This window comes from Aulonocara stuartgranti, assembly GCF_965226115.1.
Source record: "Aulonocara stuartgranti genome assembly, chromosome: 5".
In the NCBI taxonomy this organism is placed as follows: Eukaryota; Metazoa; Chordata; class Actinopteri; order Cichliformes; family Cichlidae; genus Aulonocara; species Aulonocara stuartgranti.
The window spans coordinates 3,913,646-4,053,361 of NC_138943.1; the positions used below are offsets into that span (position 1 = coordinate 3,913,646).

At 39.6% G+C, this 139,716-nt stretch overlaps 5 protein-coding genes across 11 annotated transcripts; 3 read left to right on the top strand and 2 right to left on the bottom strand.

The window, feature by feature from the left end:
- The first annotated feature begins 2,965 nt into the window (after positions 1 to 2,965).
- Positions 2,966 to 41,985, top strand: itga7 (integrin, alpha 7). Of its 5 annotated transcripts, XR_014276917.1 has the most exons (26): positions 2,966 to 3,477; positions 19,087 to 19,214; positions 19,657 to 19,736; positions 19,974 to 20,229; positions 20,970 to 21,101; positions 27,467 to 27,674; positions 28,376 to 28,572; positions 28,911 to 28,999; positions 29,115 to 29,242; positions 29,360 to 29,455; positions 29,598 to 29,659; positions 29,965 to 30,134; positions 30,314 to 30,460; positions 30,974 to 31,089; positions 31,506 to 31,692; positions 31,781 to 31,855; positions 31,946 to 32,025; positions 32,127 to 32,204; positions 32,700 to 32,802; positions 33,181 to 33,387; positions 33,978 to 34,097; positions 34,258 to 34,371; positions 35,053 to 35,151; positions 35,255 to 35,380; positions 37,400 to 37,564; positions 39,880 to 39,990. XR_014276917.1 is itself a non-coding variant. In XM_082534233.1 (25 exons), exons 1-25 carry the CDS (start codon positions 3,260 to 3,262, stop codon positions 40,033 to 40,035), a joined length of 3,372 nt encoding a protein of 1,123 aa, XP_082390359.1. In that variant the 5' UTR covers positions 2,966 to 3,259; the 3' UTR covers positions 40,036 to 41,985. The 5 variants fall into 5 exon arrangements, 4 of the variants coding, with proteins under 4 accessions (XP_082390359.1, XP_082390360.1, XP_082390361.1 ...); XM_082534233.1 differs by lacking the exon at positions 37,400 to 37,564 and having other exon boundaries at positions 39,880 to 41,985; XM_082534234.1 differs by lacking the exon at positions 37,400 to 37,564 and having other exon boundaries at positions 33,981 to 34,097; positions 39,880 to 41,985.
- A 2,063-nt stretch (positions 41,986 to 44,048) lies between these two features.
- npffl (neuropeptide FF-amide peptide precursor like) lies at positions 44,049 to 46,660 on the top strand. The gene is made up of 4 exons (XM_082534893.1): positions 44,049 to 44,314; positions 44,976 to 45,091; positions 45,661 to 45,814; positions 46,634 to 46,660. Exons 1-3 carry the CDS (start codon positions 44,165 to 44,167, stop codon positions 45,779 to 45,781), a joined length of 387 nt encoding a protein of 128 aa, XP_082391019.1. The 5' UTR covers positions 44,049 to 44,164; the 3' UTR covers positions 45,782 to 45,814; positions 46,634 to 46,660.
- A 75-nt stretch (positions 46,661 to 46,735) lies between these two features.
- Positions 46,736 to 85,923, top strand: LOC309706151 (protein phosphatase 1 regulatory subunit 1A-like). 2 transcript variants are annotated; one of them, XM_082532419.1, is made up of 8 exons: positions 46,736 to 46,794; positions 50,926 to 51,017; positions 64,850 to 64,910; positions 73,642 to 73,679; positions 73,846 to 73,909; positions 75,789 to 75,971; positions 78,622 to 78,750; positions 81,882 to 85,923. In XM_082532419.1, the coding sequence occupies exons 2-8, from the start codon at positions 50,937 to 50,939 to the stop codon at positions 81,950 to 81,952; spliced, it is 627 nt and encodes a 208-aa protein (XP_082388545.1). In that variant the 5' UTR covers positions 46,736 to 46,794; positions 50,926 to 50,936; the 3' UTR covers positions 81,953 to 85,923. The 2 variants fall into 2 exon arrangements, with proteins under 2 accessions (XP_082388545.1, XP_082388546.1); XM_082532420.1 differs by having other exon boundaries at positions 46,738 to 46,794; positions 50,930 to 51,017.
- A 74-nt stretch (positions 85,924 to 85,997) lies between these two features.
- Positions 85,998 to 105,086, bottom strand: LOC309706150 (dual specificity calcium/calmodulin-dependent 3',5'-cyclic nucleotide phosphodiesterase 1B-like). The gene is made up of 14 exons (XM_082532418.1): positions 104,878 to 105,086; positions 101,300 to 101,413; positions 98,869 to 99,051; positions 97,734 to 97,800; positions 97,494 to 97,610; positions 96,978 to 97,118; positions 95,563 to 95,663; positions 93,192 to 93,317; positions 91,704 to 91,805; positions 91,370 to 91,490; positions 88,516 to 88,597; positions 88,024 to 88,141; positions 86,812 to 86,948; positions 85,998 to 86,409 (listed from the first exon to the last, which is right to left on the bottom strand). The coding sequence occupies exons 1-14, from the start codon at positions 104,928 to 104,930 to the stop codon at positions 86,315 to 86,317; spliced, it is 1,557 nt and encodes a 518-aa protein (XP_082388544.1). The 5' UTR covers positions 104,931 to 105,086; the 3' UTR covers positions 85,998 to 86,314.
- Positions 105,087 to 109,196: 4,110 nt separating this feature from the next.
- nckap1l (NCK associated protein 1 like) lies at positions 109,197 to 130,486 on the bottom strand. 2 transcript variants are annotated; one of them, XM_082534228.1, is made up of 32 exons: positions 130,441 to 130,486; positions 130,079 to 130,235; positions 128,811 to 128,921; positions 128,324 to 128,416; positions 125,591 to 125,647; positions 125,140 to 125,282; positions 124,675 to 124,765; positions 124,131 to 124,268; positions 123,682 to 123,730; positions 120,375 to 120,531; positions 119,901 to 119,957; positions 119,708 to 119,804; positions 119,408 to 119,517; positions 119,052 to 119,184; positions 118,863 to 118,944; positions 118,691 to 118,749; positions 118,453 to 118,598; positions 118,217 to 118,349; positions 117,696 to 117,815; positions 117,164 to 117,303; positions 116,406 to 116,537; positions 115,432 to 115,650; positions 115,100 to 115,230; positions 113,755 to 113,852; positions 113,153 to 113,246; positions 112,678 to 112,760; positions 112,332 to 112,412; positions 111,321 to 111,414; positions 111,106 to 111,222; positions 110,423 to 110,532; positions 109,829 to 109,918; positions 109,197 to 109,599 (listed from the first exon to the last, which is right to left on the bottom strand). In XM_082534228.1, the coding sequence occupies exons 2-32, from the start codon at positions 130,166 to 130,168 to the stop codon at positions 109,483 to 109,485; spliced, it is 3,372 nt and encodes a 1,123-aa protein (XP_082390354.1). In that variant the 5' UTR covers positions 130,169 to 130,235; positions 130,441 to 130,486; the 3' UTR covers positions 109,197 to 109,482. The 2 variants fall into 2 exon arrangements, with proteins under 2 accessions (XP_082390354.1, XP_082390355.1); XM_082534229.1 differs by having other exon boundaries at positions 130,429 to 130,447.
- Positions 130,487 to 139,716: the final 9,230 nt, after the last annotated feature.

Consider the following 139,716-nt stretch of genomic DNA (forward strand, 5'->3'; position numbering starts at 1 on the left):
CAGACAGATATAGCCAGAATGGGCATGCTTGGTTTTAATCCCATAATAACCAGCACCAACTCCCTCTTATAGCATCTTACACTGTCCATAAATCAATACAGTAATAGTGCTGACTGCAGCAATCTCAGCCATTGAAGCAATGTGGGACTAAAACGGGAGAAATGACCCTGACTGTGTGCACTGCTGCTGCAGTCTACTGTCTAAAATAAGCTCTCTCCTTGGAGCGTGGCTCAGACTGCTAATGAGCACTTATGTGGGAATGCCAGTGTCATGGATAGTGTGGCAGATAATCTTTACAGCCAGCTTCACTGATTTCTTTCTCCTCGTCTCTTTCTTCTTCTTTTTTCCACTTTCTTCTATCTCAGCCTCTGATTATGCTTTGTTCTGTCAAAAGGCATTCTTGTCTGGCCTCCCGCCCGAGCTGCCTTTAAGATATTTCAGCATTTTCTCCACATCCCACACCCACATTTTTCCTTCTCTTCTAAGTTCTTCTGGTATTTTTTATCTCAAAATGAAGCAGCTCATCTCTCACATAATAGACAGAAGGAACACTGCTTCATTGAATATAAAACCACCTTTTTGATCTGGTGTTAGATAATATCTGGGACTCTGCAGTGAACCAGTGAGCTGTGTGTGGGAGCTCCGGCTGACAAAAGCACAAACTCCCCAGTGCCGGCTCTCGCTGTGGCCAAGGTGCTTCAAACAGACACCGAACTTTTCCAAATGGAAACACAAAGAACCACAACAGCCTCCATGTTTTTAAATCAAAGTTAATGTCACATGTGTACAAAGAGAACGGAACCAAAAATGAGGAAACATCATCATCAACTGTTCAGATCCAGATAAACTTCTGAATTTATGAAAGGTATTTCTTGCTTCTTGATCCTTTTGACTAAATACACAAAACATATATACTTTACTATTTAATTAAAAAAAATAAAATAAAATGTTGTCATGCTAAAAAAAATGAAGGTGGTCTATGGTGAGCAGAGTCGAGGTTATACCTGGTAAACATGAGCATGTTAGCATGCTGCTGCTAGCAACAACAGAGCATATTCAGTGTGTGGTATCGATAACTGTTCATCCAGGATTAGATTAAATGAAAAGCAGTTACTATGTGTAACCCTCAAGTTATAATGACCAAGTAGTAGTTGTTATACAGGAATACTTGTTGTATTTATCTTTGTCGTACCAACATGGTTTCTTTAATCTATCATGCAAAAGGCATGTTTATGTCTTATTTTCTGATCTAGAGGGGATGTATTGACTGAAACAGCACTTGCCTCTGAAAGCCTCTGTCTGTTCATCCCTGTAAAGATCAGAAGAGGGACGAATATTTTAAGTAACTGAGCTACAAACATTCTCCATATATCTCTGAAACAGCAAATTCATCCTTGGCCTGCACGTCTCCTCAGGCTGATTGAGGACATCTCTGATGCTGTTAGCCGCGATTCACTGTGAAATATTTCCAAAGGGGAATATTAAAATAGATCCTAAGTCTATTTAAAAAATACTGACCTCACACAATTGTGCTTCCATTAGTCTTGCCACAGAAATGGGTTTTAAAGTTCCTTTAAAAAATAAATTAAAGCATCTGTGAAAAGTTGTTGAAGATGTTTAAAAATGTCTACAAAAACTCAGGTATAAACATCTTTTTAGGGCTAAATGTGCTCATACATGGGATCATTTTTAAATCCCTCATAAGGGCAGCAGGGGGCAGAGAAAGTTTAACAGCAGGTTCATGAAGCTGGTTCATGATGCCAGCAGGTCACATGAGAAGAACTGAGCCTCATCCTGCTGGAAGCTGGTGTATGTAGACACTGATAACACTACCACAGATGCTAATCCTAAGCTTGTTTCAAAGTTGAAGTCACACTGACCAACTAGTTTAATCAGCAGGATGATATTTGATCAAAATGAGATAAAACTCTTAATTATAAAAAGGAGCTGTTTTATAATTACTTTATTCTGGATTTAAGCTTTAAAACTGAAAGAGTTGCCTTTTTTCTTCCTTTTTCCTTTTAGTGTATTTGATTGCAGCTCAATCACTGATCCTTGTAAAAAGTTACACTCTTCTGTACACTGTATGTGTTAACTTGAATATATCCAAAATGTATATTAATTATGTTGATATTTAGCTTTCTGTCCACATAAAAAAAAAAGTATTGCGTCAAAAATGGAAACTTTGAAAATCCTGCTCAACCCACATTAATGCGTCGTCACCTTTTACAATCAAATCTGAACGAACCCATCCTGACAGAACCCCCCCCCCCCCTCCCCACGGGGAAACAGGTCCTAAAAACCTGTAAACTCATTCCAAGAATGCCACCTGTTTGTGTAATTAATGTGCAACTGTTTGCGTGACGTTTATTGTGTGGACAGTTGAGGTGACACGCTGACAGCTGCGCGCAGATTTGACCTCAGAGAAACAGAAATTTGTGTGGGTGTAGTCCCACTTTGTTAGATTATGTCCCTGTTGGCACTGCTTAGTCACAGTGCATACATTATTCCACTCTGTCTTTTCAGGAGAGCTAAAGGCCTGAAATAAAGTTTCCTGGGTCACTGTGCACATTTCTGCCCCTTTTGTCCTCCAGATACGTTCCAGAGATGTCAGGACTTTAAAGCTAAAAGAACATTGAGTTTCTTTTATGCATTACTCCGATGTACATGCACCTGCAGCAACAGGTGGTCACAGAGGGAGGCGCTTTGGAGCGTGTGAACTCAACAGATAAAACAGTCTGCTGTCTTTTCACCCGCTCTCGCTCTGTTCAATGGCCTCCAAGTATCCGGACAACCTTGCCTGGTATTTTGGCACAAGTCCCTTGAGTGTTGATGTCAGCTGAGAGAGGGGAGAAAAGGAGGGAGGGAGGGAGGAAGGGAGGGAGGAGGGGATGAAGGCCTGAGAGAGAGAGAGGAGGGGGAGGAGTGAGCGGGCTATTCAAGGCACTTGTCCTCTGTCTCCCTCTGAGCACAGAGGAGGGGGAGGCGCACATGCATTGAGGGAAGCACACTTGCACACATAGTAGTAGCAGCCGCATTTTCACAGGCTGCTCTCCAGACTGACAGCAGCAAACGGAGTTGAGAGGCAGCGCAATAGAGCGAGGGAAACAAGGCAGGCATCCAGAGAGGAGAGCAAAGCAGAGGAGGCTCACGCAGGGTTTCCCCTTACTGCCCTTTGGCTCTCTGGGACCCACAAAAGGAATCTCCTCTGTGCTCTTCTTGAGTTGAACTTGCTTTGCCAGAAGACCTGCACCCCACTATGGCAGCCCTGGTGGGACATGGGAACCCTTGTCCCCTCTCATCTGATTCCTCTAAACTGTGGACTACCTTTATTTTGGGTGTGTTGACCCTTTCGACTCAAGTCTGGGGCTTTAACTTGGATACTACTCACACACTGCATAAGTTGGGAGACCCTGGCACCTTCTTTGGCTTCTCTCTTACGCTTCACCAGCAGCGTAATCCAGACCCTCAGAGCTGGTGAGTGTGAATGCGGCACTGAGCTCGTCCTGTGTGTCCTGTGTGTTTCTGACTCAGGTCAAATATGTGATGTCTTGTGTGCGCACCTGCTTCTCATACAAAAGCTCATCGTGAGTTCATTCTTAGGGATCTAAAATGCTAATGCCAACACAGCCAGCATTTCTGCACTGCATCAATTTGTCAAATCACTGCTTTGCTGCAGTAGTTGCTTATGTGCAGCGTCTGCACTGAGAGGAAAGTGGATGAGAGCAAGCTTCCTGAATCAGAAGTGAGGATCTGATTTCTCTAAAAGGTAGAAGAGTGTTTTTAAGTCATTCTCTTGGAGGAACTCATGTCCCATGAAGTATAGAGTGAGGAGTCTTCAGTCTGTCTGGTTGTGCCTGTGAACCCAAAGTTAAGCTGTTCATGTGTGTTTGCTCTCTGATCTGCTGTTTGCCGGCAGCTGTTTTGATGAGTCTTCCAGTGTGACCGGAACACTCACGAGTCCTGTTCCAATCCTTCAGCAAGTCATGAATAAATGATAACAACAAGCCTGCGTGCAAATCTTTGGACATGTTTACGACAGGACCGCGAATAAAAGGCTGCCCAAGTTTAGCTGTCTGGATGCTTTGTGGTTAATATTGACGAGATCTGTTCCATCTGATTTGGTGGTGTATTTTCTTTTAGTCATGAATTTGGTGCTGCTTTTTGTCAAACAGTCTCTTCTTAGATTAATACAGCACACACTATCTGGTGAGATTCAGAAGCTAAGAAGTAAAGTTGCAGAATTGCAAGAAAAATCATGCATATAAAATAATTACATATATCACAGCACTCTGTATTTTATAAGATCCTAACAGAGAAGAATACACATGTATTCCAAATCTTAACCAACAGTTGAACTATAGCTGTAAAATAAATATAGCAGCGTTTGAGGTAATATCTTCCTCTGAAATTTACTGATAAATAAATGTAATGTTAACTCCAAACCCCAAAATAGCAAATGCAATGTTCATGTCACATGTCTGGTATAAGGGAAAATTAATGTTTAAGGATGAGGGAATTAACTTGCTACAGGCTCCTGTTTTGGAGCTCCATATTTAACTGCGGGCTGCTTAGTTTACTCGGGGTGGAGTCACCCTGTCGCCTGGTAAGACCAGGGGAATGACATCAGACACAGTCATGTCATCCCTCTGAAAACCAGCATGCTGTCCAGCAGCATTCCTGGGACTTATTTTAAAAAGCAACTACCAGAATACTCATTGTATCCCTGACTGCTGTGTCCTGAGTAAACAAGGGATAAGACTCCAGCAAAACTGTCCATCAGGGATGTTAGAGCCAGGAGACAGTCAATAAAACTCTGACCTGATGTGCTGATGTGATGATGCATCTACTGGAAGAGAGTGGCATGAATGATGTTGCTGCCGGTACGCTGGGAAAGTACTTTGTGTTTGGATGACTTTATGGTGATTTCATCCTCAGTCGGTCTGTGCAGATGACTTTGCAGGGTGTAGCCAGCCAGGGTTTTAGAAATGTTGAATAATGGGGCCCAAAACAATTTGACTATACACAAAGAAATGTATAGTATTACAAATTTTGTCAACTTTCAGCTTTGTTACTCTACATTTTTTCATGAACACCAATGTCCTTTAAAAGTGTTTAGCTCAAGAAATGAAATCATTAGGCCAAAAGGTAAAGCAGCATTTTATGCCCACTTTTGTGGAGGAGAAGCAGTCTGAGAACGTTCTGCCATTTCAGCAAGTTGACAAAACGATTTTAGAAAATATTATTTTTAATAATGGCCACACTGACAAATGCAACGCTTTTAACTCTGTTTTTAGTCTTTACTGTCTCCTGAAGAAAATACACGACTCTTTAGCCGCTCTCAGTCCACCAGCTACAGCTGTGTCTGTTAACCTCCTAAGACCCGAACTCTTTCATGGCGTTTTTAATTTCTCTTTGCTATTTGGGCTGATTGGGACCTGATGAATATAAAAACAAAGAAATACCAGATTTTTGTTTTTGACAAAAATGAGATCCACATTTCTTTTAAATTTTGCTAGAACAGTGGCAGTATAATGTCTTCGTAAGTGGACATCAGGCCCTTGTAGAGCAGAATTGAGTATTTTGGTCTAGACAACCCAAAATGTGATGTCCACATATGTGGACGGCAGGTCCTAGGAGGTTAAACAACTTGTTCATGAACTTATTCCCACAAGCACTTTTTAAGCTGTTTATAAGTGCTGCCTATCTAACATTCACACATGTATTCACACTCCGATGGATGAATTGGAGAGCAACATGGGGTTAGTATCTTGGATATTTGGATATGCAGACTGGAGCAGACTGGGATCAAACCACCAACCTTCCGGCTAGTAGGTGAGCTACTACCTGAGCAACAGCCAGTAGCGATGTGATGTCCACATATGCGGACGCCAGATTAAAAATGCACAGAAACTCACTGCACTTAAAAACGATGAGTATGGGCTGCAGAAACAAATGCTAAGGAGTCAAAATCAGATATTTTGGTAATACAATAAAATTTTATTTTCTTTGTAGTCGTTTGAATTTAACATGTAATAAAATGTGACATTAATGTGTTAATAAGCCCACATTAATAATGTATTCCACATTGTTTTTGCCTTAATTATTGTGTGATAAGTAAATGTTATGACATGGTTATTGCCTCTGTCTTTAAACCACATTATAACCCCACTATTACCATATTACTTTAGAGCTGTAATATAAAGTAGGGGAGACCGGGGATAGTTGTAACGTGGGTCAGTTGTAACACTTCCAATTTCTCCAATCAGGGCTAAGTTTCAAATGATGTGACTCATCCTGTGCATGCCTAATTCAGTTCTGCTATCACATGTGAAAAATCAGCACATTTCGTCAAACACAGACAATTTAACACGAAAAAAAGTAATTTGTATGCCAAAAAGTAAGTTTTTCTACTTTATTTCAATTTCTAATAGCATTATCTGCTTTGCAGTTAAACTCATCAAACCTAAATTATGTTATTTGTATGTCTATGGGGATATATTCTGTGTAAGTCTTTAGTGCTAATGTTTTAGCCGTTGGCTGTAATGTTAGCTAGTTCATGGCTATAGGAGTCTGGGTCAGTTGTAACAGCAACAGTCTGGGTTAGTTGTAACAATAATGCAGATGTTACAACTTACCACACTATTACTTTAACTTATATTAAACAAGTTGGGGCAACGACATCAGCAGAGAGAGGTTCACTGGTCGCTTTTGTATATGCGGTTAATGCCTGTTTGTGTTCCCACACATACATTATGCAGACCTCTGTGTCAGAGATGGACCAGTAGGAAGTACTGGTAGTGGAAATAAATCAGGATGGGTGCAAGAAACAGAGTTCCTCATCTTTCTGAGGCACTTTGCAAACCACACCAAGGTAAGCCATGATAAAAAGTAATGGAATTGCGATGCTGGTGAACAACTACATTTTTTCAGCTTCATTGTTATGTTCAAAATTGGTGCAAGAGTTGTAGGTTATAATGCCCACTGAGCCAATGAGGCCAACCTCGAGGAAGACCAACCAAAATTAATGAAATATTCAGTTGCAGAAAATTCCATAACTTGTCTTTTTTGGGGGGTTGGAATATGTTCAAAAGCTAGATTTCTGCATTCTGTCACACACACACACACACACACACACACACACACACACACACACACACACACACACACACACACACACACACACAGCTACATTAATGGCTCTAAGTGCATTCATGTGTTGAATAAACAAAGATTACATGTTAATATTTTGTTAGTACCCTTATTTCATTGTGTTACATTTCACCCCAGGATATGTTACAACTAACCCAGACTATGGGGTTAATTGTAACATTTCACTCTTTGTGTTTGAGGCCATACCATGCAGTGGGTAATTGTGCTGCAGAGAAAATAGCTGCACTATTTAATAGCCGAGACATGTAAATACTTTGCATTACATTTTGAAACCACTACCTTAAAAGAGCTCCAATTTACAGACAGAAATGTCAAAAATGTTACAACTATCCCCGGTCTCCCCTACTACCAATACTTTTTATCCTTCTCAGCGTGTGTTCTGGGATCACCAACACAAAATCATTCTGTGCCATTTCGCATGCTTTTAAGTCATGTTTTAATTAGATTTGAGGTAAAATCATAAATTGCATTAAAATAAAAATCCTCTTAGGGTCTATGAGACTTTTGGAATTATGTTTATTAAAAGAAAAATGGCTTTCAGCGGGAAATGGAAACCATCTAGTGTGTTACACTCTGGACAATCCTGACATGTTGTTTTTAGGAACATAATGAAAAAATAATTCTTCCATGTATCTTGGTGGGAAATTCTAAATATTAGAGGTTTTAATGCCCCTTCAGAGATGTATTATTCAGAAGCAGCACAATAGTTATGCTTCCTGTCTGAATAATACATTTCCATTAAGCCTTATTCCCTCTGTGTTATTACATTTCCTATTTGGTAGTTTAGTCTCCAGCCCTCGTGAAGCCGTCTGCCTGAAACTTATTGTAATCAGATGCTACTGACTCACTTTCTTTTTCTATGATGAGGGTTTGGGTTACTGTCACCTGTGGCCATAATGTTTTACAGTCATTGTGTGTTATGTCACTCTATTCGACTGAGAAAATGATATTTTTCTTTGATGCTCTGTGCTGTGCTGACTCATGATTAAATCATACTATAAAGTAATGCGAGTGCTAATACAGATCAGCGTAGTCATACTGTCGCCCCTGAAAGAGTTTCACCGCCAGCGGCTTTGGAGTTTCACAGTTTATCAGAAGCTCAGCAAAGATCAGAAAAGGCAATACTGTTTGGAGTTGATACCGCGTACACAATGACTGCCTTTTTGTTCAGTTTTGCAGCATCAAACCTTGCAGCTTATTTTCAGTATGGCAGTAAAGGTCAACCCATGTGACACAATATTATCATACTGACTCACATACTGTGAGGACAAGCAGGTCGTTGACACGGCTGAAGTAAAACTAGGCCACAGTTTAGAGCCTTTTTTAAACCTTTGTTTTTCTTCCTGAGCACAGGCCAAAGCTTAAACGAGAGAATTTCATCTTTTGCTGCTAACGCCAAACAGAGGATGAGACGTGATGGGTATTTGAGTCTGAGTTATGTGTACATCTGCTATTTTTAATGCTAAGAGAAGTGCTTCTGCTATTAGTGTACTGCCTGGTGAAGACGGGAATCTCCCTGGGCTTGAGCCCCCCACTGCCTGTTTACCTAAATTTAAATAATAAACATCTTTACGCTGTGGTAAGTCTGCCCAAAATAATTAAGAAAAAGTTATTCCTATAAGACAATATGCTCTAATATTGTCATAATTCATTAATAATGTACAGATTTCTGAGTTTCAGAGTGCTTAACACATGTCCAGGCACAGCAGTCCGTCTTTGCTAATCCTAGCTTGCTTTTTTCACTGAAATATCTGTAACATCACTTGTGCATTATCAAATTCTATATCAAAGTCCAAATCTATATAATAAATCCATATACAGTGCGTGCTGCAAAGCCACACATCATTGACAATACTGTTAGACTGTGATTTATCCTACAGTTGATTTACAATTGACTGCGTTGCAAAGCATTCATAGGAAAAGTAATAAAGTCTCAGGTTGCAGTAGGGGTCATGTTTACATGTGGTACTGCTTCTGAGAGTAGGCGCAGTCTGTCTCAGTGCCTGGGGGGGCACAGGTAGCTGACATAGTCACAGACATGTGTCTGGAGTTTGGTTTCATTGGCTGAATATGAATCCAAAGCAATGCTTTTTGAGGCCGAACAAATCCTCCTCTTGAACCGAAGGCATGATTAACACCCTAAGGAAGACTGGGACATAGGGGTGATCACATGCTGAATTCCAAAGGCATACAGAGTTTGCAAAACAAGAAGGGTTTGACATTTTGGGAAACATCCCCATGTACTTTGTTGTTCTGCTTTGGAGAAGAGAAAACATCATAATTTCTAAAAACATCATAAAACCTACATAGGGATTATAATTCTCATTCTGATTTCAGATCTATACAGAAAATGCACCGAGCAACAGATTAGACCAACAAACACTAAAAACTGGGGGAAACAGGTAGTCTGTGTCTGACCTAATAGATAGTCACAGTATTGTGACTGCCTGCCACACTGCCGAATCGTGACGCATCCATTGAAGTCATAGTGAAAATTTTAAGTGGAAAGTGGAACTTGTTCCAACATCTGCTCAATGTCTTTAATGAATGACTCAACACAGGAATGTGCTTTATATAATTAGTAATTATATTTGTTAAGGGGCATCTACACAAGAAGTGATTCAAAATTACATGATGACCAGCAACTGTATAAAGCCACTGACTTTAAGTGATAATGGGTGAAATGCATGCTAGTGACAGTTGTTGGTTATCAACACTGAGGCAACCAATTAAAGCAGCTACCACCAAAAGCTAAAGATACCATTAACTGATATACAACAGGGTAATAAATACATTTGAGCATTACCATGGCAACAAGAGCCAAGAAGGTCATGACCAACTGTTTTAGTAATGAGCAACGACTGAATCGCTTCATGTTTGGATGTCGCTTGAGAGAGGATCTGACCAAGAACAATGTAACCATCTTGCCATCTGCCTCACTGCCACAGTGCGCTCTTTGCTGTAAAAACCACAGTAAGTTATGGCCAAGGAGACAATGTCACTGTCACAGTGATGTTTTCTGGAAAAAGCTACCTACCACCGTATAAAGTCATAAACACTGTGTAGAAAGACTGAGTTTCCATTTCATAAGTGCAATGAGCTGTTCACTGACAGATTGTTACCTCGAACCTGTTTGTCACCTCATTTCTGTTACTTCTGTTAGTACTCCATGTGTTAAACTGTGCACACTAGAAACTTGTGAAAACCTTAGTGAACACTGCAAGTTATGCACTTATCAGAAATGATGAACTTCTATAGTGAAGACAACAATTCAAACAGCAACACATGATCAATATCTGTTCGCCGCCCTGTGTTGATGACGTGTCCTTCTCCTACTAGCTGAAAATTGTTTGGCGGTCCCTCACCTTCACCTCGACAGCCAAGATCAGTCTTCCACATTTTGGACAATATTCCTGATTTTAGTTTATGAATTATGACTCATTCACAGTATTCTCCATCCCTCCCTGTGGTGTTTCACACATATATATCTATAAGTGTTTTTAAACAGGACACAGCAGAACTTCTTCACACATTTATTATACAAAGAAGAATTTATGGGTGCTCATTTACATTACAACAGGCAGATAAAAGCTGCTTTTTCACCCTGGCTTAAGAGTTTAGAATGAAGCGTCCCCCCTTTCCCCTCCCTAATTCAATTCATGATTTCTTTTCCCGCTCTCTCTTCCCCCCTTTAAGTTGATCCCACAGTAACTTTCTCACTAAATCTCCCAGAGGCCATTCATGTGAAAGCCTCATAAATCTAAGAATTGTTGCAGTGCTTATTTATATGAGGGATCAGAAAAAGCAAAGGCTATGCAGCACGAGCTTTACAGTCTCTCGTGCACATACACTCGATTAATGCCCTTTTTTCTACCTCCCAATCACTCTCTGTCTATTTAGCATTCCTCTGTTCCTCTGCTGGACTGCCTGGGCTTGGACAAAAGCTCGGTGGGAAGCAGCACTGCCTGGTCCAGAGCTTTCAGGAATATTACTTTGCAGACTGCGTGCACACTGAAAGCTGATGCACAATCTGCAGCGTCAGGCTGAAACATATAACTTGGATCTGATGGAGGCAGTGCTGCAGAAACTGTTTCTGCATCTGAATTTCACAGTGAACAGATAAAATCTTGAGGTTACACATATATGCTTTTAATTTTAAACATTTTGTAGCATTAACTGCATAAATAATGATCTGTAATTTTTGACTCTGACCTTTTGCTTTCCTTGATTTCCGATAAAAATCTTAGCAATACGTTGAGCTGACCCCAGCACTCACTTATGAAAACGGCACGATCTGAATGTGGGGGAGGTGTCGAGGGTCTGATGGTAACGGGACCTGCAGGGATGAATAAATCATTGCATGCCTTCTCTTTGATTAAATGTGTGTGTGTGTGTGTGTGTGTGTGTGTGTGTGTGTGTGTGTGTGTGTGTGTGTGTGTGTGTGTGTGTGTGTGTGACTGATAAAGAAGCAGTTTAATAAATCTCCTAGATAGTAGCTCGACTTAGAACTGATGGGCCTCTGATCTGTGTCCAGAAACACACCGTGCCATGCAAACCAGACCAGAGCAGGAAATTATGAGAGATGTTGATGCTTTTTGTTTGGAATTATTAAACTAGATTTTCAATTAAATTTTTCAATTTTGATGGCAGTGATCATATAAAGTGAATGTTTTATTTGTTCTTTAATAGATAATTGTTGCAGTGTCGTATTGAGACTTGCGTCAGTAATTTCAACAGATATGAGCTGAACTGACGAATCTGACTTACAATGAAATGCAGAATAAAAAGGCACCATGCTTTGAAAGTTGAAATGTAGTGTGTTGGCTAAGTTTATGCATCACTAAAATTAAGCTGTTACATATATGAATAAACACATGTGACTAATGGGCTTCCAAATGTGATCACAAGCATTTTTGGGATATTAACATTGAATTGACTTTTTAACTGCTTTTGGTTCACTATATTCTGTAGATTCGAGTTTCCAGAGAGCCCAGACAGCTTATGCACCAAACTACCAAGAAACTGCAGTTCATTAATGAATTAAAGAAAAACAATGACAATGGGAAATAAATAAGACACACTAAAAATTAGCAGTGGAATTTGAGAACCCTAATAGATAAGTACAGAGACGGATCAATACATGTATGACCAGCTAATGGCAGGGATGGGGGACAAAATGAGAATATAAAAGGAACAGACAAGGGATGGTATAGTACCCGAGGGCCATTATTTACCCATCTATGCCCCGAAATGGCTCTTCATTCATTGATCAGGGGGGCAGGTGGTGAGTTTGGGGGTTGTTAAAAATGCATGTGCTGTGAGGATGGGGTTACCAAGTACTTCAAGAACCATTTCTGCCTCTTCTTGCTGTCGTGAGAGTCAGCTAAAAAAAAACAAATCTTATTTTTTGTACATTAATGCACCACGATTGTGATGTTCACATACAGGCAGGACGTTGAGTCACATCCGTGGGCAGTGAACCACAATATCCCAGAGGAGATTTGCAGGAACTGGCAGCTGTTTCTGTCTCTCTCTTTTTGCAAATTATCGAGTAGTGCCCAACTCTCTGCTCGCCTGCCCATACTGGAAATGTTAAAACAGGGTGATTCACAACTCGGTCACCTCGCTCTCAGCTGTTGTTTTCTCGTCAGCAAGAAACTGGAGTCAGGTGTTTACACAAAAAGTGCCATTTGGCTCAAGGTTCACGAGAGTCGTCACCTTGGTCGACACTGTTCGACAGCCTGTGTGTAGGCCTGTAATTCACAGTCTGCGTACTATCTGCATGAGTATTAATGCATTTTTCAGCCATTTATACACACGATAGCATATATTTTGTGAATGTGTATACAAGTGTGATGCGTGAGTCTGTGTATTTCCAGGTCAGAGGTCACAGTCTTACTCCAAGATAACAACAGAAGGTCTAAAAAGCCTCTGGGCCCCATGCTGATCTTTTATAGCTTCTGTCTATAGAGCAGCAATCTCACGCTGCTCTGTTGTGGAACGATGTTTGAGGGTGTGAGCACACAGACTCAGAAGCACTAGCAATAATGCAGTGAAACAAAACACTGCAAATATTTGCAGCATATTTGAGTCATTTCACAAATGTGATTATGCTATTAAAGCCCATGGCTGAAACATTCAGAGAAAAGGGTTGGGCTTCAGATAAAAGTATCTGCTGTTGCTCTTTAAAATGATTAAATGGACAAGCGTGAAAAGTGCCAGTGCTTTCTCTTTCTAAACAAACAATGCAGGGCTTTGAATTCAGCTCCCTGCAGATGTTTGCATCTTCTTCTTCACTGCTGTATTGGTTTGTTTACAGACTGGCATGTCAACACTTTCCACCCCAAGTATTTCTTTCACAACAAAGAAAAGGCACCCTTGTTTTTAGCACGAGTACTAGTTAATTTATGAGAATATGAATTTCATTGTAAGGGTTCGGGGAATTTTTTCGCCAAGCCACAGAGGAACACGTGATCCTTCAACAGGAAGATGGACACTACCAAAATTGGTATAAACAATTTAATAAGCTGCAAGCGCGTGGAGACCAAGTCTGTGGGATAGGCCAACCCTGCTGTATATATAATACCATTTTTGTGCTCTTTCTTTGTTATTTACTGCAGGATTATTGGTCCAAATTGCAACATATGTGATGGATTTCTTTCAACTTGATCACATTGTTGTCCTGGTTCCCTGCTGGTCTCACTGGCTGCTGTATGGGAGGCTAAACAGAGAGATGTGACTCCTGAAAGTGGGGGAGGAGTGAGGGAGGAAGAGACCGTGTGTGTGGACACCCAACCTGGATGGGGGATGGGTGGATGGGATAGTGGAGAGAGTGTTGGGGTCACTGCACATGCTCCCCTCAGCGAACATATGAGCGCAGCATAATGAGTGTCTGTGTTGTTTTTGTGATGATCAGCGAGTGAAAAAGGGGATGATGGCCTTGGAGTGGCTGTAAATCACAAATCAGAGCAGAGGTGTGGACATTTAAGAGGTTTTGGAAAGGAGCAGTAATAACTGTGCATTGGTATTTTGTTTTGTTGACAACATTTTTTCATTTTTTTCTGTACATACTCTAAATTCTCAAGTGCAAAGAACGCACTAATTTACATACAGCCTTGTGAAGTCGCCCCTCCTCCTGCTTTCTGTAATGGGCAATCTGTAATTCTCTTCGAGCACTGTAATTACTTGATTAAAAAATGACTGACGGTTTGTTTTCATGCCCTTCTCAAACATCAGTTCAGGATTTTATATGTGTGATGGGAGATGTTCCTATCTTATAGCACCAAATCACAACAACAGTCGCCTCAAGGCGCTTTATATTGTAAGATAAAGACCTCACAATAATGCAGCTTTTGTACTTGTGCCATACCTGCTGGTGTAACCATGCCGGTCTGACTGACTACTAGTAGAAGCACAGCTTTGTTCCAATTTATGTCAGCAAATAATGGATGCATTTGGATGCACACAGCTAACAAACAACCTAACAGTCTTCTACTTAACATCTGTAAGTTAACACTGCATATGTGTTGTTAAAGTTTAGCGGTTCTCCAAACCTTTCTGACACGCCACACTTCAAAAGCCAAAGAAAAATCACATCCCACACTTTTTTAATCAACCAATAATAATAAAACAGGAGCCAACCTGAGTTTGTGTTAAGTAACAGTCAGCAGAATGGTATCAGAAAATTCTTATCTGTTTAGTTTTACCAAGAAAATTCAACTCATTCAACTTACTTTTGCTTCGTGCTTTCCCCCTCCTTCTCCACCTGCAGTGGTTTGTCCCCCACCAGTATGAAGATCACTGGCATGTAGAAAAGCTATCCTCAAGTAAAGCTTTATATGAGGCTATAAACAGGTAGGGGCTTCTGTCTTCTCTGTCTCCTGCTGTAGACAGAACCCAGGTGCCTTATCTAATCTATGTGTTCAACATGGCAATGTAATACATACACATGCATGCTGGTGCTGAATCTGCAGGGCCTGAGTTCATGTGGGTTTTCTACTAGACCATCACATCAACACCCTGATATCTCCCCCAGGGTCAGCAACAACACACCTCCACACACAAAGGCACACATGCACACACCATACCAAATGTGGGTTTACTGAGAGAATGAGCTTGGCAGTGAAGCGCACGATCAGTCTGAGTCTTTCCTAAACAATGATATGAGTTAGAAGCAGAGTAAAGGGCAAATAAATGAAAGCTCAAGTCAGCCAACAAGATTTATTCGTGTCAAATTTGGTACATGTGTCTTCAGAATTCACTTACAGGAAAAGGTCACAACACTTTTTGCTTAATTTTGCAAAGGTGTAATTCCAAACAAATTTCATGTAAGTAATGAAAACAATGTTGAATCTCTGCAAATATGTTAATGTAGACAGTTTTCTAACTTGAGGCTTCAGCCATTTGACTTAAATAAATAAACCTTTTAGGGCATATAAACTTTTTCTGACTTGTTTCATCTTATATTTATGAGACATAAGAGGTTATGAGATCATTTCTGCAGAAATAATTCCTTCTGGCTTGCACAGCTTTCCAGTTGAAGGAAAAAAGTCTTGTTATTATTATTTATTTATTTTTTACAAATAATAATGCTATAAGAGATAATCAGAGCTTCTAGCTTCACATCCTCACACCTGCCCATGTATCTGAGCATGTGGGGGGAAGTGAGGTATCACCTTAACTCTTAAACATAAACCAGAGCCTCCTGGAATGTAGCGCCGTGAGAGGGATCGGATCTTATCAGTTTCGGGTTTTTTTTCTTAGTGATATGTTATTCCTCTTTGTTATACGTGTATTTGCATCGGCGTAACATCACTTGAAGATTTAGTTTTTCTTGCATGTGCATCACTGGTGATGTGAAACATCATTTCACATGTTTGCGCTCTGTGGCTGTTTTAGTTTCTGGTTGTTAAGGTGAGGGGAATCACTCCTGAGGCATGCACAGCTGCACCTCACCAGAAGTACTTGTCAGGAAAGAGACGACAGGAGCAGAAAATAGAAAGTTAAGCTGTCTGGCAGTCTGGGATGTGTCAGCGGTAGTTTATGTGAGTAGACTGTAGTAAAATACAAATTGTGAGATACTTGTACATAAGTATTGCCATTTGAGTCTACTTAGTTCTTATACATCACATTTAAAGGGGAAACCACTTTACTCCAACACAAGAAGGTGACAGTTCAGAGTAGGATTAGTAAAGTAGGTTACCTAACTGCCACAATGACAACCACACAGGCTAATGCATTATTAAATATATCAGTTTGAGTAGAGTGTGTCTGGTTAATTATTGCTTTTGCTACTTTAATTTAATTTTATAGCGTTTTATATTTTAAGATCAACATTTTGAACATTTTGGATCTTATGTGTGCTTTGCTCAGCCAGAATACTACTATTATTGCATTGTGTTACTTAATTAATAATGTTACTTAATTTCTAACACTACATATTATATTACTTTTGCATTACCTAACACGGCCTATTCATATAATTACTTTTATCTTTTAAAAGATAAAGTTAAGGCTGCAGTTTCACACACTTGCACAAATTCCTGTCCTAATGAGCACCTATGCAACAGCTGCTTTTTAGTGTTTGAGTATGAACTCAAAGCCAACAGCAAAGCTGGAAACCATCCCAAAATGCGTTTCACAGCATTTGCCATTAATTTTACTGCAAAAACAGAGGCTATGTTTGAACCTGACTCACTGCCTTTGTTACCCGATGAAGATCAGGGTCTGGCTGCTGGACTCGGGTCAGCATACACTCAGCTTCAACATCACTCTGGGATCTTCCTCACTAGCTTCATGTTAGCGTGCTCTCTTTATGGATGCTTGCCAAAAAAAACAACCAACCAACAAATAAACAAACAAACAAAAAACCCAGTGTCCCGTTAACAGTGTATAGTTGTTTCTGCCCTGGATGCTGTTTGCACATTACCTATGCGAACTTGCTCTTTTCTTCAATAAAAAAATAAAAGTTTTGTCTGTTGTGGAGAATGCAGACCATGAAAGCTCTGCAGAAGACTCGTTTGTAATTTGATCATATCTCATTTCCTTTTAGGTGAAATGATATTTAAATAATATAGCATTTTATGTTATCCAGCAGTTGATTTAGTTTAATTGCTAGTGTGTGCCTGCTAGTACAGCTTTTTTGTGACAGGAACACCCTGTCTGAGTATGGAGCCAAAGTCACAACTGGCACATGCAACAACTTGTTATTAGCCCGCAGTTAGTATGTCAATGTGCTATTATTAGTTAATTAGTCATGCACTGTATAAATACCTGCAAGTATTAATGTTTGCAAGGTACATTATCTAAATTCTGTTGATAGCGTACATGTTTACATGTTACAGTTACAAAATAACCCTTAGCTTTTTTGCTGTTAGCAATTTAGTGACGTGAATGCATCCTCAGCTCCTCTGGGATCACAAATAATAATTCAGCAGAGCAGAATTTAAATCTGGATTAACTGTCAGAAGGCCATGCTGCTTGTAGCTTCTTCTTGATTGTCTTCTATGGACAGACGGTTTGTGTCCACAGAAGACAATCAAGGAAAAGCCAAGTGGTCATTCCTGTTATATTTCTTTGAAGTCCACCTGGAGAGGATGCGCAGGTGGTGCATTCTAATATAAAGTCTTGGATTAGCTGGTCCACATTGTCATAAAACACTGGCAAGCACATGGACATCTGCATAGACCTCCATACTCTCTGACTGATGACGAAATTCATGTAACTTGATCCTCATCAGACTCACTGACGCAAAAAGTATAATTAAGGCTTAAATCTTCATAAAACTTAGAGAGATGCATTTAAATACACTGTTGTGATATCAAAAAGACTAGATAAAGATCTTGATGACTAGATAGGCTTTGTGTTATTCCAGTAATGTAATAATGTCTTGCTTGTGTGCCTGACGCCACATCCAGCTTTACGCGTGCTACAGATAAAGCTGGATAAGGTTGGAAATGATGCACCTTTGATCCAATTACTTTACCAGGAGCAGAGTGGATGCAGTGCAGTAAAATGTATGCAGTGTACGCTATCGAGCATATTTTGATCTGAACTATCCAGTAAAGAGGAGTTGCTCAGCACCTAGCATTGTTGTTATAGCTGCCTCGTTGTAAACACTGAGACACCAGGTTAGAGTTACTCTTGGCTGATCCATGCTAAGCTTCTAGCTTGTTAAACTCTATTTAAAGTCTTCCCTCACACAGTGATAGCTCTAATTTAAGTGTGCACATAACAGTAGATAGTTAGGGAGTAGATAGGAGGAGAGCTGTTGGCTGGAGCATTTTGCACAGGGTGTATTTGCACAGCTGAGCGTAGCACTGACATAGCTAACATCACTGTCATAATTAGACCTGTAGGCACAGTTCGGTGGCAGTGCAGGGTAGACCTCGGTATCTGTTTTTCAGGCTTCCTGTTCTGCTCTTTATTTTTTGCTTTGTCTTCTGTGTTTCCCCATGTCTCGCTTCCATGCATATGCCATGACTGACAGTGTTGGGTGGAATGTGAACATTCGGTTTTTAAATAGCATCCTGGCCTGAATCAGCCACTCCTAATAAGGCAGAGGGCTGTGACACTGGCCCTAAAATATCAGCAACCACCTCACTGAGAATAAAACTTTTCTGGGCCTTGTTATTTAGGGACAACTGATAATAGCTGTTGGATATGAGTGCAAACAAGGTACACTAGATATAGATTTCCCAGAGCTGTCATAAATATATTTCAGGCAACATAACATACTCTACTGAATGTAGCCTCGTGTTCAGGGTGTCTCTTGAACTGCACGTAATTGTACTTTACAGTAATGGCAACTTAAGGTGAAGAACAGCTTTGAGGAAACCTTAATTTGTATTATGCACTATCAACGTTTGACACCAGGTTTTACAATTAACTTTCCTTTCATTTTCCTTTATTTAGGATACTGGTAGGAGCTCCAAGGGCGGCAGGGCAGGGTAAGTTGACGGGCAGTCGACCAGGAGCCCTGTTCAGGTGTCCGATCACACCAGAGGAGTACGACTGTGAGAGGGTTGACATCGATGGAGACGGTGGGTTTCAAGTGCAGCTGAAACAACTTGTCGGTTAATTTGTCAATTCATCAACCAAACTATGACGTGACTTTTATTCTTGGTGTTTCACTTTGTTCTCTGTACTGTGAAATTAAACACTTCAACCAAAGACAAAACTTTAAACACATCAACTTGGGCTTTAAGAAATCTAAATAACACCTGGACCTCTGTCGGTCAAAGAGAATTATCTTTATTATAAACTACATTATCCCAGGCAGAATATTAATGACATCATGGAAATATATACTGTTACTGTATCATATTTATAAAGATACCTGCTTCATTTTTGTGAAGTGAGAAGTGAAATAACACTTCTAATAGGTGAAGTGAATAAATAACAAAGTTCTGTTTGCTTGTAACCAGAAAACAATACAATATAGAAGCCGTCATGACTGACAGTTCACTCTGTGTTCTCTTTCAGTGAGGTGGGACAGAGAGAGCAAGCACAACCAGTGGCTGGGAGTTACAGTCAAGAGTCAGGGCATTGGAGGGAAGGTTGTGGTGAGTACCAAATGCCCAAATTGGGTAAATTCACGTTGTGCTGATGATCAAGAGATATAAGAGCAGACATTGTGCATTTCCAGCTTTGGTTCATCTGCCAAGTTGTTGTTTATAATGATGAAGACTTTAAGACTAATTTGGTCATTACACTGTTGCATAGTATCATATTCTTTAAAAAAAAAATCAAAGGCTAACTGATATCCAGGAAACCCTAATGCGTTTTTCCCCCTTCACCAGACCTGCGCTCATCTATACGAACTGAGGCAACGTGTAAACCAGTCGTCAGAGACTCGGGATCCCATTGGCCGTTGCTATGTCCTGAGTGAGGACCTGACTAATCGAGATGACCTGGACGGAGGAGAATGGAAGTTTTGTGAGGGTCGGCCACAGGGACACGAGCAGTTCGGTTTCTGTCAGCAGGGCCTGTCTGTCAGTTTCACCCCAGACAAAAACTTCATTCTGTTCGGTGCTCCAGGAACATACAACTGGAAAGGTAATGTGACCGACTGATAGAAGCCTTTATTTAGAGTTTCATGTTTTACTAATCGGAAGACCAGAGGAAAACCTGTGTAGTGTGATTTGGGATTGAATGTACTGCTCACAAAAATGCATGCAAGGGGTGACGAAGGGCTGGAAATCATCTTTCAGATGGATCCCTTCTTGACATGCCCCGTTTCATTCATAAAGATGAATGCTAAGCAGAAGGAACTGGCAGGGGTTTTTTTTTGTCTTTAGTATCTACTGATTCCTTCTCTTATGCCTTTCTGAGTGTTGTTCTATTACAGTGCAAAGACGATTTACCACGAATGTAAAAGAAATATGAGAAGAAACTCCTGTTGCAGCTAATGCATGCTAGAGAAGAAAAGCAATGCAATGAAACTGTCTAATTAAATAAGTACTACTAACAGGACAATCCAATTAATTTATAGGCCAGTCTATTGATTGAACACTGAAAATATGCAGCACAGCTTAATCCATTTAATATAAATGGTCTAAGATATATTGGATGCAAACATCAGTTTCTGGATGATTCATATTTTAATAAAAGGCTGCTTTATGGAACAAAAGCTGAATTTACACAACGCCTGTTCTAAAATGTCTAAATTCTGTCACATGCTGGATTTGGGAAGCAACACGTGAGCATGCGTATCTATGACCTTGTCCCTGCCGTTTAAGATAATGTGCAAATCTGTGTTTGTCACCGTGCTGTGCCCTCACCTATTTCCTTTCCAGGCGAGATGCGTGTTCAGCTCCTAAACCAGACTCTGCTTGACCTCGGTATCTATGACGACGGACCTTACGAGGTGGCAGATGAAAAACAACTTAATGCCCAGCTCATCCCTGTGCCCTACCACAGTTACCTGGGTAGGATTTGCCCTCCCTGCTCACTGCTGCCTGCGCACAGGAGAGATAGAGAGGGCCGGGGGAGGATGACACCAGGACTTAGACTGTACCCCAACACAGCTGACTTAACCACAGGAATTAGCTACAGTAGCAACAAAACTGCCTCTGATTGGTTGAAGAAAATCTTGTAGTGTTCCTACTATTCCTGGACATGACTTTTAGCTCAGCAATTTATGACTCATGAAGCCCTGAACAGGACTCCACCTCATTTTTCCAGCCTTTGTTTGACTGTGGGTGGACATGTAGCCTGACAGGATCAGTCCTCATGTTGCTACTATTTGCTCACTTTCTTGGGAAAACAAGGGAAAATACTTGATGTCATCCTCATTCCAGCTACCGCCCATTGTCTGAAAATGCCAGTGGTGTACAGTCTGAGCCTGATGTGTCATCTCTCCACCAGGTACCCAGTGGTTTTGCAGGACAAACCACTGTAGCACCACACAGAAAGCAATCAATCACAACCTCTCACCTGCACCTCCCTCTCCCCTTTTCTTCCTCTTTCCACCCCCACCACCATTTCACCATTCCATCACACCCTCCCCACGCTCCTCTTTCTGCTTCTTTCTGTTTTCTCCTCCTGTTTTGGGCCATAGGGCTCTTGTTCATGGCTAGCCCCGTTGAAGATGCGCTGCTGTACAAAACTCTGGAACCATCAAGGCGGCCCACATCGTTTGAGGATGTAGCTCATAATAGCTACCTAGGTTTGTAGGCTTGAGGTGCTGTCGTTTGGACCGGACTGGGCTTGTAGTGGACATAGTATCTTGTTTTTCTCCGTCTTTGTCTTAATCCTTTCTGATCAGTTACACAGTCTGTCTGTCTATATAGATTTTAGTGTGTAATCTATGTTAAAAAGAGACAGCCATCCAAAGTTATACTTCCTTTTTTATTTCATTTTTTAAATTTAATTTAATTTATATTTTTGGCACAGTTATATAGTTGCAGAAGAGATGGCCTTCTCTTTGGGTAGCAGGAGGTGTTTGTCTGTTGTTTGTCGATCTCTTTTGTTAGTTTGCATGTGTCTGTCCGGATGAAGCTTTCCAGGGTATCTTGGTGGTGGTTTCACTTTAAGTAGTTGCAGATATACTAAACCGAATTGTTTTAAATGGTTTAACTAATATACAAGACGAGTCCACAGCTGTGCGAGGATATACCGAGGCACATCATCAGCATGCTAACATATTTACAATCAGTGCTAAATTTTTTAACACATTAATACGCTAACTTTTGCTAACAAGCATTGAACCCAACTGCAATTGAGGTGGATGAGAATATTATATATATTTGTTATGTGTGGTATTTTTTCATTACTGACTATTGAAATCTGGATGATGGCCTGAGGGCTGATGGAGTTTTTGGCATCAACATGAATGGCTAGCAATTAAGTTTCATTAAGCTCTATTTAAAAGCAAAAATACCAGTGTAACAGCGGTGAAAGAGGAAAAGTAACTCTGGTTATCACAAATGTCTGTACAGCATTTCAAATATAATGGTAAGAGGCCTGTACTACGAAGACTTCTGCTTACCCCGGATGCTTCGGGGTTGTTGTTTGTACAACAAAAGTGGTTCACTTCTCACTGGGGTATATCAAAATGGTAATTCAGGCTGTGAAGCAGTTCCAGATTAGAGATCAACAGGTGCAAAATCACTGCCTATTGACCTGCCAGGTTACCAAGAAGGTTACCAGTTCTTGAAGATCCCTTAATCCTCTGTTTCTAAAGTTTTTTAATAGGTTCTAATGTCTTTGATGAGTATCAGTAAAAAATATTGATTCTTCGAAGTAACTTTAAACTCTTTTCCTGTTGGCTGCAAACACTTTTACAACACGTTTATTATTTTATAAGCATTAACTTATGAACCTAAAATAGGACACCTGCTTTTACTTTTGGGCTTAATTTGCTCGTAGTCTAAGGGTTGAATACCACTGGGGCAGCAGCTGAGAGATTAAAAGCTAAAACTGTCCTTTACATATTAATTTAATGAGATTCTTGATTGTAATCTATCAGATTCTTAATGAGAGTGTTGTGAAGTGATAAGTCTGTCGAGTTCCACCGTCAGCTTTTTTGCCAGCTTTTCTTCCAGGCTTCAAGTAGGCTAAACTTTATTAATATAGTCACTCCTTTCTCGTCTTACTGACCAATGCGCTTAAAGCCCATACTTAAGTAAAACTGTATCACTCTACAGTGCTCTTCCTCTCACACATACTCTTACTGCTTTATCTGCAGCAGCTTTGTTGCCTTAAATCTGTATTACATGTTTGAAATTCATATTTTCTCCAAAGTACAGCTTCATTTCTCTTTGAAGAAAATCGAACGGGTCTACTGTGAATACGTTTATCCATAATTATGATCAGTCAGATGCCGCTAACACCACCCTTTTCATGTGAATGTGCAGGCAAAATCCTGGTTTAGTTTATCAAGTTGATACCTAGCTTCATGTGACTGCTTATCCTGATTGGATAAGTGAATGCCCTCGGTATGATGAACTCACTTTGTAGTACAGGCCTAAGGTCAAATGAATCAATAGTGGTGCACTGTCACACTGATATTTTCATTCAAACAATAGATACATTTTATCAAGATAATGATGTGATGCTTTGTGATGAATTTCTCAGTATTTAGTGTCAGTTGTTAGTGATCCACAGTCTGCTGAGCAGGAGCTATTCATTGTTATTTTGGGTTTCCGGTCATTATTTTTCCTCTAAGTGTGTGGATCTGCTATAAATCTCTTTATTCACATTCCTCCAATCCTGCTTACCCTCCTACTCACCGTATTGAGCCGTCTCCTTGACAACACTAATTCCCACATGACCTTTTTGCCTTCATTTATAACCCACGTGCTTCCATTGATCCTAACCAGATGATACGACACACCTATGCATGCTTACTAAAATGACAGAGACTGTTGTAGGAATTTGCAGCTTTTGTTGGATCTGAAATATCACTGTATTGTGTCCAATAGGAACAGTAAAAGTATTCATTTAAAGAAGTGACGGCCTGCTGAATGAAAAGAAAGCTTTGTTTTTATCTCCATCAAGGCCAAATCCAACATTACACATAGAATCTCTTCATTACAAGCTAAAGGGACTAATGCTGAGGCTGCAACCGAAGAGTAGTCATAATTAGAAAAGTCAGCGTCGAAACAACGAGTACATAGAAGCATCAACATTTACAAGTATCATCTTTGGCTCTTTATCAGGTAAATTCAGTTTTAGTCTAAAGAAGCTTTTAGTCAAGAAATAAACTCTACTTAAAATGTATAGCCATGGCAAAAAGAGTTATGATAAATAAAATATAGCAAATACATCTTAAGATGAACATCACACATGACATAATACACCATGTGATTTATTTAACAAAAATTATGCCAAATGCAGAAGTGGTATGTGTAAAAAATACTTACACTCATATTGCATCATACAGCAGTTAGTTATTGCAAATCAAAGGAGGTGTGAGCGCCTTTATTTTATAGATAACACAAAATAACATCCTTTATTGTCAGCTACTGTCTCTCTGGTCCAAAGGAGGAAAAATATAAACGTAAATGAAATAAAATGTGGATAACAAATTATATATAGTAAGAGTAGGACACTAAGGAGTACATCATTGGAGACTAATCAGTAGATACAGTGGGGCAAAAAAGTATTTAGTCAGCCACCGATTGTGCAAGTTCCCCCACCTAAAATGATGACAGAGGTCAGTAATTTGCACCAGAGGTACACTTCAACTGTGAGAGACAGAATGTGAAAAAAAAAATCCATGAATTCACATGGTAGGATTTGTAAAGAATTTATTCGTAAATCAGGGTGAAAAATAAGTATTTGGTCAATAACAAAAATACAACTCAATACTTTGTAACATAACCTTTGTTGGCAATAACAGAGGTCAAACGTTTACTATAGGTCTTTACCAGGTTTGCACACACAGTAGCTGGTATTTTGGCCCATTCCTCCATGCAGATCTTCTCGAGAGCAGTGATGTTTTGGGGCTGTCGCCGAGCAACACGGACTTTCAACTCCCACCACAGATTTTCTATGGGGTTGAGGTCTGGAGACTGGCTAGGCCACTCCAGGACTTTCAAATGCTTCTTACGGAGCCACTCCTTTGTTGCCCGGGCGGTGTGTTTTGGATCATTGTCATGTTGGAAGACCCAGCCTCGTTTCATCTTCAAAGTTCTCACTGATGGAAGGAGGTTTTGGCTCAAAATCTGACGATACATGGCCCCATTCATTCTGTCCTTAACACGGATCAGTCGTCCTGTCCCCTTGGCAGAAAAACAGCCCCATAGCATGATGTTTCCACCCCCATGCTTCACAGTAGGTATGGTGTTCTTGGGATGCAACTCAGTATTCTTCTTCCTCCAAACACGACGAGTTGAGTTTATACCAAAAAGTTCTACTTTGGTTTCATCTGACCACATGACATTCTCCCAATCCTCTGCTGTATCATCCATGTGCTCTGTGGCAAACTTCAGACGGGCCTGGACATGCACTGGCTTCAGCAGCGGAACGCGTCTGGCACTGCGGGATTTGATTCCCTGCCGTTGTAGTGTGTTACTGATGGTGACCTTTGTTACTTTGGTCCCAGCTCTCTGCAGGTCATTCACCAGGTCCCCCCGTGTGGTTCTGGGATCTTTGCTCACCGTTCTCATGATCATTTTGACCCCACGGGATGAGATCTTGCGTGGAGCCCCAGATCGAGGGAGATTATCAGTGGTCTTGTATGTCTTCCATTTTCTGATGATTGCTCCCACAGTTGATTTTTTCACACCAAGCTGCTTGTCTATTGTAGATTCACTCTTCCCAGTCTGGTGCAGGTCTACAATACTTTTCCTGGTGTCCTTCGAAAGCTCTTTGGTCTTGGCCATGGCGGAGTTTGGAGTCTGACTGTTTGAGGCTGTGGACAGGTGTCTTTTATACAGATGATGAGTTCAAACAGGTGCCATTCATACAGGTAACGAGTGGGGGACAGAAAAGCTTCTTACAGAAGACGTTACAGGTCTGTGAGAGCCAGAGATTTTCCTTGTTTGAGGTGACCAAATACTTATTTTCCACCCTGATTTACAAATAAATTCTTTACAAATCCTACCATGTGAATTCATGGATTTTTTTTTCACATTCTGTCTCTCACAGTTGAAGTGTACCTCTGGTGCAAATTACTGACCTCTGTCATCATTTTAAGTGGAGGAACTTGCACAATCGGTGGCTGACTAAATACTTTTTTGCCCCACTGTACAACCTCGAGTATTTGCTGACTAAACCAATGGCTAGGACATATTTAGCAGGTAGGTAAGAGAATATTTAAAATAAAGAAATAAAAAAATAAATATCGGAAATTCCATTGTGCTCTCCAAATTTTCTCTTTTTTCTGTCTAACAGTCTAACTCAAATAAAAACTAAGCAATTTATTAAGATTAACATTGCAAAAACTTTTTTCCTTATCCTTTCATTCCTTAATTAGCTTTATAGTTTCTACCATGTTGCAAGCTTGTGAGCTAAAAGCCTGTGAGGAAAAAGTTGCAGCTTGTTCCCACATCTGCTGGTTTTATAGAAGCTGCAGTGCTGCATTCCCCACCTGCCACCCTGGAGCTGCTCACTGTTTGTCTCTGTCTTGTCTCCCTCTGCATGTTTACTCAGGACTAACAAATGTCCTTCATGTCCCGATGGAGACAGATTGTCCTCACTTTTTGCACCAGCTGCCTGCTTTTTAGTCTAGCATAGCGAGTGCATGTAGAAAATGCCTGCGTTCAGGAAAAATGTTTCATATGTTTTGTGTCATTTTTCACAGCTTGATCAGAAATATTCCGCACATGATGCAAACATCCTTCCTCCTCTATATACACGCTGAATTGCTTTACCTGATTTACATGCATGCGCATCCTCAAATTCCTCCACACACATGCAGATTATCTTTTCACAAAGCACACTCACAGAGAAGAGGAGATGCTTCAGGCGATAAATCTGCTTAACGTCCACCCACCATGTTTACACTCCGCCTTCACCAGAGGCAACCAGTGCAGAGCTTTGGTATCATGAATCTCAGGAGACATTAGGCCAATGTCAATACATCTCATGTTACTATCACAACCAGCCTTTTTGCTTCCACTAGACACACAGCCTTTCACACGCACAGCACACAGGACATTTACACCCATCATGAGTTAGGCACAAAATCAATAGTCACTTAAGGCCCACATTTCATTAGTAAGAAGATGAGCAGAACATGGCACACTCAGAGGAGGTGATCCTCTGAACCCCACGGTCGATATTAACCCATAACACTTCCTTCTTTCCTTCCTCCTCTGCTTTTCTTTTCTTCCTCATCTTCTAGGGTTTTCTGTTGACTCTGCCATGGGAATAATGAGTCTCGGAGAGCTAACCTTCGTGGCTGGTGCTCCCCGAGCCAATCACACCGGGGCGGTGGTGCTGCTGAAGAAAGACAATGTGTACCGGTTGGTGCCACAGCACATCTTCTGGGGGGAGGAGCTGGCCTCTTCATTCGGATATTCAGTTGCCACCACAGATCTCAACAGTGATGGGTGAGCAAAGGCTAAATAGGAAGTCAGTCAGGATGACCATCACAAAATCATATAACCCATAGAAATCAGAATTAGAATCAAAATCAGAATACTTTATTAATCCCAAAGGAAATTAGGGTTACAGCAGGCAGCATGCTAATGGCGCATCCGGTCCTGCAGCATGTCTGCGCTGGTCCAGTCGACTGCCATCTTCCCCGGTGGGGCACAAGCATCGAAGGCGTTTGGAAAGGGAGGGGGGATCAGTCTAAACACAGTCGTTATGAGGGTGTTTTGTTCAGCTCCAGCCTTGAGGCCGCAACTGGTGCCGAAGGGGTCTCCGCATGAATTGCATTCAGAGACCAGTTTAGGTTTTAGAGAACAGACTGTGAGAGAGTGTTCCAGGGAAAAGTAAGTAAAAACACAAGACAAGGACATAAGAAGCTAAGCAGCGAAGATAAGGGCAGGAGAGGAGAAAAGTGCGACCGCCTTCGCTGAGAGCCAAAAGAGAGAAAATGGGAATGCACAGTCATGTTCTACACAAAAATGTCAAATTCATCTTAAAGTTATAAACACAAGATCATATTTTTAACACCTAAATCCTGCAACAGCATTTTCCTGTGTAAAATGCATAAAATGCATATTCAAGGGCAACTGTGAATGTAGATTAGAAGAGACTTGTTCAAGGAAGTGTTCATTTCTACTTTTCCGCCTCTGTTTGCTAGCTGGACGGACCTGATTGTTGGAGCTCCTAACTTTTTTGACCGTAAAGCAGAGATTGGTGGAGCTGTTTATGTGTATCTAAACCCGTTTGGTCACTGGGATGATCAGGCTCGGCCCATCCGCCTCAACGGGACATACGACTCCATGTTTGGGATGACAGTCAGCAACGTTGGAGATCTGGACCAGGACGGATATGGAGGTACAAGAAAAACTTTTTTATTGACTCAGAATGTTTTAATCTTAAAAGGTAACTTCTGCTGTTTGATTCGCTGAATGGAAAACCCAACGACTGTGAGTGATGGTAAATATAAGTCACTGACTGGATGATGATGGTCATGTTTAATATGAGCATTCATCAGGATATAATAGATGTATAACAGAATATAAATATTAGAAAATAAGGGAAAACATTAAATGGTTCCAGCAGTGAAACAGTTTAATGTGTTGAAAGTCTTCTATATCAAACTGTGGTTTATGGTTTAAACCATTACAATAAGAATGTAGTGTTGGAAACCAGTTTGTCTGACATCTATACAGATATTGCTGTGGGAGCACCGTTTGATGGAGATGGAAAAGTTTTTATCTATAGAGGCTCAAAATCTGGAATTGAGACAAAACCTGCTCAGGTAAGTTTGCTTTGGATATGAGCGACTGCAAAGAAATATTAAAGGTCAAAATCAGAAGGAGTGAATGAGAGAAAGAGATGGCATGGATAAAACTGAGTGTTCTTCATCCCATTAGGTGCTGGATGGCCGGGACTTTGATGTGAGACGTTTTGGATATTCTATCTCAGGGGGTTTGGATATCGACAACAATCACTACCCAGATGTGGCAGTGGGCTCGCTGAACGATTCAGTGGTTCTCTTCAGGTGAGGAAAGATTTTGGTTGAACACCTCCGAAAACATTTTGATGACAGTGCATTTATCTAAGGGATGAAAACATATTATCAATAATTTATTAAAAGTTTTCTTTTTTTGTCCTCAAGATCTCGTCCTGTCATCCATGTGAAGAGAGACATAACTATTGATCCTCCACAAATAGATTTGGAGCAGTCCAACTGCAAAGACAGAGATGGAGTCTGGTACTCACTCACTCATAATGCACTAAACTTATAGGATAACTTAACCAAACAAACTGATAATAAAAACATTTAAAGTTCTTCTATAGTCCTGAAGCTCCTAAAGATCATGTCTTTTTTCCTCTTCGTGGTTTTCTGTTTTTAGTGTGGAGGTCAAGGCTTGCTTCACCTTCGTAGCGTACCCAACTCACTACTCTCCACACATTAGTAAGTCACACATCGGCTTTCACGACTGTTTCTGTCTTTTGCTCTCGCGGGGCTTTACATCACTCCCCACAGTGACAGGAGTCATTTCTATTTACGGTAGAAAGTAACCTTATCTGTGAGGTAACATTAGATCTTATTATGATTAAATCACTGCTGTGTAATACTGTACCTCCTCAGATGGGTTTAGTATATCTTCTGTCCCCGGTGGGTTCTTTAAGTGCTCTTTCGGTGTGTGTGTCCTGACATTTCTGTATTTCAACCCATCTGTCTCCCTCTATGTGCTCCCCCATTTTACTCCATTCAAGCCCTCGTAGTGCGCTTTGAAGCAGACACAGAGCGCAGGAAGGTGGGCCTCCCGCATCGCGTTACCTTCCTGGGCCGCAGTTTACTGGAGCCGGAGTACACACAGACAGAAGAAGTACAGCTAAATCGGCAGCGTCACGCTGTGTGCACCAACGCTGTCTTCCAGCTGCATGTCAGTAACTTAACTTCATGGATGTGTTTCTTTCTTTTACTGTGGAAGGCAGATTTTTATGGAGTATCCCAGTATGAAAAGGACGCTGAGTTGAATAGACATTTCTTTAATTAACTATTTCATTCTTTTCTGCTGTAGCTTTGGCCAGAAGTTTAATTTTACATTTTCCCTCTGTGCAGGAGAACATCCGTGACAAACTGCGTCCCATCTCTTTGGTCATAACCCACACTATCAAGCCCGTGCCGCCACGCAGACACTCTGCAAAAAGGCTGGAGAAGCTGCCGCCGATACTCAATGTCTCCCCTTCCAATACGCTCCACTCTGAGGTCTGCAGCAAAATAGGAAAAGAAGTATTTCTAAGGATGATTTAATTTTTATGAGCTCCTGCTGCTCATAATTTACTACATAAACAAGCCAAAGCTTTATGCAATGCTTTCCATCAACATTGTGTTGCTTCATTAATTTAGACTCAGCAAGGATCATTTAAGCCAAATCTGTGACACATAAAATAAACTCAAAACAGAGCATTTAAACCTGTTCTTCTACTTGGGCTGCTTTTAAACTTTTTCAACTCAACTCAACGACCGGCTCCTCATTAAGCCTATCTCTTACTTACCTTTGCAACTGCATATACACTTTTGTAGCATACAGCAATGCACCCAGTGCAGTATTTAGTGAACTGATAAATCATTTAAAGCATAAAATGAGTTGTCAGCGTTAATCAAATGATTGACCAGTTTCTTTGGCATAAGATTATAAAAACCCACAAAAGTTTAAAACTATAAAACCTCTTGAATTCCTGATCTCAGCCTAATATTTGTCTTTTTTAATCCCTGAAGGTGAACTTTCTGCGAGAAGGATGCGGCAATGACAAAATCTGCCAGAGCAACCTGAAGCTAAGCTACCAGTTTGGTACTCGACCCCTGAACTCTGACCTCTTCATCCCTCTGCCAAAGTAAGTATCTGCTGTGCAGCCCGACACCCCAAAAGTTTTTTGTTGTCTGACTGAGATGATAGTGATGATTAATGGCAAATCTTCAGTATGGTATCATATCTAATTTGTTATTGTTTTAATTTTTTTTTATTAAATAAATAACAATAAATCTTACACAGAAGTAATGTTAAGTTGAAACGGTTCAAGCTTTTCTAACTAATCTCCCAAAAGCTCCTCTGTAGCTGTCACTGCAGATGAATGCATAGGCAAAGTGTCATATTGGAATAAAGAGTTTACAGTTTACAGGCCTACCACAAAAAATCTACAATTATCTTAAGATTGCTTACTCAGCTTATTTCTGCTCAACCTTCAGACTATGTTGAAATGCCTCTCTTTAAAAATGTTTTGTCTTTTTTGCCTCCTTTGCCGTCTTACAGAGATGAGGACGATGTGCAGGTGTTTTCTCTCTCAGATCAGCGGCTGGTGGTGCTGGACATCACCGTCACTAACATGCCCTCTGACCCTCTTTACCCCGAGGAGGATGGCGATGATGCTCATGCTGCTCAGCTTATTATCTCCCTGCCAAACACACTGTCATACGCCGGCTCCAGGATCCCAGAGCAGGTGTGAGATCTGCTAAATATAGTTTCAGACTATCGTTTTAGAGTTGATGACGTGTTCCTCTGATAGTATTTGTCTGATCTGACTGCAGATGAGATGTCAAGCAAACCAGAATGGCTCCCAGGTTGAATGCGACCTGGGAAACCCCGTCAAACGAAACTCTAAAGTAAGACAAAACTGTGTGTTTATTGTTAAACTCAACAAAAGAAGCAAAAACATATTTTAAAAAACTTTATTCTCATGTTTTTTCCCTCAGCTGAAATTTTCCATCAGTCTGAGCACAGCTAACATCACTATTGAGACCACCGAGCTGACAGCTGAGCTCTCACTGAAAACGTAAGTTTTCCACATTTTCCCTGATATGTGACCACAAAGATCACATTCTTACTTTTTATGTTTTGACTTTCATCTGAGTTCTTTCATCGTTTTGTCCTCAGCATCAGCGAACAGCCTGACTTGGTCCCTGTGACAGCTTACGCTAAAGTTGTGATAGAGCTCCCTCTGTCTGTCAGTGGGTGAGTAACACCTTCAGTCTATAAAGGAGTCTGTGGCAGTAAAGCTGCTTTATGTAGGTCTACTAAAACACCCTCACATGCTTTATGGTTGGTAAAATCATTTCATTCCACATTATCTGTCACATAAATTTGATCAGCTTGTTCCAACTCTTCGCTGAAGCTGTGTTTTTTTCCACACTGAGGTTCAAGATTTAAAACCAGGACTTCATGTGTTTATGCCTGCACCATTATAAACAAGTGGAAATGTGCTCACTTTATACCTCTCTAACCAGAGAATGACCTTTGGAAGTGTGAAAATTTAAAATGAAACCACATGTATTTTAATAATATTTAGCTCATTTATTAAAAGGTTTTTAAATTCAATTATGAATGCTTTGCTCATCAGTAAAAGTGGTTGAATAGTGAGGAAATAGACAGTGATGTAATGATAGTAATGTTAAGTTTTGTGTTTCCAGCCTTCTGACACACTGATGGTCACTGTACTTTCTGTATTAGGCGCGTCAATCCCGACAAGCTGTTCTTCAGCGGTGCAGTGAGGGGTGAGAGTGCTATGAGCAGTCTGGACGACATCGGCAGCGCTGTGGATTTTGAGTTTGTGGTGAGAAAAGAGTTTGTGGCTATCTGGGATGCTGTTTTGCCACCTACATGTAAAAAAGAAGAAGAAAAAAGTATATTATAAGTATATTAAAATAGGTTTCAGTGGGGCCAATAACAAGAGCATGCTCATTGGACTTGCTTTTACTGCACTGCAACTTCTTAATGTACCTTTAAAAACAAGAGAGAACTCAAAATGAATATTTACAAAATACAATACTATCTCCTTAAAAGTAAATACTGCCCAGAGAGGTTTGCCTTCTCTCAGTCCGTCTTGTTTATTTTATCTTTTCATAATAGCAAAAAAAAAAAAGGACCCAAGACAGAAACGTCTATGAACATACTTTATTAAATGTAAGCTTCTTTTTTTTCCCTCTGTCAGGTTGCTAATCCCGGTCAAGCTCTCCAGACACTTGGCTCTGCCTTCCTCAACATTATGTGGCCCTATGAGCTGGCCAATGAGAAATGGCTCCTGTATCCTGCCAGCTTGACGTTTCAAGGCCACCCGGAAACACAGTGCAGCCCTACATCAGCTCTGAATCCTCTGAAGCTACAGGGCTCCTCACCTGCAGAGCTGGGCAGTCACGGGGTAGGCGGAGCAAGTCACTGCCGACTTTGAACTGGCTCATTTGTTTACACATACACACAAAAATATATATGCTGACTTTAACTAATTTGAGTACATGTTAATTTTTCATGATATATTGTTACATAAGTAAAATATAAAGCATTACATTTAATGGAATCTGGTCAAATGAAAGGTACTTGATTGGTATACAATTATTTTGTACTAGTCATGTTTCCCTGAATAAATAATAATAAATAATATTTCAGTTGCATTTTTTCTCAAAAATTTTTTTTTTAAATTTTTCAGGGCAAACAATATTTTTGAAGAGCAATTTATTTCATTGGAAAAAGGCTCACAAGTCCATGTTTTAACAGCAAGTGACAGAAATAATAGGAATAAGATAAGGACTCAGTCACTCAGTCCAGAAGTCAGTGCGAATGACGTATGTTAGCAGTTCATTTAATCTTCTCTTTTTCTGTGTTTTACACTGTTTTAGGAGAGAAGTTAATGAAAAAAATCCTTTATAATATATTATATGCTGTCTCTTTGTATTTTGACAAAACCTTTTTGAACCTTTTGTTGAAACATGCATATAAATGCATCTATTTCAGCAGGTTGGGCGAAAACGCCGCTCCCACCCTGAGGAGGAAGGTCAGATCATGACTAAAGGCAGCGTGGGACAGACCACGCCTGCTGTGGCAGCTTCAGACAGACGCAAGTCGCTCAAACTGGTAAGAAGGACAAGAAGCAGAGAGCCAGGGAAAAGACCAGAACGTGGGTTATTGATTTCCTGCCAATGCACTCAAACAACTCAACAGTTTTAAAATGTGAACACGTAGTCCTCTTTCATTTCCACAGCAGTTTACATTCAGGTGTGACTTTGTTTTCTAGGATTGCCTGCTGGGGTCAGCACGCTGTGTGCTGTTCCAGTGTCCTCTCCACAGCTTCTCCGGTCAGGCTGTGCTTAAAATCCATGCCAGACTGTGGAACAGCAGTTTCATAGAGGTAATATTACATCAGCACCTTTCTGAATATTACTCTCAAGCTCAGCTTCAGTCCAACTGTCACAGCTGCTGCAGCGAGCAGCGAGTGAGCGATAACTGCAGCAAACGCATTTACACAGTGACGACTGATGTCAGGAAGCTCGTATGTTACAGACGATGTCTGGCGACCAAGTCAAATGAACTTTCAATTTTCAATATTCACTGAGATCAAAGAGTAAGAATATGTGAATATGTTAGTTTGCTTTTCCATCAAACATCAATAAAATTGACTGGAATCTCTTTTTTAGTAGAAATTTATTTACAATTTTGAAATTGAATTTGTCATTAAATTTGCCTTGTTTGTATCTCCTCCTTGGGACGAGGAGAACAAGAGGTCACAAGCCTGGATAAATGATGTTTGCATCTGGACGGACTCCTTTAATCATGTAATGATCCCTTAGGAAATAAGGGATCAGCAAAGCACCTAAAGGAAATAGAGTCTAGTTTGTTTTCTCTTTAAATCTCACTATTTCATAGTTTTGGCTCAAACACTAGTTTTATTAAACTGTGTGAATAGTTTATATGATGTAATTAGTGGAGCAAACATTATGTTGCTTTGGCTAAAATTTTAATGCTTCTCTGTGCAGTTTTCCTTGTTTTAAACACAAACTTGCTACTGGCTTTGTTTCTGTCTGTCTCTTAGGACTTCCCAGCAGTCAGTGCTCTGGAGCTGCTGGTCAGAGCCAACATCACTGTGAAGTCCAGCATCAAACATCTGGTCCTTAAGGATGCTGCTGCACTGGTACTTCACACACATTCATTTAAAAAATAAACATTTTTACTGTTAAATTGCTGTTTGTGCATTGCTTCAAGCTTTGAGCTGAATATCTTTTCTTCCTTATCAGGTTTCAGTGATGATCTATCCCGAGCACGGTGTTACTGACCAGTACTGGATCCCCTGGTGGATCATCCTCATTGCCATCCTGGCAGGTGTCCTGCTGCTGGCACTGCTGGTCCTCATGCTATGGAAGGTAATCCATCAGATCTCAAATGGTCTGTCTTTACTTTTTCACTGTGTTTTTTGTCTTTTTATTCAACTGTAGGTCTTTATCATTAACAGTAGTGGAAAGATTAAAAAAAATCAAACAGGAAAATAAGACAGGTTTACATATAAATGTTTATATAGTAATGTTTTATGTGAAAAATGATGTCAAAGAAGAAAATAGAAGAAAATACATTAAAAATTGACAATTTACTTTTGGGTGGCAACCAGTGTTGGTCAAGTTACTTGAAAAAAGTAATCAGTAACTAATTACTGATTACTTCCCCCAAAAAGTAATCTCGTTACTTTACTGATTACTTATTTTCAAAGGTAATTAATTACTTAGTTACTTTTTAAAAACACGATTTACAACCTGAAGAGGTGATAAAGCGATAGATCTTTCAGCCCAATTCTACTTTTTCTGCATAATCCATCATACAAAATGTAATCAAATGGAAAAGTCTCTTTTTAAAACTTGTTTTATTAGTTTTAATCTTTTAACTTTATGCATCAAGCAAACATTTAATTATATGCAACATTCTCTGACTGGAAGAAATTTGTTTTAAACCTATTTAAACCTATTTTCTGCACATTCCAGCACATAAAATAAAATATTTTTTGTGTTTACACTCAGTCTTTCAAATAGATGCAAGTAAAACACAGCAGAAAATAAATAAAGTCAAAGACTCAGCGGTCCTATTGCTCTATTTTCACCTGTAAAGCAGGAGTAGGGCAGGCGGAGGTTTACCCTGGTGCAGGTGTGCCGCAGCGGTCAGCGGAAGAATCCGCGAGTTTCTCTGTGAGTTTCCCATCACGTGGTAGAGCACTTGGTGCTTGTAAAAAGAAGTTTTCTTCCCACGCACAACGGACACTAATGTTTTTGTCACTTTTTATGGAATCAAACTTAAAGTAAGGTCAGTACTTCCACGCTTTAAACGCTGCACGCTCATACTCTCTCCGTACTCGATATGTGATCCACTGTTGATCTGCACACAGCTGTTGCCACGAACGTCGCACTCGCTTACATCACTGTCATGAGACATTCTCGCAAAAGAATCACGGTTTTAGTAACGCAGTAACGCAGCGTTCCTACGGGAAAGTAACGGTAATCTAATTACCGTTTTTGCAATAGCAATCCCTTACTTTACTCGTTACTTGAAAAAAGTAATCGGATTACATCTCTGGTGGCAACTGAGTAAAAACACTTTCTTTGTAATACTAAAAATAATAATTCTTAATAATTTATAATTTAACAATTTACACAATTTATTAGAGAAAATTCTTATTCTGTATTTGTTTAAAGTAGTGCTAGCTAACTAGCAAGTGAGCACTTTTCTAAGATGGATTGCAGGTCATATAAGATGTTAACCCTGAAGCCAAAACCATGAAGATTTAGATGCACAAAAAATGAAATTATATATATTTGTACAGTCAATTTGCATTTATGCATTTATGACTTATTGTTTGCATAACACATGAGTATGATATTCTTAATGTATCATTTTTTGCAGTTCATTGCTCAAAAATTACTTTTACAATTTAAAAATTGATGATACAGAGGTCCAAAAACACGTCGGATACAGTTACAGACTTACAGGGTTCATTTGCACAGCAGTGGATTTAAAGCAGTAATAGTTCCACCTGAAATGCGGAAGAAGAGTCACAATAAACTGGAATATTTTAGTAAAGTAAGTTAACTAGTCCTCAAGTACTCTTTTCCTTTCCATCAAAGTTCAACAGCTGCAGGATCCTGAGTGACGTTTCTTTGATGTCACTGCAGTTGCCTTCACTCTGGGCCGTCCGTTATTGGTCTGCCTTGCTCTGATCTGTCCTGCAAATGTTTTATTCCTTCCAGCTCACTCTCACCTGTGCCTTTCCTCTTCTGTCCTCATGTTTGTCCTCTGTGTGACGCTCCAATCTGTGTTTTGTTCCCTTTTCTTTCCTCCTCACCTCTATCGGGGAATCCCCTCTGTTATATATCTGTGTTTTCCCCACTACCCCGCCCCAGTGTGGGTTCTTCAAACGCAGTGAGCGACGCCATCATTATGAGACGGAGTACTACCGTGCCCATTTGGGGGTCCAACCCTCGGAGGCGGAGAAGCAGGCGACAGAACAATAATATAAAGTATACCCCCCTCTGGCCTGCTCTCCCCTCCTCCTCTCACTCCAAGCGGTAAAAATCTTCACCTGCAGTCGTCTTTGTTCCTCAATTCACTCGAAGGCCGGTGGTGTTCATTACAGCATGACAGCAAATGTAGGCTCAGATGATCTCAGGTGGCATCATAGCAGTGACACATGAGATACAAGAGAACTGATCTCTTGTAAAGCCTTCTTTACCTTTGTTCCTGTTTATATTAGTAGAAAGAAAAACATTATAATGACAAAAAAAAAAGACAGATTTACCAGATTCTTAGCATTTTCCTACTTTATTCTTCAATATAGACAAAAGGTGGCTTCTAGTTTCTGCCATCACTCATTTTTACAGGACAATGTTTGCAGGCAGATTGAGAATTAAAATAAGAGGTTATTAGCTCCATAAGGGGGTATAAAATTATTTATCTGGGTTATATTTTATGTGTCTGTTCATTTTTAAATTAAACCTTCATTAAATAGGTAAAACATTTATACTAAGCAACCACTTTATTTGGTACACCTCGCTAGTTGCACTCACTTTCGCCTTCAGAGGTGCCTTATTTTTTCATGACACAGATTCAAAAAGGTCCTGGAAACGTTCCGCAGAGAATTTGGTCCATTTTTACGTGATAGCATCACACACTTTGTCAGCTATAAACGCATGATGCTAATTTCCCATTTCATTACACCCCAAAGGGATCTGGTGATTGTTGCTTGTTGAGGCAACTCATTGTTAGGTTCAAGAAACCAGTTTCAGATTATTTGAGTTACATGGAACATTATCCTGCTGGAAGCAGCCATCAGATTATGGCTACACTTGGTCATCTGTCTTGGTCGCCTGACTCCAGCATCTGAATGTTGCAGCAGAAATTGAGACTCATCAGTTTTTCCAATCTTCTGTTGCCCAGTTTTGATGAGCCCGTGTGAAATGCAGTCTCAGTTTCCTGTTCCTAGCTGACAGCAGCAGCCAATGTGGCCTTTTGCTGCTTGAGTTCAACTACTTCAAGGTTCAGTGCATTGTGCATTCAGAGATGCTATCCTGAATACCTTGCATGCAACAAGGGGTTATTTGAATTTTGCCTTGCATCAGCTCAAAAGATGCTGGAAATTCTCCTCTGCCAACAAGGCAGGACACTGGATACTGTCTCTGTAAACCCTGGAGATGGTTGTGTAGAAAAATCCCAGCAAATCATCAGTTCATGAAAGACATAGATGTCAGCAGGTCATCTTGGCCATTTCTGTCAGCCTAAATATACGGAGATCTTGCCATGTGAGCGACTAATAAGACTTTTCAACTGACAAGCATCTGTACAGGTGTACCCAGTAAAGTGGCCAGTTAGCATATATGAACTGTGTTGCCTACATTCATGATTTGATCCCAAACTTTAAAAAAGCTATTTTCATTGTATTTAATTCCCCTAAAATGTATGAAATCATCATACCTTATTATAGAAACACATATCTGCTATCTCTACATAGGTGGCTAGTTGCACATATAGCCTAATGCTAGGTATTAGCCTAAATGTCTCCTATTTTAACAACAACCTTTAATATTAATGTCTCCCATGAGCAGCTACTTTGCTAGTCTCAGTTGTTGGTTCACTGAAACTGTTTTCGGTCTTTTGTTCTGTAAAATAATTTAAAACCTTTGTTTTCTAGTCACCTAATCTGTGCCTGTTGAACACCATCCAGCCATCTCTCCTTCAAGGCTTTAACATGCCTGCTGTGCTGTGTTTTGTGCCTCTTACTTTTCAGTTATCTGCACTTGTTCATTCTGGCATCATTCTCAGAAGACTGTTCATTTCTACGCGGTCCCCTCTTCCTAAAAATCTATTAACGATTTGACATGCATTCAATAACTGATCAACTTTTCCAGGTGCCAGACTGAACTTGTCGTTAGGATCAGTGGATGTCTTTGTTCCTTTTAATGAGTGTAAATCTGCTTAGCGGTACTTCAGTGTGTTGGTGTGTTAATCGCAGACACTTCAGGCTGGTGCAAGGTTATAAATGTTGAGCATGAGAGTGTGCTTTTTGGTTGGTGTGCTGTTTTAAATTTATTTTTTATTAAAAAGTCACTTTATTTGCAGCTGGTAATCAGGTAATCACTTTGCCTTCCTATCTGTGAGACGCACTATAAAGCTTTACCTAAACGCAATGAATAAGAGTGGATACTTTTCTTAGAAGGCATGCTATTGAGTAACACAGCACCTCCTCAAACACAGTTTAACAACTGTAGTTACCACAGTCCCTTAAAAGTGGCACTGGTTAATTCTTTTTCCTTCCCTTCTGCCTCCTCCATCCATCTTTCCCTTCTTCTGTGTGCACTCCGACCCACTTTCCTCCCTGGGTCAATAGTGTGGCTTCTTCCGACGGGCGCACTACAAGGACAAACTGCCTCAGTACCACGCGGTCAAGATTCCTCGCGAGGACCGGCCTCAGTTTCAGACTGAGAAGTCAGGAGGCGTCCAAAAAAAGGAATGGGCCACACACTGGAGCGACGGGACCTCGTAACCTGCTTTGATGCCCTGACTTTAAAAAAAAGAAAAAAAAAAGTGCAACACTCATTATGTCTTTGCTGTTGAATTAACTGACTAAAAAAGTGCACAGAGACTGGGATCACGAAACGTTGTGCACACCTCACTTCATCATTGCTTACATACTGATGCGTTTTCTCAATACTGTAGCCTACTGAAGGCCTTACATAGCTTATTTAGTCTAAATCAATATCATAGTATTGTACTGAAGGCCTACGACAACATTAAAACCAGTCGAGCTGCTGAGTACGTTCCCCAGCCCTCACTGCTGCTTCACTGTCTGACATCAGAAAGAAGGACTGAAAATCAAAGACATGCATAAGCATCACATGCAGATCCTAACAGACACACACAGATATACTGGACATTATAGTAAAGAAGCCAGTGCCCATGACAAAGACTACTTTTTGCCTTAAATACTGTAAGACTGAAGATTCATATGGGCAATGAAAAGAAAATGCATTTTTCTATATATAAAGGACTTTTTTTAGTACTGGTTAAAGCACTGGGTGGGTGGATGTTCGTGTTTCGATGAATGTGTTGTCTTCTGGGCTCAACGATTACTCTGGGTTGGCTCAAGAAGCCATTTAAAAAGTTCATTGATAGCATTTGTAGGGCTTTGTTCAATTGCCTGAGTAACTTGAATAAGAACAAGAAACCACAATACAACCTATAACATGCCGTAGCCACGACCAGAGCACTGTTGTCACATGTGTCAGATAAAAAAAAAAAAGCAATATTTAAGGTATCGTGTGCTCCTCATCTGTTTATGAAAATTTCTGGTAGTTTTTTTATGGATGTCTTATGATGACATAACAGTGTAAAAAAATCGAATAAGTATGAAAACTTACTGTAGCCTCAATTTAAAACCTAAACTGCTACGAATGAGCGAATTAGTTACAATGTGACGTCTGAGTGATGCCGCCATATTTTTCTCATGAGTTGTAATGTAAAGATGTTTCACCAGGTAACATCTTTTTTTTTTGTTGGACTGCATTAACCTGCTTGTCACACTGTTCTTGTTAATGTACGCCACTCGTACCAGTATGACACTCCTTTCACTTCATTACTGACACTTCTAATTGCGTACAAGTGCCTTATTGTAAAGGTGGCAGATGGTGTGCCACTGGTTACAAACGCAAGGCTACTGCAAATTAGATCATACTCCCCTGAAACATCTGTTGGACACCGGTGGACAAGTAAACATCCCTCCTGCACTGAAGCAACATGAAGACAGGGAAAAACCTTTGTTGTTATTTTTTACATGAACAAAGCAGCGCGAACATAATGTGTATCAGAACCAGACAAACTCTCTTTGGATCTAATCTGGGTTGATGAAGTGGATGTAAAGCATGAAGGGTCAGCTTGATTTTTTTAGGTATTGCTGGACAATCTTATACTAGCTGCATGTCCTTTTTCTGATGTTCCCAAATTTTCTGTTGGTCATTGTTCGGTGTTTTATTTATTGATTTCGTTGGATTGGCTGCACTGTTTAAAGGTTGTAAATAAAAAAAATAAAATAAATTGAGGTAAACCTGACAGACCGCTTAATTTGATCATTATGCAGAGATCACCCAGTGATGTACAGACAAAAACCAAGGATGTGTAAAAGCTGCAATTCACTTATATAACACCAGGTGGCGGTAACACTCTGAGAAATAAAACATTATTTCTGTAGTTATTTTAAATAGGAGGGAAAAACGAAAACACAACGCATGTAAATTTTGTAAAAGCTATAATATAACTACTTGTCTGGAATAGATTTTGTTTTTCATGGAAATGTTGCCCATAATGTTCTTGAGTATTTGTGCTTGTTAACATAAAGATGAACAGGACAGTAAGTAAGGGGTGCAGATGAGATGGGTTTGTCTTTAATGTTTGATTGTAACTCTTCTCGAAGAAGAAATAAAGCATCTTGTTTTGTTTATGTGACATAAATATTCATGGTCTGTGGTCGGCTTGCGCACTGGCTGATAAATTTAAAAAAGTCAAAAACGGAACATTAAATCTTACGATCATTTTCAAGTTTATTTTTAACTCGGACCCATTAGTGATATGAGTCTTTTAAATAGTTTTTTTTTTAGGTATTACATTTATAGAAAATAAATTATGTAAAACATGATATCCATACTTTAGAGTATTTCACCAGCATCTAACCTGACTCTGCATTACGACGGATTGGTGTAAGAAATAAAATTAGTAAATTGTATTACCAATAAAAATAGCCAGTTTTATTGTGCAAGTACAACACAATCAATTTAGAGAAATGTATTAATTCTGTGAGCTAAATTAAATACAGAGCTTGAAGCAGGACCGTAGCTTAGCTTAATAGCATTAAGAGTGAAAACAGAGTTTTAAAAAAAATGTAACTATACTTTAAAAAAAAAACTACCTTTCTTATTAACATGCTATGTTGTGATTATTAGAGCAACAAAAACCCAGAGTAATAAGCTCTGAACAAGCTTAAAGAAGCCTAATTACTAGCTTGAAGAAGAAGCTTGATTACTTGTATTTATGCTAAGCTAAACAGCATGCCCTGCACCTCTGCAGCTTTTAGATACACTGAAATTAAATTTAAAAAAAAAATAAAAATCGACACACTGCTGGGGAACAGATCTCAGACCTATACTGCCCTTCTCATGTTTTACACTGAACACCCTCCAAAATTTCCAAAACACTGATGGAAAACCAGTGAAAGGCATAAAAGACATGAACTCATGTATGACCACAGTTTTATTTTTCTCTGGCCCTGTGAAAGCTGGGATAGACGTAAGAAATGGATGGATGATCGGATGGTTGAGCAATGGGATCACAGAAAACTAAACAAGGGTTTATTTTTGTCCTCTTATTAGAAACAGTATAAACTCACTTTTGTGAGTCAGAGTGAGTAACTTTGATTTTCATGTAATCCAAAAGCTTCTGATCTCATTAATGAAAACTAAAACTCTCAGAATCCATTAGATGTCATCCTGGTTGCCATGGTAGTTAAAAAGAGGCTGTATGTGCGTGCGTGCTTAAGCGGATTGTCACGCATTAGGCACTTTGATGAGCCAAATCTGGTGATGTGGAAGTGACTAATTATTACACACACACACACACACACTGAGGCAACATTAAACTGAACAAGTACCCCTAATAAAGCAAGTGTCACTCTCACTAATAAAAAAAAGCTGGTGTTACTTGGAAAGATAATGGAAGGAAGCGAGCTGACGTTTAACAGATGAATTGTTTCATTTTTAGGCATCATTTGCTTCTTCCTAAAACCCCTTGATCTGCTTGTTAAAGAAAACTCTGTGTAAGCAAAGGGTTTGATGAGCCAGAATCTTATTATTGACCCAAGGTTTACTTTACATTCATGTCAATAAAGCTTTGGAGAAAGCAAATAATCTACAGTGCATGAAAAGGAGATCCATTATATGGTCATCACAGGTCCACAGCTCTAGCTGTGAGCACAGAATCTCCACCCACCTGCTGTTCAAACCTTCTGTTTGTCAGGGGCAGCCAATCAGAAGAAAGTAGGATTAAAGTTCGGGTAGTTACAAAGAAAGCTTGTTTCATACAGAAGATGATTTAAGAGGCAACATCAAGGCCCAGAGCGCATGCATTTTATTTATTTATATTTTTTGGTAATTGTTGCAGTTCTTCTGAATACAGTGTGTGCTTTGAATTTCTTCCTGTATAACTGAAGTCACATGACTAATCTGTTATATATTGTATATGCTCTGTGCATTACCTTGGGATGGGTGGGTCCGGGTCCATTTGCACAGATTTATTTGTTTAATAACTGGTTTGTGCTGCACGACCCTGGGGGCCACATAATAACACACTCTGGTGCTAAGTCATCACTAATGCCTGATCCGAGCTAAATGGACCTAGTTAAGGCTCTTCCTCCATCCTGTCCCCTGTTCCCCGTTGTACAGTAGCATCTTTCATCAGCTCTCCTGAGACATCCTGCCAGTGACCACGAGGTGTATATAAGACCCGCTGAGGATGTGACCAGCACTGAAGTTCGTTCTTAGCAAGTCTGCTTAGACAGCCATCTTCTTCTCTTTCCTCTTCTATATTTGTCATCAGTGTTTGTCTGACCTCCTCTCAAGTCTGAGAACATGGACACAGCTGCAGCGGTGACTCTTCTGGCACTGATTATGGCGATGGCTGGCGTCAGTCACGCTCTTCATATCCAAGCCGGCCTGGACAAAAATGACATCTTGCCTGGCAGCTCAGAGGAGAGCATGCCTGACCGCCTGTTGGGGCTGGTGAGACAATCAAACCACTGAAAAACTTGTTAATTTTCATTTCACGTACATGTTGACAGTCTATTTTATGATCATTTGAAGCTTTAAAACTGAAATCCTATCGCTGAAGCACATGTGGTGATTTTTATGCATACTTTGTGCCTGATTTAAATATGGACTGCCTGCTCTGGTACATGCCAACATTTTCTGAGAGGATTGTATGTAAATGCGACTTGAGCCTTTTATCAAATGAGACAGGATAAATCACACAGCCCATTTAGATTTCAGATGGTGTTCCTCTTCATGCAACAGTGTGAAATACACTGTTATATATTCTGGTGTGAGCAGATAGTCGGGGGCAGGATAGCGAATCAGATAAAGGACAAGAAGATCACGAGTACTAGATTTTCTCTTTGTGACATGCAGGGACGGACAGATCTGGGTTTTACTTTGCATAAAATGAAGCGAATGGATATTTTGGTGTGCACCATGTACATCTCTCAGCCTTGGTGCCTTAATATCTACATCTCAAGGCTTTTTGCCACAGTAGGACAGACTGTTTGGAGTCATCAGCCTTTTAAGTTTGTGATGTTCTTCATGTTCTATTTTAAAAAAAAAAGAAGAAAGTTTGACACGACGGTGTGTGCTTGTGTAGCCTTAAATGTGTCCTGGTGTGTTCCAGGAGAGTGAAAACAGAGATAGCGACACTGATGATCGCTTGCTGACTTCATTGCTGAGAGCCCTGCTGCACGGAGCTCAGAGAGAAGCCAGGGAGTCTGTCCTCCATCAGCCACAGAGGTCAGTGGCATCACATCGCCTGTATTAATCTACATTTCAAGTTTTCCTATCAGATGTGTTTACAGAAAAACACTAATATAGGAAGTTCACTGATGTAGTTTGGGCTTGTCACCAAATCATTTTTTACCCATTCTTTCTTCAAAAATACACCATGTGGGTAGTTTGTAACTATTTAAAGGGATTATGATATACAGTAGGTCGCACCGTGTACTGGAAGACAGGAAGAGGAAAATCCATTTAGCCATTTGCAACTACTTTCCATATCTGAATTTTAAAAGATCAAAATGACCCATTATGTACTTGAAATGTCCGTTTGTAAAAATCATTCACAGTCAAAACGATTCTTATGGCAAAGCTGGGTTCATTAAACTGGTCTCATCTTCAAGCGACCTTCCTCTGTAACAGTCCTTCAAGCTCAAATGTAACTGAGGCCCAGCTAAGATCACAACATCAACATCAATATTTTGTATTTTCTGGTCTGCGTTTACAGATTTTTATTTATCTAAAATCATAGTTTGGAGTTGAATTAATTGAAATAATTCCCACTCTTGGTGCTTTTCCCGTCACAGGTTTGGCCGCAGCTCCGGAGGGCAGGTTGTGCTGGAGGATCAGATGCATTCCCGTGACTGGGAGGCTGCCCCCGGTCAGATCTGGAGTATGGCCGTGCCTCAGAGATTTGGCAAGAAGTAATGTTGCAGTCATGTGGTGTTGCCCTGGTGGAAGGTCAAGCAGTTCCACTCTAAGCTCCAGCCCACTAGGCTTGACTTTACACCTGGTGTCCAGTGAAAGATGACACTAGCTTAATCTTTCATGATTATGATTGTTGTTATTTTCTTTGAATTTCCAACACTGGGAAGCACGGTGACTGGTGATTGTTTGGATCGGCATGTTAAGGACTGAAAATGTTTGTTGTAAATTGTTAGTTGCTATGTTTTTGTTGTTCTTCCGTTCAAATAAAAGAACTTTAATCTTGTAATGCTAATTTCATCTGTATTTGTGTTCAGTGTTATCAGTGTTCAAATATCACAGTAATCCGTTAAAGAAAGGTGGGAACAAACAGATGTTGAAATTTTATAAATCCAGCTGTTGAGTTCATTTAAATATGGCCACTTAATCTGTTGCTAATCATGTTTTAGTTTGTGAAATGTGTGTAAAAATGGCAAATCCAAGTTTTCTCAAGCCAAGGTGAGATCTTAAAGTGTCCTGTTTGTCCAAATAAACTCTCAAATCCCCCAAAATCTTCCACTTAAATATATAATATGATAAATACAATAAATGGTGTTTATAAATAGATAATGGTGAATTCTGCATTTTAGAAGCTATAACCAGCCAACATTTATTATTTTTATCGAAACTGTTTTATCAGCTCATAAACTAATAAATGAGGGGTTTTTTTTAGCCTAAAAAGCTTAAAATCATTTAGCTTAAGTTCTTATTTCAGCACTTAGCGTTGGTTTTTTTTGTTTGTTTTTTCTAATATCAGCCTTCCTTGTTTTTAAATTCGATCAAAGGACAAATGGTATATTTTTTGTTTGTTTGCAGGACGGTGTTATATCTGCTGGATCTGCAGCCAGTACTCACATCAGCTCGGCCATAAACAAGAGCATAACTGAAATGTGTCTGTGCTGGTTCACTTAAACATCAGGGGAATGTAAATGCAGTGGAGACCACACACAGAGAGATGAATGAAATACGATCGTAATGTAAGTATTTTTCATTTCTCTACAAACAGCACCGTGCGGGGGGTTAATGTAGTGGGATAAGGATGGAAATCCTGTGTTCATTGTGCCGTGATGGTCAGCACTTCTCTGTGTCTGTGGCTTATTTACAGGCCACCTGGGGAAGCAGCATGCAACTAATTAAAACACAGCAACATGCAATTACTCTACACATTACTGGTGTCCACAGCTAATTACTGGGAAGGAAAGCATGTCAATCCCACTTAAAATGAGTCTTTTATAACCTCGAGCTCTCGTTCTGCTGCAACACCCCAGAAGACAAAATAAAGTAATGTTGTTGGTTTTTTTAAGACTAATGACCAATGATTCAGTCATTTTATTATTATTTTGGTTATTTTTAATCAAATGTAACTTTAAATTCTTGTTTATGGTTTAATCTGTGTTTGTTGTCGTAACATCACAGGTTTGAGCAGATTGCTCCCGGCCTCTGGACTCTGATCTTTACAGTTCTAATTAGAAATGAAACAAACAAACAAACATACAAGAACCATACAAATGAAAACCTTGTTACAAAACAAAAAGGGTAAGATTGACCGCAGAGCGTAACAAGACATTGTGGCACAGAACAAAGGGAACCTGTGCTGCACACAGAGAGCCCTGATTGGATGATTACTTACAGGTGATGATGACTGGAAGTAAAGCTGACTGGAATCTGAGTGCATTCGAAATAAAATGTGAAAATAAATGCAAATCTATGACAGTATTTACCTGTTAATATGAGTACTTTATCAAACATAAACAGAGACTCTATATGAAATATGAGCAGCACTGCGTTAAGAGCTGCTGTTTCAAAGCATCTTTAAGCAAGTTGGTCATCATCATCTTGTTTTTACTCGTGACGAGAAAGAACCACATCTAACTTTAGAGATATGCGTGGCTTTGACTTACATCTGTCTTACATACCAGCTTTGACAATGAGACATAAATGTGAGATAACAAGAAACATATTGAGACAAAAGAAAACAACAGAGGCAGAGCAGGTGCTGTTGTCCACACAGCTGTAGCCTCTCATCAGCTTAACTGACTTAAAGAAAGTCGGCTCATCTGAATTTCATGAGTCTGCAGGGGGTTCAGGCAAAACATCTGTGTGTGCAGTAATTATACCAGAAAGCTGCAAAGAGAGCGAGATCGAAAACCCAGACTGACTGACAGATACACTGGGTATAAAGACTGCTTTAGACAGCTCCTGTGTGCAGCACTGTTTTACACACACACACACACACACACACACACACACACACACACAGAAACCTTTCTTTTTTGTTTGATGACCTTTATCCGACCTCCACACTTCCACTTTCCCTCATGGTCATCATCTTGGATGGCAGCCATCTTGAACAGCAAAGAGGGAGGTCTCAGCCATTAGTGGTCATGGCCGTGACACAGCACAATTTGTCACACACACAACAGGCTTTAATGGCTACAGTGTGATCAAATGATCTTGTTTGGAGAGAACACAGGTAACTTTAAGGTTAAACGGGAATCTGTCCTCTGCTGCACGCAGTGGAAACTTTTGAACTGCACCTTTAAAATTTCACTATATATACAAAATAAATAATGTTGGAAACACTAAAAATAGGCAACAGTTTTTTTTCCATGCCCCTGCCCTGTCTTAAAGAACTATACTATTAGTGTTCCCTGTCACCTCTTTACTTGTTTTACCCACTAACTGTCAACTTAAGTCAAATTAAGCATATTTAAACTTGCATATGTATTAAAGTACACAAAGCTTTAACTATTGAAAAAAACAAAGAAGATTTCTGTTACATGCAGCAAAAAAGTATAAAGTGACAGCATGCATTTAAAAAAATATAGGAGGTCTACACTTTATTTAAAGAAGTTGAGACTTAAATTGGTTTCAGAGGTTCAAGTAGTATCTGAATTGTTTTTCTGTCTTACTTTGGATTCAATTAGAAGCACTCAATAATTTAGATTCTCAACCACAGCAGCAAATCTCAAACAGAATGACAGAAAAAGAAAAGATTCAAAGTGTTGCAGTGATCCAAAGTCCAGACTTTCAATGCTGTTTCAGGACCTTAAGAGAATAAATGTTAATAAATGTGGTATATTATAGTTTAGTGCCAACAGTTTGTCACCAAACAGGACTTGCCCAGTTTCTGTTAGACTATGTGATTGGCTAATACCTTTTCCCTTTGAAAGTTCAATAAAAGAGTCAGAGAGATAAAACTCTGCTGATGTGAAGGAGCAGCAGAGACGAAGCTTTTGTCCTTCGTTCACTGCTCACATCAGAGGCTGCTCTGGAAAACGTGCAGCCAGCTGTTGTCTCTCACAAACACACTCACATAGAGCACGCGGCCCCTTATTAACAGTTTTCTGCTTTGATGACAGAGACATTTTTCAGTAAAAGCTCTAATTACATTGGCAGCTTTTTATTATTTCTCTCACTCCTTTACTACCAGCTACAAGACAAAAAATATGCAATCCCACCACAGCAAGAAACAGTCTAAGATCAGAAGAAGAAAACACAGAATTCTGTGTTTTTGTTCATTTTTACATGATTTTTTTTTAAAAGATGTGATTATTTACCAAAATATTCTCTATGTTTAGACTTTTTTGAGTGACTATTATCCAATCTAAAGCATTTAAAATGAGGAATTATAGCAAATGTTATTGTAAAAGATGCAAATGGTGCAGCTCATGTGGCTGCTTCATTCCTGCTGAGCTCCTTTGTTGTCTGCTGTTTCTGGATGAACTGTTCACGCTAAAATGGAAAAAAAGATATTGCATGGTCTTTTGAAACAGTGAGAGTGCTTTCTTCCACTAGACTGTACATCAGAAATATTAATAATTTTCATATTTAGTGTGGAGTTAAAGTTTAGCTTGCTCTTCACGCCTGCTTGAAATTTATCCTAAAACAGAGCAGAGTTTGAAGGCGTCACGCTTGATATTTATTTCACTCCCAAAAAGCACTGCACATTTGACACACCGTATGCTCCTTGGCTGGTGTCAGGTATCGGGGCCCAGTGGACATGTGGTGTGGGGACACTGGGGCTAAGAGACAATCAATAAAGCTTGTGCTGGCCAGGCGTCAGACAGGACAAGCCTGGCCAGTGATGAACAAAGAAATCATCAAAAACAGAAAACACACACACACACACACACACACACACACACACACACACACACACACACACACACACACACACACACACATCACAGCCTCAAACTGTTCCTACATTAGGACGTATCAAACAAAAGGCAGAAAACTGCAGAAGTCTGAGAAAACCCTTTTTGTGTAAAACATTACGGCAAATGAAGAACTGCTTAGTGTGCATAACAGTATGTTTTTATTTTTATAAGCTCAGATTATTCTCTCACATGGTCAATATTGGCTCAGAATTGCATTACGCTGCATGATTCCCAGGTAACTGTACCATCTGTGTAGGGACTATGCACAGAGCTGTTCAGTAATGAACACTGTGCATGTGTTAAATAAACCAACAAACAAATTTGTATATGTGTAGATGTCAGCTTGACCTCATTCTGAATGAGACCACTTGTATCTAAAATACAGCGTAGGCTGTTTTTAAGCATGTGTAGGCAAGTGATTTTAAAAATACTCTTGAAGAAGAGGCTGGATAAATCCTACCCATTTCTACCCTTTGAGAGAGCATGCCTTTGTCATCCTCGCTCTCTCGTCTGTGCAGGGGCTGCTGCAGAGCAGCCCTGAGCTCAGACAGCCAATAAAGACGGAAAGAAACGTGAAAAGAGGGTGGGACTTGACGTGAAAGCGAATGAGAGTGAAGGAGAGGTGTTCCTTGCGGAGAATGCCCTTGCTTGAGCATTGAGAGCCTGGAGAGACAGAGAGGGAAGATAGAATAGAGACACTAGCAGGTGTTGAAGATAGGGAAAATCATTAGAGACCGGGTGGCACAAAACAACAAGGCAATTAGGGGAAAGTGTGTTTAAAGGCAAAAGTAAAGAACAGAAAAGAGTCAGACAGAAACTCAAACAATCTGATTCTTTTTTAATAAGCTGGAGCTCACTTATTTTTCAGCTCTTTATCCTCCTTGTTTCGTACGGATTCTCCTTTCTCGATCATCCCCTTCTTCCTCCCGTTTGCCTCTCTGACAGACAGTGCCACCATGGAAACTGGAAGCCCTAGGAAGATACAGTTCACCGTCCCTCTACTGGACACCCACTTGGACCCAGAGGCAGCTGAACAGGTAAGGTGGAGGGAAAGGAGGCAGGAAGAAAGGTGGAAGGAGCAGGTGTGGGTAATATGGGACTTTTAAGGGATTCCTCTTTGCATCAGTGAGACACGATTAGAGTACTACTCCCACTTTTTTTAAAAAACAATCAAGATGACTAGTGAAGATGCAAGAAAAAATTGCTTTATACTTGGAACGATTTGCAAAATCTCTGAACACATATTTAAAGCATATGTAATCTAGCTGTCAAAGCAAGCAGGTGTAGTCAGAGCTGTGCAGCTGAGCATGCTACATCCCAAATGCTGTAGTTTACACTGATGAGTAACTGCTGCTTTAAGTAGACCACATTTTCTTCTGTGCATCTAATTAGCCTGACGTATGTTTTGACTACAGCTCTAATGTGAAGATGATGAATTCATAACTGATTTTTCCATCTGCACTCACAGTGAGCGGCTTTACCGAGATGCATAGTATCTCAGCGGTGGTTAAGGGGGGGGTGCCGCAGTATATTGATGTCTCTAGGAGGTCAGTGTTTTTTTTTTTTTCATTAGTGACTGACTGCTTGTATCCTACAGCAATGAAATGCTGACAGGGTGAATGAATTTTACTCATTCATCATTAATGGACTTTTTCTTCTAAGGTAATTTAACTGCACAACTCAACTTGATTTGTGGCAAACACCACTTTATGACATAAAAAAAGAGAACTCCTGTTAGTGTCTGAAGGAGCTTAGTGAGTGCAATCCATCCCTCTGTTGGGAATATAGTGAAAAGAGGTGTCCCATTTTCTCATTTTTATAAATATAACATGAACAGGACAGGTCGTTCATAATGAATGAAGCTCAAGTAAAGCTGGCAAGGATTTAGGAGTCTGGCTACACTCTGTCTCACTCGCTGCTTTTCCCGACACTAGTTTTTCCCTCGCTGATACTATGAAACCCAAAGGGAAGGTAGATGTTATGGGTGTGTGTGTGTGTGTGTGTGTGTGAGTGTGAGAGAGAGAGGGAGAGTTTGCTCTTGTGTAGAGATTTCAGTTTGAGAGTTAAGTTAAGACATAGAGCTACTGTAGCAGGTGGAGAATGTATGACTACAAGCCTCAGATATGAGAAACTAAATATGAGATGGCTGCATCTGCTGGTGTGTACATGCATTTCAGTCAGCGTAACATCAGTTTGACATAGACACACGGAGTCGTATACAGCAAAATAAGACAGTTGGCACAAAATCTGGAGCCGTTTCCAGTCTGGTTTGGTGTCTACTTCTGCATGAAAACAATTTGTGCTTCTTATATAAAGGAGAACTAATTAAATGCAATGTTTAAGAATAAGAGCACTCTCTGACATAAAGGCAAATTACAGGATAGACCTGGAGCCACAGCCCCTGCAGTGATGATGTAGGCAAACCCAAAAGATCCTAGCTCCTCCCAGGATCCCTCGATAACAAAATCAATTGTTGCTGGATGATTGCAGAAAAATTGCCATTTTTGTTCAGGAAGGTAATCTTTACTTATTAAAGCCACTGTTATGATCTTTGACATGCAATTGAAACCATCATAAATAAAAGATCAAGCTACACTGGTCACATGATCTCAGTGTCACTTCTACAAAGTGTTTGATGACTTGATGTTGAGCTTTTGGAGTAAACGCCTCCTTAACAACACATAAAAGGTCACAAATTTAGAAGTGGTGTTTTTACTTATGTACTGTCAGTGGGTAAAGTTGAACAAGGTAAAGCTATATCAAGCTTTTATTAGTTAGAGAGTTTTTTTTTCTGGGACTTTACTCACCAAACAACTGCTTTAATTTGGGGCTTTAACAACTGTTCTCTCTAATAAACTGTATTATCCTTGTCAGAGTTGGTCTCTTCTGTGATGAAAATACCCAATTTAAAGGGCACCAGTAGTGGCTGAATGATTTCATATGTATACATATTAAACATGTGCTAAATCTAAAGCTATAGCTTATTACCTGTGGGAGATTTTGGATATACTGGGCAGTGCTGTCCACATATCCTCATGTTCTTGTTCTTATGTTTAAGAATAACACTATACAACAGGCAGGTGACAAATTACAGGATACCTGGAATAACCTGGATAAACCAGGGTCAAGCAGGACAAACCTGACTTTTTGGCTAACCAAAAGTTAGCACCACCCATGATGTCTTGATAAAAAGTCAGTGGTACTTTTTGTTCAGGAGGTTAATGTTCAATGTCTTTAACACCTCTATCATCAGAACATAAATTCAGGGAATATCTTTTGGATAAACATTGTTCATTCCTCCACTAAATGCACACATAATGTGGATGTATTGTTATGCTATTTTACTCCAGTTTAAATCATAGTTTGGGTCGCACCAGCTACTCATAAATCAATACGAAGTCCTCTGTAATTCTTAATAAACACTTGGCTCATCTCATAGTACCAGTTCTGCGTTCGCTCCCAGCCAGCGAGCCGGGCTCTTACCCTTTAAAATTTGAGAAAAGATTGCGATCATTTCAGCCTGAAGACTTCTCATGATTCATTTTCCTGATAAAACCATGAGACGTGAGCACCAGTTATCCTGAGGGAAACTTGGGAGGGAGCCAGTTACTAAATGGTAGCTTGATTAGTCTTTCACTCACCCAGGCTGGACGACGGATTTACAAATAAGAAACACTGCCAACTGCACTCTACAAAAATATAAACGCAACACCTTTGTTACTGCTCCCATTCCCCATGGGATGGACGTAGAGACCTAAAATTCATTCCAGATACACAATATAACCATCCCTCCCAAACAGTGGTCACAAATCAGTCCAAATGTGTGGTAGTGGGCACATCTGCTATATTGAGATAATCCATCCCACCTCACAGGTGTGCCACATCAGGATGCTGATCTGACATCATGAGTAGTGCACAGGTGTACCTCAGACTGCCCACAACAAAAGGCCACCCTGGAATGTGCAGTTTTGTCTCACAGCAAAATGCCACAGATGCCACAAGCAATGAGGGAGCGTGCAATTGGCATGCTGACAGCAGGAATGTCAACCAGATCTGTCGCCCGTGCATTGAATGTTCATTTCTCAACCATAAGCCGTCTCCACAGGCGTTTCAGAGAATATGGCAGCACATCCAACCGGCCTCACAACCGCAGACCACGTGTAACCACACCAGCCCAGGACCTCCACATCCAGCAGGTTCACCTCCAAGATCGTCTGAGACCAGCCACCCAGACAGCTGCTGGAACAATTGGTTTGCACAACCAAACAATTTCTGCACAAACTGTCAGAAACCGTCTCAGGGACGCTCAACTGCATGCCCGTCGTCCTCATCGGGGTCTTGACCTGACTCCAGCTCGTCGCCGTAACAGACTTGTGTGGGCAAATGCTCACATTCGATGGCGTCTGGCACGTTGGAGAGGTGTGCGCTTCACGGATGAATCATGGTTCACATTGTTCAGGGCAGATGGCAGCTGAGAATGTCCCAGTTCTTGCATGGCCAGCATACTCACCGGACATGTCACCCATTGAGCATGTTCGGGATGTGCTTGACCGGCGTATACGACAGCGTGTACCAGTTCCCACGAATATCCAACAACCTCGCACAGCCATTGAAGTGGAGTGGACCAACATTCCACAGGCAACAATTGACAATCTGATAGACTCCATGCGACGATGTGTTGCACTGCATGAGGCAAATGGTGGTCACACCAGATACTGACCGGTTCTGGGTCCCCAGACCCCCAATAGTGCAAAAAACTGCACATTCCAGGGTGGCCTTTTGTTGTGGGCAGTCTGAGGTACACCTGTGCACTACTCATGGTGTCAGATCAGCATCCTGATGTGGCACACCTGTGAGGTGGGATGGATTATCTCAATATAGCAGATGTGCCCACTACCACACATTTGGACTGATTTGTGACCACTGTTTGGGAGGGATGGTTATATTGTGTATCTGGAATGAATTTTAGGTCTCTACGTCCATCCCATGGGGAATGGGAGCAGTAACAAAGGTGTTGCGTTTATATTTTTGTTGAGTGTAGTTTCAAACAGTTATTTTGCTAAATCATGTAGCACCTTCACAATATGTGAAATGTTCTTAGTAACTGACTTCAGCAGTATAATGCGGTGGAATATAATCATTCAGAACCATAAAATGGAAATACCTTCAGACAGCATGAGTAAAAGTTCAAGAGGGGGTCCATTATATTGTTGTAATAAAGAACACGAGGCATCACAGGTGCTGGAATTGTTTTTATTGATTTTAAATGTAATAAAAAATGGCCACCTTTCACAGGTAAGGTGAAAACATGTTGGGTTGCACTGCTATGGAAATTACATATTACATGACAGGTATTACACTGGTATTTGTATTCACACAGATCACTCTTTGTGCTGCGCTGTCATGGCATAAATGATTAACAATACAGAAGAAGTTTGCAATCATTTAACAGTGACTGAGTCTTAAAAAACAGATTAGGGTTGCAACAGGGCTTCAAGTGTCAGGGTTCTTGTAATCTATATAAAATATAGAGATAATTTGGAGATTACAGAGTTTTATAACATATGTGAATACATTTCATTAGTAAACAAACAATCTTTGTCTCAAACTGAGTCTGTTGGGATCTGGTCACGCTTCACGCTCTCAAAATTTCTGCAGTGCATGTTCTTTTTCTCAACATCCGGCTTTGCAAGGGTATCTGTAGGATGCAGACGTAATTTCATGTGTCTGTCTTGTTTGTGTCTGAGTGTTGGGGGAGTTGGTGTTGTCTGTATTTATTCAGTTACACGTCTGATTCCAGGCTGCGGCCGTTCAATTTAAGACTTAAACGGCTCGCAGCCGTGTGTTTACCTGCTTTCTTTCACGAGCAGATAGATCTTCTAGGTTTATATGGGTAAAACTTGCTTTACTGTTTCTGCAAAGACTCAAGAGAGTCCTTAGCTCACAGCCTCAATAAGCATGACCAAAAGCGTGCCTGATTGCCACTGGGACTTTACATTTTCAATTTATTCTAAGACCTCTGCAAGTGGCCTCTTCAGCCTGTGTGGCAAGCTGGCTCCCAAGTGTGTGGTTTTATACAGTGTATATATTTATTTATGTGTTTGTCTTTGTGTGGGTGTATATGAGACAGACGAACAAATCAGACAGTCAGATATAAAGAGAAAGAAAATAAACAAAGGGAACCTCCAGATATAATAAAAAAAGAAAGAAAATGTGTGTTGTGTTTGCACGAGCTCGTACGAATGTCACACCAGGAGGTTTCACCCACGGTTCAGTAATCCCAGCAACCTGACACCTCCCAGCATGGTGAATCAGCCTCCGTGGAGAACTGTGCACCAGACAGAGGAACCTCTCTGACCCTTAATCACCAAAACACACACACAAAAAACCCAAACGCTCGCTCACTCCTTTTATCCATAATACAGCACAATCATCTCATATTATAGCCGTACATCTGACACTGGACCTGACAGAGGCCAAGACCAGATGGTGTCACATGAACAAAAGCCGTTGGACTCGGGAAGGGTAACTATCCCACTCCCCTGACATTTACACACCTAATGCTTCTGTGACATAATAGGCAGCTGGGGGCTTGCACAGCAGCAACTACAACCACAACAAGAAGATGGAGGGGGCTGGGATTTGAGATTGGTGTTTTTTGTGTGTTGCAAGGTTTCGACCATAAAAAGTTGTTAAGCACGGCAGCTGCGACCTGCCTGAGGGGAGAGGACAGGGGTTTGAATTTAATGTGCAGCGCTATCCGCTAGCTAAATCTGTGGCCCCGAAGGAGCAGCAGAGCTGAATCAGTGCAGCTTTGTGTGATCTAATACTTTTGTGGCATTCTGCTTTTTAATTTTCTCTCTATGTTGCTTCAGTGAGTGTGAATGAAGGTAGTACTTTGATTTTCTTGCAGTAAATCAAAGTAGCATTTTACTTTCTTCTAATATTAGCTAACACAGCTAATGTTAAAATGATTTTTGTGCGTTTGCATGTAAGCAGTAACTCACAGTTTCCTTATTTTGTGGAGTGTACCTGCCCTGAGCCAAGTGTAGAAACAGACCTCATAATGTCGTCTCAGTCGTGCAGTGCAGGCGTACCAAAAGGAGAAAATAATCTGCATATTGTAGTTAGTTGCTTTTAGTGTTCTTTCAATGTTTTTATATTATTTAACATATCATTTACATAGATGGATGGATTTATATAGATTGTACATATTCTATTATTTATTGTAACAATAATACTCATAGCTGATTGGCTGTTTATAGTAGTAGTTCAACAGCTATCGCTGACAGATGTAGAAAATTGTTTCTGCTTTAATTTCATCACATTGAATCCAGGATATGGTAATTGGGTGATAGCATCTGTTCTCTCCTGGCGGTTTTATGGAAGTCATGCGGGAGTTTTATGTCGAGCACATAATTGGCATACTCAGACTGGGCAGTTTTCTGACAGATCCACTATGGAGCTCTCCTGTACACGAGCACCTGGACACTTGAGTCATAGCTGTGAGCACAGGGCTACTTTGTGAACACCTCATTATCCTAAAGGCATAACTGTCACGGTTCTGGGTCATGTTGACCTAGCTTTCTGTTTCTCATGTTTTGGTGTTTTTCTAGATTATGATTAATGATTTGATTAATCAGTGATACTGTTTTGATTATGATTATTATTTAGTAGGTTTTGGTCAGTGTCAAGTCTGTCTCTCTCTGTCTAGTCCGTGTTTTAGTAAAGTGTGTTTTGTTTCCTGTTTTACTTTGAAGGTTCTTGTTCCTGTCTGATGTCAGTGTTCCAGCTTTAGGTCTTATTCCTTCCAGCTGTGTTCCTCTTCTGTCTCTAATTCCTTGATGACTCCCTCAGTGTATTTAAGCCCAGTGTGTCTTTGTGTCAGTGTCGTGTCGTTAACATCTTCTACTTTCATGTTAACTATGTGTTCTGTCTGCTTGCCTGCCTAGCTAGTTTGGTTTTTGTACTCCCAGTTTAGTGAGGCTCCTGTTCTGTTGCTATCAGCAATAAAGCTGAGTCTTTTGAGTTAATGTCTGCCTCCGAGTCCTGCATTTTGGGTCCTGTCTCTCCTTCTGCCTGCACACAGCCATGACAATAACCGGAAACCTGACAACGCTACAGTCCTGACTCACAGAAAAGCCTTGATCCATCATCAGTCCAACTCATTATTTTACCTCTTCCCCTGCTGCACTGATCGAGTCACACCAGACGGATTTCTGCTGTTGGATTACCGTTGAGGGAAATTACCTTCAGATATGTAGGTTTGCTGATTGTGGATGAGCAAAGAACATTATCTGTCTCACTTTGTTTTAGTATTTATGCTAAGAAAAGCAAGCCCAGTGTTTCCAGCTAAATTTTGAGTGATGAACTTTGTGGCTTTCCCCAGGAGGAAACATAAAATATCTAAAAAATTCACATATTCCTTGAGTGCTATTATTTGTGAGGAATTAATTGGAGTATTTATAAGCTGATTAACAGAGTTATTTCAGTTGTGTAAGGATCAAATCTTATTCATTGTCCTGCAGAGAGCTCATATTAAACTCCATCTTTCATTTACATGAGCAGCGCTCGCTTGAAGAAGCTTCGCTCATAAATGAAAGGAATATATTCCCTGTTTAGATGATGAATTGTGACATATTGAAATAATTTTATTATGGACAATTAAGTGCTGAGACAATGTCCGTCCTCGCATTCCCCATGCAGGTGGTCTTTGTTCTTTACTGAGAACATAGCTATTAAACACCTTTCCTTTATTACCTCAGGGAGGCGATTTCCAGGAACAACCTTCAAGTACAGCAGATTATCAATGGTCATTATTTAATGAAGATGAATGCCATACTTGCCACTGATGTGCATTTATTTTTAAATTGTGCAAATTTTGATTTGAGATCTTTAAACTTCTTCTTTGAGTATTTTTGTCTAAACAATGTAGACAAAGTGCCACAGATACGTCCCGATTTACACTTTCCTTTACAGAGCACAGGAGCTGAAATCATGTTTCTAGCCTTTTCTAAACCAAACTAAGCTTTATTTGTTGTATGCTATCTGACAATTTGGCCTGAATAAGCTGGCAATGCCATGTAGTCGGCTAGCTTATCAGTGTACTGGTAACTGACTGTCTGGGTGTTAATAAATTACATTTTTAAAAAGCCTTTCGGGGGATTCATCTATCCAGAAGGTGCCATGTTGCATCCGATTATCACATTGTTAAGACAGGGGTGTCACTCTCAGCTCAACATTTGTCGGTGTGCAGAGATATTTCAACCAAAAACAAATTTAAATGTAACCGAATGTAATATTTTTAGTGCCCTTACAAGGTCATTTTTAGTGCATGAACGTTATCAGCAAATAAGAAACACAGATCTAGAGGACGTTAATTCTATCACTCACTCACCTGAAACTTATTATTATACACAAACCTGCAAGTTGTGCAACCAGCATCACTTCAACTTTGAAACATGCACTTGGTAGGTCGTAAGCCGAGGTGATATTCTTACTTTGTCTAATGCTGCTGCAGGTGATTTGTCAAGGCATCAATGCCAAGAGACACCATGTGTGTAACGGAGAGACGGTGATGGCATCTGACAAAGTGTACTGAAACATGGCCTGCATGACAACACTTAGTGGGGATTAGTAGGGAGCCTGCAGGCTCTCTATAAAAATGGCTCCTTAACTTGCAGCTTTCAAGTTAGTAGCAAAGATTAGCGCGCTCATAACTGAGTGCTTGTTCTCCATCTTGTTTTAGATTGTCTCAGATGCTTTTAGAGTTCAAGTGTGAGAACAGAAGTGTCTCGCTGTTTGAGGAGACTCCATGTAAAACTGTCCAAAGAAGTGTTTTGTTCCATTATTAGTTTGATCACATACGATAACTTTCATCCTGTAATTTAAAAGGGACAACATGGACCATAGTCTTAAAATAAGTATTGTACTCATTCAGAGCTGAGTTTTATTTATTTTTAAAGACATTTTCCAGTCATTGTTTGAACGATAGCTGTTGCTGTTCCAGCATTACAAAAATTAGTCTCACTGTTTTTCATGTAAAATGAAGTCAAGAGGAAAAGAAAAATTCTAATGGTGGATGTAATTTGTCATTTTTAATCTTATTTTTGTACATCCAAACAACTCGCGGGCATCGTTGTAAGAAGACTTTGACCCTACCGCCTTGTGGCCTGACCTACATTTACCAGTCAGAGGTGTTTTGTTGGCCGCTCCCCACACATCAGAAATACCAGGCATGCACAGCCTTTCCTGCCCACCCGTCACTTTCACAGGCTGTTTTTGTTCGTTGTTGTGAAGAGCGCAAAAGTCCATTTTAAATGGATTGTGGGCTGAAAGGCAGGCATGGCGGTTTGAGGGGGGTGAGCAGTCCAGTAAGCTGGGTTATTTATGCGAGTGAAGGATCAGTGAGTTTGCTCTGCTGCCGGGTGAGAAGAAGGATAATGTCTTTGGGAATAATCACTTCTACACAGCCATGCCTGTTTGTGCTTTAATGTGAGCTGGCGGGGTGGATTTTCTGAAATGGTAACAAAACACACACGCACAGGGCTTAAATATTAGTGCAAGATGTATAGTATACACAAGAGTGTTTTTCTATTGCGGCTTTCTCGATTCTGAGCCCTGCTTCTCATGAGGTTAAGTAAGCTGCAAACATACCAGATAAATCAATTAAGATAATATGTATTCTTCAGGGGGAGAAATCACTTAAATTACTTTGAGAATGTAAAATTTATTGTCATTTAAAGGGACATTACACAAAATTAGCTGCAGTTTTGAGTGCTATTCCTAAGAAACCTTCCACATCGGATCAGCAGCCCATATGCCAACGAAATAGGAAAAACTTGCTTCATATAGTGAATCTTATAAGGCTTATATGATTTACTCATGAAAGTGGCCACTTTCTCACTACTTTCATATGTTGTTTTAGGAAGTATCCAAAACATACAAGTTTCATTTATATAATTTTTAAGCGATCTTTTATCTGTTTTCACTCTTATATGCTTTTCATACAAGTTTCAAACAAGACAGATACAAACTTTATAAGATTTATATATATCTTTTCCATATGGGAGGCCTCAGTCACACAGAGTTAGAGACCAGCCACCCAACACCACCTGGCAACCTCTGATCACTAAGGACAAATGTGAATTCTCCAACCGATTGGTGAGGGATTTCTGGAAGCTGCTTGTGGTCACCAGGTGACCAAAACCTCCTTTTGATTGCTTTGATCGCTAGTTTGCATGGAAGATGCTGACTAGTCTGCTGGCACTCATCAGCTAACCACCAGGCGGTACTGAAATATACAATACAATGCAACTTTATTTATATAGCACATTTAAAAGCCAACGATATACCAGAGTGCTTTATTTCCATTCATTCTGTGTAAGGCCACATCGGTGCACATTTTGCTTTCTCAGTGAGATTTCAACAGAAATCGAAGAAAAGCGCCAACCTGCAGTCAGACAAGAGGGCAGTGATGCCTGCTCAGTGCTTCATTCGGTCTTGGCTATTTGGCAGTTAATTTTGTATATGCTTGTATGTGATTTTGTACTGAACAGGTATTGTACTGCATAGTGGCAGAGAGCCCAATGGGAAAGTGGTGAGCATTGTTGACTCACAGCAAAACAGTTCTGGTTTTGAGCCTGTTTGTCAGCTCAGGTTGTTCTGTGCAGAACAGCTAAAGTAAAGGTGTGGATCAGTGGTTGTTCTTCTCTCTGTATTAGTGATGTGATGGACTGCTGACCTGTCCAGACTGCACTTGGCTTTTCACCTGATATCAGCTCGGATGAGCATCAGCGACAACAGATGGATGAACTGACTCTCACAAAATTAGCAATTTGGCTGCTTGGATTTATTAGTGTTTATATACAACTAAAATCTTATCCAATTGACACAATTTTCACACAATCACTTGCAGAGGAGCCAGCTTGTGTTTTGACACAGCGATTACTGTGAAAGCAAACTACCATGAGCATTTATACAACACAAGACAGATGAAAAAAAATCACAAGCCTAAAGAGAAGGCTGCAGTCACAGGGAGCTCTCACTGACACGTGTCTCAGGATATGAGGTCAGCAATTTTCTCCAAAGTGAAGTGTTCAAAGCAGTAAAATATCTGCCTGTATGTTAACAGAAAGACACTCGGCGTCTCCTCTCATTCAGGGATTTCTTGTGCTCCATGGTAGTGATTTCAAAGGCAATGAAGCCTCTTCAAATCTGAATACCCAATTAGACTTTGCCTCAGCGATACAACTGACTCTGCTCATTTTTCATTACTGCACATTATTTCCATTGTTACGTAGTTACATCTGTATTCCGTCTTTACGGAGTGAAGCTAATCAATTTAGGTCTATACCCGTGCACAGCTCCAATTGCTGATTTATTATATGTGAGTCACCTCAGGGGAAATATTACTTTTGCAATAATAACGTCTGCAGAGACCAGATAGAGCAACAGTCCAGAAGAAATAAGTCTAAAACAGCTTTGTGCACTTTTCAGCCTCACCAAAGACTTGAACTCAAACCTGTGCCACTGATTTAATCACTGATTCTCATCTGACATATGTTGTCATATTTGTTTTTCTCTGATACAGCTTAAGATATTGTTAAAACTTTCAATTTTTGATCAAATTTGGATCTTCTGAAGTCATTCGCTACTAGCCCATTTAATTGTAACAAGAATACCACGTGATGCTACACTGTGTAGTATGAGGTCGACTGCTCTGTTTTCAGTGCACAAGCAGCATTTAGGAAAGATGCACGGAGGACAGAAGCAGACATGACATGCAGCATTAGTCAGCAACCCCGTTTGCTATGTCTGTGCTTTTGTGTGCACCTGTGTTTGTGAATAATTGACTGTCTGTTTAAATTCCTGCTCTGTTTAAATTACTATATCACAGCCTTTTTGTGAACAAAATATAATTGAAATGTCATCATTTGATTTTGAAGCCAAAGGGAAATTAGCAAGCTATGAAAGGTGCTGTACCCATTTCATTCACCAATTGCACGTCTTTGCTGTCATGTTGGGTCTAAAACGATCCATCAGCAGCAAAAAAATGCAGTTTAGGTTGTGGGTAGATTAAAGCCACCAGTCCAGCAGGTCTGTGTTATGAGCTCAGAAATATAGAAATCTTTGAGAAGAAACATTTTCCCATTGAAACGCAAACGTTATACTCCGTGTCAGACATATTGAGTCATTTTACAAAGCACAACATATCTGAATATGGCCATCAGCCAACAAAGGTCTTGATGTTTGTAACATTTTTTGATGTGGTTCATGCATTCAACAGCCAGTTTGTTAGGTACACGTTTGCAACTGCTCATTAATTCAAATATCTAATAACATGTCAGCAACTAAGTTTTAGGCATGTAGACACTGTTGAGGTGACCTACTGAAGTTCAAAACGTGCATCAGAATGGGGCAGAAACGTGATTTTACATGTGGCATGGTTCTTGATACCAGACAGGCTGATGCAAGTTCTTCAGAAACTGCTGATCTGTTGGGATTTTCCTGCACAACCATTTTTAGGGTTTACAGAATATGGTCAGAAAAAAAAATACAGCAGCAGCTCCCTGGGAGAAAAAGCCTTGTTGATGCCAGAGGCCATAGGATAATGATCAGACTGCTATGAGCTGATAGGAAGGCAACACTAATTCAAACAACCACTCATTACAACCTACATGCTACATTTTTCACCTGCTCACCAAAACTAGAGGATAAAATACTGGAAAAGCATTCCCTGATCTGATGAGTTTCAAATTTACAACATGAAAGCTTGGCTTGAATCACCTGTTTAGGCAGTGGTGTAACAGTAGAGCAGGGTTAGGCAACTCCAGGCCTCAAGTGCTGGAGGTTTTAGATGCGTCCTTGATCCAATACAGCTGATTCAAATGGCTAAATTACCTCCTGAACATGTTGTGAAGTTCTCCGGAGGCCTGGTAATAAACTAATCATTTGATTCAGGTGTGCTGACCCAGGGTGATATCTAAAACCTGAAGGACATCAGCACTCAAGGCCTGGAGTTGCACACCCCTGGTATAGAGGATATTTACTTGCACATTTAGTGGCCCTTAGTACCGCTTGTTCTGATGGTTCCTTCATTGGGATAATGTGCCTCCACAGTCACTAGATTTCAATCCAATAGAGCACCTTTAGGATGTGGTGGAACATGATGGGCATCATGGATGTGCAGCTAACAAATCTGCAGCAACTGTTTGATGCTGTCATGTCGATATGGACCAAAATCTCTGAGGAATGTTTCAGGCACATTGTTTTTAAGGTGAAAGCAGCTTTGAGGACAAAAGGGGTCCAACACAATATTAGTAAGCTGTAGCTAATAAAGTGTAAAGTCAGTGTGTTTCATACAGAAATACAAAATGCATGTACTTTAATATTTTGTCCCAGAATGGTCTCTAGCACAGTCCACAGTGGTAGAAGAAGCTAGTAGGAGGCGGCATGCTGCCCTGCTGCTCTCAATGCTCAGCACTGCAGGATTGCTGTTGTTCAGCTCAGGCATCTTCAGAGTGTTTAACTACCAAACACAAAGGTCCAGGCTGGTCTGACAGCATCATGCAGAGAACAAGGATACTGAATTGATCATCGGGCAAACAAGTCTAGACTCTTCCTCATTGGTTAGTTGATAAAATATGAGAAATTGCTGTAGTGTTGCTTAGCATTTTGATGGGTAGAAAAAAAAAGCATAAAAATTGATGGGTGTGGCTGTGATAACGTAAAGCATAAATGCCTGAGTTATTATGTACCAGTTAATTATTTTTTAAAATTTGTGAGAACATCAAAGATCTCAAGGTTTTTTCAGCCCAGTAAAGATTAAAGTCGCACTTTAAATTGTCGATTTCTCAACCTTTTTCAGATCAGAAGACGAAGACCCACGCCCGCCACTTTAGTGGCATCCAGTGATCAATCATCACCAGGTAAGGAAACCCAAACACGCACACTATATTTGTCACTTGTGTATCAACTTACTCTGTGTTCATTATCTGTGGGCTGACATAATGACAGGTTGTTAAGAAAGCAGAATTTGGCTTTCTTTAAGCACAGGAGAGACATACATACAGTTCTGAGAGCTATGGTTTGAGCAGCAAGCAGCTGAGCTGATATTGTGCTTTTACAAGTGTTGCTAACTATTTTATCCCTTATTGTGCTAAATGACAGGTGAGCAGCAGTCATTCACATTACAGAGGACTCTTATCAGGTGTGTGCACAGTAGCCCAACTATATTCGCATAATGGAATTAAGCATTTTGCCGAAAGGCTCAGCTTACCTGCCGGAGTCGTCTTTGTTTGCGCCCTTTTGAGTGACCTCATTCAAAATTATGAGATAACTGCATTTTTTACTCAAGGCTGAATTCAGTCTTAGAATTTAAAAAACAGCACTGCTGATCCACTCGGTCATTTGTAAGCAGACTCATTCATCTTTGCTCGAGTGTGTGCACATAAAGGCTTCAAGGTCAGTCAGGTACCATTTCCATTATTTTGGGTGAAACCACTTTTCACCTTGAGAAAGGTGGTTTAGGTGCTTTCGTCTCTTTGTTTTTTACCGTTATGGTAATGAAGGGTCCCCTTATTCAAAAAAGTGACGAGTTAATAAACCTGCACAAATAGAGTTTGTGCAGTTTCACAGATATCACAACTACATGCCTAACCTCCCACAGCTCACAGCCAAACCTGTAATTCTTACCTTAAAGCACTTCTTCACTGAAAATCTTACTATGAGATGCAAAATTAATTCAGGCCCACTCTCAGTCAAATTACCTCAATTACAGTACTGTATGTTTCACACTGATATCTTCTCCTGCTTGTTGTGACGTTGCATCTAAACTCTATCATGCACCAAATGAATCTTCCTGCTGCAACAAAGCAAGATAAAACAGCCTGGTGCGCGTCCTCTCATGGGATCTAATGATCAAACACAACACTGGACCTCCTGAGAGTTATCCTGTTATATGAGTCATGCTTCCCTGCTTCCTCTGCTTTACTTTGTTCTGTGAGTGTGTAATGTGACCTACTGCAGAATTAACAGATGATCAGCAGGCAATGGGGCAGAAACAGTCATTTTTAGGTGAGGAAACTGAGGGTTATACTCCCTGCTGAGTAAGAAAAAAACAAGTGTTTTGCGTCACTGAGGACCGATTCGGGGAACACAACTATTATTTTCTTCATATCAAAGCATTTTACCACAGAAAGATGACATGTCTTTGCTTTTTTATCTTGCAAAGAACAACAGTCTAATTTGGACAGATTAAGAATAAGTGTTTCCTGTGATATGCCTGGTGTCTGAAAACCACTGTGAAAGTGTGCTCACAAGTGCATGTGCCTCTGCATTTATTTGAGTCAGTAATTGGACACTGAGCATGTGCAGAGTCTCAAAGTCAACCTTGATCTCTGAATAAAAGTGCGGAGCAAAACCTCAACAATCCCCTTAGCTTCATAGATCAGAGACGAGAAAAGAAAAATAAGGAACTCGAGAGGGTGTGCAGAGGAGTGCAGCGGGCAAAGTCATTTTAGAAAAAAAGGAATAGGAGGATGAATAAGCATGGACAAAACATAAAAGTGTAATTTACTTACATTTATATTTATTATACTGATTCCAGGGACTGAAGGAAAAAGAGAGAATATGTATGTGTGAATGAGGGGAGACGGGTGGAAAGGTTAAGTCACAGGTATTAGAGGTAGTGAAGGTGTATGAGCTGATACACCTGGGGTCAGCCATCCAAAGCAATGAACAGTACACAGCAGAGGTGAAGAAAGGAGTGCAGGAAGGGCGGAGTGGGTGGAAATGAGTGTCAGGGGTGATTTGTGACAGAAAGACAAGAGCAAGAGCGAAAGGGAAGGTTTACAAGAGAGCTGCTATGATGTATGGTTTGGAGATGGTGGCACTAACAAAAAGACAGGAGGTGGAGCTGGAGATGGAGGCAGATGAGCCGCTGTGCTGATCCCTGATAGAAAAAGATGATACTGACTGCAGGCTTCTGATTTTAAATGTCTTTTAAACATTTTTTTTTCTTTCTAAACTTATTAAACGTACTAGAGACCAAAAGGTCTCTTAGGTTCCACAGAATCGTACAGGAGAGAAGTTTTCCACTTATCCCATAATATGGATTTACCTTGTTTTGCCTTAGTGTCACTTAAAATGAGGAATGACTCAAATAGCCCTTAGTAAAGCACAGTTAGCTTGCTAAGCTGGTCTGCAGGAATAGTTTTTTTTGTACCAGCGAGACGTGAGTGATTTCCTGACAGATACACGGTGACAGTTTTTTACTCAGACACATCTTGGGAGGCACACTGCTAAGACACTGTTGCACTACATGCCTCATACAGGTAGTGTTATTGTCACAATGGTGCCCATTTATAAGTACACACTTTTAATTTCTACACTATGATTTTATTATAATAATAATTTATAGCAAATTATTGTCATGGCTCCTTGCTGTGGTTTGTAGATCACTAGTGTTCCTTTCACACCTCTTTGAAAACCATTACTGAGATCTAACTGAGCAGAGAGATTGATAACTTTGCCTCAGGGAATTATAAAGTGTATTCTATTTATCTTTATTTATAATGTAAAAATATAGAAATCAGATAGTGACAAATATATATTTTTCATTCTTTTTTTTGCAGAAAAAACTGGGTACCAGTATTGACCACAGGCAGTAAAAAACCAGCCACCGTAAAATTGGCGATTGGTTAGTGAAACTGAATCGTGACATCTCGACTGGAGCTGTTTTAGCTGTTGGCCTCTTGATGTTTCAAAACAGCATGTAAAGAGCAAGAAGTGACTTTGAGAGCTCAGCAGGCTCACTGGCTTAAAAGCATTAGAATACCCTGGATAATCTTCTTTTTGAACTCTATTGATGCTTTTATTTTATAAACATAACATAGCTGCTGGCTGCTTTCCCATAAACTTTTAAGCACTCCAATTTTATTTGATTTTATTTTATTTTTTGTAACCAAAGGATTCACCCCCTGCTGGCCATTAAAAATCAGGCAGGCTTAAGGCATTTATCCATTGGCTTTACTTTCCAGCCCCACAAGCTACCTTTGTCTTTTATGCTACCTGTGATCCTCACTAGCAGCGGCAAAGACTGACATGTAATCAGAGCCCGAGACAGTTGTACGTGTGTGAGACAGAACACGGATGTGCAACGGAAAGGGGGATGGGGAGCACACATGACGATGAGGGAGAGGAGCTGTGCTGGTGCAGAATTGCTGTGCCCCACATCACACGGATTCCTGCATTATTTAATGTGCTGCAGATTGCTCTGTCCTGTGCACTGTGAACCCCAAAAGCACATCAGAGGAACAGCTATACATAACTGGGACGCAGACTGCAGGCTAAATAATGAGGAAACTGAATTTATTACAAGCGAGTGGTGAATTTCACTACAGCTTTCTCTGAAGAAGAGCTTTACTTACTCTTAGGGTGAGACGAGGAGAGCTGAGTGAAATGAAAAAGAAATATTTGATTCATTACAGTAAATTAAACTTTGCCATAATGGCTGCATCTGAAATTACATGCTGATTACCATATTGAAAGTCTATGAGAGATTTTTCTACCGTATCTCAAACCCAGTGGTGGCCCAAAAATCTCATCACATATTATTTATTGAATATTGCAGTATGCACAAATGGTATATCACAGCTCCATAAATATCTACTGACTATGGCAGCTCTGATATTAGTGCTCTTTAATTAAGGAATCAAGGTTTTAATTGCTTGTTGCACTAGTTTTTAAAAATGTGTTCACATTTCTCCAAATGCAAAAGAGCAGCGTCACTTATGGAACTCTTATATATGAAATACTTTAACCACATAACATGAGCACAAGCAGCAGCAGCTTGTCTTTGTAGGAGTGGATCCTGGCACCTGACACACTTTGGCACATTTAAAACTAGTAGGAATTTCCAACATGATATGATATGATATAATCATATATATGTGTAGTCTTCTGAATATTACACATACAGACCATGTTTCACTAAGAATAAGACAAACTAAATAGCACACTCTTCACAGACCTACCACTTTGTGCACAAAGTAAAAGAACGTATTTATGTTACACTCTATTTTAATGCCATGGATGTTAAAAACAGCGTGATTGTTGTGTTTATGTTAAATCCAAAAGGCGTCAGGAAGTTTTGTGTTGTGCTGTTTTTAGGTGCAGGCCTAAAAACAACAGCTTTAGGCAAGACTGAATCTTTGTACCTAAGCCAAGTGACTACTGACAAGAATACAAATAAGCATATTAAAACAAAACAAAGCATAACAAAAAAGAATGGCGCGTGGGTGTGTGCGCTGATTAAAATGCACATACTATTAATAATAAAGTGGGTTTTCTGTTATATGCAAGAGGAAAGACACTTTTCTGGTCAGTCTTTAGACACAGACTTCCAGCCCTTAAGCCTTTTTTTCATTTCAACATTATACGGTTGTTCGAGTTTAAACTGCTGATATCTGCCTTATGCATTAAGTGGCTGCTGGTTTGTTGGGGATTGAGTGTAGGAGGAGGAACAATGTTGCCTTTAAAATTAAAAGCAGGCAATTATTATTTGTCCACAAACCAAAGACTTCACCTCCCATCTTCTCTGTAACCAACAGTAACAAACTGCAACATGAACACAGAAAAACAAGCCTTTCAGATGCAAAGTGTGAGAACAGTGTTTCTTTTTCATTTATTGCAAGGCTGCTTTTTCTTTATCAGATATACCAGGCCAGCTTCAAACAGACACCAGCAGTGCATAGCTAAATTGGAGCGGCTTGGCAGAGTAAAGTGGAGGCAGAAGACCCTCTCTGTTCTCATCTGGCGTCGTGTCAGACAGTCAGCTGGGAGCTGCAGTGATAGACTCATCAGTGCTGAAAAGGCTTTTTTTATTGGCCTTTTCTCTCATTCTGCATCACAGATGGGCCCAACACGAGACAAAACAATCTGAATATCAGCCATGTGAACAATTTTTCTGTTTTACCCAAGTTATTTTTTAGCTTTTCTACTGCTACACATTTTAATAGTTGTGCTGTTTGATTTAATTAAACATTTTAAAACTTGTGCTTATCCCAAATACTAACTTAAATCATCATAAAACCTAAGAAAAACTAAGATAACCACAAATACATTTTGGGCTGCAGTCTAAAATGTCAAATAGTATCCTGCTGATTGAGGTGATGTCAGAGTGACATCTTTTATACTTCATTTTTGGACGCACAATTTTGGTCCACTGAAGCGGTTGTATTTTGCCAGGCGACCGTCTTTTTTTTCTTTACGTCTACTGAACGTCACAATAATTTTGCAACATGTCTATATTTCACATCATAAAACTGAAATGATTGTTATTTGAGTAAACAACAAGATAACAAGACTGGTATATATTATTTTAGCTGTTATGCAATCAGATGTTACGAGCACATGAATCTGACGAGGGTTGCGTCACTGTTAGGGTAAGTCTTGCACTAAAGCAAAATTAGCTTAACTGTCCTTCTGGGGACCATATTTAAAAAAATAAACAATATATTGTAAGTAATAGGAATTTGAACATAAACATAAGCAAGTTTTTAATTAGGGTCAAGGATGCAGGGGACCATTTCCCCCCAGCCTTCTGTATACCCTAGCAAGTCTTATTCACCCAACCACAATCACATTCATGCAGCACTTTTATCTATTTCATTTCACACACACACACACACACACACACACACACACACACACACACACACACACACACACACACACACACACACACGTTCCAGTCGATGCAATATGGGGTTCAGTATCTTAAGAATACTTCAGCATTCAGACTGCATAACACTGTGGGCTCAATCCACCCACCTTCCAATTCCACCACCTGAGCCACAGGTGTTACAGCGAGTATGGATATTGTTTTGTTGTTTTTCTGGCTAATGATAGTTAATGGTTTACACTCTACATAGAAATAAGGCCATAGCCTCTTACTGAGGCAACTTTATCATATATCAAGCTTTTAATGTGAAAAATTCTACAAGACCACCTTTTAACATATATTTTCACAACCGTGCATCCAGCCACTTTCTTCAGTTTATCATATTGAGGATTGCAGGACATATTTACTCTAATGATAATATTTGCAGCCTCTCATAGCAAACACAGTGAGAGGTTTTAGTGCTGCTCAAGAAACATAGAATACACGTATTTTTTCACTGATAATTTCAGACTGTTTTATCAAACATGATCCAGAGACGTAAAGGAGAGCCCACAAGTTAATATGAAAAACATCCATAATGTCATATGAACCTTCTAAAACTCCTGGGATGCTGTGTTAATAGGATTCGGCTTCACGGGGATGAATCTTTTTTTTAAATGACATTTATTGGCTTTTATACCGTGTTTCTTACACCCCCATGCATGTGTGTGGTGAAGAGAGACAGAGAGAGAGCGATGATGAAAAAAGAAACAAGCACATCAGTGGCATTTTTCAGCAGTCTAGCACATACTTTTTAGTGGGAATATTTTGGTGCACACACAGTGCCTTCCCAATGCCTGGGGATGCATAGGTTGCCAAGCAACAAGGTGGTGTCCTAGAAAAAAAAAGTTTAAAGCTGTAAAACGTTGATTTGGATCCAAGTTCAAAACGCTCGCTATTGATCCCGGTTAATGGTTTCACTGTACTCTGGTGAGCTGTATTTTCTTTCCTTCTCGGTTCTTCATTGTTTCGAACAGAGCCGTGTTTCATATATTGATTTTTTATTGAGTTTTTCTTCATCCCGTGAGCTTCAGAATTCATACTTCATATTGTGCTGGACCTGTCCTCTACTGCTAAGTAAAAACTGTATTCAAATAAACAGTGCTATAAAACTCTGTAAGTGATTAACTAGAAGTAAAAATCTTGCTTTTAAAATGTAATTTCAGTACAAGCACACAAGTTTCATCAAACTAAATTAGCTTAACAACAAATAAAGAATATTTCAGTGTTTCAGGCAGCTGTAGCCTAGTCTTTTAGATTCTTTCCCTCGCTGTAAAAGTTTTATACTTTATATGAACATTTTAAAATTCTTAAGAATTTTATGCATCTATATAATATGTGAATAATTGCAGTCAAACTAAGCTCTGCTCAAGAGTGCACCACAGTATGATGTATATTTACTTCCCTTTAAGAGTGTTGCACGTGCTTAGGTGTGTATCTGAGAACAGCTGTTGAGCATATACAGGGGTCTATGTGAAAGATGTAAGTGGATCATAAAAAGAATCCTTCAGACGTATGATGAAAAATAAAACATTATGACCAACAATTCTGGATAAAAATGGAGCAAACCATATTGCAGTGCTTGTGGTTACAGCGTGTCAGATAACCAACAGAAGTGAGGTGAGACGCCTGGCCACGTGGTGTGCTGACAACAATCTCTCTCTGAATGTGGAGAAGACGAAGGAGATTGTTGTGGACTTCAGGAGAATGCACACCCAACATGCTCCTCTGACCATTGACGGAGCGTCTGTGGAGAGAGTGAGCAGCACCAAGTTCTTGGGTGTGCACATCACAGAGGATCTCTCCTGGACGTACAACACCACAGCACTGGCCAAGAAATCACAGCAGCGTCTCTTCTTTCTCCGCAAACTAAGAAGAGCAGGAGCACCAGCCCCCATCATGTACACTTTCTACAGAGGCACCATCGAGAGCATCCTGTCGAGCTGCATCACTGTGTGGTTTGGAGCCTGCAATGCGTCCTGTCATAGAACCCTCCAACGCATAGTGAGAGCTGCAGAGAGGATCATTGGTGTCTCTCTCCCCTCCCTCCAGGACATTTACAGCACCCGTCTCACTAAAAAAGCCCTTTGCATAGCGGCTGATCCCACACACCCAATGCAAAGCTTCTTCAAGCTGCTGCCGTCGGGGAGGAGACTGCGGAGTCTCCAGGCCAGGACCAGCAGGCTGAAGGACAGCTTCATCCATCAGGCTGTCAGGAAGCTTAACTCCCTCCCGATTCTGCCCCCTCTCCCCTCTCTCCTCCACGGTCTCACTGAACTCTGTCACACACACACAAACACACACACTCTCTGACTCACTCACTGGCCTGCACCAGTTACCAGTCACTTTGTGGAGCATTGGACTGCCATTACCTCATAAGACTTTGTTGTTACACTTTCTCTTACCGTACACTACTAAATCTCCATTTGCACTATTTGCCTATTTGCACTACTCTGCCTGGTTTACACTCAATGTCACTTACCCATTATATTGTATATTATATAGCTTTCTTGTTATATGTAAAATTGTATTTATTTAAATTTTTACTTTTTAATTATTTTACTTGCATTTTTTAATCACTTTTATATTTAAATATATTTAAATGTTCATTTGCTATTTATCTAGGGATTGAAGAGTAACGCAATTTCTATTCTCCGTATGTCCTGTACATGTGGAAGAATCGACAAATAAAGCTGACTTTGACTTTGACTTTGATCTGGCTGGAGGTCACCATATATCCACTGTGCTCCACACTGTTCAAACACACAAGTGCTCCAGCGACAGTGCTCTCACACTGAAGAATAAGCTGTTAAAATCAGACTGTGAAATACGTGGAAACTTTCTGTGCAGTTATCGTGTGTGTGTGTGTGTGTGTGTGTGTGTCTGCCTTTTCATAATTTAATCCTGTACTTATTCTATTGTTTGCTTTCTCATAGAAATTGATGAAGATCGTCTCCCAAATCAGCTGTACAAGGTAATCTAGTTTCTTGTCTATTAAAGTTTGATTTTGTTGTAACAAGATTACGAAAATTAAATTATGTGAATTCTGGGTTTCAATTTTAAGCTAGTTCTATGTTATAGTAATATCTTCAATCTAAGAGCTCTCTGCCCAGCTGACGCGCAGCGCTGATATTTCACAGGCAGCCTTGTTGAACTCTCCTCGGCAACGGCGAAAAGGGCAAAAGGGAACGCCTACGATGAAAGGTGAGTTATTTTATAAGCATTGCCATCAATACTACAGTAACTGTGATGCTGGTACTTTAAGTATTATAGCACACTTTTGGTGCTTGAGAAACAAATGCAAAAGTCACATTTGGCTTTGGAGGACAATGCTTTATACTCTGTCACTACTTTACTGTAAGACAGTGAAGACTGTGGTAATGACTGAAGAAGAAGGTTAGTAAGCTGCTCAAGTCAAAATGATAATAAGTACCATAAACCAGTACTCTGTGTAATCTCTGTTAAATTGTTGTGTGCTCTTTTGATAAAACACCAACTGATCATAAATCAGCTCTTTATGACTAACACTATTCATTACCACACAGAAAAATATTGTTGCAACCAAAACCTGTCTTCCTTCTCTCACCCCAACCAGTCGCAACAGGCCCCGCCCCTCCCTGAGCCTGGTTCTGCTGGGGGTTTCTTCCTGTTAAAAGGGAGTTTTTCCTTCCCACTGTTGCCACACTGGTTGCTCATAGGGGGTCACATGATTGTTGGGTTTTTCTCTGTATGTATTAATGTAGGGTCTACCTTACAATATAAAGCACCTTGAGGTGACTCTTGTTGTGATTTGGTGCTATATAAGTAGCACTGAATCCAATTGAAATCGAAAACTATTGCAGTATATTAGTTAGTATTAAGGGGTTTTTTTTATATATTGCTCAGCAAAAAGCTGATGGAACACCAAGATAAAAAAAATAAACTAACTAGCTGACGCCTCATACATACAGTAAGTGCATTAGTTCAAAAAAGTAAATTTTTGGCACAAAATGAAAGATTTCTATTCGCTAAGAGGGTGGCTTGCCAGTGTTAGCCGGATCACTCCACATTTAAACCTCTCAACATTAAAATTGTTATAGAAGTAGTTTTTGTTAAAGGAATCAAATCCAAACGTTACCCAAATAAAAACATCCAGTGGAAGTCCAGGTGTTCTCATTTAAGTTGATGACATGTTGTTATTGGTGTTGAGTGTTATATGTGGACCCGGTCGGCACTCAATCCAACACTCATTCATTTTCCCATTATCTTATGAGAATTCGTCCCAGTTTTTATGTTTTCAGTTTAAAAAGTGGGTCTCTAATTTTGAGATTAAGGTCCTGCACCACATGAAACAGGCAAATTATTTATTTATCTTTATTTCTACTTTTTTGGGGTACTTGGACCCAGCAATTTAATGCAAATCCATTTTTAAGAGACCAATTCAGCTTACATACAAACACAACATGTAAATGGTTTTATGCAAAGTACGTGCAATAACATGGAGCGTTTACGAAAAGTGAATCAAGAGAACATTAAAGACGAGATAAAAGAAATAGGAAGCTCTAGGATATTTCCTTTTCAATTAGTTTTACAGCTAAACTGCATGCTCTGAGTGTGATGAGTCAGTTCTTGCAGAGGAGATAATCAGTGTGCTTTAGTTTCCTACTACAAGGGGATTAAAACTAATAAACCACAGATGGAGGAGGCCGGAGACAGCGATTAAAGAATTCATATCCAAACTCTGATGTGTCTTTACCTGCCCTGTCACTCCAAACTGTGCAGGGGGTTAATTAAATGTTGCCAGTTTATTAGATTCTTAACCCACAATATGTTTTCCACCTACACTTCCCTTCATTTCTGTTACCTTTGTGCTATTCATGACCCATCTTTTCTCCCATTGGCTGCCTTCATCTCACACCTCTTTCTTTCCTTACTCTCACCTCCCTAGTGATTTTTTTTGCACTTTAAATTTACCCTTTAACTTCAATATTCCTACAAACCCACCTCCTCTTCCTTTGCAAGATAGCTCTTCCACTTATCTAACCTCTTGTCATTTTCGTCTTCTCTTCCCTGCTTTTCTTTTACCTCTTCTGTCACCTCCCAGAGCTACAGTTCCTGGTAGAGCACCACCTGTACAGGCAGCAGCAGGGAGCTGGAGACGAATGCTCCTCAGAGAGCTGCCTGTCAGACCGGCCCAGCCCCGACTCTGTGCCCACGGGAGAGGAGCTCCCCCACGACGATGAGGCCACTGCAGAGGCCTTTGAGAAACTGCGTTGCCAAATGGAGGGTATGTGCAGAGGCTGTCAAGCAGGATTTAATTTGTGTGCTTGCAGCTGCTTATTCAGCAACAGATGCATCCTTAAAATCTGCTACAGTACTAATTTAGGCACAAAGACTAACACTCAACACTTGGTCCACTGAGACCTACCGTATTTCTGTGTTTATGTTGATTTTCCCTTAAGATAATCTTCAGTGAATATGGTCATGAGTGAATATTTATCTACCTCTACAACCTATCAAATCATATTTTGGAGTGATAGTGGATTTCAGTAGGTAGGAGTTATTTGCAAATAACGGGTAAAAAGTACCCTCTACTACTACCTACATTACATACCGTCATGCTTAGCGACAAGCAATCATCATTTCCATCATTACATCGGACAGAATGATCCACCCCTCCGTCTGCATGCATTGAAAAGCCTGAAGCTCAGAGAGCCGCAGAGAGATCCCTCAGCTGCAGAACAAAGAACTCACCAATACCAACAGACATGACATTGACAAAGTGACAGAATGAAAACGTGTTCTGCAAAACAGCTTTGAGTGGCAGCTATAGGCGTGGAAAAGCAGCTATAATTGTGCACCCTATGAGGATTGTTAGCTGAATATTGCTCGGCCTCAGTGCCTTTGCTGTTTTTCAATCCTGTGCTTCCCAACCCTGCAAATCAAACTCCTCCAAAGGGCACAAGAGCATATTTCTGAGAGGCGCTAAGATTTTTGATGGATGAGCATAAACATTTCCTCTTTTCCTGTTTTTTGTAAAATATTTGTTCTCTTCGGATTTCAGCAATTATTTCAATTAATTATCTAACGAGATTTTATAAAACCCTGTGATGTAGTGGACGGCAATCAAAATACTTACATTCACACTCACAGTCATACAATGTTTTGTTGTTAAAATGCCTTTAATTACTTTCAGTTATTACGCTCACACTCTGACGGATGCAACAGAGACAATTTGGGGTTCTGAACATTTCTTCATGCAGACTGGAAGAACTGGGAAACAAACTACTCACCTTCTATTTGTAACCAACTCAATTTCTACTTCCTCTCCCTTATTTGGACATGAATATAATACTTGTGTAAATCTGCTTGGTTGCTTTTGATTTTTGTATCTCAGTCAGTCAGTGCAGCATAAGGGGGAATAAATATTGCTTACAAAACATAAATTAATTTATGAATAAAGCCTGAGGGGTGACTGCGGGGGGAAAGGGTATAGAAACGAATGAAAAGATGGTTATGAAGCAGTATGAAGGTCCTAAAGTGGAAGGAGAAGATGGAAGGCCATGCCGTGTGGCATCATAAAAAGCTGAAAATACTGGAAATAACAAACACAGCACATTAATATGACCCTGGGGTGTTCGATAAGGGGAAAAGGGATAAAAGTAAAGAAGAAAATGAGGCAAGAAACATTAAGATGTCTGTAAGGAATGTATGTAAATCGATGATGGATCAGGAGAAAAGGGGGAGGGTAGACGTGAAACAAAGGCATCAGATAAAAATGGGAGAATATGAGGAAATATGCTTTAAAAAAAAGTCAGAATTTAAAAGAATTGTTCGTTTCCTTGTCACGATGTGAAGAAACCACATTTGTCTCAGTATCATCAATAAAAATTTAGCTAGCTGCTTGTTTAGTTTAGCATGATAGACTAGATGGAATAAAACAGGAAATATCTAGTACAAATAATATAGTTAGCTTAACATAATTAGTATATTTTAACTTTTATGTTATTTTGATGACATACTGTAATTATGTTGACACATCATGCAACAAATCATTTAAAATGATTTGATAAAAAGAAAACGTCTTATAACCATCTCTGTTCTCGGTTCACTTTGCTGTCCAGATAAGGAAACACTTTCTCTGCATTATCAAAGAGCAGCCCGGCTGTCCTTGAGGCCCTTTTTAGAGCCAAAACAAACAGCACCAAAAAAATTAAATAGGTCAGGGTGCTCCCAAAGGCTCCATTAGGAATTAACTTTTTCAGCCTCCAGTGAAACCTCACCAAATACAGGGTTTCACTGCAGAAACCATTAGCCATACCCAGGTAGTTTGGTTTTGATATTTTGTCAGATTGTTGTAATATTCAGTACTAATGTTGACTCTCCTTTAAAAAAAAAAAATCTCCTGGCTTTGCTTTTGTCTGATGACAAAACCAGAGGTGAGTTTTTCGGGGTCAGGGATAACAGTTCAGTGTAATGGAAGGTGGATACAAGGTCACGGCATACACTGTGTACACTTTAGTAATTGGCCGGGACTAATGCATCATGAGTGGACAAGACTCTTTTTTTTCTGAAGCTGTAATAGCACAGGGCCATTTTTTTTAAATCCGCTGTAACACAGATGTGTTTGTGGTGTAAAAGCTTCAAAAGCTTTACACTGACATTTTTTTTTAATCTTTTTGCATTATTCACCTTATAGATGAGCTGCAGATTAAGTCCTCAGTCCGGGTGAAAGGAGTTAACAGCAAGATAGGGGAAATAAATGAATGATTATTAACATCAGTTGTTGGCAGCTTTGCTCAAAGATCACCAACTGGACACTTCAGGTGCAATTGTTGATGAGACTAGTTGAAATAACGAAAACATCTTCATCCTTTTCAACTCAGTTTGAACTTCCATTCCATCTTGTTTACCATTCGTCTTTCTGCCCTCTGCAGAGTTCTCGAGGGAGAGTCTATTAGAGGCTGCCGGTGGGCTCGAGTGTCCCCTCACCAAGGAGAAAGAGGATTGCTTCAGTGTTGCCAGTGTAGCAGATCCCTCATCGCAACAAAACAATGCACAAGCAGGTACATAACTGTCATTAGAGCCTTGCTTTTTGCAGAAAATGTCTCCAACGTGGTCTTTTCCTCAGGGGACTCCTCATCCTCCACGCAGCCGGCAGGATTTATTTAAATTTGTTAAACTGCGAAACAGCTTTGGCTTGCTGTCATATAATCATGGCTCGTCAACAAACATCTGTGAAGTGGCTTTGATCCCCATTTCACAGAGCACCGACATGGCTGAAATACCCTGAGAGGAAGGTACACACACGAGTGGAAAAATCAGGTTTGGGAAAAGGGGGCAGGAGGAGAGCTAATACTGGCATATGGTGCAAATGGAGCATGTAGAGCTTGTCTTTTTTCCCCTTTCTGTATTTCATTCTTTCTTTCTCGCTGAAATGTATTATTACTGGGGTGGCTGTAGCTCAGGTTGCAGAGCAGGTCAGCCACTAATCAGAAGGTCGGTGGTTCGATCCCAGGCTGCATCCTGGCTGCATGCCAAATATCCTTGGGCAAGATACTAACCCCGTGTTTGCCTACTGGTGGTGGTCAGAGGGCCCGGTGGCGCCTGTGTCCGGCAGCCTCGCCTCTGTCAGTGCGCCCCAGGGCAGCTGTGGCTACAATGTAGCTTGCTATCGCCAGTGTGTGAATGTGTGTGTGAATGGGTGGATGACTGAATGTAGTGTAAAGCGCTTTGGGGTCCTATGGACTAGAAAAGCGCTATACAAATGCAGGCCATTTACCATTTCTTTTCTATGACTTGCTGTGAGTCCTAAAATCTTTCATGAGGCATTGATGATCTTATTAGTGAACCCACAGCTGAAATAAGCCCAACATCTCTCCAGTCTTGCACTTTTAAAATTCATATAAATTTTTTTAATCATATTTCACATGCTGAGACAAACACAGCTCACTCCTGGCTACTGATCATTTGATAGGATGATACAAATGCTGCTCATTGATTTCAACTGTAGTAAGTGTCATGTGAGCAAAGGGAAACCTGTGACTACAAGTTCACCATTGCAGGTAACACACCACTTGGCTGGTTGACTCACTTGACTTAATTTCTCACACATTTGGATTTTGAGCGACAGTGTGGGCCTCATGGATGCGGAGTAATACAAATCTTAGCTCAACTACATAGTTACATTTAATGAGCTATGTTTGGAGAAGCACAGTTTAGGGTCGTGAAAACCCAATCTGATTTATCCATGCATGGTGTGAAGTCTTGGGTCATCAGAGAGATTCAGCACACCTGTTCCAGCTCCACTATCAGCTGGTTAACAAGTCTGTCTCCTCTCTCTGCTTTCCATCTTGTAAATCTTTCACAGCACACATTTTGACCTGTCACAGTAAGGAAAGCACAAGTAAAATTAATGATGCTTCACTTCCTTAAGTGTTCCAATATTATAAACCATGACAGTGAAATGCCAAACACTGTATATAAACGATGGACATACCCTCCAGGTATGATGTCACTTCAGCAGTGTTGGGAAGGTTACGTTTTAAATGCATTCACTACAGATTACAGAATACATGCACCAAAATGTAATTTGTAATGTATTCTGTTAAGTTACTCAATGTGAGCAACATACTGTGAATACTTTGGATTACTTGGTATATCGCGAGTAGCCTTCAGTAATAGTAATAAATCACACAGCAATAGTAGATCGAAGGTACTGAAGTGGCACATAACCCAGGTAGCTACCTCAGCTACAGGTAGTTGCAGTAGGCTAACATTTGTTTTTTAAAAAGAACTGACTTCCAGATGTTTCTTTGGGTTTGATGCTGAGAGCAGCTTGGTTGCTGGCAAACAGAGTTTGCATTGCACAGTCATATTCCCCCATTCCTTTCTTCTTTAAATGTGAAGTGGTGTCGGAATTGCCAAACAAGAAATGAATTCCTGCCCATGCAGTGCTGCCTCTGTTGTGCTGGCTCCGGGTCCATTGTTTAACTGACGCCACCAAAATTAGCAGGACGTTGTTACATTAGAACCGTTTGTTTGGGTTTCTGGCAATGTGTGGAATTACTAAAATTAGAGTGTGGATAGCCTAACATATGAAACTGGAAATGACTGTTGTGTAATCCATTTATTTCAACAAAGTAGCTGTATTCTAATTATCACCTATTTAAATGGTAACTTTAACGAAATGCAGTTACTCACTTCACCCGTTGTCCACTGGTGGTGGTCAGAGGGCCCGGTGGCGCCAGTGTCCGGCAGCCTCGCCTCTGTCAGTGCGCCCCAGGGTGGCTGTGGCTACAATGTAGCTTGCCATCACCAGTGTGTGAATGTGTGTGTGAATGGGTGGATGACTGAATGTGTAAAGCGCTTTGGGGTCCTTGGGGACTAGTGAAGCGCTATACAAATACAGGCCATTTACCATTTACTCCCCAACACTGCACTTCAGTTTTTCACTACTCAGTCTTCAAATATCAGACAAAAGCCGAACTCAGCTCAGAGAAAGAGACTGTTATTTTTAGCTATTTATTTTAGCATGACAAAAAAAAATAATGTTGACAACCATATACTAAATTAGCAATGAGTGTGCAGATACCTACAGATAGCCAGAGTGAGAGAGAGAGATGCAGGTCTGGGCTTTATCCTGGTTCAGCTGAATACTTCACCTGAGTGGAAATCGAGCATCATCAACACACCTGTGCTTTCCAAAACATGCTTTGGGTTTGTTGTTTCATTTATCATGTCGTTTTAACAGGCAGAAGGTTTAGAGGGATGACAGCAAATAGAGAATATGACAGAATCAGGGTAACCCCTGATTTTATTGATCCCACGCCAGAGGTTTAAATTCAGGCTTCATCTGGTATCTGCTACTTCTGACATGTACTCATGTGAACACCCAGTGATTCTGGAAGCTTTAATAAAATAATAAATTTACTAATGCCCATAGTACTCAATAAAAAGCTAAATGCATGTAATGTTTATGTAGCAATATGTTGATTACGCGCTTACCTTATTGTTCATATGCAAACCCCCCCCCCCCCCCCCAAAAAAAAGCACAGCAGCAAAAAGAAAAAAATTGGAGAAATACTAAATAAGCTGTAAATATTTATTGTTTATTTGCACAAGTCCATTAAAATCTCCAGCGTCAGCCTCCAGCCTCTTCTCTCACTCTTTTATGTCTCTGTCTATATTTCTGCAGAAACAAAAGCAGGAGTGAGTCAGCCGGCAGAGGAGAAGACAAAGAAATGCAGCCTGAAGACAGAGAAATAGAGCAGTCCTCTGTGCAACACAATGCTGCTCAGTCTGCTCAGTCAGCCCTACACAATGACAGAAGATTGTGTCTGCAGATTCACTTTTTCAAAACATCAGGGCTTCAATATTCCTCTACGGCCAGGCCTTAGTTACCACCTTGAGAAAAAAAACAAAAGTTTCTACATTTATTTTGTGTCACAAATCTTGTGTAGAGAGACAGTTGTTATAATTATGTTTGTTTTTGTTAAAGCTCCCCCCGCACTAAATTAAAACTAGCCTATTGTATCCCCCAACTGGGATTTATTATCTGGTTAATGGGACAAGCTTTCATGTCTTACTCACACATATATTATCATAATCTGTCACAGGTTTAATATCCCGTTGATTTATCAAAGACAACAAATATTTTATTTGCAATCAATTTATACGTGCCATGAATTCAACATTTATTGTTCCATCTCGTAGCAATAAAATAGCATCAGAACCTTGTAAGTAACCAGAGACAAAACCTTCGATTTAAATTCAAATGCCGCCTCGTATAAGCAACCAGAAAAGACAGAAATAAATGTGGGTTTATTGATATTTTATAGTAAACCTATATTTGGATTTTTGAACAACTCGGTTGATATTTACAAATATTTTTAAGGCCAACTGCAATTTTATTTATATTATTAATAATTAGTCGATTAAACACATGGAAGAAACTAGAAAGCCATTTTTGATCATAATTATGATTTCCTTTGGCTCCAGTGGGTCTCAAACTGTCGAGCCTGCCTGGTGGGGCAGACAAGCATGGTGTGTGGGTGGCTGTGATTACCAAAGTTACAAAATAAGGTGAAACTAAACTGACTGAAAAATGTAAAAAGAGGCTAATGACCGTTGATCTGTATTTTGTTGAGCTGTCATCCTTGCTCGACTTCTGAAGGCGGGCGTGCCAGAAAGTTTGGTAACCACAGCCTTGAACTGTGTCTACACAGAGCACATTTCAGACATTTTCTTCAGACATTTGTCCCACATATGTCTGACAGAAGAGTCGCTCATAGGTTAATCACACTGGGCATTAATTGAAATTCAATCTATAGAAGTTTATTTTCATGCTTTAAGTCTATTTTCATACATTCTGCGCTCACAGTTGCAGTGATTGCGTCCAACAAACTTTTACACACACAGAGCTCTGTGTAGATGCAGTTTCATGCTCTGCAGTTCTAAACAGACAAAACGTATAATGTCATTTCTTGGAAATATTTTTAATGTGATCATTTCTAGATGAAATGATTCACAAATAATCCCAGAAAACATATTTTTCTGCAGCCTTAACATCATCCCAAGCCTGCAGGTATTGACTCTGTAAACAGATGTAAAAAGAAATCCAGTCAGAAACCAGTCCAGCCATCAGAAAAGTAGACTAATTATACTGTAACAGCTGTCATTCTGGTTTTGTTTTCATTTTTAAGAATAGAGAATTACTCCCGATACAAATAGGAAGGCACTGCTTGTTGAATGAGAGAAAACAGAAAAACCAACCTGCAAGCTAAAGTGCAGCACATTAAACCACATCTAACTGCTGGTCTGACTCTGACTCCCCTGGTTATGCTTCAGGGCCACTGCTAACGATTGCCTGTAGCTTAAAGGCTACAGGGCAGATATGTTTACTTAGTTTGTTATTTGTGTGGCTAAGATTCAAACTCCTGTCAGTCAGTCACACACATGCAGACAGCTGAAGAGAAGCACCGCTGACCTTTCCCCAAAGTCATTTTAGTTCTTTTTAGCATAAAGGGAGGGAGAAAGCCTGTCTTTAAGTCTTTAAACCCTGTGTGAGCAATTGTTACTCAATAAGAAGTAGAAAGCTATGTCAGCTTACAGTAATGCATGTACTGATAACTAGACTATTACCCTTCTTGTAAATGTCTAGTTGATAAACAGGGTACAACCGATCGTCTCTAAAGCTCCGTTTGCATATTTAGGATTAACAAGGAGGAATCCATCCTCAGTGAGTAAATTGCACCCTCATTTTTGACACATGAATGGTTCTTGGGAATTTAAATTCTGGTCATGAAACACCCTCTTGCATGGCACTGAATGTACAGTGACTTGTTGTCTACGCCCAAGGTACTTACTGTGCTTCATTTTGTACAAAAAAACCCAACAAATTTAAACACTTTTTTTTTTAACTGCAGCATTTTATTTGTGTTCTAGTTTGTAACAAAGACATCTTAAAGTCATCAGCACACTAAATATTTGTCATGTAATCTGTCTTTGTATCACTGAAGTGGCATCATGTGACAATCTTTCTATAACCTTCACATCATACTTGACATGTCTAAATGGAATAAATGAACAAAACTAAATCTGAAGTTTCAGTGTCACTTTAGGAGATTAATCAGCCACAGCAACAGCCGTTTGTTACTCAGTTGCCAACAATGGTCACTTTATCCACGATGAACAAGAAGAACAGTAAAACATTCCTCTGCAAGCTTTGTTTTTCTCCTGCAATGTATTTATGGGTAAACTTGTTTTTTGAATGGTAGTAGTGTACTTTACTTGAATAACATGGACTTTTTTTGTTCTAGTTTTACTTGATTGATGATTACATCTGTAATCTAAATTTGTTTGATACAATAAAATGTTTAAATTGGTGATTGTTTTCTTTTTTTTTGTAGGAAAGATTATATGAACTTCATCAGCAGCGTTAGCATGAAGATGCAAAGAACCAGGAGAGCTTTGCCCATTCAAGTGTCAAAAAAAGAAAACCAGATGCATTTTAGCAGGAATTCTTAAAGTCTTCACGTATCGTTGCATCATTGGTCATGCGCTCAGCTAAAGCTGATTTTAACTTTACTCTAAAAATAGACGCTCTGCTATTAAATAATTTAATGCAATCTGAAGCAAGAGCATAAAAGCACATATTTTTCATAAAAGGACAAGATTTCACAAATGCATTTTGTAACACTGCAGCAGTTTAAGCTGCGTGGGATACTGTATCTTTACAGACTGCTGTGAACAAGTTTAGCTGTTAAAGCGTTTCACCTTTGTGATTGGAGGTGGACATAGTGAAGGATCCTTTCAGAATAAAAGCCCAATTGCACTTTATCTGTTAGAGAGACTTAAAAAATATTTTGTAATGTACATTTACACTGTTGCACCTAAAATTTAGCTGAATTATAGAAAGGATATCCATATCTTACAGAACAGTTTTTTCTTTAACACAAGACTCTTTGTGTAACAGTCATTACTGTCTTGCTGTGTGATGGATTTATATTCATTTTATATTCAAAGTGGGTGTTGGGATGGAAGCTCAAATCATGCAAATCATACTGACAAGCAGCAGAGCTGTGTCTTCAGTTGTTGTTGTGGCATTTATTCATTTAAAGACTATCAGCTGATTCAAATTAGAAAAACATTTTTTTCCCATCTGTTGTAAGAAGAAAAGCGATGGTGCAATTCCAAACTGCTTCACTGACGAGCATTAAAATATGAAGCTGGTTGTGAAGCTGAACTACCCCTGGGCCATTGCAGTCTTTGCTCTATAGCTCCTCTTGCTGGGAGAGCAGAGAACACTTTAAATTTGAATGCACGCTTTACCATCTTCCATCCATTCGCTACCGCTTTTCAGGGTCGCAGGGGCTTTGCCATCTTATAATGGTTAATTTTGGCTGACCAAACATCGGCCTCTACCTCTTTATTATTTATTATTACTACTTATTCCTTAAAGTATTTCTCCCTTTTAAATTCTAAGAGCCTCTTTAGTTCACTTGCATTATTACTTTTTAATTCATTATCATTATTTTTGAGGTGCAATAACCAAGGAACTATGGTATGATTGCTTTCTAAATACAAGATAATTAATACAGAGTAATATCAAATTTTACCTTCTACAATAAAGGCTCTTCAAAAGAAATTTAAAATATTGCTTTTAAGTAAAAAAAAAAAAAGTTAACTGTTGTACGTTTGGAAAATGCAAAACATAACCGATTTAACTTAAGTTCCTATATTGAGTTGTCATGTCTGGATTACTGGCCCATGTGTAAATATGTCCCAGACAAAGAAACAGACTACAAAAAACTCATATATGACACAAAGTTTATTTTAAGGTTAAATGATTGTTTTATGCTTTGAAAGTTCAAATGTAACTTACAGCTGTTTAGATGACAAATTAAATTAATGATATGGACTAGACTGTATAACATGACCAGCATGTGTACTTTTGTATTTAAATTATTGTAGTATGCTACATTTAAAATGAGGAAGTTTCTGTGATTACGCTACATCTTACCTTGGTAAGATCTCTCAGTTTTTAAAGTAAAAGGTATCTGAGTTTTGTTACAAAAGTGTTACTTTTTTCTATTCTGCAAACACGTATTACAAAGGAGCTGCTGTCTGCTATTTTGTATCTGTAGTGGGGTCTTGCAGGGATTTTTCTGACAACACTTCTTGTCTCGATCGCTGCTCTTTTGTCTCGCCGGGGTCTGAAAATCCTGGAGGATATAGAAGATTGGGAAAAGACATCAGAAAATCTAGTTAGGTTGAATAGAAAATAATATCTGTATGAATTCATCTCAACATGAGATCATTCTAAAATGAATTTAGATAACAAATCAAATCAAGGGTACTGAGCGCATTTATGGAACAAAGAGGCTTTTCCTAAGCCAGATCAGCAACAGGTCTTTTATTCTACTTTAAAAGAGGTTGTCAAGCTTTTTAAAGGTGATCTTTTTAAATTTGAGTTGTTGAAATATGTGCGAGCAGAAAAGGAGACTAAGTAGAATATAAAATTAAGTATAGACATTTAAATAAAACCTCAATTGTGTTTATTTTTTTTATATTTTAATGCATATTTGTGATTTTTGCAGGTATAAACAAATAATTATGCAACCCACCATTTGAGCCACTTTCCTTCCATTTGAGCTTGTTGTCCTCAGTGTGCCGTGTCCAAGTAGAGCGGAAGCTCACCAGCTCAGCTGTGATGTGTGCGAGGCTCCACTGCAGGCCTCTGGAGCTCTCCTTCCAAAGATTACTGGTGAAAGAAAACAGTGCTGTTTGTATGCATATTCATATTCCAGTCATGAAAACAAATGACTCAGCTTAACCTGAGATTTTCTACACCAAGGTAAAGGATTGCACTTTTTTTCCATGAAATTATCTTCAAATATATCTTCAATAAAAAGAAAACAAATTAAAAGGAAAATAAGCAGCACATAAACAGGATTTTGTGCTGACACTTTTGGGTTCCTACTGACTTTGGTTATCCTTCTGGTGTGTCTAAAATGAGCAGTTACTGCTACAAATTTGAAGATTAATTCACCTTTGAATAATGATCATGTTTTGTCACTCAAAATTATCAAGTCATGATTACAGGTTTTTGACCAACTCAGCAAATGATAGTAACATAAAAAACACGGTGTACATGATCAACATATACATAGAAAGCAAAGAATTAGTGAAACTACAAGCTCCAAGTGTAAAACTGCAAAAGAGCCAAAAACTGAAGTTTCCTGAATAACCAGAGCTTGACTCCAAAAGCATGTCAAGTAGACCTTCACGTTAAACTGACCAGCTTTACAGCATAATTAAAGCCTGAAAAAAGTTTGAAGTTAATTTCCTCCTTTTGGGACAACTGTATAGATACTTTTTTTTTTTTAACAAGTCCCCAGTTTGAATTCTATTAAAGCTAAAAAATTATGCAGTGTCAGTGCTGTGTCTGTCCATCTGAGTGACAGATGGAGCCATTTAATGACTAATTGTACTAAGACACACGAAGGAAGTAGGTTTTCAAGAGTTTTAAAATCAGTTTTAGTCAAACTCTGTGTGCCACTCAATATCACAGTAAAAACAGACTTCTAATGTGTGTCAAATGCTTTGGCGCGATATGGCAGCCTGGCTTCTGTCAGTCTGCCCCAGGGCAGCTGTGGCTACAACTGTAGTTTACCTCCACCAGTGAGTGAATGAATAGTGGTATTCTAAAGCGCTTTGGGTGCCTTGAAAAGCGCTATATAAATCCAATCCATCATTATTATTATTATATTAATATCTAAAACCAAAAGTGCAATAAAGTTTATTTTCCCAGCAGGTTTCACAGGCCTTGTGTTTACCTATGTCTGTTGCAGGGGTCTGGTGGGCCTGGGTTCTCTTCCACCAAAGGAATAACAATCTTTTCAGCCATATCGGTCAGCAGAGAAAATGTAGGATACACAATGAAGTCTATGAAACCTGCGAGAACAAAATCCAGCATATCAACATGTGAAGTAAACTGTTAGTGACTCAAAAATACTAAAACCTTGTTACGTCTTTAATGTCAGTAAAGAAATTTGAGTGCATTTCAGTGATTCAAACACTAAAATTCAAAGGGCATATGCTGCAATATCACTGTGAACTGTTAAAAATAAAATGAACATAAATCCTGCCACTGGCTTGTTACTTTTGGAAAGAGAAAAAATGTGATTAGCTTCACTAGAGAATAAATTTTACTTGTTTTATGTATCTGAGATGGATATTTATTGAAAATCTTACAAAGGCATAAACAACAGACAAAAGCGATGAGGAAGCTGGTTTTAAAAAAAGAGGGTGTGATTTATGAGACGTACCGATCTGGGATTCAGCTACTAGGGTGGTTTGTCGATCACACAGTGGAGAGAAGGGGAGGCCGAGCTCTGCCTCTCTATCACCCTCACAAAGATAGAAAGAGAGAAAGAAGATACTTAAAGGGCATCCCACACAACACCTGAAAATAACTTTTAAAAGGTCAGTTTGTTCCAACAGTCGCCTCCTGAAACTATGAGACTGTTCAAACGTTTTTTAATTAACAGCCAAACAGAAAGAAAACGTGTTTCATAGGTACGCACACGTCTTGTTTCTGAGACAACAGCGCTCTCCCACACCTCTTCTGTTCTGATCTCCTTCAGATCCAGGTAGTAAAAAAAGCAGAGTGGGAGCAGCTTCGTGCAGCAGTCACTGTAAATACACTCACTACAGTCGTGCCAACTAACATCGCCAAAAAGCCAGACAATCAGGACAGCAAGCATTTTCTCTGTGGGGTAATTATGTTCTCATAGTAACTCAGACATCAACAGAAAGAGTCCCTCCACCTGATTGGATAACTGCGTCTTCTGCTGAGCTGAAGAACAGCTATAGCGTCAGCTGATGCTTTAAAGTCAAGACCAAAAGCCACTTCTTGCAGTCCTCAGCTTTTGGCTCATTATATTGTTTTATTATATACTTTTCCCCAAAGGTCAACAAAAACATGATAGCTTGACTTTCTATTTGGGGTTTGTGAGGCTTTAAAGGCAACAACACTGATTCTCTGCAGTCCTCTATTTCCCATATGTAACCCTTTAAAGTCAAGTGCATTACATTATATATGACATGTACATGGGTTTTTGAGACTACATAAGATCTGAAAAAAAGTCATAACAAAAATATACATTTTTAAGCAATGAATTACAAAATAAAGCAAAATTTATTTTGATATTGAATTTATGTTTTATTATTTTGTCAGAATGTTCAATAAACAATTATTATTAAAGCAATTATTTCATGGTTCAGGCTTTAAAGGGTTAAAACTTGAGCTGTTAAGATTGATTAATTTTTTTAGTACCAAAGTAATGCAGAATAAGCTGTTAGGAGAGATTTTCCTTCTCTGCTGCCTCTGCGTCATATCAACGAGATATTTTTATGGATTTCTTTAGCTCTGACGTAATATCCACCCTCCCTATACAAGCAATTTACAAAAACTGCTGCCTCTTATTAGGCATGCAGCCCTTTGACTCATCAATCATGCAGTTAATAACAGAGCTAATAAGTCAGATGGAGACCAGGGAGCACCAGGGCAGATATGGAGATGTCTAAGAATATAACATAATGTGTTCTTTTATATTTTGAATTTACATTTATTGTGTGGCAAAAGCCTGCGAGCACCGAGAACTACAAATGAGCTGGCATCTAAACCACATGCAATCAAGGACAACCTTTGAGACAGGCTACATAAACTCTAATGCACTTTTGTTTTAGAAAATGACCGCCATCCTTACTAACAAGCCTGAAAATCAAATCACATATACTGGGAAGCCAGTGCATGTAAGTGCATGTAAGTGCATGTAAGAAGCTGAATGATAAAATGCTGGATTTAACCGCTACAGGCAACAAAGTATATACATCATCTTTGTTGGCTTTGTGTTTAGGGCACAGCTAATGGCAATCCTAACAGATAAACAACAATAGTGTACAGCATAACATGTTAGTCGTCAGCAAGGTCGAACGACAGAGGCCTGGCAAATAAGGGAAGTAAGTGAAGGCACAGAGACTGATAAGATCTATAGAGGAAGTAAATGTCTAATATGGTAGGATAAAGAGAGAGGCCTAACATACTATGTACTAAGCTCTCTCTGAGGTATGGCTTCAGGCTCCAGTGTAACATTTTTTCACCACTGAGGAATCAAATTGGAGGATTTGGACTTCCTCTACAATCATCTACAATCATCATTCATCTGCAGAGTATAGTGAACAAGAAAGCTCACAAATTTGAATCTGGACTCCAACGTGGAATCAGTGATGTAAGAACAGTGGCATCACAGTGGCTACACTTTATTTTTATCCAGTAACAAGATGTCCTGTTTTAATTAGTGAGTTTGGAAGTTAGCAGGCAGATTTTCTTGTTGGTTGGCGAGATTAAAGCTAGTTGTTCCCCTTGTTTTCTGTATTTGCACTAAGCTGAGCTGGGTAGCTGCTGGCTTAAACTCTTTATTGACTACACACTATTTACTGTTCATCTTCTCATCTAACTGTTGGCAACAAGTAGCTTATTCTTTTATCCAAAACAAATCTTCTTTCAGCTTCTCTCTTTAGGTGTTGCCACACTGTCCTCCTCTGTCTCAGGTCTTCCTTCACTATATCCATGAAGGTCCACATTAAACATGCTTTGTCCACTTTATGCTCGATCCCTCCTCTGCACATGTTTAAACCATCTCAGGCTCATCTCTCTAACTCTAACTGATGTACTCATTTGTAATTGTGTCCATCCTCGTCACTCCCAACACAGAGAGGACTACGTTTGGTGACTTTGCCACTGACTCTAAGCCACATGTCATAGCCAATCAAATCACAGCTGACACTCTTCTCCACGCACTCTGCCCTCCCTGCACTCTCTCCTTCACATCTCTAGTTATCCTTGTTGACATGAATCCATGCTCATCACTAGTCAAAATAGTAGTTATATGGTGCTTAAAAGTGGGGGGTAAAGACCCACTGAGCAAGCACTTTTAGAAAGTAGAAAAAAAATTCTTGATAACAGGAAAGAATCTGCAACAAAACAGGCTCAGAGAGGAGCCTGCCACTCTGCCCTTGAATTTGTGTGAAATAAAATGAAGAGCATAGCGAGATGACAAACAACAAATAGGAAATATCTCAGGCCTGTTAAGCAGAATATATATATATAGTGCCTACCTGTCTGAAAAACTCCTCCATCAAGGTTTTGGTCCAGCGAGAGTGCAGCGCCCAAGGCTTGGATGGATGACTTATGTCAGCCGTGTGCAGTAACAGAGACAGTGCTTTGGGCTTGTCAATCCTGGTGTAGAGAGCATAAGGCAACCACTGTTTTAACTGTTGTTTTGTTGTGTCTCCAGACTGAAAAGCAGACTAAACAGCAGCCAGCCTGAACCCAAACTGCCTGCATCATGTGCAGGCTATTCTAATCAGCTCACTGCACTCCAAGCATCCATTACATGGCCTGCTGATTATGCGCCACAGTGCAAACAACAGCACAGTCTATTAGCAGTACCGTTCTTGTTGTTGTAGACAGGATTTCATCGCTTTGACTTGGAGAAGGTGGGAGGACATGTCAGTGGACAACACCATCTCTATAACGAGTGACCGCAGCTCCCTGTGAGAACGCACACACGCAAAAACACACAGTGTACAAGTTGACCTTGGCTGATGAGGAGTGAGTAAAAATGACAGACAGGAAGGCTCAATGGGGTTGTAACCTGTTTAGATTTCCTAATAGATTTCCTTGTTCCCATGGCAACACTGACTGCTAGAAAAGCCCACTAAAGTATGCAGCTGGGGTTTATCTTGTGTGATATCAGCACAGCTCCCCAATCGCATATTCTGTGAGTAATATATGAAGCAGCAGCCAACAAAGAAGCTATGCAGAGTATAGATATGTTGTTATCGCAGACTGCACCGCAGACCATCAACTACAGCTAACTTTTACTTTAAATGTATGTATCACAACATTCCTATAGCATCTACCAAATGCAACTTCTTTACTACATTTCCAAGTTTAGACGCTGTAGTCAGAGTTTGTTATGTTTGTTATTCCTCTGCTGTTTGGTGAATATGTCGTTACACGATATCTTAGGAGGTCAAAGACCAGGGTCAGCTATAAGAGACACTGTATGCTTTCCCATAAGTGCACTAACCAACTTGAGGTCTGGGGGCTGTTTCCTTAAAGCAAAGCATGTCAGTTTATATGTAAAATAACGATAATAAAATAGAATAATGACATAATTATAAATGTCGTCACAGATAAAAATCGAAATGTTGTCAAAAGCCACAAACTAGCTCCAAACTACAGAACTGATATTTAAAACTAGTGAATAAATGTACTGCAATTGTTTCAGTCGATTCCATATATCCATAATAAAATAAAACAAAAGTATTAATTAATAAAATGTTACTTTTTGGCCAATTAGTTTTTCCTAGAGGTCACATTGGAAACACACTAAGATAAACAAATTATAGCTTTGCTCTCCTACATTCTCCTGCAGCATGAATTCTCCGTTATTTATTTTTCTTCTCCCAATGTTGTATCATGCCTATGCATATACACGCATATGAGGACTTACTGCAAACCTAATCTACATTTAACAGCTGTCTTTGCCCAGACTCTAACTAAATGTTGCTGTTGCTGTTGGTTAAAACCTCATTTATAACATTGTTAACAAATTTATTTCTGCAGGGGACTTTTGACTTTTCAGAATGCCCTTTAACACCAACAGCTCGATGGGGACATTTTTACACAGGCTTGTGAAGTTCATACATACAGACAGCAAAAACGTTTCTCCAACAAGAGATCAACAGGTGAGCAACTGATCACACAGCTAATAGAGGAGGGAAAACTTTTCTACGACCTATTTATGTCTCCCTGTGACTGTCTGCTCGGGAGGGAAAATGGGTCATGATTTATAACACACAAAAATTAATTATTATTAAGGTTATGAAAATATAAAAATAATATTAACACTGTAAAATTTTGAGGTCTTACATCCATTCCTCCCGCGTCAAATTAATAAAGATGTTCATTTGGTCGTCCAGCAGTAGGCGGAATGCTGCACTCAGGTGATGGCTCTCTTGTACAGACCGGTCATTGTAGATCAATGCAAACTCTGACCTTGGAGACAAAAGGTGAGTGGAGATTATTACAGACAGTCGACGGACAGATGGGCAGGTTGTAAAGTGTTCCTGTGCATTAAAGTGAAAACTTCAATAACACAGTTGCTCTGAGTGAAGGAGGTGAGACTGAGATAAAAGGAGAGTCCTCTGGGAACAATTTAATGACTGTGACTGCAAGCCTTTAATGATGAATTTTAAAGTGCTGAAGAGGAGGTGGGATGTAATGAAAAATGACACAGTGTGGGTATTAATGACTCACTAAAGTAAGATAATTAACGGATTTATCAATCAAGCATCCTGTATCCCCTCATTGTCATTCAGCTGTTAAAATGGGTAATAAAGCCCACTGTGGACAGTTTTCCAATTAGTATTTATTTTTAAGCTTCTGCCACCTTTCACCAGTGAAATAAACATTGAATAAAACACTTAAGGAAATGGTTTTAAAGACAAAGTGGTCTGTTGGGGAGTGTAAAAAGTGTGTGGTAAAAAATGAAAAATTCTGGTAAGACTTCTGTGGGTCTGTAATTTCCTAATATTCATGATTCAGTTCAATTGAATTTTATTTATACACCAAATCACAACAACAGGTGACTCAAGGCACTTTATGTTGTAAGGTAGACCCTGCAATAATGCATACAGAGAAAAACCCAACAATCATATGACCCCCTATGAGCAAGCACTTTGGCGACAGTGGGAAGGAAAAACTCCCTTTTAACAGGAAGAAACCTCCGACAGAACCAGGCTCATTTATTCATAATGTTTTTCCTTTCATTGCTATGCAGATGACAGAGACATACTTTTTAAAAAAAAAATCTAGTGACCCTAAAAGTCTAGCTGATGACTTTATAACTATTTAGTCTATATAGTTATATTTCGTAAATACTGGGTGGCACATTTTCGTCAACTCAATACTTGAAAATTAGAAATTATATTACTTAATCTTATAAATTACAGTGCAAAAGTCTCATTTCTTTATATTTCTGCTTGGAAAATGAGAAAAAAGGCAAAAGCACCCAAAATGTGTCTTTTCTTGATGAGGCTTCAGTGGACAGCAGATCATCAAACAAAAAACCCCAAACATTCCTCTGAAAATGGTCAAGACACAAGAACTTGATGCTCAAGACTTTTGCACAGCACAGCACAGTAGAGTACTGTTCCTTTGGTAATCGCCAGGTTAGGCTACTACGTTCTCCTCTGGTTTACATGGAAAGTTAATTTCTTGGCTTCCTACTCATTTTAGCAGACACACATTACCCCGATCCTGATCCCCTACTAGCTCCCTGCCTGTTTTAGAATTGATTTTAAGTGCAATCACATTTAACACATGTTCGTGTCTGGCCCTGTGCCACATTCAGGCAGCACTTCTGCCTGAAAGTTGAGGCTTAATGTCAAATGCAGTCATGGCTTTCGCATCAGGGCCTGTCAGCTATGAAATGAGGAGAAATGTTTGAAATGAGGAAGTCTCGTAGAATCAGAGGCTTCCAATAAATCACTTCGTAAAATACATTTTTATAGACGTGCTTTTATGTGATGCCATTTCATGTGATGTCGTCCTTTATAGGTTTTTAATGTTTGAATAACATCTCTCTTGTCTTGCATATTATTTCTGGGGTTTTCTTTTTTAGCCTTTCATTATTTGTTTTGCACCCACATTTTAATCTTTCTTTTTTTCATTTGAATCTGTCTCCACTTTAAATAAATTGCACCTGTTATTTTTGTTGTTTTATTCTCTTTGTGTCCTTTTGCTTGTCAGGCAAGGCACTTTGTAAAGTCTGTTGTTAAAGGTGCTATACATAATAACTTATTGCATTGATTTTTCAGCCCATATCATATATATTACATATCTATCTCAAAGTCAGATGATGTTCCAAGTAGAGTTACTGACTTTGGGATAGATCTGCTGTTCAGATGTGCTCTTTTACTGTGGGCAGGCATCTTTGTACTTTATTCCCGAAATAAAGCATGATGATGATGGGTGCCATGAGACTACGTTCTTCAGTCCTCCTAAGTGGAAAGTCTAAAAATACGATGTTCTGTCCATGAAGTTGTGTTTGCCTTAGAGGGTTCTCACTCGCTCTCTTACTAAAACGATACAGAGGAAAGAAGAAAACTATACTGAGGTACGCTTTAAGAAAGCGTACCTCACTATTTCTGTACTTCCTGATATCTCTTACTATTTTACAGTTTCATAACAGGAGGTGGCTCATATATAGCTGAGAAAATATTGCAGAAAAAAAGCTTACTTTGTGTGGATGTGAAAGTTATTTGTAGTTCCTGTGTGTTCATAGTCATGGATGGCTGCAGCAAACAGGGATGCCATCACCTCGAGCTCTGTCAGCCAGTGCTTGATAGACACAAATATAAAACCATTAAAACAACAGTACTATAATGGTAAAAAGAAAGTACACCATCTTTCAGTTAAAAGTTTTAAATATATACGTGATAAAAGTCATCTGGTCCTTATCTGGCCTTAGAAGTAGCAGAATACAACCACCCACCAAGGTGGTTGTATTTGCGCACCACAGCAGCTTCACCCATGACGCTTTTTATAGCTCCACATTCATGTCCAGTGGTGTAGGTGCTTGCCCACACAGAGCCTACAAGTGTTAAAAATATGTAAAGTGTCCACTGCAGTCACTGTCTGTGCTTTTAATGCAGCATTTTTATTTATATTGGAATGTTTTATGGTTCGCTTGTATAAGTCATGTGTGTCCAGTGATGTGCAGTTAGGATGTTGGAGCACCTCGGGGTGGGGGGTAAAGACCCCTTTCCGCTCATTGTCTAAATGGAAACATGTACAACGGAAATGTACACAGACACATTCGCAAGACCATAAATTATGCTTTACTCGCTAAGCCAAAAGTCTGTATGTGCAATATTTCCAGAGACACCCTTCATAAAGGTCAGATGATGAAGACAGCAACTCATAGAGTGCATAGATACAATGTAACAAGTTGAAAGTCCTGACATGGGAACTCCCTAACGTGGGGAGGCCTTGAAAAACATAAAGGCCATCATCTCTTTATTTAGTCTCCATAATTTTCACTCTGAAACAGCAGTGCTTAGTGGGTTAAAGAAAAGTTAGAATGGAACAGATCCTGTTTCCCTGCAACACCATCGCCACCAAAACAGGAAGTATCATTTCTATTGTCACAGGACTGCAGGCTCTGAAAGTAAAAGTCATTTTGGAATTTGATTGTTATTTGTGCTCTACAATCGATCCTTACTGTGGTGCTAACGTCAGGCAGTGACTCTGGTCATTAGCCTTCATCTTCAGGGTGATAATGAATGCCACATGTATTTAAAAAAAAATGTAAATGCAATCCATAAGAGTTGTTAGGATATTTTAGTCTGTCGATATACTTCTAAAAAACATTTTACACAGTGTAATCCACATTTGTAAAAGCAACAGATCACTGCAAATTAGGAAAGTGACTCCTAAAGAAATAGGTTATATATTTGTTACCTATTTGTCTATTCAGTCAAAGCAAATGGGACACAGTGCCACAGAAAGGCCAGCAAGCTTGGAAAGTGTTAAAAGGTGGGCCGCTACACATTCTTCCTTTTGATTTTTTCATGGAATTTTCAGAAAATTAAAAAGAAAAGTTATCACACCGGCCTTATCCTTTAATAGAAAATCCAGGTTAGTCTTTTGTACCACGAGTCCGGAGCGCAGCAGCAGACAGTGCAGTGTCTGAGTTACATCAGCAGCGTGAACGTGGTTGTGGTAGGGGTTGTTGTATTTGCAGTATCCTCTCTCCAGCGCAGACAGAAATTCTGTGAGGCACGAGATGGGAATCTGCAAAAATAGTTACATAATCATCAAAAGTAAAGCTATGTTTAAAATACCACAGGTTCACAAAGTTTATGTCAACAGTAAAAGCTAAAACAACCTGGATGTTGTAATAAGGCATGATGCATGTGATTTACACACATAATTTGCTAACCCATTAGCCCTCCAAACACCACAAAGGATAATAAAACCCATATGCCTGATAATATCTGCAAATGACAACACCAGTTCCTCACAATAATACTCCTTCAGAGTGGCTCTGATTATATTACAGTGAGATCTTCCATCCAAAGCACTGAAATTCTCCAATGACTATAATGAGTCATTGTATAGACGATGAACTATATACAAACTAAACAATGAAATGCAAAGTTAAAAGACCTTAAAGCGACTGTTGAGCTCATATCTGGTGATCAGCTCAAAGAACAGAGTTCGGAGTGCATGATCAGAGCTGGCTGAGTTCAGAGCAAACACATCAAAGCTCCAACGGTCCAGGTCCTAAAGAGCAAGAGAGGAAAGTACTGGTGTATACTTTTGGTGTGTATACGATAGATTATGTGATGTCCATATTTTTAGCTAAGATCCAACCCACTGTGAGAGTTATGATTAGAGGGGGCTTACCCTGAGGCAATTTACGACCGCTGCAGGTTGGTCCGGCATGGCTGCTGTGTAGGCCCTCTTGAACATCCTGGAATAAGGGAATGTTTAGGGTGAGTTCAGTTAAAGTTCAGATGTTGACGCTGTGCAGCGACCTCGGTTTAGGAGCTGTTTATATAAATCCTCTAAAGTCCCTGTCTGCTTTGGAAGGAAGTTTTAACAAGAAAATGGAGATAATGTTTCACAGCCGTGTGTAGCAGGCTGTGTTTGCTGTGGACGTAATAATAACAACAGAGTGTGAGCTTGTATCGGACTTATTGTACAGACAATGAAATCAGTAATTTATAATGGGACTTTTATTATATGAGATGCTTGTTTCCTTGTTTCTTATTATTTAAGTTTCATAAAAGAGAGTTACTGCTGTATGACTGCTTCTGTGTCTTCCAGTCAGTATTTTATGAATTGCTGTTTTAAAAAACGATTCCAGGGTTTTGAGTTCTTGTTTATCATTTTGAGTTTTGCATTCAAATTTTGATTTCATAATGACTCTGGTCATGACACTTTGAGCTTCCATTCTTGTTGAGATTTCATTGTCATTCTAGTGATGTCTGTTATTGTCTGTTATAGTATTGAGTAGTTGGCCCCAGTTTTTATTTTATTTTATTCTGTTCTCGTATAGTTCTCGTTCCCCTGTGGTTCCCTGTGTTTGCTTTTACCTGCTGTGCATCTCTCTCCTGGTCTTCTGGGTAGCAGTGTCCCAATTTTAGCTTCATGGCAGGTTTTCTGTGGTATCTCATTTACTTTCTGTCTTTTCTTTCCTTTATGATCTGCTCCTCTTCAGCCTTTTTTACCTTCCTTTACTTGTTCCTCCTGCGTTCTGCCCTCATAACTGTCCTGTTTCCCAGTCAATCTCCTCTGTGTATATATTCTGTATAGTTTAGCCTCATTGTTTAATCCATGTTTATGTTCTGTGTCTTTCCATCATTTTTGCCTTTTAGATTTTTTTGTCTGGATTTTCTGTTTTTTTTAGATTATCATGTCTGGGTCTTTCTTTTATTTCTATAATTTCCCTACAGTACATGTCCTGCATTTGGATCCTTTCCATAACATCATTCATTATGCTTGCAGTTCTGAAATAGAAATGAATGAAACGCAATACCGCTCCACAAATATCCCAGCTTGCACTGCATGCACAATGCTGCGAAACTTGGGCTTCTCATCAGAGCGCCGCGTAGGACGGCGGATCTTCTGGGTGAAAGTGGAAGCCAGCCAGTCGGTGACCTCTGACGGCACCCCGTCTGACTGCAGTTGCTGGAGGTCATCTTCAGACTCCAGACACTGCCTGTGAGAAACAGTGACTGTTAGACAATATTAAGACACGGTAAAAATGAAGACTGAGAATGAATGAGCAGCACTAATAATGTGCCTCTGCGATATCACTGTGGTTCAGAGACGTTTAATGGTGTAAGGATAATTTTATATTACACATTTAGATTTATTTAGAAATACTTCCATTAACTGTCCAGTCAAAAGTTTAATTTAAAAATTTAATTTCAATTGTATGTCTGTTAAATAAGCTAAGTAAGAAGTTACTACTCCCAGAAAGACTTTTGGCACTTTTTACTCTGGTTTTTATGAAAGGCAACCAAAAGAGACTTCATCGTACTGCTTCCACTCAAATATTAGCAGAGAAACAGCACCTAAAATTGCAGAAAGCAACATGTTTTTTTTCACTCTGTTTTCTCTATGACACACTGGATCATAAAATCCTCCGTTTCACACTTCATGGATTGTGTACCTCAGGCTTTGTAAATCAGGCTACCAGACCACCATTCCTGAAAGACCACTTTCTGCTGTTAGACACTTACATGGCTGCTGTGCTGATGACACCAAACTTTTCTTATCAGTTTCCTCATCTGACATGCAGGGGAAGGCCTGAGAAGTCAGGAGAAAAAGAAAGTTTTCATAGGACTCTATGCAGTCCTGTGAAAAACTAAGTACACCCTTAGTGAATCCATAGGAAATAAGAAAGTAGGTAGCTATCAGGAGCTAATCAGATCCCCGTGATTAATTGATCATCAGAAGGTGTGGGCACTTCTATAAAGGTACAGGCGTTGTCATTTTGCTGGTGTGAAGCATTCAGGTGAGTGCAATGAAACAATCTTTCCAGGAGATTCACAACAAGGTCAGACCACGCCATAAGGTCAAACACATTACAAAAAAACCCAAGAGCTACAGCTCAGATTCTACAGGCCTCAACTAGCATATTAAATGTTAAAGCTCATAACAGTACAATAAGAAAAAGACAGAACAAGTACAGCATGTTTGGAAGGGTTGCCAGGAAAAAGCCTTGTCTCTCCAAAAAGAAATTGGCAGCACGACTTAGGTTTGTAAAGTTGCATCGAAACAAACCGCAAGACTTCTGGAACAATGTGTTTTGGACAGAAAAGACCAAAGCTGAGATGTCTGGTCATAATGCATGCAGCTGAAAACAGTCATGAACAATAGTTTTCAGACTAGTTTAGCAGAACCTGGGCTCTTTACACTCATTGTCACACATGAACTCCTCTATATACCACAATATGCTAGACTCAAATGTGGGGCCATCTGCTCAACTGCTAAATTGGGTGAAATTAGGTCATGCAACACGTCATTGATACCACACCAACAATCTAGAGCAGAATTGCTGAAGAAGAAAAGAATGAAGGTGATAAAATGGCTCAGTCAAAGTCCAGACCTCAACCTGACTGAACTGAGAACTCTGCATAAACACATTTGTCAAACAACTCAAGAGTGGGCCTAAAATTCTCCACAATGATTTGAGAACTGATAAGGTCATATAGACAATAAGCTACCGCATAACGGGGTGTACTTATTTTTTCACAGGATTAGATATAATCGGGTGAAAACTTTCTTTTTCATACGACTTTCACTGCTAATCCATGTGATTGTTAAAATACTTCTATCAGCCATCTGTAGCTAACCCAAAATCCCACTTTCTCACACATGCTGGTTTCTAGTTTCTGTTTGTAACAGTTTCAAAACTAGCTATATCTCTTAGAGAACACTGTGGTCATTTAGTTTAGTCGCAATGGTGAAATGTGCCCCAGATGAGTCACTGTTTAAAGGAATAACTAAACAAAACAGGTGTTAAGTTCTCATTAGGGACTTTAGGGATGTACAAAGGTGAGTTGCCATTTTCAGTCTCTGCACTAAGCTAAGCTAACCTGCTGCTGATTGCAACTTCATATTGTAGCAACATGACAGTGTTATCAATGATCTCATCAAAGTCTTTAAAAAGTACTTTAAAAGTACAAGACAACTCAGAGGAAGATGTAAGTGAAGCTGATCAAACAGACATGAACTGATCTTTTTTCAGTTATAAAAGCTAATCACACATTAGGTGTCCCATGTACTCCTTGAATAACATCTTTTACACTTATATTGTTTTTCTGGCAGGACTATACTGTGGTGGTTAGTGCTTTCCCCTCGCTGCTTACCCAGGATGTGAAAGCTCAGCACTGATCTACAAAACTGATCTACAATTTTATCTTCTTTTTCTTCTTCTTCTTCTTATTGTATTATTTTACCTTGTTCCATCGAGGTACACTGCCTCTAGTAACGATGCTGTGTATTCCAGGTTCTTTTTGATTTCTTCAAAATCAACATCTTTCTCGTCTAGCTGCTTCAGCATGCTCCTCAGCCTGAAAGTAAACGAAATATTGGAATCATTTTTGGTGCTTGAAAATTGTTGCACGTCTCAGCATCCACGTGCAATAAGTAAAAAGCGGGATGGGTAAACATTAAAGTTCTGTTTGGGTCCAGAAACAATAGCTAAGGAACAAAAATCAGTGTTTTCTGTGACTTATTCTGCCTACGGTGTTATTTTAGGATACAAATAGGAACAGCTTGAACCTGCAGCTCCGTGAACAGGTCTTTGCAGACCGACAGCACTTGTTGTTGTCTTGAGTCAGTGAAATGACGTCCAAAGTGTTTTAACAATCAGTTGAGAAATCCTGATGAACGGAAAAAGCTCATTTGGAAGTGATTTAAGTGCCAAGCTGTCCAAAAAGGGCATCATTAGTGCCAAATTTTCCATGAGAGGAAAGCTTCCCATGGTTAGGCCCTTATGTAACTCAAATTATATCAAAATATACTCCCTGAAAAAAATCATAATTTTGTGCTTTATCTAAATGTTCTCTGAGAACACGCTGCCTCTTTTTGGTTTCGAAACTTTTAATCAAATTACGTGCTGGAAGCACATCCCCTCAAGTATAATAGAAAGCAAATGCTCGATGTCGCTCAGAGTGTAACCCACCTGCCTGTGTTACTGTAACCTCCTCTCAGGAATGAGTCCCAAAGCTCCGCGTCTGATCCAGTTGTCATTAAATTCGTATCCTTAGTTTGTAGGACTGGAATCTTTCTGCTGTGATTGTGTTTTCATTTGACTTCTGAAATATATCGACGTGATAATATACAGTATCCGTGCCGCAGATAATTTCTTCAAAACATCTTAGTGCGTTGCCCATATGGTGACCAGAATGACTGTGTTCAAACAGCGTAAGGCCGGGCAATGGAGCCAACTCCTGGGGATGAGACGCTCACAGCTTTTCAAGTGTTTATCACGCTGGCAAAGGCTTTTGAAAGCTGTCGAGTCATAAAAATAGCATGCATCTGAATACCACCGCTCACTTTCTATCTCAAGTAATCTTTCATGATAACACAGCCTTTTTTGTTTCAACTGTTTGCGGCAGAAGAACCTTTGACAGGACGTTTACAGGAAATTACTCGTCAAGTGCACTCGTGAAAGTGTGTTTATAGAAAAAGATGACAAATTCTCCTTTGGCTCAAGCATTGTTGAATCTACACATCTACACACTGCAGAATGTCGTCCTCTCCAAGTATAGATGAGCACAAGAGAATGGACTTAATGGCAGAGGTGTGGACTCGAGTCACATGACTTGGACTCGAGTCAGACTCGAGTCATTAATTTTATGACTTTAGACTTGACTTGAAAAAATGTTCTAAGACTTGTGACTTGACTTGGACTTTTACACCAATGACTTGGGACTTGAATTGGACTTGAACCGGTTTACTTGAAAAGACTTGATATTTTACCCCAAATATAAAATTTAACATGCATATTATATAGAGATTGAAAATGTGACGTCATTCACGGGTAGAACCGCAAAGGATTCTGGGAACTCGTGGCAAGCGGTACTAGCGCACGCAGGCTTTCAATTGAAATCAGTCACACAGCGATAAAAAGAAACACAAAAATGTCAAGAAGCCGTTGTATTATTAACTGCAATAGCCGGTCGCATGACAGCCACGAGAAGCTGACGGGTAAAGAGATCGGTTGTTATCGGATTACGTCGTTGAAGAGAAATTGTTCAAGCCATGTTTCCGAAGTAACAAAGACGCGACGGGTGGCCTGGATCGCAGCCATTCAAAGATCAAATATAACGTCCCAGAACACTCCAGCTCACAGGTTAGTCTGCTCCAAGCATTTACACGAAGGTCAGTGTTTTTTAGTAGTTAATACGTCATTTTCATAACATAATTAGTGATATAGGTTACAAGCAAGTCTGGCGCTGAACAGAAATTGTCGCGCTATGCTCCTTTGTTTATTGTGCATAAATAGTGAATTGTCCTGACACAATATTGCGTTTCGCTTCTGTTATTATGGTACATTGACAAAAACATATACTTTTATTCACAGGATAAAACAGTTGTTTTGTATCACTAATTGCCCAGTACGATTACAGCATACAATATTATTGTCACTGCTACATTTCTGTGATGGGTACCAGAAATTATTTCCACTGCTAATTAATTACCGTTGAGCTCAAAGGTCCTATTAATAAACGGTTAAGGAATGTGTATTTATGACGACAATTTGTGAGACTGGTAAACTTATGATACGTACGATGGTCTTTACTTTCTACACGGTGCATTTCAAGGTCTTGCACCCATCCGTCGGTAAACTGTACCTGGGCTTGTTGCAGTGACCTGAAGTTACTAAACTTCATGAGTGTATGCACTCACTCCAAGAACCGTATGATTATAAATATGCATATAAATATGCTAAGATGAGATAGCTGACTTCATCTAACTAGCAAATGTTGTCCAGGCTACGTTGGTGATACAGTTTTTTTTTAATGTGTATGATATTTTTGTCATGCGATTTTAAAGCCGGTCCTACAACCGCATCCAAGAATAACATGCAGCTTATCTCAGAACTGTCGGTGAAAATTATTCTTGGAGCTAGGTTTAATTGAGCTGCATTTTAAAGAGGTGCAATTTCACAATTTGTGTATATTTTCTAAGTTCACTATTTTGTCATGTGTTGAGAAAAACACAGATTTTAAAATTACATGGTCTAATATTTACATTTAGCATAACTGCAACATTATTTTTTCATTTTGTTTTTTTTAAAGACTCGAAAGGACTTGAAATTCAAAGTTTCAGACTTGTGACTTGACTCGGACTTTTACACCAGTGACTTGAGACTCGACTCTGACTTGCCTGACATTACTTGAGACTTGACTTGAGACTTGAGGATAAAGACTTGAGACTTACTTGAGACTTGCAAAACAATGACTTGGTCCCACCTCTGCTTAATGGCATCTCATTTGCAAGCACAAATTAATAAAACAACGTCATCCCAACCCCCATCCCTGTCCGCACTCAAAACCCCACAAGGTTTGGAGCTCTGAACCCTGCTCAAACTAAAAAACAGATGAGTTCACCAAAACAAAACCACATGACCCACCGCTTCTGCAACAGCTACCTCCTTCAGCAAAAGCGTGGGCAAGACAAGTGTTCACACTTGGAGTAAAACACGTTTCTTCTCTCATGTCACTATGTATATTTGTACGACCAAAAGGTTAAACGCAAAATACTTGTTGAACTTAATTAGAGCAAATACGGTGTGAAACATGTCAAACCATAACCCTCTAACTCCGAGTGTATTTTTGAGTCACACATTTCCACTTTTGCAAAACAGAAAATCTCCTGCATAGAAATGCTGTGCTGCTGAACGTTATTGTAACAAAAAACAAACAAAAGCAAGCATGTTTGATAAAGTCCTCTTGCCCTGTTCATGTAATCAAATAGAAGCTGGAGTGTGTAGTGAACTAAACATAAAGTCTATTAATTGTCTTACCTAGAGATGGGTATCTGGAGCTTTTTCTTACGGATTCGAACCAGTTCAGCCATTCCGTGCTCAAGCTGTGCTCTGATGGACCCCAGAGTTCAGTAAAAAAAAGAAAGAAAGAAAGAAAACAATGCCAATATAAAAAAATAAAAATAAAATGTGTTTTAGGGAACTAGTAAGCAGAAAAGTTCTGCAAACTACCAACGCAAACTTTATGTGTCCTGAGACAGACTTCTGTTTCAACAACTCTCCCACCCACTTCTGGGGGAACCTACTCCACTTCTCTCTGATTGGTTAGGCGGGCCCAAACCGTGTCAGTGTGTGCACATGTGTGTGTGAGAGAGAGAGAGCGAGAGAGAGAGAGAGAGAGCCGCTGTGAGTGTCTTTGTCAGACCATGAGTGTTTGTGTATATGTGTACACCCGTTGTGTGAGGTGTGAGAGAGTTGACCTCGCTCGCTGATGAAGTGTTGACTGCAAGGCTTTCAAGCAGTGTGTACTCAAATCCCAAATGAGAATTTTCCACCGGCCGCAAATCAGAGAACTGCACAGAGAGTCTTTCAGTGAAGCCCACCAGAGCCACTCAAACCAAAACATATAAACAAAACTTGTCCTTGAAAGCCGTCCGCAAAAGCGCAGTAGGTTAACTGCTGTTATTGGTGCAGCTATGCACAAAAATGTGCCATGTCTTTAAACTGATTACTTTTTTGCAATTGTTGCACAAAATGTAAGCTTCAAAAACATGTGAAATCATCCTAATAATTCATTTCAACAACAGATTTCTTGGTTTCGCTTTACTTACATTTACTAAAATGTGCACCACTGTCAGCTAAATGCGTTGTATCTGGACACTAAAAGGGGAATTCTCTGTTTTTTGAGACATTAAAAAGGGCAGAGCGAAAAAGACCAGAGGAGACAGCGAAGCGCATCTCTAAACACTTTTACAGTTCTAGGCCCAAAATCTGTTACCAGCCTTTATTTATAGTAGAGTATTGTGAGAGTTGTGCAATAACGCGGCTTGGGAAAACCCCTGCCTCCGGTTTTTCTCTCTCCTTGGCCGTGCTGCTTTGGCTGCTGGGTCAGACTCACTCTCATGCTCCCATGCTCTTTGACATGACATGGCATATTGTAGAAATGAAGATAAGTAACATCATGTCATATGATTCTCCATCTCCTGTGTCACATTTGGGTATTTCTTTTTTTGTTTTTTATTTATTTTTTCCCTCATCGAAAACAGCATCGAATTTCAGATTGTTAAAGAATCAACTTGTGGAAATACCAGAGAGTAGGCTCATATTCGTGCTGTTCTATGTAAATTAAAGGCTGCAGAGGAGTATTTCTTCCGATGTCAATCTTATGTATAACCCTTTGAAAAGAGAATTTTCCTTTGTGTGGTTGCTAGCCTCTTGCTTTATCTTAATGTTTTTTCCCCTCCATTTATCTCTCATCACTCCTGTTTGTCTCTGATGATGACGAGCACGCACCTTCCGATTGCTCTCTCTCCGTGGACCGACCTGAGCCAGTGACTACTTACTCCTGCGCTTCAGAGGGAGAATAAATATTGCGTTTCTTACAGGAACTAAATGTTGCAGAAACAGACCGTGCAGGAGATCACGTAGGGGTGTTTTTGTCTGTTTTCACAACAGAATGTTAAAGAATAAATGAATACACAAACCCACAAAATCTGGTTTAGCGCCAAGCTTCACTTGTTTCTGATGCAGTTCTGAAACCTAGTCGGCAATGTGGGTAAGACTAAAGGGCAAAATCAAGCAAACAACAGAATTATTATATTTTTTCACTTTCCTCCAGTTGTGATAGGCACTGCAGAAAGTTTTGGTTCATTTTGCACTAATATATATTTAAATATTATTATATTTTATCTCAAAAATAACATTTTATTATTATTATTTATTATACCTCATAATCTTTAGTTTTATACATATTACTTTTTGTTTTACAGTCTTGATTCGACATCAAGTCATTTGATTCAGCAGTGATGTTATTTCTTAAAAGCCCAAGACTTAAAGCTTAAGTTGAATTTTTTGTGCACACAATCAGGGAAATCTTGAAAACATATTTTTTGCATATTTGTATTGCATTCAAGATCCATCCATTTTCTTCTGCTGATCCAATTGAGCCTTGCAGGAGCCTATTCTAGCTTTCACGGGGCGCCAGTCTATCACAGAGCTAACATAGACAACCTTTCAAGGTCACACTCACACCTATGGCCCACGTGTTTGGACTGTGGGAGGAAGACGGGAAATCCACACAGAACATGCTTCACACAGAACAGCCCCAGCCGGTTGATGGATAATTCATAATAATTGAATTATAAAAATTTTGATCCACCCATGAAGTTTAAACCCATCATGGAATAAATCCTAGCAAGATTTCCAGAAATGTCATAAATATAGCGAGCACTATAAATAAAGATATTACCCCCACTGCAGTGGTGTGAAGGCAGACGTATCAGCCCAACGTGGACAAATGAAACTAGAGACACATGTCTGACCACACGGTACAGGGACAAATCATTTTTATGATCAGGTGATCAATACAGTGCACGACATGCTTACTCCCCTAACCTGTGCTTCCACTCTATCTGAATTATACACTTGACAGAATAAATTAATCATTTTTGGGTTGGCAATTTGGGACAATTAACGTCAATTAATAGACTATGAAAATTAAAAAAATACATCATATCAACAGTGTTGTACTCCACAATCACAGAATCACAGAATCTACAGAAATTATGATCATAGGGTAAGAACATAAATAAATGCCTTACCATCCCTGTGTTATCCTCCATGTCATAAGGCTGAGATTTCGATCAGCTGCTCCACGTATCTTACACGTTGGTGTCATGACCTCTGGATTGCACCGCTGCAGAAGACCAGCTGCATGTGTGTGTTTGTTGGTTTAAGAGAGATACGAAATGGCTTACACCTCTGTAAGTAAATACAGCATGTGCAATTATGTCATGATGTAAACCAGCCTTATGTGCACATAAGGCTAGTTTATGTTACCTATGCTGCTCCTTGTTACGTCTCCTGTGTATGTAAGCAGTATTTTGCAGTGTGCACAGTATGTGGGTGTGGGTGTAATCCCCTAGTGTTCAGTGCTCAGCTGGGGAGGCTTTGCGTCACCAATACAATCAGCAAGAGAGTGTTCATATCAGGACCAGAGTTTCCACCATGTCCTCAGGGGCTCAGGATAGGCTGTGCAAGGGAAGAGTTCATATGCATGCAAGGTTTCCTTATGCAGAAAAGACACGACGGTATTAGCACTCATTCTTAGAGCATGTTTTTATGTGTGATTACATTTTCATTGTACTGGTAAACACAAATATAGAATTTTGAATCACTAGCAGACATTTAATTAATCTTTCAGAATACAAATAAAAGCAAATTAGCTCCTGGTTTGCTCAACCTGCACTTTGCCTGCTACCATGAATTATGGATTATTTTTTTAAAAGTTCTTTTGATCAAATTTTTCATAAAACAAGCTAAATCCTAAACCAGTGATTTCAAACAGCATCTAGCTCACGTTATAGCAGCATTATAGTGTGTTGTAAACCTTCTATTTCAAAACTGAGTGAAGAGAGAGGAGCCACTCTACTACACAGGCAAAGAAAAATCTCCATTAAATCTTTACGAGTATAAGGAAGAATAAAAAAATAGAAAAGGAAGCTTACAAGGCGGGTAGGTGCTTAATGGGAAGCATGATGAAATAAGAATGAGCAAATCTTCCACCTGATATGTAGCTATTCTGTGGACAAAAGTGATGAAAATATGAAAGGAAAGGAAGGCCGCTTTTCTGTCTAATGCACAGAAAAATATTTCTTCACATTTACAGATTAATTCTGTTCATAATTTTGCAGTTTATTCATGAACATTCATCTCCATAAATGTTCCTCATAGTGGGGACTGAAGCTCTCATGCTCCCGTGACAGGGCTCGGTCCCCGGTGTGCGCACGTACACATAAACACCGCACACAAGCACACACGTCTCCACTGTGGTAACCAAAGAGACACAACGGCAGCATGTGCCGAATAGACAGGGAGGAGACCGAAGAGAGGGCAAAATGGAAGAATGGTGTGACATGGCAAATATAGTTAGTGCAAAAATATAATCAGTGAGGGCCACCTAAAATTAGCAACAAGCACTTCCAGCTCCGTACAACTGGAGTGCATCATTTAAACTGTCCATGAAATATGGAGAGGACAGGACTATCATCCAGGGAGAGAGGATGAGGGCAAGTGAGGATGGAGGACAGACTGGAAATAGGAACTCGGGTTGAATACTCGTGAAAAAAGGGCAAAAAGCGTATTATTGTCTCTTTATTCATGGAAAGGTTGTTAGAAACAATGTTATACAGCATCTATGTATGCAATGATTTATGTACGATTGGATGGGGTTATATTTTAAAAACATATATTATTGTACTCATGATGTATCTAAAGTATAATACTGAGGATGTTACAAAATGCATCTGATTTTTTAAAAGGTTATTATGTAAACTGAGCGCTATAACACTGACATTGTCAAAAAGTACAGCACATATTAAATTAATCTGAATAAATGTTAAACGAAAAGTATTTTTAACAAGGTCTTCAGCCCAGAGTCACAATGAAGGACTTGTACACCTCCCTGTAGGCATTTCGGAGGAGAACGTACGGGAAGCAGCTCTCCAGCATGTCTTGGCTCAAGAACGGAGACTCCTCCACGATCTAAGTGAGTGAGGTTTAAAAGGAGTCGTTAATTGTTCAATTATAAATGCTTTGAAGAAGAGAGGCATTAAAGAAGACGCTGCAGGTCTGACCAGTCATTGTAAAGAGAAAAAAATCCTCAGCTAATTAACAGCCACAGGCTTTTCCATTTAGTCAGATGATAAACTTGCAGATTCCTCTCTGTAAGTTCAAAGCGCATGAATGATTCTCTACACGCTGCCACACCTACCATGTGCAGGAGCAGGTAGATGGACTCTCGGTTTTTGATCTCCATTCTCTCCACATTTTGTCCCAACTGAAGCAGCGTGGACGAGGCCAGCTGTGGAAGGACACGAGGACAAAAAGACGTTTTTGCTGTAATTGTCCTCATTTGTCTTTCACCATATGACTTTTGCATTTGCTGAAAATCTACGCATCAGCTTGGATGAGTGTTGTCTGTGAAGCTGTTTGTTTCAGTGTTTTCTAACCTTCCGCTCTCATGATTTCTTGCTATGACTCAATTTCCACCTACACCACTTGTTGTAAGGAGAGATAAGAACTGTTTGTGTGTTTTTTTCCTTCGCAGACTTAATTATTAAGAATACTTTTAGAGCCCATCAAGCATTTCACATAAAAAACAGCCAACGTCTGATAAAAAAGATGCAGCATGATGGTGCGGGCAGTCTAACTGATCTTTTGTGTTGTATATTTGTTGTTTTACTTATTAGCTTTTCAAAGTTGGGGTGTAAACATAGTGAAAGTCAGGATTTAATTTATTCAGTATTGGTTTAAATCATTCAGTATTTGTCCAAACCACATCACAATCAGCATCTGTGTCACTCACCAGGAGAAACTCTTTGAGCTGCTGCTCGATGTTCTTGTTCTGGATGGTGAACATGGCAGCAGCCAGCTGGTTGATAGCTCTAGCTAAACAGTGGATGTTGTTGTTGTGGCCTAAAGAAATATAAATTAAAAAAAGCTATTACTACCACAGAAAGGATGAATTTGAGGCCCAACGGTTTTGGAAAATTTACTTAATGAACACTTATGAGGAAGCATGCTGAGCATATTTCCTCTGGCTTACAGGGCACATTTTTTTCAAACATGTCAATGGAAAATCGAGGCAAAGAAAATAATCTGTGACAAATGCCACTCTGCCCTTTGATGGAAATCTGAGCTATTGCTCCTCTTAATGTTTTAGTCTAGGCACAGAGCCAGGCACTTGGGGTCAGCAGGGCCACATGCCAAGAGTAACTGTATCAATGCACGTCAGACAAAGTTATCTGTAAACAAAAGTCCCTCACAGAAACGTGTTTCTCATTAACTGACATGCTTTGCTTCAGACCATGCCAGACTGGAAAGTATGATACACAGAGATGCTAATACGCCTCATGTTTCAGGGCAGAGTACCTCTTTTACACACTATCAGCAGCCGGTAAATAATGACAGGAAGACGGACAGATTAGCCTGGAGAATAATCTCGGTCAAAAAACGATAAGCAGCTGAAAGGAACAAATAAATATTCACCTCCGTGTTCTCGGTTGTAGAACGAGTTGGGGTCGAGGGCTAATAGGGGCAGGGACACGGCAATGTAGACGAGTAACAAACGGGACAGCTTGTGCTCCTCGTCAGGGGATGTGTTATCTGCAGGTTTTTAAGTGAAACGTATAAGAAAAAAGTTAAATAAGCCATTAAAGTGCAATGCACCATATCGGGGGTGCTGATCATAGTTTAAGTGTTACCTGTCTGCATGCTGCGAATAGCTGCAACAAGGCTAGGATCGATATCACATGGTAGCCCTGCAGCAGAAGCCAGCTCATATATGCTCAGAGTTACCTGTAAGGTCACACAGTATTAGAGACAATAAGTGGATGGTGCTTGAATAGAGTGCATTTAATTTTTTTGCATGCAGCATCTCCCTTTTTACCCTAAAGTTTCCCCTTTAGGTACACAAAACGATGATTTAATGACTTGCTTGTCAGAGTTCAAATTTAATGCTTCATTTTAAACGTTTAAAATTTCCTGCATTTCCTGCAGACTGTGGGATCCTGATCTGTGCTTTGCATTTCATAACACAGCAATAACAGTTTACTTTCCAAGGAGTTACACTAAGTCGGCAGTGGATGTCTTTGTCTTGACACACGGCGTTTGATCTTGCCCTATTTCTGGTTGCATGCATGGTTGGCCTGTCTGGGCAAAATGTTTCCACTGATGTGGTTCAGAGAGCAACGCTGCAGCAGCAATCAGACTCTCTCACAGAGGCATGAGGGGGCTGCTGACGTCTTTGGGGTTATCCTGGCCCCGGACTGTGGCACGGCTGTCAAGCCTCAATCAGAAGCCAGACGTAAGTAAAGTGAGGGAGAGTTCATGAGTCACAGTCACACAGATTGGTCCAGAGGGAGATAAGGAATTTAATATGTTTGGTACTTTACCAAAATGTTGTTTCTTTAAGCTCCCCAGCTCAGATCTACTGTTGTTCTCCATCTGTTATTTTAATATATAAATTATGGAGCACCCGTACATGCTATATTCTATACTCATAAACAAGTAAATAATGATACATTTGCATTGCATTTGGAGTGTTAATACAATAACAGTGTTCATTTTTTCCACAGTGACACAACCCAAGGTCGATCAGCTGCGATGTGATGATTCACAGGCCATGAAAATTTGATTACTACACATTCGTTCTTGAGTGAGATCTCCATATATGGATGTGTTTTTCTAGCTGTAGGGTAAAAGCTGGGATTTACCTGGATGTCAGCTTCAGGGTTGCTGAAGTCTCTCAGGCACTGAATGGGTCCCGTCAGGTAGGGGCAGTGTTTATGCAGGATCTAAATTATAGAGTTATATGATGAAATATTACTGAGATCATATCTCAAGAAAGAAAAACACCTTTTTATATTAAGAGCTTTTTTCGAGAAGTTATTATTCATCTATCATGTGTAGTCTTCATTCTAGTGCAGAAGAAATGCCGTTTTAGTGTAAAATTATACGAATCATGGGGAAAAAAACCTTGAAATGAAGTGAATCTAAACTATATTCTAATCAATTTCATCATAAGATAAGTTATTTTATCATAATCCTGTTGGACATTACATCTTTCAGGCATTCCTGGACCATGGCTCTGAAGGACAGAATCACACCGATGATGGTCATCCTCTTTAGCACGTTCTCTCCACCTAGAGGTGCGTATAAAGGACATCGGGGGGTTTACAGCTGTGCTCCTGCAGCGTTTGATGCATACTCAAGCACAAGTAGAACGAGCAGACAATCCATGGTTTACATTACTGTGGGCAATTCTGTCGCTAATCATGGCTCAAGTGAACATGCTATTATAAACTATAACAGGTGAACTTGTGAAACTGGGACAAGAATGCCACTCAGGTAAAGGTGGTCAACTTACAAGATTATACACAGAGTTTTTATTTCCTGTTCAGTATATTTTTAATATTATCACGATTATTATTATTATCCATCCATCCATCCATTGTCTTCCACTTATCGTTGTTGTGTGGATATGTACATTGTTAAATTGTTATCTCCTCGCTGTGCTCCATCCTCCAGTTCTCACCTGTCAGCCTCTTTTTCAGATTGACCATTTCCTCAGGTTTGTCAAAGTTGTTCTTCATTTGTACCAGGACATCCATATTCTCAACCACCATTTTCTACCAGCAGAGAAGGAAGCAAAATAAGTGCTAACAGTTGGATGTTAAAACAGGGAGAGGTCAAAGGTGTGAAAGAGCTGTGTGGCAGCATCGTTTCATTTCAATCATAGGTGTAAAGTGGTGAGCCAGTACACCAGTACAGCTGCATTAACCCCTCTCTCATGTGTGAGAGTCTATTGTTTCTCCACCAAAGCATGAGCGAAGACAAGTGTTATTAGTGGTCTGTCTCTCTGCTAGACTACAGAAAAGCCACCAAGGAGAACTGAAACAACTTGGTGAACAGACCTCAAAAGCCTTTATGCAAGACATAAAAAACAGTGCACTGCACTTGCTGCACTGTGTGCGCCGCATACACACAATCAGCAAAAGCAAAAAATGCTGACGTAAGCAGTAAATGCTGATATGAAAGCCACACCTGTGCTTTCCTAAAACAAAATATGCTCATTTACTGAAATACTAAAAGAAAACAATAAAATCGTTGAAACATTTGCACTGATTCATACTGTACCTTAAGCTCAGTGACTTGAGAGGTGATGTGCCACATCAGGTTCTCGCTCAGAAACTTCAGGCCATATGCACCAATTAGCTCTGCCAGAGCCTGTAACTCTGTTCAGAGGTTAATACGAACAATTTAAGGATAGTGAAAAGCAAGGGATCAACAGCAGTTTAAAGTGGTGCCAGATTCACAAAAGAAAGCTTAGATGAAGATGTATTTGTTTCGAGGAGATGAGAAAAGACACTGCTTAAATTTGATTTGTGAGTGTAACTGAGTCAGTGAGACAGAAACAACTGCAGCTATTAGGCCGTTCACTCGACTTGACTTCTGAATGAACACGGACAAATAAGGATGTGTGTGGCTGAAATTGGAAATAGTTCATGGACAGGCAAGTGACTCACTCTGAGGCAAACAGATACTCACTGAGGAGTAAATATAGAGAACAAAGATGTCATTGTGTGGGGGGGGGGGGGGGGGTGTTTTGTATCCTGCACATGTTTGCATGCATGAGCCGAGGTCTTTAGCGAAGTGCATATAGCCTTAGTGTAGTCATAAAGAGGTACATTACTCCTGCGGGGTGGTGTGGAGGTGGACCCGGAGGTTGTGTGGAGGAGAGACATGCTGGAATAATTATGAGGTATGGAGGGAAAAGTGGATGAGATGATAAGTAATACTGCAATTCAAATTATCCAAGCAGGGCCAGAATAAACTGCATGACACAGCGTGTGCAAGAAAGTACTTCACACCGCCGCAGTGACAAGCTCCACATCCTCTTGTGCAATAGCGCTTCCTCTGCATGCCGTCACAGCAGTCGACGAGACATACGTGATTTTTCTAAACAGAGTGAGTCATCTCATGTACTCTGGAATCACCATCACTAAACTTCCACAGGGGAATTATTTTGAGTCTATCAGGCATACAAACATGGTTTGGCAAAAACCAATAAAAGATAAAAAAATAAATAAATGAAAACGTGTCCTTTGTCACAGGATAAAAAGTGTCAGCTGGGGGATCTGCTTTCAGATTACACCCAAGTGACTGAAATTATTCAGGCTACTGTAGCTTAAGTACAGGAACCGAGTGCGTGACAAGCTCATAATAAAAAGTTGGATATGTTGCTATGGATACTACGGCCTGCAAGTCACTGATAAATGTCTTCTGAATTACCAGCCCGTAACGAACCGGGTAATATAAGACTATACAATATATTTCCAAATACATCATTACCACATTCTTTTTTTTTACCCTCACTTTCACTTTTATTTTTTGTGAAAAGAAGGCGATAGCACAAAAATCTGCAAAAGGCACAGCTTGTAGGACAATTTTTTAAATTATAATAATCAAACTCCAGGCTGACCTGATATATCTGAGAACTCCTCTGCTCTGAAACTTGGTTCCGTGTCAGTAACCTGGCTCATAAAGCAGTGCAGCGTAGGACAGTGGACGATGAGGGAGTTGCTAGCCTGGCGCAGAAGACTCTCGAGGAACCTGGATAAAAGGAAAACCCACAAAACAAGAAACATATGGTAAGTGATAGAAGCTCAGCAGGATTTACCTGTATGCAAAGTGGGTTTCTGTTTGTAATGCATTTCCTACAAGTGTCCAGGAATTAATATACTTTATACATGAATCACTGTATTTTGATATGTGTGTTTAAGTACAGTAGATACACCTATACATGAGACAGACCAGTTTGTGTAGAGAGTTGTAATAGTCTGCCCTCCGTGGGAGTCGAGTGGCTGAGTTTGCTGCAGCAGTACGCTCTTCACCAGCCGGGTGACGTCCACATTGATGTAGCACGAGAGGCTGTGCAGATTGGCTACATAGGCTCTTATCCCTGCCAGGAGGTCAGAGGGACGGGTAATCTCCTGGGTGGTCTGGTTGTAATTGGTCATTCTCACGATGATTCTGGAGAAACATGTTTAACCAACGTCACTTGTCATTGGGCTGAAGTGGACTGAGGGTGGACAGATGGGACCTTAAAATGGGTTAAACGAGCCATGGTGACTCGGCGCTGCTCCAGGGCTTCGCTGTCAGTTTTCTCTTTTTGTAAGACCTTCATTCTCTCACTTTCTGTCCATGACGTTATTTACAGTTTCAACTAATCACTGAAAGCATGCCAATCGTCAAGTGCGCTGATAATCATCAGCTAAGGCAGCGAGACTGAGCGAAGTATATACAGAGAAACACTGGGTTACCCTGGTACCAAAATCTAATCTAAACAGCAATAAGCACTGAAATGATACAGAGCAAGGGACATGATGAATCTCTTCTGAGATTTTAAGCTGGTAGAACACAGCTTGTAATGATGAGAAAGTGGGGCTCACTACAGAGATGGAGAAGGCACTTTACAAGAGCCAAATGAAAAATCAAAGGCTTGCTGGTTTTTTCTGCTCTCTGTCAAGTCCTGCAAAAAAATTATTACTTTTTAGGTTTAATACTTCTGCAAGCTCTATTCATAATAGAGGTGACACTTCTAAACAGAATGCATGCAGCTCCCATTCAACTAATTTTAACATATAGTGAGCATTGTGTTGATATGCACAATGTTACATTTGCATAGCATAAATTAACATTAGATCTTTTTTTGCAATTAAAGCAATTGTGAGCATTAGATTTCTGCTCCTATGTGCTCGTATATAAAAACCCGTATCCCCACATACTCAGAAAGACGCGTCTCAAGTTGAGATATGAGGAACTCTGTAGGGACAACGATGTGGTCGAAAACAACAAAGTCACCGCAAAGACTGTAGCAGGAGCAGAGCTCTGTCAGCATCAGGTGCAGCTTGTCCATGCTAGAAAAAAGGAGGCAAGAGAGAAGGGAGGGTATAATTGTAAAGACAAATATTCAACAATAACACTGTAAAACATATCTGGTTTATGTGTAAGCTGAGGCTGAGGGGAGGAAAAATGAATTGACAGAATTACAACTTTATTAATGAGCTTTCTAAATTTGGCTACTTACACGATGTGATCAGACGCTGAAAACACTGAAATAAAATGTAATGCCAGTAAAACAGTGCTGTGTGTTCTATCTAAAGGGCGACGGTGCTTCGTTTTTCACATTTAAAGGCTTGACTCAGCACCTGACTGATTCACCTCAGAGGGACTTAAAGTCCAAAATCAATTACACCTTGCGAAAGAGTACTTTCATCCTCTTTTCCTAATAACTAAAAGCAAGAAATTTGCGAGGCAGTGAAAGAACTGATTTGATCCGATTCTCTTGCGTGATTATGCAACTGCTCTTTGACTTCAACGAGCTCTGCTGAAAAAAAAAAGCATTTCCAGAGGGTAATAGGGGTGCGTCAGCTAAACTCATTTAGACATACTCAAACCATCTGCCGGTTCAGAAGAGGTGAAAACAAATCATATGGTTGAGAAAGAGATGAAAATAATCAGGGCAAACAAAAAGAAAGCTGACTTGTTAGCGACCGTCCTGTCTTTCCTGAGGCTCTCAGCGCCTGGCTTTTCTTTTTGGACCTCTCCTTTTTTTGGCATCTGCTTTTTTTGCTTTCTGTATCGGGCAGCGCTGATGGTCTCCGCGCAGTGCTTCGGCAGCAGCTGAGGGGTTATCAAGTAGGAAAATGCATGCAAAAAAAGAAAGGAGAAAGACAAAGACAGATTGAGAAAGAGAGAGAAGGAGGGTGGTAGAATTAAATCCATGCAAATATAAAGTGACATCTTCAAAAACACATTATGCAACTTTTCATTCGCATTGCAGAAATCTTGTCAAAAAGTAACCGTTTCATCACATTTTTCTCAAGGGATTAAAGAAACAACATGACTTAATCAAATCCAGAAATGCAGACCTGCCTTATCATTTTATTCAAATTCCCAAGTCTGTTCCCTGCCTCCAGCTACGGCAAGTGTGATTACATTTGGATATGGATTTTGGCAGGGCAAATCTGTTAGATAATTAGTTTTTTAAAGCCTGAAATAGACTGGGACTTCACCTGATCGCAGAGGTTGCGCTGCTCAGCACATATCTCTAACACAACAGTGCTGGTCTGCTTGGCTATCTGCTCCAAGAAGGTGACACACAGGCGCAGACTTCTCTTCTCCATTGCCTGTACCTGGAGACACAAGAAACACAAGTGTGTGTGTGTGTGTGCTGGCACACAAAACACAGAACATGGAGGAAGGTATGTGCAAACATACAGACAGGTACCTGTCAAAGCACAAATACCTCTACACTGTTGAATGAGCTGTTTTAATCAACTTAAGTACTGCAGACTGAGCTGGGAAAGAGTGTAGATAAAGACAATGCACAAATCTGCACTCATTTAGTCACAACAAAAAGAGGTCTCGATTTCTGTGTAAAATTATTAACTTTGTCATCAATGTATAATGCATGCTATAGCAGTCATAAACTACGATTCACCACGAGAGCTACAAATCAACAATCATGTCTGCTGTCCTCACCACCTTTAGCTGGTGATTTATAGCTTCCTCAGCAAGATAACTGAACACTGACCTCTTCTGGGCAGAGAGGGTCTCCACTCTGACTGAAGTGAGCACAGGCCAAAGGGAAGGCCATGAGGTAACGCTTCATGGTCACCTCCTCGCTGCTCTGGGTAAACATCTTCTCAAAGACACGAGGGTAGAAGCTGTAAAACAGAAAAAAGAGTTGTGAGAGAAGAGAAGAGAAGAGAAGAGAAGAGAAGAGAAGAGAAGAGAAGAGAAGAGAAGAGAAGAGAAGAGAAGACTGACCAGAAGATGGACAGCTCAGATGTCTCATACAGCATTTCTTCTACAGCGTCCACCATCTTCGTGTGAAACTGCGTCAAGTTCATCACTTTTGCCAAGTCGGGATAGTCCTTTAGCGGAAGGGGGGCCTTATTCACACTTGTGTAGGCCTAAAAAAGATGAAGATGCGACGCTGATTTCTGCTGCAAACATGCATTTTACCTGAACTCTACATCACAGTCTATGCATTAAACTTGCTTACCTGTAATCTTAGCCAGTCCAGTCTAAGAGCCCTGAAATCAAACTCCTCTTTGTTGTCCACTGCAGGGGAAAAGCCAGTCATGGTCATTATAATTCTGGTTACTGATAAGTGTCTTTATTTGGTTGTTTCCTTGTCTATTCACAGGTAAATGCTCAGTAATGCTTTTGATTACCTTGTTTGACTGAGAGACCAGAGAGAGTTGAAACAAACGAGCTCATTAGGACTGACTCCTCCTCTGGACACACGTACATGTTCTACGATGGAAAAAAGAAAATACTCTAATAAACACTCTAATAAAAAAAACACTGTGTGCTTTAAACTACTGCTTTATATTCACACACATACTCCTACGTTCAGGTACCTGTATGGTGTCGTTGAGAACTAAGGCATCAAACTGTGCCAGGTACTGCACATGGTAACGCTGAACTACATTGTTGTACTTTCTCATTAGACCTCTTAATTTCTCCATGTAGTACAGCAACTCAGCCAGCTGACTGGAAAATGTAAAAAAAAAAAATCGTGAAAAGAATGAACGGACACAGAAAACTGTCATTTGAAAGTTGAAGCCATGATCAGATATACAGTATCAAATCAAAAAAGGTTTTTTTTTGTGAGTGGCATGCCTCATTTATTTCACTGCTGCTGATCTCTGCCCAGCGTCAGCATCACTAGCAGCTACAGCAGCCCATAGCCACGCTTTACTTTCTCTGCACTTACTTGTCAATGTAGTCCTCGGGAACCTTTAACTTTGGCATATTCTCAGAGTGTCTGACGAGCCAAAGGATCTCGTCACGGGAAAATGAAAGAGCCATGAAGACAAACAGCGCCTTGGGGATTTGATTGGCACACAGAACACAGAAGAAAAATGAATGTTAGGAAAAAGTTTCAGATTTGGTTTGGTAGCAGTTAAATTACCATGAAATGTGAGACTGCTGGATGTGTGATGTCTACGGCCAATTATCACAATGTGAATGTGTCTTTGTGAAAGATCTTGCAATAACGACGTTACTGGTCTACCTTAGGTCCCAGAAGTCCAGGCTCATCCTCCAGAACTTTACATAATTCCTTCAATGCCCCTCTGAGGAAATGCCGCCTCTCTCTGTGCATGGCCCCGCTATCCAGAGAAAAATACACACGGTTACTGGTGTTATAGCTCATGTCACAGATAAAATATATGAAATAAAAACATGCCGTCTCCTGCCAGGCTTACCCATTGACTAAAACATGCTCACGGCATTCCTTGATGTCTGCAATTCGTTTGTTGTATCTGATGAAAAAGAAAAAACATGTTAATAAGATCAAATATTGCTGCGATAATGACAAAGTGTCTTCATTTTCTTTATTAGCTTCATGTTAACCTCAGTCTCAGTTTTTATTAGAAATTAATATATGAAAAGATACTGCACTATAAATCAAGAGGATACTCTAAACATTATACTGCAAATCACACCACAATCACAGAAAGATCTGTTTCTTATCATTTCTTGTTGACCTTTTATCCCTCTAGTCCTAATTTCAATTACAGTGCGAGTCTGTTAAGGAGCCAATCTGCTCTGGTCGTCAGCTTTGACAGCTTGAAATCTCAGAATAGCATTATCTCATACCCATGATCTGATTTCTTAATTAGGGGCTTTTTCTCACAGTCCCCAATGCAGAGTACACTATAGCAGCATCGGCTGCATACCCTTTAATGTTGTCGAAGAGGTCCTCTGACACTTTGTGTATGTTGAGGACTTCATCTCTGGTGAGGGTCAGGTAGATGCCGCTTCGCAGGCCCATCTTCCACAGCTCCTGGGAGGCTTGGTTTGAATTAAGGCTGCTGTGGCACAGCAGGAAGCCAACTACAGGAAGGACAGTTAGCAACTGTCATCAAACAGTCTACACAACTGAAGGAATACTGCTAGTTACTATGTTACATATTTCTTTCTTTTCTTTCTTTTCACAACTTGAATTCCCAAAAGTATCTTATTTAAGCTGAGAAAATGTATCGTTTTAAGATAGCAAGTATGAATTTAACGGCAAGAACACATCTTGGAAAAGCTGGAATGTGGGTAAGAAAATCATAGAAGAAATAACTGATGCTAAAGCTACAGCTGAAGGAGCATTTTACAACTAATAAGGTAAATTTCCCACACTCTGTAACATAACTGGGTTGATGATAGACAGAGATTCACCAGTATACAAAAAAGTGCATCCACAAACTGTGGCACAATTTCAGGATAATATTCCTTAACGTAAAATTTCAAAACTTTCACAAAGATTACATAAAAACATCAAAAGGTTCCAAGAATCTGGAGAAATCTCTGTGTGCAAAACCACGGCCAAAATTTAAAATAAGGTGCTCGTGATGTTTGGGCTCTCAGGTGGCCCTTCATTAAAAACGAGCATGATTCGTGAACACTTCCAGAAATCACTGTCTGTGGACACAGTTCACACAAATGCAGGTTAAGCCTCTGTCAGATGGATAGATGGATACCCCCATCTGCCCTCTTCTCTGGGCCAGAAGTCGTTAAAATGGGCTGAGGCAAAGTGGAAAGCTTTGGGTTAGAGGAATCAAAATCTGAAATTCTTTCTGGAAAACATGGACACCACATCCTCTGGACTAAAGAGAAGAGAAACCATCTTGATGTCAAGGTCAGTTCAAAAGTCTGCATTTCTGATGGTTATGAGTGTTATGAGTGTCTGTGAAATTGGCATTTTGCACATCTAGAAAGGCACCAACAATGCAGAACAACATATGCTCCCATCCAGATAATGACTTTTTCAGGGAAGACTTTATTTCAGTGCGACAATGTTAAACCGCTGTCATGTTCCTGGGTCTGTCGACCCAGCGTTTTAGTTTATTTGGAAGTTGATGTTTGTTTAAGCTCATTAAGTTGGTGAAGTTCATTTGTTTATTACATTCCCTTTGTGTTTTCAACCCCTGTGTTAAGTAGGGTTGCCAACCGTCCCTTGAAAAACGGAATCGTTCCGTATTTGGAAACAAAAGTATTGAGCTGAAAAGGGACGCACTTTATCAAATGGTTAAAAAAATAATTTCACACACAAGAAAAAGAGCTAAAAAATTCCCCACACTGGCAAAGGTGAAGACAATCGGGTCGCCCAACCCTGGCCACGAGGTGTCCCCTATTTATTTTTCAAGGAGTTGGCAACCCTAGTGTTAAGTCTTTCTTGCCCTTCATGTGTTTCATGTCTTTTGTTAAGTTCATGTCGTCTGTGTTTCATTATGTTTCCTGTTTTATTTTGAAAGAGGTCCTGTGTTCCTGCGTTTAGTTTTACATTTCCCCTGTGATGTCGTTATGTTCATGTGTGTCAGCTGTTTCCCCATGTGTTGCCACTTGTCCTGATAACTTCTTGTGTGTATTTAAGTCCTCTGTCTTCCTGCGTTCAGCATTGTGTCCTCCTTCATGCTGTGTGTTTCTCTCTGCGGCTCCCTGTGTGTGTTTTCTTAGAATCTTCCCAGTTTAGGTTTGGTAAAGTTTTCTGTTCAGCAATAAAAGCTGGCATTTTGAGTTCAGTCCTGTTTCCCTTGAGTTTGCGTTTGGGTCCAATTCCTGCCTGCACACAGCCGAATCATGACAACCACATACTGCATCTAATACAGCAGCATGGCTTCATGCTGTAGAAGAGTCCGAGTGCTGAACTAGCCTGTCTCCAGACGTTTCACCAACCGAGAAATACAACAAAAAAAGACCCAGGACTGTGGAGCAGCTGGAATCCAATATCAGATAAGAACAGGACAACATTCCTCTTCCTAAAGTTCAGCAGCTGCTCTCCTCAGCTCCAGATGTTTACTGTTGTTAAAAGAAGAGTGGTGCTGCACAGTGGGGAAAAATGACCCTATTCAAAATTAACTCTATTATTTTCGTAATTTTTTCAGTTGGAACATTTGATATGTTTTCTGTGTTCCACATGTGAATAAAAATGGGTTTATGAGATTTGCAAATCACTGAATCATGTTTTTATTTACATTTACACTGTATCCCAATACCTAGGGAACAAACACAGTTTGTTACCATCTCGTTAGTGCTATGAGTCCAAAGCTTGGCTAGTCCCGGGATGGTGTGCAGTATGTCCTTAAAAAAAAATGAGGAAACTGGAAAAGTGAATTACAAAAGAAGGACCAGGCCTGATTAAACTACTATCTACAGAAGACAAACAGTATCTGAAAGTCACGATCTTAGGAAATGGTGCAAAAAAAAGCCAACAAAGATATGACACAGGACCTCAGAGACGCATCTAGAGCTTCAGTTTAACCATCAGCTGTTTGCTGAACCTTCATTAGAATTGGTGTCTGTGGAAGACAAGAAGCCATTCTCATGAAGGGCAACAGGGAACAGAGGCTGAGGTGTGCTGAATTAGCGCCCGGACCTCAACATCACTGGAGCAGTGTGGGATCATTTTAATACAGAACAGAACAAAAGACAGGCATCGTCCAAAGAAGAGCTTTGAACCCTTCGAAGAGCCTCAAATTAGTCTTTATTTCTACAGTGTTGTTTATCACAACACAGTCGCCTCAAGGCGCTTTATATTGTAAGGTACACCCTATAATAATAGAAACAGAGAAAACCCGACAACCATATGACCCCCATATGGCGACATTGGAAAGGAAAGACTCCCTTTTAACAGGAAGAAACCTCCAGGAAAAACAGGCTCCGGGAGGGGCGGGGCCATCTGCCGCGACCATTTGGGGTGAGAGAAGGAAGACTACTTAAAGAAATGACAAGACAGAGAGCCCAGGTTCCTTAGAAGTGTACATACTCAATTTTTAACTTACATGCTGTGTTTTCATTCATGTTTGCACGTTTCTATAAATCACTGCATCTATTTCCCATTTTCCTCACAAAATCATAAATAAATGAGGGGTGGCTTAACTATTACTGTGCACCCATTTTTCTCATGTGTGTTACATGTGGGTATATCCAATAGGTTCTCAAACCACTTAAATTCTGTAACAAATACATTTAAATTGGAAATATAGAAACACTTACTAATAATCCAACGCTCCATTGTCTCCATAGACAGGTATTCGCACGCCATCTGTAGAAGACAACCAACTTATTAACTCCCACAGACTCATTTACTGTTGGCAACATGAATAAAGTCTTTACTTCAGCTGTTATACATCCCTTTTCTATACTGTGTTTTGGTCCTTTTTCATTTGCAGGAGTATTCGCTGCCTTCCAAAGTGTAGATTTTTATACAAGACAAAGTATATTCAATATAAAAAAAAGTTGGGGCATAAGCAGAAAAAAGCTAAAGGCACACAGTTTTCATAATTAAGTGTTTTAAAGATGCAGAATAAAAACAGAACTCACATAAATAACCTGAATAAATGCATTCACTCTTATGCTGGTAGTAAAACATTGTCATATTTCTCTACACCTCGTCTCACTATTTCAAAACAGGAGTTGAGGGTATGAGAGGAAATGAGACTCACAGTGTCACAACAGGCTGAGTCCAGCATGGCAGCTGGAGCACTGAGCAGGCTGAGGAGCTGGGCGCTTCGCCACTGCTCTGCTGGCAGGTTCCTCCGTGGGTAGACCATCTTCAGCGAAAGCAATGCTGTTGTCACAGCCTGACAGAGGGATAGAGGTGCAAAGGACACCGAGTGAGGAAGACGGATGGATATGAGAACATTTTAAAAGCCAAAAGGACGAAATTCTGAGAGAAGGCAATGCTTTAAAAACCTGATAAATGGTAATTTGTTTTGTTGCACGCACACGGGCATATTTCAAGATAACCCATGAGTAAACCCTTTTAATGGTTCATCATTGAAAAACAAAATAGTGGAGAAAAAGGCAAACTATAATAAAACGTTTTTGTTTCATAGAGTGGTGAAGGCATAAAAGAAGTTGGGTTGTTCAGGTGCAGGGAAAAAAGAAAAACACCTTTTATATAAAAGAACTAGCATTTTGCATACTTTACTGTATTTAAAGTTTACCTTTGTACTTGGACAGCTAATGACACATTTTTGAATTTACCTTTGTATGAGGGCCAAACTCCTCCGTGAGCTTCTTCCAGGGATGATCATACTCCAGAAACATCTGGCCAAGCCGAGGGTAGGAGGGGTCACTGTAGGGGTCACATTCAGTGGAGGCATGACAAGAGCAGCAAAGCTGCAATACCAGTGCAGCACAGTACTATTTTAATCCAACTTACAAGGTTTTAATGAGAATAAAAACATCTGATTTAGATTTGTAATATTTTATGCGACTTACTTTGGAGTTGCTGAAATAATTCAGACTGTGGTTACTGCAAATGGCCTTGCATTAGCCAAACAAAGTGCGGCTTTTAAAGTAAGTAGTAACTAATGCTTAAAGTTCAAATGTATTATAATGATTAGAAAAATTGGAGTATTTGTGGATGAAGCGTTTAGCACTTGAAATTGTTTGCAGCCACTTTAAAAAGCTGCACGACGTTTGCTGAGGCGTCCATCTTTTCCCCACCTGCTTCCATTCGTCATCTCGTGGGCACAGTTGAACATTCCCACCAGGGCCTTCTTATCATCGATGCGAGAGAGCGTGATGATAACGGAGGTGTACGTGATGATCAGATCCAAGTAGTTTTTGGTGAAGTCAAAGTTGGTTGTCTGAAATCACAATTTTAGTGTCATCATTTGCTCTACGTTCCATTTCAGATATCACATATTAAAGGCAAAAAGATTATTTTGGATGGGTTTGGTGTGAAATATAAAGAACAGGTGCAATTTTAAATGTGGCAATAGCAGAAGAAGATGAAGCTCGGGCGTGAGAAGAAAAAGCAACATAATGTGCAATGTGTAATCAGGCTGCAGGAATAAGAAACACAGCAGCAGTATCAGAGTGACTGGTGACCAAAGCGAACAGGTAACAACTTTAATGTTTTCATCGAAACACTACCCACAGAGTAAATACTTACTATATCAAAGAAACACTGACAGGCGTCTATGGTGTTCAGCAACTCATAAACATGGTCCTGAATGGAAAAAGGAGGATTGGATTACAAATGACAGACCTGCATAATAAGAAAATTTGCCTTTGGTCATTATAAAGTTTAAAGAAAACTTTATAATCATGAATAATTTGTATCATGATTGAAGTCTTACAAATACCATGAATGTCTTGGCATTGCTGCAACCTCCACACAGAGAAAAATGAATATTTTGAGAAAGGTGTTAAAACCACAATGAGCTAACTGCCCTCGGTGTATGCAATATAATCAATTTCTTTCTTAGGTCACAATAAACCACTCTATATGTAAATGTATTCTAATAACAAAAGGTCTGAAATAGTGAATGTGCAGAGCGAACAACGAGACAAACGTCACTCTGTTTACGACCGCCGGCACTGCGCTCTATTTTCAGGTTTGTCTTTTCTTATGCAGTAGAGTGAAAGTCTTGAGCCACCACTCATTTCTTCTATATCCTATATTTTGCTATGAAACCAGGAAATGGGTTCAACGATTTATAACCGTATGCAAGAACACATAGAAATACCACAAATAAGGCCAAAACTGAGTTTGTACAAATATAAAGAGCTTGTAAGTCAATATTCAGTATGATCGCCTTTATTCTTCAACACAGGCTGAAATCTCTCAGACTGTCTTGTAATTTCTTTAACCTCCTAAGACCCGAACTCTTCCATGGCATGTATTTTTAATTTTTCTTTGATATTTGGTCATTTTGGGGCCCGATGAATGTAAAAACAAAGAATTACCAGATTTTTTTTTAACCTTATTTTTGTTTTTAAGGAAAAAAAAGAGCCAAATATGAGGATATTCGTTTAAAATTTTGATAGAACAGTAGCAGTATAATGTCCTCGTAAGTGGCTATCAGGCCCTTCTAGAGCAAAATTCAGTATTTTGGTCTAAATAACCCAAAATGTGATGTCCACATATGTGGACGCCAGGTCCTAGGAGGTTAAGTCGTCTTCAGGAATAGGTCAGGCTTCTCAAAGGACATCACAAATGTCCTCTTAGGATTCTGGATGCCCTTTGTTCCATTCCCGATGATCCCATGCTGCCTCAGTAATGTTGAGGTCCTGGCTCTGGGGAGGACAGTCCATGACTGATAATGTTCCACTGTATATTTTTCTGTTCAGGTCACAGTGTGTTTGCTAAGCTGAAAAATTCATCTGTTGTCAATCAGAGACTTTCCATGGTGGCCTGAAATCACAAGATCCCCAACAGCACTGCTGAAACTATGACAGAGCCTCCACCATGTGTTATAGATCACTATGGACACTCGCTGTTGTACCTCTCTGCTGATCTTCTCCTTCCAGATTTAAGTTCATCACTCTCACTGATTTTCAGTTCCACCATGATATCTGATGGGACTTTGGTAGATGGATGAACTGAAGAGCCAGGTGCACGTCTCGGATTCTAATCCAGGTCTCTGTTGGATTTTTTTCCTGTTTCTTGAGGACTTCATCATATATGTGCCAGGTTTTTGGCTAATTTTCTTTGAGATTCATTTTGTTGGTTTGATTTTATGCTTATCTTTAGTATTTTTTATAGATTCAACTAAAGACATAAGAAAAAGCTGTTCTTTCCAACAAGATAAAAATTGGTTTATGTGTAGATGCTTGTTCAGCCCTTGATTTATGTGTCTTTTTTATTCTTGAATGATTCATAGGTCAATGTTACGTGGCTTAACAAACAAAAGTATTCCTCTGAAAGGGATCAGGTACAACATCTGGACGGAACAGAAAATGAGTGAAAAAGCAGCCAAAGAAAAACTTTAAGAGGCACTGTCACGGCACTGGGTCTGTAGCCCAGTGTTTTGTGTTTAATTTCTATCCCTCAATTATTGTTAGTCATGGTTTTGTTCTCTTGATGGTTTTCTGTTCACATTATATTTGTTTTTAGCTTCTAGTTTCAGTCACCGTGTCCTCCTTGTGTTCCACATTTCATATCCAGTCACTCATGCCTCTGTGTCAAGTCCGTGTCTCTGTGCATATGCTATGTTAGTGTGTTCAGTTTTGCTTCCCCTTTGTCTTATTTTTGTCTGATTTGTCCCAGCTGTGTTTCCACCTGTTTCCCATCCTCTCATTATCCTGCCTGTGTATTTAAGTCCTCAGTCTTCCCCTGTTTGTTGTCGCGTCCTCTTCATTTGCTGTGTGTTCCTGCATAAGTGCCAGGTTCCCTGGCCACATCATATGATGTCAAGTCTTGTCTAGTCATTTGTAGTTAAGTGCATGATTCTTAGTTCAAGTTAATCTTTTGTTTGTTTCTTTTTCAGTGATCATGTACCTAGTGTTAGTGTGTATTTTCCAGCAATAAAGCTGCTGCCTTTTTGTTAATTATTCTGTCTGTATCCTGCATTTGGGGCCTACATCCTGCCTGCCACACAGCACAACCATGACAGAGTCTGAATAACCTCCAGAAAGCCTGCAGAACTATTGCTCAAGACAATTTAAAAAAATTATAAGAAAGTCGGGTTCTTTAAAAGCAAAATATAAAGAAATGAGCGGCAGCTCAAGATGTCTTCACAGTTCTACATAAGAAATGATGCACAAGTAATTTTCAGTGTGATTAACTTTCACTTTTTCAATTATCATATATTGTGTTTCAATAACATACTCAATATCAAAAAACAACTGTGAGATTTTAAATGTGAATGAATGTGAGATGATGAAAAACAACTATATTCACCCTGAATTCAATGACATCCAGGAAAGATTCGTAGTAGCTCGTTGTGTTGGACAGCACTTCTGATTTCTGTCGCTGGATGCTGGTCAGATTTTGCTAAACAATAATGGAGACATCAGAGGTTAGATGTGAGGTGATGTTTAACTTCCTCTGTGGTTGATAGTGATTCATGAATTACAAGAAATACATGAACATAATACATAAAGAACATCAGCAAATTGGTAAATACTTTACAGTGCACTGCAAAAAAACACAGAAGTGCTGCTTTCATAAATCAATTTTATGTTCTCGAGAGCTCAAACTTTCATTTTCGCACGTTAATCTTTCTGGTACAACACAAGCAAAGCACTTTCTGGCATATTTAATGATGTTTTCATTTTCATTTCAAGAAACAGAACCTTTATGAACACAAGCCGACAAAACAAGAAGAAAAACATAGAGACGAACATTCGGGGAAAAATAAGCTTGAACAAAAGCGGTTTGCACTTGCAATGTTTCCCCTGTAGTCGATGTTGGGGAATCTCTTGTTGATATACTTGATGGCAGATTCCATGGCCTTATCTGTCAGGAAGGAGGGCCGCAGTTTGGGATCTCCACATGTCTAGATGAGAGGTGTGGAGATTAAGGACAGGAACATGTACAATATATTCTATGTCATGTTTTCACATTTCAGTTTCATAGCTTTTATTTTTTGTTTTTATTTTTAAGAGCCGCTTGACGATAGGTAGAAAATGCCAATGACAAGAAAACAATTAAAGTAACTTGGCTTTGCTTTCACTACCCCTTTAAACAACCTCTTGAGCAAGATCATTAACATAAAACTGTTCCCGCAGGGCTGTTTAGAAGCTGAGAGCAAAAGGCTTCACTCAAAGCTCACAAGTGTGAGGGCAGAAGTGGAAAAATGCATTTGTTGGGGTTTTGCTGAAGTCTCAGCTGTTTATCCACTTCCCCTTGATGAATAGCATGCACATGGATGCAAACTGCATGCCGTTTCTCGAAATGTGTTGGTTGTCGGTGTGAATCCATTAGTCTCTCCAGTCATTTTACAATTGCCAAGACTCACGCTATCGACACACATGTGGCTAAAATGATCGTATATTTTTATTTGTTCACTAATTTTACTGCTTTTGTGGGAGTTTTACAGCTTTATGTTCAAAGTAACTGAAATTTGAGTTGACTGACAGCACAGACCAACTTCCTGTTTGCACTTCCTCTCCTCAAAAATACATTCAGCTAGAGCCTCAGTTGACAGTTTTCCCATCTTGCAAAGCCAGTAAACACACAAAGCAGTTCCCCCAGCTCATAGTTTATATCTTTATATCTCTATATCTCTATATCTCATAGCCAGAGTTTAAACTCCACCTTCAGAAAACCCTCCTGAGTTTGAGAATTTGTAAATTTCATGTCATCTGTACTGGTATAGCTCCTGTTTGAAGTTTGTTACTTCCGTGCAACTATTAGCAAACATTGTTATTGTTTTTATTGTTGCTATAAGGATGTGATCTGTACAGTGAACCTATCACTGCTTTGTAAAGGTTGTCAGGAAACTGAAAGGAAAATGATTCACAATAACTTCAAATCGAATTTACCGCTAAGCACTGAATCAGTGTGTGCTTACGTGTTTGCTCTTAGATACATTTTTATCATTTGATAACTCATATTTACACCAAAATAAATAAAATGAACAAGAAGTTCCTTATTTCTCCTCTTTGTAGTTCACACCATTTGTCTCTTAACTCTTCCTCTTTTTCCCCTCACCTTCTTAATGTAGTTCATTCGTATCAGCACCCCATTTCCTCTCTCATTGAGGATGGTGAGTTTTTCAGCCAGTTTCTGCTGGTAGTCCATGGCTCTGGGCACAAGATGCCTCTCCCTCCGTCCAAGCCTTGGCCTAGTCCTGCGTAGCGGTTGAACCCTGTGAAACAAGTGCACACAAGTGCCTCACCCTCTGACAAGTCACATGGTGTAGGTGGAGACAGGAACTGACAGAGCAGAGAGTGTGAATTACGCATGTTGTGATAATTATATGCCAAAATGACAACTGCAAAAAAAATTGTAAGAAAAAATTATACTGATTTGTGAATTAATGGCAAAAGTTGTTATCTTACTGTTAAACTTACACTGATGCACTCCTTTGTTGTGTGCAGTGCTCATCACCTCCTTTTGCTTTGTAAAAAAAACAAGAACAAACAAACAAACATTGTAAACAGGAAAAATGAAGAAAAGTTACAGTACAATTATATTAACAGCATTTACAATGATCACTTTGAATATTAAACTTTATAAACTATTGAGTTAGTATTGAACAGCAGGAGTGAATCCTCTACTTCAACACAAGGTGGCGATATTTACCCACTGAAGCTCTCTGGGGTGACTAAATGGGCTCTCAGCTATGCAATCAATGTGCAGCTGCTCATGAGAACACAACAACATTATGCACAGATCCTAAAAACTGCATGATACTTAATCATTTCCAGAAGTACTAAAATACCTTTTCCAATATAGATTTACAGTGAATTACACTGTGTGCTGCAATTTACGGCTCCAATTAGTCAAGGGATACTTTACATCTCTTCAGACTCAGACTTTCAGGTGGGGACCAAATAATGTTGCTATTTTACAATCCAGAGCAAAATGATGCCAAAGTAAACCTGACCTTTAAACTTTTGGGTCTAAAATGTCTTTTTATCATTTTATTTTATTAGGCCTGTTTGTGAAATTGTGTCATAATTTCCATCTTTGAATTGCCAGTTGTTCTATGAGCTCATGGTGACTCTAACCTTTGACCTTTGAACATAACATTTTTATTATTTATTCTTTGAGTTAAAGGGAAGGTTTGGGACACATTTAAGGAAATCGCCTAAAGGTTTTAAAGAGATGTTCTTTTTGAGAATGGAAAACATCTGCAGCCTCATCTGTCATAGGTACAGAAACATGAGGCTCAATTTAAAGGACCGGTGTGTCTGATTTAATGAGCTCTAGTTACAGACACAGAACGAAACTAAATATAGTATTTGTAGTTATTTTTAATCAATCAACCATAACTATATACTGCTGAGCTTCTGTTAAATTTTGTTAGCTCCTTTTATCCTGTTTCCACAGCAGACCAGGATGGACAAACCCAACACCGGCTCTGTACACATCTTTTATAATTTACACTGAACTGAGCGCGCCTCACCAGGACCTGTGAGGAAGCGGTTTTCTTTTTGTTGTAATTATGCAGCCTCACCACTAGATGCCACTAATTCCCACACAGTAGTTCTTAAACTGTATAATTTAGTCAGTGGAACTTGTCTTCATTTGACTTGAGAAAAATAAAATAAAATAAAACCGTTTTTTTGGTGTCAGATTTAGGCAAGCAACAAATTGCTTTTTCATTTTCAAATTTGAATATAAAAGCACAAGTGGCATCCAGTTTGAGGCAGAGTGTTAAATCATTACTGTTGTTAAAGTTAACACAAACAGTTGTAAAAACTGTAGGGAAGTCAAAGAGTTCCTGGATGCATGGGAAAGTGTCTGTAACACATCAGTTGAAATCATGCCTTGTGTCTTGGTGTGTTATTTAAAAAGAAAACAGTACTCAAATGTCCACTTTAAGCTGTTCTCAGCCATTATCACTCAGACTTAACACTTTGCTATACAAATTTGAAAGACCTAAAGTTATTCAGCAACTCTGCGTTATTTTCTGGTTTTTTGTTTTCTCACGAGACCCTGATAAGTCCTGCTGGAATTTTGCAACAGGTTAAGTAAGAAGTGTCAACCTTGGAAAGTGTAATTTACTTAATGAGAATTACTAAAGTCAACCACAGAAAAATCAGTGTGAAGCAAGTGATGGCTGATGTTAAGTGGACTCGAAGAAATAATGTGTTTATTATTTCCGTACTGGCAGAAGTTCAGAGTGCGGTAGACAAGTTAACAAGGCTGTCTGGGAAAGTTGACAGGAATATGTTGGTGTGGAAGGAGGAGCAGGGGGTGGGGCTTCAAATTCAAATTCAAATTTTATTTGTCACGTACACAGTCATACACAGTACGATATGTAGTGAAATGCTTGGACAACTGCTCGTGACCTAAAGAAAACAAAAAAGGAAAGGCTATGAATAAGATAGGAAATAAATATGAAAAATTAAAAAGGGTAAATTTAACTAGGAAGGAATAAAATATAAATTAAGGTTAAAAATGAAACGCGTAGAACGCGTCTTACCCTCATGTGAAAAAGGTTAAAAAATGAATTTTTGCCTGACTCATTGGGGAAAATGGATGAAGAAACAAATTTGTTTAGCTTTAACAATTAATTCAAGCATCGAGCCACCCGTTCACTCATCATTTACTGTGACTGCGCCTAAGGTGACGTTTTGATCAGAAAATGTAAAACGAGGAGTCGTGATTTAAAATATGGATAGAAAATTAAACGCTGTAAGATTGTGATATGTTGGTATGCTTTAAAAACACAATAAATCAGACATAATACCAAATCAGCTCATCAGTATCTCTCCACACTCTTGGATCGCTTTAAAAATCAGTATGTGATGTAATTCTGTTTGTTTACATGTGCTGAATACACATCAAGATCCAATGATATGAGACTGCCTTTTTTTCTACTGTTGCACACACTGCGTCTGACTGGCTACATTTACTAGTCTATGAGATGAAGCATGCGTTTAAGAGAAAAAAGAACACTGATACCTTTGATGGAAACACGTGAGATTGGTACACATTTGTTTTTATTTTGTACGTGCAGTTAAAAAATGAAAGTGCTGAGCTAAAGAGTCTACAGACACCGAAGACTTCCTTGCAGACTGTAATAGTAATGACAGAGGAAACGCTCCCAGCTCCAGCTGCAGCCCAGATGTCAGAAAAGACAGATGGCACATGGACTAATACTTGTAAATAAAGTATAGGCACTAGGTTGATGAGTGCAGCTCTTCCAGAATATTAGCAGATCTGTTTAACCACCTGTTTAATTAAGCACATTTTCAAATATTTTTACTACTTAGGCTAAACTTAATTTAAAGTGATGTACTTAAATTGTTGTACATACTCTGCTACTTCAAAACAGTCAGATATTTTAGTTACTAGAGATCAAAACTGATCTCTGATGTTAGTTAACTTCGCTTTGGTTGCTTCCTGTTTTACTTGAAATGTTTGTTTGTTTGTTTTCTTTTGTTCCTTTCCCTTCTAGGATCAGATTGTTTCCACCTGCCCTCACCCGTGTCTCATTACCTCCGTCTGTACAGTATGTGTAGTCCTGCCTCTCTTTTCTTTTTCTGATCGTCTATTTATGCTCTATGGTCTTTATAAACTAAGTTACGGTTTCCCAGTCATCGTTCAGCCTGAATCTTACACTTGGGAACTCATGTTATGTTTAAAGTGGTCTTAGCATGTCATTAGCCTTCAATGTCTAACATTAGTAGCATAAAATCCAAGTTTCTGAAGGTTTGTATGTTCAGAAACCTTTGGCTAAAAGCCTGATATCTAAAACTCCAAAAGAACTGTATGATTATAAACTGTAATTCCATTTATATGTGCAAGAAGCAAATAGGAAGTCTGTTGGCTCAGCTGTTTTGATATTAGCTATTCACTAGCAATGAGTCTGAGCTAATGCGCATGCTCCATCAGCCCAAAGTTTTAGCAGAGTTGCTAGGCATCTTATGAGCTAACCAGAATGCACGGGGTTAGCTAATCTCTGAGCTAAACAACTCTCCTGAATCACAAACAAAGAATTACAAATAAATACATGAAATTAGCTATACTGAAAAGATCACAGTGCTACATCTTATAAATAAATAAGATGCCAATATTTGTGGGTATGGAAATGACACAGGAGGCGCTAGCAAGAGATTATTAAAGTGAAACTACTTGTTCGTGTCAAGCTTTTGTTGTCTATACGATATATGCATATGATAAATGTACAGTAAAGTGGTTTACATGGCAACCGCCTTCATTGTTTGACATAAACGCTTGTTCTGCTTGGCCTGTAATTATTTTTGACTCTCAGTCATGAGCAATTTTTTTTGTTCAAGAGAACTGGAGTAAATCTGGCCTCTGGCTAACGGCACCCAACATTGCATGTAATTACACATCTAAATGGTTAAACATATAGACGAGTAAAAAGACATTCTTCCTTGGCACGCTGGGACAGAGTTGCTACAGAGAAAAGAAAACAAGACACTGATAATATACAGCCTTGATGAAAGCAGTTAAACATCGCTGACAGGCAGCAACAGCACAGTCATTAAATCTGAACTTTTACTGTCTGAAAGCCGTGTGGAATTTGTGTGATACAAGTTCAAATGAATATGAATGAAAGATTATCTCCTAAGATCATTTCTGTATGTAAAAGTTTACTAATTTAATTAAAAAAGAGCCAAATTTGTTTTGCACTGTTGATCCAATGATTATACCATTATAACAACTTATGGACAACAGCATAAAGCACAGGTTGAAGATCACCAATCAACTTGGAATTAGTGTGTTTTTTATTGTGTCTCTGATGATATTCTGATTTATAGTAACTCAAAAGGTTTGCAACCAAAACATCCATCACACAATAGTCCATTGTTCCACTGATGATCTGTTATTGTAATAAGCATAAGCACTGTCAGTTATTTAAAGCAATCTTATTTTGCCAACTTCCCAGCCATGCAGTTGGACTGTGTGCAGGGGCTGATTATAATGAACACAGACACTATACTTAGAATAAACTTGAATCCCTTTAATGCTAGCAAGCACAGCATGTACAAACAATGAAAGGTAGTATAATATAGCTTATTTTGACTCAGTCCCAGTTATAGCAAGGTCTATAATTTGTCACGCAACCACTGTTTTTGTAGTTTTTCCATCTACACCACCACAGTGGAAACAATTAAGATGTGATTAATGTGCAGACTGTCAACTTACAAAACTTCTGCAGGAATTACAGCCCTAAAATTAATTGGACAAACTAACACAATTTTAAAACTAAGAATTGTTCCTAATACTTGGATGAAAATCCTTCGCAGTTAATCACCAAAAGCTGTATTTCCTAACCTGAGATGCTCTTTTAGGCATTTCCTGTAGCACATTCTGCTTGTATTTGGGTCATTTTGGTTTTAGTTTTGTTTTCAGGTTTCCTTTATAATAAATGAAAAGCACGATGAGATCAGGTGACCGACTTGGTCATTGAATATTAGTCTATTTCTTTTTCTTGAGAAACTCTTGGGATATTTTAAACTCCTATTTTGCATTTTTTGCAGGGTCGATATCTGCTTACACTGCGAAGTGCTGTTAAGTCAGCAATATTTAGCTGCATCTAAGCAGAGAGTATTGCCGTGTACACTTCTGAATCCATCCTGCTCCAATCCTGAATGGCAGCTTTTTCAATCATAATTGTAATCTGAATGCACTGTGGTACCATACACATTTTGCTTTTTAAACATATCTATATAAAATCTCTATAGCCTCCTCTTGTTCATGTGAAAAAAAATTTATGTGTTTATTTATTCATTTCTATTTGTATTTTTCATTTATCACATCTTGGCGACCCCTGTGCATCCATCCTAGCAGGAGAAGGCAGGAGGGATGGGGAGCTCACAGCCAAAGGATGAGAGTCCCAGATGACCAGAGGCAACAGGCAGCCACCCTGGTACGAGTCGAGAGGAGAGTCCTAAGGCCCAAAGACACAAGTGGTGACCATGTCCCAAAGGGACCTGCTACATCTATCAGCAGTGTAGTGTTCATCGTCAGTTATCACTAGTAACTCAGTTCCACTGGCAGTCATAAATGCCCATCCCATTACATTCCCTCCACATTGTTTGGCAGATGATGTGGTATGCTTCACATCATGGACTGTTTCTCTTTCCCCATACTTTTGTTTTCCTGTTATTCTGGTTGATCTTCCTTTTTGCTCTTGAACATAACCAGATGCTGGCACGTTGGTGTAAACCCAGTTTACGTATTTGGAGACATCTCTTGATTATAGACAATGACAATAACACAGAGGTCGGTACTACAATCACATTCTGATTTAAAATCCCCTGTGGTGCTGTACAGAGGCTGAATTGCAAAATTGTTGGGCTTTTTCCAAAAAAAATTATGGACAAATTGCCTTGTAGAGAAAGTATTTGAAGGTAGTTAATTTTTGTTTGTATCATTTAATTTAATGAGTTAAAAAAAAGTTTCTATTTATGTTTCTAATGTTTCTATCTTTTGTTTATATTTATGTCTGTATTACCTATACTGCAGGAAAACACAGCTTCCTGTGTGTTGTCACTGAGACTTTCCCCCACACACACTATCTCAAAATAAACAGTAGATTGCATCAGTTTATGTTGCACAAAATATTTTGAAGTGAGAAGTGAGAGAGCAAAATGCTTTATGGGTGAAGAGAGCTTCACAAAAAGGAAAAAAGAGAGAGCAAATGAGAGAGAACTTGAGTCATTACTCAAATGACCCGAGGCTGGTACCCTCATATGCAACAGGACTTAACTACAGAATACAAGAATTCCCCGCTTTCGTGCTTTTGTCTGATAATTACACAAACAAATGAGGTAATCTGGAAGAGCTCAATAAACTGTGAAAAGAAATTTTACATATATGCACGCATACACGTACACGCATGGATCTGTAAATCCAGTAACCTGGAAAAGCTTACTTGTGTACTTGTGATTAGTTATGCATGAATGGAGGGGGAGGCAGTAGTGTCTTTTGAATGATGAAGTCAGACAGTAATCCTCTAACCTGGCCTGTCAACTGTTTGTTTTGGATTATGTCAGGAAGGTGACCTGTAACGTCTGGTCAAGACTCACATAACAACAGGGTTACTGGAGGTGACAGCGGAAAAGATGTATTTATAGAGAAAAAGTACAATAAATAGGGTATTAAATAGCCACATAGTGGAAAGCTGAAGTCTTTGATGGAAAGGCCTATAAATAGCATTGTGCTTCAGGTATATTTTGGTTTCCTTAAAGATATTTTATTTAACTTGCTATTAATTTTGTGATATTACAGTATGTAGATTGAAATGTGTGACGTTTTCTGAGTGGTTCTCTTTCAACACAACTATAACAACACGTGCAGTGAGCACATTTTTATTTGTTCCTCATTAGGACCAATTACTAGAAAGCAGTTTTCAGATTAAGAACTGACTTGTAAAAATAAAGTCAAAGACGGCACACAAAAAATGTTAAAAAAAAAAAAAAAAAAAACAGCTCTGGATGAAGTGTTTCTCAGGCTTTGTTTTCCATTTCCCTTCATTTTTTCCCCTTCTGGCATCACTGAGAGCTTGTCAGGGCTCATTTAGCAGGGGCGTGCACCTTTGCTGCACATTGCACTTCTCAAAGATAATTTGGAGCTATATTAATGCACCAGTTTCTCCCACGTCTTCTCCTTTTCCACCTACTTTGTCTCAGTTTAGTGACTAAGATATTGTTTTTGATGGCCAAACACAAAAGTACAGTATAAAATAACTCCTATTCAGTTAAAAGTTAAAGCAATATTGCGCTTAAAAAGATTAAGAACTTAGTAACAATAAAAAGTCCACTTTATTAACTTCCAGTCACAGAGAAATGTATTTGCCAACACTATTAGTGTGAAGTGTCTGTGAGTTTATTACATTTTCTTTTACTATATTAACAAGGAGCCTGAAAACTGTTCAGCCCTCGGAGAAAAGAATGCTAATTGCTCACAGAGAACTTGGACCCATCTCACAACCGGGTCAGCTGTCTGCCAGGCGCTCAGCTGGTAGTATACAGATTAAAAAACAGGTGGTTTCATTTGCACTTTTTTTCTCTTTTTCAGTTTTACCTCTGCAGTGATCACTGGTCTTACTCACTGATGAGTTTAACAAAAAAGAAAAGCTTTGCAGTAAATGTTTGGACACTCATAGTGGGAAGGAGAGGCATTAAATCAAGCTTTTCTAGTCTCCCTGACCACTCAGAGTACTTTATATTACCATAGCATAATAGGAGTGTTTCGTGATTTATAACTTGTGCGTAAAAGAGGATAACACAGTTGGTAAGCATCTGTGGGCTGTGGTTTCACTGGAAAAGTCCCTAATACTATTTTTCTTCATAAAGCATCTTTTAAATGGACTTTAAATAATTTGGGATGCATCAGCTTTTATCTGGCATCAGCAGTTAAAGATAATTATTGGAGCGGGAGCAGCTGATTGGAGAAAACAAAACAAAAAGGAAAGACAGAGGATTGGTCCAGTGGAGAGCCCTCCCTGTAAATGAGAGGAAGGAGGTGAAAGAGCTGAAGATGAAGTGAAGAAAAAGTGTATGGGATTCATTCATGGGTGGATTTCCTTTCTGACAAATGTCCTCTTAACATGGAATGTAACAAGTAATGGATGGAGTGTGTTCAGTGTAGTGTGGATGTGTGTGTAATTTCTATAGTTTATGTGACACCTGGCATTTGTTCATTTAGAATAAAGCTAAATGTTCCAACCTCTCCCCCAACTCTCCACTCATCTTCCCTCCTGCCAGCCAAAATGTCTCGTCATGAGAGGAGAGTGAAGGTATGCCAAAAGGAAATAGCTCCACAAGTCACTCATCCAAACCTACAAAGAGCTGCTGCAATGAGCTTTTTAAAAGAAGAGCCTATAAAAGCAAAGGAGGAATGGAGTGTGAGCGCTTCTGTGGCTTTGTTCATTTTTCTGTTTCTGGTTTGTAAACATTTTAATCTCCGATTACTTTTATTTAATTTTTCTATTTTCTACCCACTATTTAGAAACATCTTTGACTTGTGATACTTTATAACCACTAACTAACCACTATTTTATGTATCCAGTGAGAGTATCCAGTGAATGTTTGCATTCTTAGACATGCATTCTTTGGGCATGTTTGCTGAAAACTATTCATTCTGATTTATGTCTACAGATTAATGGTCTCCTGTATTCCTTAAAATTAACTTCTTATTCTACACAAGCATACGTCTACTGGTTATGACTAAAGCAAAAAACTATCCATTAATTTACAAGGAGACATCAAATCTAAAAAAAAAAGATCACTGCTCGTTTAGTGAAAGAGTGAAGATGTCAGTTTACCTCTTCACTCTCTGTTGGCACCTGTAGGTGGCACACTCTTCCTGGCAGTATTCGTGGCTAAGCAGCGAGGTTCAGTGTGGAGCCCTTTGGCTCTGGCCCACTCTCTGCTGTGTATGAGAGCATTGTATCAGTGAGATACAGCTAGCACTTCTTAGCCTAAAAAAAGAGCTCAGGAGCTATCTCAAAATCTTGCTCCTCCTCTCTTCTGTTTCTATTTTTTCCATCTCTTTCTCAGCGCTCTCACAGCCGTCTCTCACTGTTTTACTGTGTCTGGCCTAATTACACCAAACCACTGACCTCAAAACACAGCAAATCACTCACAGAGTGATTTATTGCCAGTGTTCTTTGCCTGTAAGCACATAAACCAATCTAA

Coding starts and splice junctions, on each gene's coding strand:
- itga7 (XM_082534233.1), top strand. CDS start 3,260: ATGGCAGCCCTGGTGGGACATGGGAACCCTTGTCCCCTCTCATCTGAT. Junction 19,215..19,656: donor GGTTGACATCGATGGAGACG/GTGGGTTTCAAG, acceptor GTTCTCTTTCAG/TGAGGTGGGACAGAGAGAGC. Junction 35,152..35,254: donor TTAAGGATGCTGCTGCACTG/GTACTTCACACA, acceptor CTTCCTTATCAG/GTTTCAGTGATGATCTATCC.
- npffl (XM_082534893.1), top strand. CDS start 44,165: ATGGACACAGCTGCAGCGGTGACTCTTCTGGCACTGATTATGGCGATG. Junction 44,315..44,975: donor CTGACCGCCTGTTGGGGCTG/GTGAGACAATCA, acceptor GGTGTGTTCCAG/GAGAGTGAAAACAGAGATAG. Junction 45,092..45,660: donor GTCCTCCATCAGCCACAGAG/GTCAGTGGCATC, acceptor TTCCCGTCACAG/GTTTGGCCGCAGCTCCGGAG.
- LOC309706151 (XM_082532419.1), top strand. CDS start 50,937: ATGGAAACTGGAAGCCCTAGGAAGATACAGTTCACCGTCCCTCTACTG. Junction 51,018..64,849: donor ACCCAGAGGCAGCTGAACAG/GTAAGGTGGAGG, acceptor AACCTTTTTCAG/ATCAGAAGACGAAGACCCAC. Junction 64,911..73,641: donor CAGTGATCAATCATCACCAG/GTAAGGAAACCC, acceptor GCTTTCTCATAG/AAATTGATGAAGATCGTCTC.
- LOC309706150 (XM_082532418.1), bottom strand. CDS start 104,930: ATGGCTGAACTGGTTCGAATCCGTAAGAAAAAGCTCCAGATACCCATC. Junction 97,119..97,493: donor AGCTCAACAGTCGCTTTAAG/GTCTTTTAACTT, acceptor CTATTTTTGCAG/ATTCCCATCTCGTGCCTCAC. Junction 86,949..88,023: donor GACCCCTGCAACAGACATAG/GTAAACACAAGG, acceptor TTCTTTCACCAG/TAATCTTTGGAAGGAGAGCT.
- nckap1l (XM_082534228.1), bottom strand. CDS start 130,168: ATGGACTACCAGCAGAAACTGGCTGAAAAACTCACCATCCTCAATGAG. Junction 120,532..123,681: donor AATGGAGCGTTGGATTATTA/GTAAGTGTTTCT, acceptor TCCTTCCTGTAG/TTGGCTTCCTGCTGTGCCAC. Junction 117,816..118,216: donor ACCCTCTCTGCCCAGAAGAG/GTCAGTGTTCAG, acceptor TTGTGTCTCCAG/GTACAGGCAATGGAGAAGAG.